This window comes from Dromiciops gliroides, chromosome 4, assembly GCF_019393635.1.
Source record: "Dromiciops gliroides isolate mDroGli1 chromosome 4, mDroGli1.pri, whole genome shotgun sequence".
In the NCBI taxonomy this organism is placed as follows: domain Eukaryota; kingdom Metazoa; phylum Chordata; class Mammalia; order Microbiotheria; family Microbiotheriidae; genus Dromiciops; species Dromiciops gliroides.
Window position 1 is genome coordinate 185,985,276 of NC_057864.1, and position 142,044 is coordinate 186,127,319.

Here is a 142,044-nt window from a genome sequence, read left to right on the forward strand (position 1 = left end):
CTTTAACAGCCTTTAGTCTATTAAGGGAAACGTGATGCCCTCTTCAGGGAGCTCCCAGTCTGGTAGGGAAGCCTCAGGTCCTACCCCTGAGGAGCTCCCAGTCTAATGGGAAAGGTATAACATATGTCTAGGAGAAAAGCAGATACAAACATAAAAAGTAGTCTCTCTAAAACGGAGCTATAGACATTAGTCTAGGAAAGGAAAGGGAAGGGAAGGGAAGGGAAGGGAAGGGAAGGGAAGGGAAGGGAAGGGAAGGGAGGAGGGTGCATACCCTCAGACCCAGCAATAGTCCTAGGCCTTTACCTCATAAAGATCAAAGAAAGAAGAGGAGGATCTATATGTACAGAAATATTTATGGCAGCTTGTGTGTGTGTCTACATGTGTACATGTGTATATTAGCAAATAACTGGAAGCTAAGTGAAAGCCCATCAGTTGAGGACTGACTGAGCAAATAATGGTATATGAATGTAATAGAATATTATGATATCTTAATCTTGTACCTCAAGTTGGAGGACAGGGGAATGCCTGAGACCATCTAGTCCACTGCTCCTCCTTTTTTTAATTTTCAAGCTCTTGGGATCTTTCCCCTTATATTCTATAAAACTACAGATGAGGAAACTGAAGTGCAAAGAAAAGGGTTGGGATTGAAGTAAGAAAGGGCATGTGGTGAGGAAGGACAGACAAGAGCCTTAGAGAAACAGAAGAAGCAAAGTGGCAGGGGGTGGGGGGAGCACAAAGGATAGAGCATTAAAAGGTATCTCCAAGGGACAGATAGGTGGTACAGTGGATAAAGCACTGACCCTGGATTCAGGAGGACCTGAGTTCAAATCCAACCTCAGACACTTGACACTTACCAGCTGTGTGATCCTGGGCAAGTCACTTAACCCTCATTGCCCTGCCCCCCCAAATGTATCTTCATTGCTTAGCACAGTGCCAGATATGGTAAATATTAATATATTTTTATTGACTGACTGGAGTGAGAAATTTAAGAGTGGAGGTATCCAAAACAAGGGCACTGGCTTTTGCAAGAGCAAAGATGATACTCTGCCAGAGTCCTGAGAAACCAGGCTTGAGCAATGGGAGTGATTACATGGCAGAGGCCTTGAAGGCCAAGTTGAGAAGATGATTGATGGATTCCTGAACAGAAGTAAAAAAGTGAGACTGGGAGACCCAGGCCTATAAGCCCTTAAGGGAGGGTGAGGAAAAAGGGGAAGGAAAGGGAGAGGGGCAGAAAAAGAGGAAGAAGGGGAGGGAGAAGGGAAGGGGGAGAGGGAGCCCAGGATAGCTGGGCTGAATCCAATTCCTAGCTAGAAGTGAGACAGAAGGCATGGGAGGGGAAAATACAAATTGCTATCCCCAATTATGTGGAAACAAGTCATTTCAGTCTAGGCTAAAAGGGAACATTTATTAGGGACTAGCCACTTGACTAGCACCATCAGCATGTAATAACAAGGGCTAGGAGTTCAACGTCAGAGAGAGGGATGACTCTCAGAGGTCTTGTCCATTCCTCTGCCTCTAGACACATCTGCTCCTCCCACTATGAGCCTACCTGCCATCTCCCTTTTCAACCTCAAACTTCCAAAGGAAGTCCCTACTTGTGTCCAACTTTAATTTCTCCTGCTTTTATTAGAGAAGGGAAGCAAGGAAGAGACCGAAAACAGCCCGTAGGAAGAGAGAAGGGGAGGAGATGTTGAAAAATTGTCTGGGTTCATGTCCAGGCAAAGCCTTTGGCTCATTGGACATGCCATGATGAAAATCCAGGTGATGGTCGAGGGAACAGGCCTGGCTTCTTGAAACAAAGGATGAAAGTAAGGGAGTGTAGCCAGGATATACACACCCCAATTCCGATGTCTGGAGGCCCAGTGACTTCAGCTAGCCTGTCTCAGACTCCCTCCTCAGCCTCCTTGTCTTGCTCCACAAACAGATCCAGAAGCCAGCTCACAAAAGGTGAAAAGCTAGACTCAGAATTAAAGGCCAAAGAGAGACAGGACCTTAGCAACTACATAATCTGGTCCTTCCTCCCTTCCCTTATTTAACAGATGAGAAAACACTGAAGTCAGGAGAAGGAAATGACTTACCCAAGGTCACACATCTAGTAAAAACTCCCAGAAGAACTTCCCTACCGTCAGAGTCCTGGTGATATATAATAAGAAGCCTTGGAAGTAATAAGAGAGGAGGAAGAGGAAAGAGTGGGGAGGAAGCCGGGGAGGCCCAAAAGAAGGAGGAAGAATAAGACATCCTCTGAAATCTTGGGCTCAGAGTTACTATGTGTCAATTATAATCAGTGACACTATCTAGGATCCTCAGGGGGGAGGGAGGAACCACAGTGTCGCAAAGAACTCAGCAAATTTTAGAAGGTCAGAGCTGGTAGGAATCCTAGAAATCCCTCATTTTACTAAAGAGGAACTGGGAGGAGCAGGCAAGGGTCAGAATTCTTGTGAATTTGAGATCGAATGCTTGTGTCTAGCCCGAAGTAAGGCAAGAAATCATGCAGGGCCCTGAAGGAGACTGGGAAGGGAAGGCAAGGGACCTGGCTAATGTGGGGATTTGTTTTGTTTCACCATGAGTATTTATGACAAGGGGTGTGAGGTGGGAAGGAGAGAAAATAAATGCTTATTCATTGAAAAATACATTTAAAAAAAAAAAGGAAAAATACATTCCTTAAATCATTGAATCTGAAGGGGAACAAACCAGAGCTGAGACATTAGAGGGCTTTCCCCCCCCTTTCCAACTGCTCCCTTCAACTCAGCTCAGCCCAGCTCCTCCTCTGAAACCTTCCAGGTGTCTAGATAGGGTGGGGCTGGTGGGGCCCAGTCAAGATTGTTTCCATTCTCCTCCTGGGAAGAGGTGGTCAAGGATTGTGACTGAGCAAAGTGGCCAGGCTGGAGAGCTGCTTGGGAGGGGGCCGAAGCAGGTTGGACAGGTTTCTCTGGAAGACTCTGGTACCCGGAAGGTCCAGAGTTCCTTGAGATGGGGGGGAAGGGGGAGGGTCGGGGCCCACAAAACCAGCTTTGAAGTGTTCAGTGGGGAGAGGTTAGGGGATGGGAAGCAGGCTGACTACCTTCACCTTAGGATATCATAGAATTTCAAGCTAGAAAAGGACCTTAGTCACCTGTTTTCTCATTCATTCTTTTGTGTTTTGTTTTGTTTTGTTTTGGTTTTTTGTTGTTGTTGTTGTTGTTTTTCAGTAAGGCAATTGGGGTTAAGTGACTTGCCCAGGGTCACACAGCTAGTAAGTGTTAAGTGTCTGAGGCCGGATTTGAACTCAGGTACTCCTGAATCCAGGGCCAGTGCTTTATCCACTCCGCCACCTAGCTGCCCCTCATTCATTCTTTCATTCAATGAGCATTTACTTATTAAATGCCCACTATGTACCAAAAAACATACCACATTAAATGATAAATCCCACCATATCACATATTGGTTTGTAAATCTGTTGTAATTTTCTATGTGTAAACTTCCACCACGTTACCCCTCCAACTCCCGGCCCTGCCAAAAAACAAAAAAAAAAACCAAAACAAAACCAGAATTGTGAAAGGATGTAAAATATTGTAATAAAATGAAAATTCCTTGTGGGACAACAAAAAAAGACAAAAACAAACAGCCCCTGACCACAAAGAGCATATGTTCTACTTAATGGAAACAAAATACAGATACAAGGTATGGACAAAGTAACAAGAGGAGCCACACAAATGAACCTTAAAGAAAGCTAGGGATTCCTAGCCTGGGAGCTAAAAGGGACTTTGGCGGCCAGAGAGGACAACCCCTTCATTTTGCAGGTAAGGAAATGGAGGCTTAGCAAGATTAAGTGACTTACCTAAGGTCACACACCAAATTCAAAACCAGGTTCTTCAACTTCAAATCAGCACCCTTTCTAGAGTGTCCCACATTGTCTCCAGGCTTGGAGGCACAGTTGGATCATGGGAATTGCAATGTCACTGAGGAAACAGAGGACCCCAAAAATGAAATGATTTCCCCAAACTCCCAACATAGCCTGGACTAGAGCCTAGTTGCCTGGTTCCAAGTCCTCTTCTTTTCTCACTATGCCTTGTGGCCTCTCATTTTTAGCAACGGCACCTGAGTGAGAGTCAGGTGCCTTGACTTCCATAGGTCAGTGCTTCCACAATCTGGAAGGACTCATAACTCACCTCATTGATTCCCCATAAACTAATCAACTTGGTCACAAGTTTGGACATGCTACAATCTGTACAGTCAAGTTCTTCTTGGTGTCTAACATAAATCCTTCTTTCTAAAGTTTCCACTAAAGACCCTCATCTTGTAGCATGATGTAATAAAAAGAACACTGGAGGGGCAGCTAGTGGCACAGTGGATAAAGTATTGGCCCTGGATTCAGGAGGATCTGAGTTCAAATCCAGCCTCAGACACTTGACACTTAGCTGTGTGACCCTGGGCAAGTCACTTAACTCTCATTGCCCCGAAAAAATACAAAACAACAAAAAGAAAAGAACACTGGAATGGGGGGGGGGGAGGGCCGGGGCCAGAATCAGGAGACCTGGGGCTGTGACTAGCTCTGTGACTAATTCACTGTGAAATTCCAGAGTTACACAGCTTTAGATACTCACACAGTCCCAGACCCACAGACTCTCATACATAAACTCACTCATCCTTTCCTTTTGTTTTTATTTTTTTTAAGTCTGAAATTAACAAACACCAAATAAAATTGGAATTTCCACATACATCGTAGAATGGGAAAAAGAAGATGGATGCTACATGAGACTCTATCATGTGAAAGTTGCTTTTTAAAAAAGTTATAATACATAATTTATTTATATATATATATATATATATACTGTTCCAAAAGTCTTAGTACACTTTTTTTTTTTGCAGGGCAATGAGGGTTAAGTGACTTGCCCAAGGTCACACAGCTAGTAAGTGTCAAATGTCTGAGGCCGGATTTGAACTCAGGTACTCCTGAATCCAGGGCCAGTGCTTTATCCACTGTGCCACCTAGCTGCCCCTCTTAGTACACCTTAAAGTTTTAATAGCTAAAAATATTTTATGTTCAATATACCAAATAGTCATATTATAAATCTCATATGCATACACATATATCATACATTCAGCATGGAGCTTTCAGAGCTGTTCTGCTTGGCCAGTGTCTTTTCTGAACTTCCTTCTGTCTTTTCTGTGCATTCTTTTAAAAAATGCTTCAATAGATCTCTTTCCCTTTTTTGGGGAGAGGCAGCTACCCTATCCCTAGCCCCTCCTCTCTCTCCCATTGTCAGGCCAAGTTGAAAGAAAAACTGAGCCCTGTGCCTTACATTCACTAGACTTTCTCTCTCTCTCTCTCTCTCTCTCTCTCTCTCTCTCTCTCCATGTGTGTCTCTCTCTGTGTCTGTCTCTCTGTCTCTCTCTGTGTCTCTATTTCTCTGTGTCTCTCTGTCTTTTTCTGTCTCTCTCTGTCTCTGTCTCTCCATCTCTCTCTCTCTCTCTCTCTCTCTCTCTCACACACACACACACACACACACACACACACACACTCATCTCAGCATATAAAGAAGCATCATCAAAACCCTAAGGAACACATGATAAGCTTCCTTCCTGCTCTAAGATGCCGTGACTCCATTCTCTCACAAACATTTCTTCTAGGAGGGCTCAATTGTGTGCTAACTACTGTGATTCTCATCCAATGATCTGAGCAAACTCATAGTCTCTTTTTTGTTTTTTGTTTTTTGGTGAGGCAATTGGGGTTAAGTGACTTGCCCAGGGTCACACAGCCAGTAAGTATCAAATGTCTGAGGCCAGATTTGAACTCAGTTCCTCCTGAATCCAGGGCCAGTGCTCTATCCACTGCTACACCTAGCTGCCCCCATAGAGTCTCCCTCAAATGCTCACACTCTTTTGCTCACTCTCAAGCCTTGAACAAAGAGCCTTGCACAAGGTCTTCTGCATTCACACGCTCACCTGGACCCTCCCTCTGGACTCACACAGTTGTGAGGATCAAATGAGATAATACAGGTAAAGTGTTATGAAAAATGGGAAGCACCACAGTAGCACCAGTTATTATTAGCACAGATACAGGCTTTCCAATATTCACCTCTTCCCAGAGACACTCTCCTATTTGCCCTATGCTCAACCTTACACAGGGTTGCTAGGTGTCACCGTGGATAGAGCGCTGGGCCTGGAGTCAGGAAGACCCCTCTTCCTGAGTTCAAATCTGGCCTCAGACACTTACTAGCTATGTGACCCTGGGCAAGTGACTTCACTCTGTTTTCCTCAGTTTCCTCATCTGTCAAATGAGAAGGAAATGGGTTTCTTTGCCAGTAAAACCCCAAACTGGGTCATGAAGAGTCAGAAACAACTGAAAATCAACAACAGCCTTACACAGAACTCTACACAGGTTTCCAGATAATAGTAATAACTACCCCAAAAAGGGAAAAAACTTTAAAGAGAAAGGAAAAATAGTAATAACTACCATTCATAGAGCACTTTATTTAAGGTCTGCAATCACTTTGAATATATTATCTCATTTGAGTTTCATGATAAGCCCATCTTACCGAGGGGACAGGAGGACCATAGAGCATGTGACTTGCCTACGGTCAATACAAAATGTCAGAGGCAGAATTCTGTTATGGGCCTGGGGCACCTCAGAAGTTTTCTAAGGGAAATGAAGGAACCTTCTCCTTGAGAAGCTAAACCAAAGGACAGACACACCTAAAGAGATAGGCCCAGTGGGTGTGGCTGCTGCCTTTGTGGTGTGAGGGGGGATGGAGATGGTTTGAGAGATCAGAGCCACCCCTCACCCAACTTCCTCCAGCCACCACCAGTGGGGGATGGTTATCCCCCAATGAGGGAACTTTCCACAGTCAGACGATCACCCCATCTGACCACCATCGGTCCTCTATAAAAGTATCTGCCTGTCTCCTGCTCGAGGAGATTGGTATCTCAGACCCACTCCTCTGTGCTATGCCTTCTCCCCATGAGAAGTCCTAGGATTTCTCTCTTGGTTTCCTTTCCCTAGCACCTAAATAAAATATTATTTTATTTTAATTAGATTTGTGTCCAAGAGGGTGTGAGAAATTCCTAAGAAGCCCTACCCCAAACCCCCACCTATTTCCCCCATAACAATTCGAATGCACATCTACTTGACTACTGGTCCACAGTGCTTCCCACTACATCATGCTTCCTCTCAGAGTCACTATTTTCAGTCTCTGTACACTTCCCCACCTATTCTAGTACTCTATTACTCACCTAGCCACTGAAGTGCAATTCTTAACGTACAGGTGCAACCACATCAGTCACACCCCTTCTCAAGAAGCTCCAGTGGCTCCCTCTTGCCTTTAGGATAAACCACAAGATCCTCTGTTTGGCATTCAAAGTCCTTCAAGATCTGATTCCAACCTATCTTTCAAGACTGTTTTCATAATACTCCACTTCACAAGCTCCATTTTCCAGGCAAACTGCTCCATGCTTGTGACTGCTTATCTCCTGCCTCCATGCCTTTGGCCATCCCCTAGTAGCCCCTCCTTACCTCTAGAATGTCCCCCTCCTCATATGTAGCTCTTGGAATTCCCTTGCCCCTTTCAAGACTCAGTAGAAAATCTGCCTCCTACATTAGGCTTTTCCTCAACCCCCAAGTTGGTAATGTCTTCCTCATCGGCCGGACATGATTTTGTATTTACATGTATTTTATATTTATTCCTATGTGTACATGGTGTGCCCCTCACCATTTTTGTATTTGTCTTCCACAATTAGCATAGGACAAGGCAAATTGTTGTTGTTGAATACTTTTCAGTAGTGTCTGACTGACTCTTTGTGACCCCTTTTGGAATTTTTCTTGGTGAAAATAATGGAGTGGTTTGCCCTTTCCTTCTCCAGCTCATATTACAGATGAGGAAACTGAGGCAAACGGGGTTAACTGACTTGCTCTGGGTCATACAACTAGTAGGCATCTGAGGCTGGATTTGAATTCAGGTTGGCCTGACACCAAGCCTGGCACTCTATCCACTTCGCCACCTAACTGCACACATGGAAAACAGTAGACATTTCATGAAATTGTATTGAGTAGAATCATATCCACTTCCACTCCTGCAGACCCTAGCACTCATACAGGTTTGTGTGCTCACACACACACTCACAGAAGCCTCTCACATTCAGCAGGATGCTGGTGCCCTCACACACTTTTCTATACATCTGGGCCCCAAGTTCTGCTCACACAGACCCTTTCACACTCCCAGCCCGCTAGATCCTCAGAGCCACAGCTGTTCTTCCCATCTTGCCTTTCCCCACGCCCCACCCCCAACAAGTCACATCTCACTCCTGCCTCTGGGAGCTGGCAGGAGAAATCATAGTTGGCCGCAGTAAGGCTGGTCTCTGGGGCTCCAGGACTGGGCTTGGGGTAAGGGTGGGGCGGATTCTGGGGCTGGGGGCTTGGGAGCAAGGACTAAAGGAGGCAGGGAGGGGGCTGGCTCCAGTGCCCTCTCCTGCTATCCACAGGTGTAATTAGCCCTGGCAGATGAAAGGGCGTCTTTGAAAGCGGGTGAGATCCTTGTCTGTCAGCAGGTCTCTCTGGGTGGCATCGGAGCTTATCCTGAAACCACACACGGCTTCCAGAGACGGGCTGTCTGGGTGCTGCCCAGGCAGAGGGAGGGGCAGACCCCAGGGGGCATCAGGCCTTGGTGCCCCCCCCAGCCCCAGGCTCCACACCTCCCTGGGGTAGCAGGATCTCCAAGTCAGGGAAAACATTATGAGACTGTCATTGCCCACCCTGGCACTGCCAACCCCAGCATGTTGGTGCCTGTCCCCCAGGGGACTAAGGTGACAGGACAACTCCCTCCTTTTCCTCCCTCCTCCCCCTTCACCGGAGGCCAAGGACAATGGCCCTAGGCTGTCCTTTCATCCGGTGATCTCAAAGCTCTATCTAATTAACCCCACCCTGGCCAAGACTTCCTCAAGAGGCCACTGGAGGGGTGTGGCCTGGGATCCAGGAGTTCCCAGATCCCAATTTGGATTGCGAGCTGCAGGAAGTTAGGATGTCCTCTCCCCTCCCCACAGCTCTTATGAGGGGACACCATGCTGATTAGAGTTGAATGTATGGGGAATGGATTCACATAAGGGATGGGAAAGAGGGAGGGAGGATGAAGGATTAAGCCAGAGAAAAGGGGATAATCAATTGTTTAAACATTTATTAAGCATCTACTCTGTGCCAGAAATTATACCAGTCACTGGGGATAAAAATATCAAATTGAGAGAGCCCCTGTCTTCAAGTACCTAATATTCTGGTCAGTGGAACATTTGTTGTTGTTCAGTCACGTCTGACCTTGTGACCCCTTTGGCGGTTTTGTTGGCAAAGATACTGGAGTGGTTTGTCATTTCCTTCTCTAGCTCATTTGACAGATGAGGAAACTGAGGCAGACTGTTAAGTGATTTACCCAGGATCACACAGCTAGAAAGTGTTTGAGGCTGGATTTGAATTCAGGGAGAATTCAGTCTTCAGACTTCAGTCTTCCTGACCCCACGCCCGACACTCTACTGTGTCACCTAGGTTTCCCCAGTGGAATATAGCATCGTAGATGTAGGGCTGCAAGGGACCTCATCTTACAGAGGAGTTCAGGAGTTCAGGTGACTTACCCACATATACAGAGAGTATCCCAGAAGTTTTAGTGCAGTTTAACCATTTAAAGCTTTAAAATACACACATACATAAATACATGTATACACACATACACATGATATTCCAAAAGTCTTGGTGCAGTTTAAAATTCTCATTAAAACTTATACATATAAATATGTTTCACACACATACACTATGCAGTCTTAAAGTCTAAATAGACACACACATATATGTATGTATGTATATATGTATGTATGTATGGTATCCTAAACAGCTTAGTGCAATTTTAATTATCTGGTTATATGTATATGTATGTACACACACAGAGTATCCCAAAAGTCTTAGTGTGGTTTTAGCTTTGAAACCCTGTATGCTTAACAAGGTAGTAACACATTGACCTATTTGTGTCTCCTTCTGCACCCTTCTCTTGATGTACTTTTTAACATGCTTTCTTGGTATCCTCTTGCTCATGTTCACTACAACCTACCAAATCACCTCCCCCTTCTGCCCCAAAGGAGAAAACCTCCTTTCTATAGGATACATATTGTCAATCAATCAGCAAACCAATGAATAAGCAATTATTAAGCACCCACTATGTTCCAGGCACTGTGCTAAATGCTGAAGATACAAAAAGAGGCAAAATATAGTCCCTACTCTCAAGGATCTTAAATTTAGCAATTAAATTTCTACAATTTAGCAAAACAAATGGTCATATTAGCCACCTCTGAGAATGTGCTTTGGGTTCTGTAATCTCTAATCCATTATTTGTCTGCCAAGTAGTGGAAGGCACATTCCATCATCAATTTTTTTTTTTTGGTGAGGCAATTGGGGTTAAGTGACTTGCCCAGGGTCACGCAGCTAGTAAGTGTTAAGTGTCTGAGGTCAGATTTGAACTCGGGTCCTCCTGACTCCAGGGCCAGTGCTCTATCCACTGTGCCACCTAGCTGCCCCCATCATCAAATTTTTGAAGTCATGTGTGTTGTGAGATCTTTCAGAGTTTGCTTCCTAGAACATCATTTATATGGTCCTCAAATAAATTGTTCTGGTTCTGCTCAATTCACTAGCAAGTCTCTTTATTTCTCTGAATCTGTCATATTCCTCCTCATTTCTTATAAATAAAATTCCATTATACTCCTATATCACAATTTTCTCAGACATTCTCCAGTAGATGGACACCTAATTTGTTTCTAGTTCTTTGCCACAAGTAAAAGTACTGCTATAAAGATTCTTGTATGGATGAATCCTTTTCCTCTGTCTTTAACCTCCTTGGGGTACATGCTTGATAGTATCAGAGTATGTATAGTTTAGTGACTTTTTATGTATATTTCCAAATTGTTTTCCAGAATAGTTGAACCAATGTGCAACTCCACCAACAGTGTACTAACGTACCTGACCTCCCACAACCCCTTCAGCAATTGCTATTTTCCTCTTATAATCTTTGCTAATTTAATGGGAGTGAGATGGAACCTCAGAGCTGTTTTAATTTACATTTCTTTTCTTATTAGAGAATGGAAGCATTTTTCTTATAGTTGTTGAAAGCATATATTTGTTCATTTGAGTTTTTTCCCTTTGTTTTATTTTTATTATAGCATGTTTGCTTAATTTACAGCAAGCAGAACATGAGCTGGGTCTTTTTGCTTTGATCCAAACATTGATGTTTTTAAAGGTATATGATATTTATTAAAAATAACACATATTGGGGGCAGCTAGGTGGCACAGTGGATGAAACACCAGCCCTAGATTCAAGAGTACCTGAGTTCAAATCCGGCCTCAGATGCTTGACACTTACTAGCTGTGTGACCCTGGGCAAGTCACGTAACCTTCATTGCCCCACAAGAAAGAAAGAAAGAAAAATAACATATAGACTAATGTGGAAATGTGTTTAACATGATTATACAGTATAATCTATATCAGATTGCTTACTGTCTTGGGGAGGGGGGAGGAAAGGGAGGGAGGGAGAAAAGTTTGGAACTCCAAATCTTTTTTTTTTTTTTGCAGGGCAATGGGGATTAAGTGACTTGTCCAGGGTCACACAGCTAATAAGTGTCAAGTGTCTGAGGCTGAATTTGAACTCAGGTACTCCTGAATCCAGGGCCAGTGCTTTATCCACTGTGCCATCTAGCCACCCTGGAACTCCAAATCTTATAAAAATGAATGTTGAAAACTATCTTCACATGTAACTGGGGAAAAATAAAATACTACTAAATGAAAATAAATACATAAATCAAAAGAACATATAAAAACACCTTTTAGGGGGCAGCTAGGTGGCACAGTGGATAAAGCACCGGCCCTGGATTCAGGAGGACCTGAGTTCAAATCCGGCCTCAGACACTTGACACTTACTGGCTGTGTGACCTTGGGCAAGTCACTTAACCCCCATTTGCCCCGAAAAAAAAGAAAAGAAAAGAAAAAAAGAAAAAGAAGGATGAACAAAAACACCTTTTAGAAGCTTCCATAAGAAAGAAAATAAGTTTAACTCCACAATTTTCCTTTTTGTGAGAACCACCAGCTACTGATACAATTTTGAATAGACTTTTTATTGTTTTGAAACTATCCATCCAGGAAAGTCTAAAAAAATTAAAGAAACTAGCATATAAAGATTGTATAGCAGAACTGCAAACAGTAAAGAAATAAAAATTAGAAAGAATATACAAAAGTTCTAGAACCAATCCCTTAATTATGTTCCACAAACAATATTTTTAAACCATATTTTGTATTTTTGGGATTTTTTTACAGGCCTGGCCTAGATAACAAAAACCAAGATAGAATAAAGCTGGTCTCTAAAAAGAAACTTCCCCACCAACATTTCTATGCTTACGTTTAACCATTTGAGAATCTTTAGACCACTTAAGCTCTTAGGGCATGAGTCTCATCCTTATAATCCATAACTTGGATATTAGACTTTTATCAGAGAAATTTGTTATAAAGATTTTTTTTTCAGAATTCATTGCTTTCTAATTCTCCCTGCGTTTATTTAGCTTCTGCAGAAGCTTTTTGATTTCATGTAATTGCTTATTTTGTCTTTTATGATCATCTCTTATCCTTTGCTTAGGTAAGAATTCTCCCCGTGACTGTAACAGTGAAAGGTATTTCCTTTCTATGTCCTCTCATTTTTTATATGCCCTTTTATATTTAGGTCATGTAACCATTTGGAATTTATTGTGGTGTAAGCATGACCCAGTTTTTCTATGGCAGCCTCACTCATTCTCACTACCCCTTCAGCAGGGTCACCAGAGCATTTAACTTCAGTTTGAGGGCTTAAAGATCCTAGATAAAGTGCTTGAAAATCTTTCTGATAAGTACCTGAACAGATCAGGGGATTTAGAACTGGAAGGGTCCTTAGAAATCATATAGTCCAACTTCCTTGTTTTACAGATGAGGAAACTGAGAATGTCTGCGGTATGGATTGAGAGAGTGGGGAATAGGTAGGGGCCTATAGTTCAAGACAGAACCCTCTTCCAATCATGGTCCCACTTGCTTCTCACCCTCCCCTCCACCCCTCCCCTCCTCCCCAGTCTCCCAGATTTGCCAAGTAGAGTGATTCTCCACTTAGGAGTTTCAAAGCAAACTATAGAGCCAATAAGCCCTTTGATGCCAAGACATCCAATGGGATTGCCAGGAGCCTGTTCTGTCCCTGCCCCGCCCCCACCCCGCCCACCCTATCTGCTAAAGTGATCCTTTCCCACTCAGGCCTCCCTCCCTCTTCTTTCCCTACGGTCAGCTCTCTTTCATCTCTCTTCTTTCTGCTTTGGGGCATAAAAGGGATGGTGTTGATGAAGGAGCAGTCTGACCCCGCCCTACCAAATGATACCCCAGTCTTCTCCACCTGTCTATCCTTCTTCCCAATGATGACTTCCTTTGGATGGGGGGGGGGGGCAGGATGATGGTTCTTGAATTAAAGAGAAGAGATTACAGCTAGAACCCAGGCAGAACTTCCTGAAAGCCGAATCCCAGGGATCCCTACCAAACTGTGAGAAGGCTTAGTCCTTGAAGGAGATTGAGAAAAAGGGAGCTTGATCTCTGGGGTCATTTAGATGCTTACTTACATCATAGTTATCTCTTGAAATCACAGAATCTGAGTTGGAAGCTTTAGGAGCAATCCTGCCTGGAGACAGGAATAAATGGAATGACATTGAAGGATCTCACCAATTCCAGTGTTCTGGATGGAAAGAAACTCTCACCCACCTCCCTCCCTCTCTAGGAAAAGCAGAGTATGTATGGGGTATAGAACTATTCCTTCCTTTATGCTACCTTCCCAGCTGGGAAGAGGGCTGGGACTTCATGCTTTCCAGTTCCTATCTCTGTATTCAGAGCCCCACCAGAAACTAAAGTTTCCCACCAGGCTGTGAGAAACCATATTCTCTTCATTGCATTCATTTTGTGCAATGGTTCTCAAATTTTTCCCCAGTGGTAGAAAACTTCAGTTTAAGCAAAATTGTGTCAGATCTCTTGTAGTTATGGCCTCTAAAGTTATTAATCTTAATGTGTAAACAAAACATAAAGTTCATTTAAAAACAACAACAACAACATTGGAGTGTTTCAGGCTTCCTTGAAGGCCAGATTGAGAAATACTTATGTAGTAATTTCTCCCACTTGGAACCTGGAGACTCTCAGTCTCTCCTGGTCAATTCTCGATTTGGAGTTCATCTTTTCTTCACATCCCTCCCTCTCCCTGCCTTGGATCTTAGGATCACAGAGTTAGAAGGGACTTGGAAGGCCATGGAGACTAACCTCTTCATTTTCCAGATGAAGGAACTGAAAATCAGAGAAGTTAGATGACTTTCCCAAGGTCATACAGGTAGCAAGTGACAAAAAGTACCAACACCTCCAGAAAACAAATATACTTACTTTTCTGAGCCACCCCTCCATCAGGGGAAGTCTAAAACCCACCCTAATACCTAAAAGACCTTCTTCATAGTTAGCAAGTCCTTCCAGTTGGCTAATCCAAATTCCCCCTTCCCCTCCCTACTTTTGTGTCAATCTCCTTCTGTTCTGGGATCAGAATAGATGACCAGCTCTTCATTACCAGCATTCACAAATCAATCTATCAATTAGCAACTATTCGAAGAGCACTTTTTCCAGAGATAGGCACCATTGTCTCATGCTTTCAGAGTTCAGACATTTTCTTTCATCCCAATCTCCCTCCTAATCCCCAACATTCAGTTCTTTCCCCCTCCCTTCTCATGTCACTGCCTCAGTTTCTTCCAAAAAATGAGGTCTTAGTGACTTCCCTCTGTAAACTATCTCCAGTTGATGCAATCCATAGCTTGTTTGTACATAGTTTGCATATTGTTTCCCCTATTAGAATGGGAGCTCTTTGAGAGCAGGTATTGTCTCTGTCTTCCTTTGTGTGCCCATTGGCTCATATCAATGGATGCTTTGACTTGACTTTGGTCAAAACCTAGCAAGGGATGAGTAGTTTGCTGATTTATATTATGGTTCTATTTCTTGTTCTGTCCATTTCCATCTCTGTCTTGAGCTCTATGACTTAGCTTGTTTCCATGTGTGCCTCTCTTGGTCTTTCTGTGTCCCTTCTACATGCTTCTCTTTGTGGCACACTGAAAAGAACTCGAGACAAATTGTGAACCCCACCTCTGGCCCTTACTAGTTATATGACCTTGGACAAGTTACTTAATTGAACTGGAGTTTTTTCCCAGGTTCTAGTGAGGATAGACCCTATAAGTGTGGACCATTGTTCTTTTTCTTCTCCCCCTTCTTCTCTTTCTTCTCATTCTCTTTTTCCTTCTCCTTTTTCTTCTTTTCCTCCTCTTCTTTTCCCTTGACTACCCCTTATTTTATACAGAATATATTTTATACCCTGAGAGGAAGGGGGAAATGAGGAGAAAGAAGAAGAGAAATAAGGACTAGAAGCAAGAGGAAATCCTCCATTCCCTAACCCCTCCCTTCTTGCCCAGACATCAGAGACACAGATGATTCAATAGCTAAATATGGAATGGAGAGGATGGACAGGTGCATTCAGCTCTCCTTAGTGAAGATGTCCAGAGTAAATGTGAGCTTGCTTGGCCCAGGTATGGCCCCTCAACCCAAGAAAGGGATATGGGTGAATGTATGCACCAAATGGAAGTCCATTTTGTCTATTTCCGGGGCTCTTAACCTTTTGGGTGTCTCAGTCTCTTTTGGCAATCTGATGAAGCCTATGGATCCCTTCTTAATGTGTTGGGTTTGTTGCTTTGTTTTAAAATTCGCAAGTGAAAAAAAATGCTAAATTTCAGTTAACATTAGTGAAAATAAAGATTTAATATTTTTCCCATACAAGTTTACAGACCCCAAGTTAAGAATCCCTGGTTAAGGGGGAGCCAGACGTCCATCTCCGCCCTATCTATTCCTGGGGTCCGGGGATGGAATGTGTATTTTAGAGGGAAGGGCAGTTGGGAGAGCAGGAGTGGGGAGTTCCCTATGTCTGGGGCCACGGGGCGGGGGGGTGGTGGTGTGGAGCTGGGGGAGAGATGGGAGCCGCAGCCAGGGGGGTGAGTAAGCGCCTGAGCGGACGCGGGAGGCTCAGCGGCGGCGGCGGAGGAGATGGGGAGGAGGGTAATTACTCAGGGAGGCTCTCGCCACAGCACGTCCCCACAAATGAGAGGCCCGGGGCCCCAGACACCACACAACAAAGGAGTAGGCAATTATTTGGCTCCAGTGGGAGGGGACAGCCCCTCACCAGCCCACTGCAGCTGAACACTGTGGGCTCCTTGGAAGATGGGGGTGGTGGCTGGGGACCACTCTCCCCACCCACCCGGGTAGCCTCGGGGTTCTGTGCCCACTCAGCCCGGGGCATACCCTCTGGCTTTCCTTTTAAGACAGCTGAGGGGAGGGGCAGAGTTCTCTTCGGGCTGCAGACTTTAGAGGCAGCGGGGAGGTAAAATGGCGGGAGACAGTTTGGGGACTCAAGTGATCCTTCTGCTCATCCCCCCTCCACTGACTATTGACTCCCAACGCCCATCTGAGGGTTGCCATATGACGCCCCCAATCAGTGAGGATAAAGTTACTTTATTAGCCTTAGAGGAACCAGTGGCCATCATCTGGGCTGCTTCTCTCCAGCTGTGGCCACACAGCTGGCAACTAGGCTACTCTCAAGCAGGTGGGGAAACCGCAGAAGAAGGGGCCAGGGAGATTCCAGGGCACTTAGCCGCGACAGGGAATTCATTCAAGTGATATGCAAATGATTTGGAAATATGTGTCCTTTTTTCCTCCTTTTTTTGAGTCAACAACTCAGGCTCTTTTAGGGAAAACTGTGGTTCTTCTAGCTGGTTATCACCTGGGCACTTCTTTTTTTTTTTTTTTTTTTAGTGAGGCAATTGGGGTTAAGTGACTTGCCCAGGGTCACAAAGCTAGTAAGTGTTAAATGTCTGAGGCCGGATTTGAACTCAGGTACACCTGACTCCAGGGCAGGTGCTCTATCCACTTTGCCATCTAGCTGCCCATCACCTGGGTACTTCTGTCCCATCATGAAACAACAGACACCTTGGTCCAAAACCTGCCTCTGGGGGGCAGCTAGGTGGCAGTGGATAAAGTATCGGCCCTGGATTCAGGAGGACCTGAGTTCAAATCCAGCCTCAAACACTTGACAATTACTAGCTGTGTGACCCTGGGCAAGTCACTTAACCCTCATTGCCCAGCAAAACAAACAAACAAAACCTGCCTCTGACACTAATAGAGCAATCATGGGCAAGTCACTGAACATCTGTGAGACTCCGTTTTCTCATCTGTAAAATGATAATTATTCTTATATTAATTCATAAGGTCCTTGTGAGTCTCCAGTATGCAAGGCCATTTCCAAACCTTAAATCAAATGTGTGGTTACTAACTAATAATTACTACTATCAACGGAGGGGTCCTGCATATATACACCTCCATCCCTGAGGGAAAGGGAAAAGGAGCCACTTCAACCAAGTGATTATTGATCCACCAATCCCACCAAGGTCCTCATTTAATTTGCAAAACTCTCCTTTCCTTTCACATTAACCATATCTTTCTCTGTCTCCGTGGTCTATCTGTCTGTCTGTCTATCTCTCCCCTCTTCCCCACTTCTCTCCTTGAAGATATCAAGACATGGCTTCAAATTCTACCTCTATAAGACTTAGCCTGCTTTGCGACCCTGTACAAAAACATTAATTTTCTCAGAACATTCGGCAGTTCCCCAAAGGCTCAGTTATAGAGATGTTGCAATCTGTCTCAGTGGAGGAGCTCCCACACAGAGGATTTATTGATACCTCACAGGGGACTTTCTGCTGAAGTGTGGTTAATCAGTGTTCATTCATTCATTCAAAGCAATACTTATTAAGTCCATATTTTGTACTTAGAATAAAATCTTTTTTGGATGTCTAATCATGGCACGAAAGGGGACAACTCAGTTCATGAAGATTATTCCAGCAGAAAACAACCTCTGGTCTACAAAGTTCAAAGGGTTCAACTAGGAACTCTATTGTCAAGGGTATTGTCAAAGCTAGCTTCTGAAGGTTGTCCAGCTGATGGAATATTTTGACCATAGTAGCTCATGAAGTTTGACCACTGAAGCATAGAGGGGTTGCAATCTTCACTGGTGGATGGAATGCCCACTCTAATGAAATCTGTGTTGCTGTCTGAAGTATTGAAGCTTCCTAGAAGTAAGATCCTGGTCTGGGCTACTACTCTCAGGGCTCCCCTCTCCCTCCTTCAATCCATCTCATACAATCACTGAGTGTTAAAGCTAGAGAAAACCTTAGAGATAATTTTTTTTTTTTTTTAGTGAGGCAATTGGGGTTAAGTGACTTGCCCAGGGTCACACAGCTAGTAAGTGTTAAGTGTCTGAGGCTGGATTTGAACTCAGGTACTCCTGACTCCAGGACCGGTGCTCTATCCACTGCGCCATCTAGCTGCCCCAACCTTAGAGATAATTTAATTCTAATGCCTTTATTTTTATATTTTACAGAAAAAAAGAAATTGACATTCCAATAGATTGTAAGCTCCTTGAGAGGAAGGACTGTTCTATTTTTTGTTTTGTTTTTGTTCTGCGGGACAATGAGCGTTAAGTGACTTGCTCAGGGTCACACATCTAGTAAGTATGAAGGGTCTGAGGTCAAATTTGAACTCAGGTCCTCCTGAATCCAGGGCCAGTTCTTTATCCACTGCGCCACCTAGCTGCCCCTGGACTCTTCTATGTTTGTTCTGATAGCCCCAGTGCCCAGCACTGTCCCTAAATAGTAGCTGACTTTATACAGCTATTTAAAGTTTGTAATTCACTTTAAATACATTATCTCCTCTGATACTCACACAACTGTGTGTGTGCTATTATTATTCCTGTTTTTACTGATGAAGAAACTGAGGCCCAGAGAGGTAAAGTGACTTTCCCAAGGTAACACACAATGAGGAAAAATGTCTGAAGCAAGATTCAATCCCAAATCCTGACTCCAAATCTCTCTACTATACTATCGTGATTAATAAATGTTAATTGAATTAAGTCAAAATGGAGGTCTGTAGCCAGGAGGTGATGAGCCAAGAATCACCCAGTGAGTTATTAGCTGATCCTCGTTGTTTGGCAAATTTGGACATCAACCTACCCTTGAAACCTCTCCACTTTGTTATCCTCCCTCTGGAACCCCCAAAAGGCCATTCCATGGCCTTTCTCATTTATCTTGTGTAGTTGATATTTCTTAAAACTCATGCCAAAAATATCTCAAGAGGCCTTTTCTGCTTAATCCAACCCATCTCTCATTGCTCCTTTATTTTGGGTCCCTCTGAGCATTTCATGTAATTATAATAATAACAATAACTGGCATTTATATAGCACTTTCAAGGCTGCAAAAAATGTTCTACATGTTTATTCCCCAGGTAAGCACCTGGGTATTATTTCCCCCTTTTACAAACAGGAAAACTTAGGCTCAGAAAGGTTAAGTAAATTGCCTGTAGTCACACAACTGATAAGTATTCAGTGTAGTATATGAACCCAGGTTTTACTGAACTAACTAAAAGTCCAGGATGTGCTATTGCCCCATTCTGCCTCTGAGCTGCATTTATTTACCCTTGTTTACTTATTCATGTTGATTCTGTGTGATCCACATTCTCCCATAGGAGAATCTTTCCCCAACCATCATCCAGCACTTAGAGAAGTGCCTGATACACAGTAGGTGCTTCCTAAATGTTTATCAACTAATCAACTAGAGAATGTTAAAATGTCCGAAGTGAGAGAGACCCTATAAATCAACAAACCCAACCTGCCCATTTTGCAGAGGAGAAAACTGAGGTCCAAAGAGACTGAGTGACTTGCCCAAACACACAGCAACTTGGGGGTGGGTCAGAATTAGAATCCTGGTCTTCTGGCTCTAGATCAATTTATTTTGTTCCCTCTCCAGTCTCCAACCTGCCTCTTGTGACACTAAGGTTTCCAGGGATATCTCTTTTTCCTTTTTAAAATTTAGACTTTTCGGGGCAGCTAGGTGGCACAGTGGATAGAGCACTTACTAGCTGTGTGACCCTGGGCAAGTCACTTAACCCCAATTGCCTCACTAAAAATTTTAAAAAAATTTAGACTTTTCTTATTTTAAAAGTGAACTTAATTTCAATACACAAAGAAGAGGGAGGAAAAAAGAAATTAGCTATGAAACTATTTCTGTGGCCACTCAAAAAATGGCAGTAACAAAACTGCTCGTCCTTGTCACCTTCTGAACAGTTTGTTTCTGTTTTGGTTTTGAAGGTTTCATTGACTCTTTTTCTTGCTTCTTTTTTCCCCCATGACTATCACACTCCCCTGGTCCCCAGTAATGCCCCTCAGGCTGTAATTGTTTCTCCATATCTCACCTGGACCCAGCACTGTGCCCATACTCAGTATCCTGGGTGCCTAAAGAGCCTTCTTTCCCTATCCTCACTTAACCCTCCCTCCCCCACTCCCCCAACTGCTTTGGTCCCCTGCTGGGCCCCAGCCCAAACCTGGGTGGCAGGCTTTGCCATCTATCTCGTGCCTAGGCATGACTTCTCTTCTTCCTTCCTCAGGAAATGTTGGCCTGGCACCTGCTTCCTTCTCCTCCTCCTTCCCCTCCCCCAAGTCTCCTTCCTCACTGATCCCTCCCCACAGGGCCCCAGGACAAGTATTTGCCATCTGCCTAGTCAGTGCATTCCCCTTGCCCCGCTCCCAGGCTCCCTGTGCTGCCCCACGGGGCCTGGGAACCTAGTGTCTCTGTGCCTTACAACATCTCCATCACTCTCCACCCCACCCCTGGGTGCCTGGGTCCCCTGATTCTCTCCTGGGCCCCAGGGGCAAGAGGGCCTGCCTACTCTTAAGGTCCCTGTTTGGGTGGAGTTAGAGAGACCCAACCCTAGTGCTGGCAACTCCCCACACCATCCCACCTTGATATCTTAACCATCTTCTCCTTGAAAGGCACTCTCTTTTTCACCCTCTGCTCCTTTCTCTTCATTTGCATAAGTTATTTGCATGGCCAACCCAAGCAAATTAAATGTAAATAACATGCAAATCATGAGTGAATTCCAGCCCTGGGAGGCGGCCCTTGGGAAAATCCCAGGGGCCACTGGACTAAATTGTATAACACTCAGTACATTTTGTTGTTGTTGTTGTTTTTATGTTTGTTTGTTTGTTTTTGGTGAGGCAATTGGGGTTAAGTAACTTGCCCAGGGTCACACAGCTAGTAAGTGTCAAGTGTCTGAGGCAGGATTTGAACTCAGGTCCTCCTGAATCCAGGGCCACTGCTTTATCTACTGCACCACCTAGCTGCCCGACTCAGTACATTTTTGTCTGCACTTCCATTTACCTGAATTTGGGACTCCTTAAACCAATGTAAGGATTTCTTATTCTGTATCATGGCATAGTGGAAAGAGCACTGATCTTAGAGCCAAGAAAGTTCTGGGTTTGACTCTCAATCCCAACTATGAATGCCTCTGAAATCAGGGATGTCACCTCTACTTCTCCAAACCTCAGTTTCCCCATCCATAAAATGAGGATCACAATATTTGCTATACCTACCTCCCATGTCATGAAGAGAATACTTTGTAAACTCTAAAACACTATATAAATAAACTGTTATTAATCCCTTCTCAAAGACAATACAAGCTGGCATATTCCTCTTCCACCATTTGTCCTTAATTCTTGAGGTTCTGGCCAGGGCAGCTCTATTTCAAATAGTGTCAATCAATAACCCTCTTTAAGGTTGTCAATCAATAACCCTCTTTAAGGTTAAGATTTCTTTAATCATAAAAGTATTTTATTATTTTCCAGTTACATGTAAAGATAGTTTTCAACATTTGTTTTTCTCCCCCCTGCCTGCCCCCCTCCCCAAGACAGAAAGCAATCTGATATAGGTTATATATGTACAATCACATTAAACATATTTCTGCATTAGTCATATTGTGAAAGAAGAATCAGAATCAAAGGAAAAACCTCAAAAAAAGGAAAAAAAAAACAGCCAAAAGGTAGAAACAGTATGGTTCAATCTGCATTCAGAATCCACAGTTCTTTTTTCTGGATGTGGAGAACATTTTCTATCATGAGTTCTTTGAAATTGTCTTGGATCATTGCACTGCTGAGAAGAGCCAAGTCTATCACAGTTGATCAGCACACAATATTGCTGCTACTGTGTACAACCATCCTTCCACAATATCATGAATTCCCACCATGAAAGTTATTCTTTTGGGTAAGAGCATCTTTAGAAGGCATGTTTACCTAGGTGCACTTGTCACTTGGGATTAGCATTGCAATATTAGTCCATTAGCACTTTAAGATCTGAGTGGATAAAGCACCCATCTTGGATTCAGGACCTGAGTTCAAATGTGGCCTCAGACACTAGACATTTACTAGCTGTGTGATCCTGGGCAAGTCACTTAGCCCTCCTTGCCCCACCACCACCCCCCAAATTTGGAGACCTGAAGGAATGTCACCCAATATTGACTTTTTGGGAGGAGAAGAACCGGTAGGGGGAATAGAGAGAAGGCCTAGGGCAAGGGGGATACTCTAGGGATAGCACATCTGAGATCCACTATGGGAATATAGGGAAGCAAGAAGGCACGTGGAAGGGTCAAAAGAAGTTGGGGGTAAGCCAGGCAAAGACTCCACCTGCTTTCCAGTTTTGTTGAGAACCAGTCTGCTCTTTGTCCCCTGGGGGGGACCTCCTTCCATCCCCTACCAATGAACATACAATCACCTGGATTTCTCTACTCCCCAGTTTCAGCTGCCCTCTGGTCCCTGGAGCACCTCCTTCTGCTACCTTAGTTGGGCATCCAGATTGGCAGAACTGTTTAGAAAAGGTCCCGAACCACTGCCTCTGTACCCACAGATTAAGAAGAGCTTCCTAGAGGCAGGTTCTCGATAGGGTGGTGCTAGATATTGAACAAACCTGGGACAGAGGGAGGAAGCTATAGCAGAGTGCCACGGTGGGCTCCCCACTTCTCTTTCCTAGCTCCCCTGTTTCTCCCTCCTCCCTTTCTCCTCCTCCACTCCCCTCCGCCCTCCCCTGCTTCAGTGTTTGATGCTGGGGGTTGGGGAGACAGGCTCCACTCCCGGAAGCTCCAGACCAGACAGATAAACACAGATGGAGGGAGGTAGTCAGCTGCTTTATTTATGGTCCCAGCGACAGGCCCTCTCCTGTCCTACAGTCACTAATCTACTCAGACAGAAGAGGCAGCTCAGCCTCTCCCTCCCTACCGCCACCCCACTCCACCCCCAAACCTTAACTGCCTCAGGGGCCATACTCTGAATACAGATTAGATACCCTCCCCCCAAATTGGTCAGGTACATGCCCATGATTCCAGAGTACTCAGGGGCTCAGGTCACTGCTACTTCATCCTCCACCAGGAAAAATGGGATGACTCCCTACCCTCCAGTGTACTTGTCACATTCACTTTACTGGGGAGGAAGTGGAGATCATTGCCTCAGTTTCCACTTAGTCAGCTTAAGGCTTGGGTCTGCAAAGAGTTGCCATCCCTATCCCGACCTCTTAGCCTAGTGGTCTGGGCCTGGGGAAGTGATATTCTGTCCAGAGCCAAGAAAATGGTTGGGATGACATCTCAGGAAGTTCCTTTCAAGCTCAAGAAGCTGGACCACCATTTGGTAGCTTCAGGAGGTCATCTAGGTCAACCCTCTGCCTCTGGGCTGACCCACATCACCGGTTGAAGGAGACTCCTCCATAACCCTGGACTTGAATCATCCTGAATGCCCTGAAGTTCTTCCTTACATCTAATGAAACTCTCCCTTGTTGTAATTAGTGTTTCTAATAAAGAGGGACCAGACAGCCTAGGTCCATTCCTCCTCCTCATTCTTCCCCGAATCTTTCCCACCCCACCCTCCCAGACACACACACTCTACACACATCCCCTTCCATGAGCTTCATTTAAGCACGAAGCTCTAAAGGGTTAATTTTCCCCTTCCTCCTGTTGATGGCTATTCCCAACAATGAGTAGGTGAAAAGAGGAAAACTCCCTCCTCCCGGCCTCCTCTTCACTGTCCTTCCCTCCTGCTTGGCCACCCCTCTTACTGTGACTTTGGGGCAACCTCTTAGGTGTCCTGAAAAGAGCTGGGGGTTGGAGGAGGGCAAGACCTTGCCTAGTGAGAGGGGCTCCCTTAAGCCCCAGGGTCAGAGATCAGAAGGCTTCAGTAGGGCAGGGTAGGGCAAGAAGTCCGGAGAGCAGGAGGCAGATCCATACTTGTCAGTGGCTTTGAGGCTGGACATTTCGAGCTTTTAAAGCCTTAAAAGATTCTGGGATTTGGCTGCCCGGATCAGACAGTTCTGACTCCCTGACTCATAGCCAGCCAGACACGGACCAGCTCAACTTGCCCTTTTTTTTTTCCCCTTCCTTAATCTAAGTAACTCTGGGTCAGCAAAGGGCCACAGAGGGGTCATCCCTTGCACAGATTGTGTGGAGGGTCTAGGAGCTGGGGATGCAGAAGCTCAGCCTCTATCCCCGAAGGGCTCTACAGGAACTCTCGGGGTGGGGGTGAGGGTGGAGATTGCATTTTCCCTTTCAGAGGACATTTGAGAAGAGAAGCAAAGCTCCTTCTATGCTCCAACAGGAGCCCTGCCTCTCCCCCCACCCCATCCCCAGCAGACTGAGGATCCAACTTCATTGGATAAGAATTCCCTGAGGACCTTCCTTCTTCAGACTAGGAGCTGTCTGAGAACAATCCCTCCATAAGGCTGGGTGCTTCACCAGGGCAGGGAGCCTACCTCTTCCTCCCCACCCCCCATCATATTCTAAGTGAAATTGGGGGACAGAGACTAGGTCCCTTCCCTCCAACCCCACGAGTCTGGAGCTCCCCTGAGTGTCTCCATCAATCTAGGGACTCTCAACAGGACTCATTAGGCTTGGATTCCAATCCCATCTCTGGTCATTACTATTCGTGTGACCTTGGGCCAGTCACTTATCTTCCCCTGGGCCTCAGTTTCCTTATCTATAAAGCAATGGATCTTGGACTTTCCTCCTAGCTCCAGGTTCTATGTTCTCCTCTTGGTTTCTAGTGAAGGGCCCTATTCACAGAGGGTGTTCAGTCAGAGTGGAGTGGTTGGGGGGATGGGATGAAGACACTGACTTCTCCCTTGGATAGAATTTGCCCTAATGACTCCATTTTACCTCCTTCTTTAGTATCTCAAACACTCCCCCCAACAACTACCATCACCCTTGGCCACCTCCTGCTTGTCTATCCCCTGGAAGCTATGGAGTAAGGGGAGGACAGGACCCCTTCCTATACTTTGGGATAAATACACATTTTTTAAATCATGGAAAAATGTCTTCTCCTCCCCCTCTGTGCCCTGCCCCACCCCTAGGCCTAGGTACATCGCCAGAGGTGCCTGCAGATCACCCACACTGCCTCAATCAAGAGAGAAATGGGATTTGGGGATGAAAGAAAACACTGGTTAGGGAAGTAGACAATCCCCTCCCTGCCTTACCTACCCTTCCCAGGTCCCCCAAATCCAGTCTTGAAGGAGGCAACTGGTTGTGCTGATATGTTTATGTGTTTTGAGCACCCCTCTGGTCATGTACGTGCCTGTGGGCACACAGACACCACATCTATGTTCCACTTCCATCTGTGTTCATCAGGCTGGGATCTTCCCTCCTTGAGGTGTTCAAAGAATCCAGGGGTGAGAGGGAAAAGGGGTCAAGGTGGGGAAATAATTTCATCTACCTCCCTGACTCTTGATTTTTGAGAATCCTGGGAAAAAAGGGACAGGTAGGTGACAAAGTATATAGAGCACCAGCACTCGAGTTAGGAGGAACTGAGTTCAAATCTGGTCTCAAACGCTTACTAGCTGTATGATCCTGGGCAAGTCACATAACCCTGGCTGCCTCCTAAAAGGGAGAGAGAAAAAATTTCCTTTTTTCTTTTCTCCCCACCCCCTTAAAAAAAAACAAACAAACAACTAGACCCGTGATTTCATGAGGATAGGAAACTCCTTGTTGTGGGGCAACAAGGGTTAAGTAACTTGTCCACGGTCACACAGCTAGTAAGTGTCAAGTGTCTGAGGCCAGATTTGAACTCAGGTCCTCCTGATTCCAGGACCAGGACTTTATCCACTGTGCCACCTAACTGCCCCAGGGACCTTTTTAGAGAAAATTTCCTATATCCTTTCAAATCATCACCTGGTCTTCAATTTAGTCTTAGAGAATAGCCTGGGGCCACGAGAGGTCACGTGACTTTCTCAGAGTCACACAGTCCGCTTGTATAGATAGGAGGACTTAAACCCAAGTCTTTCAGTCTTCAAAGCCAGCTCTGTCACTGTCACCAGTGTCACTATCACTGTCCTTTTTGGCATTTTGCATTCCTCTTTGAAGCACAAGGCCTTTGCTTTAAGGGAGACTGCCTTAGCCTTTCTTTAATATAGCACATCAAATTCCCAGACTCTTCTCCCAGTTTCTTGGTCACCATGTCTGATCACAGCTCTGCCCTCCACCTACTTGAAAGAATGGCCTGGTGCTTTATCCAGGACCCCACTCCAAGGAGGGAAGCTGGTTGCTTTCTCTCTTTGCCATTTTGAAGGATGTTAGTTGTTGACACCTGGACATTTTCCCACCCCTTTTTGGTTGCTGGCTCTCAGAACAGGATGCCTCAAGCTGATTACTCTGTCTACATTTCTTTTCTCCACCCAGAATGCAGCCCTTTCTGGGCTGGGACTTCTGCCACCATTCGGTAAACAACAGTGACTGAGTCGTTATGATGACCTAAGCTCTGATCATAGATTTAGAGTGTCTGGAGCCAGTTGGTACTGGCTAGTGAGAGAGAGCTGATAGTAAAATTTTCAGGGTGAGCATTTACTCCTTGGAAATCTGTAAATTCTACAAATCAGGGCTTGTATAGACATAAGAAAGTGATGAAAAAAATAATAATGTAGATGTAGAATAAATAAAAGTTATGTATAGATATATATTCTTCAGAGAATCCATTATTAAGCATTTACCTGCACATATTTGGTTGGAGGAGACTTCAGATACCATTGAGTTCACCCTCATACGAGGAAATAGAAATTAAATGACTTTCCCAGGGACACACATCTAGTGTTATGAGAAGATTGGAGCCCAGTATTTCCTGATCCCAATTCTACTCAATTCTTTGCACTATGCTAAGCTATTAACAAGTCCTGAGGGAAACATGAGGACCAGGGGACATCCAGAAGTCCCAGTTCCCACCCACAGGGACCTCTCTATCTCAAATCAACAAAAGCATTTATTAAGCATTCTCTCCATGCCAGGCACTGTGCTAAGAGCTAGGAATACAAATGCAAGTAGAAAGACATCCCTTGACTTCAAGGAGCTTACATTCTTTTTTTTTTTTTTTTGTGAGGCAATTGGGGTTAAGTGACTTGCCCAGGGTCACACAGCTAGTAAGTGTTAAGTGTCTGAGGCCGGATTTGAACTCAGGTACTCCTGACTCCAGGGCCGGTGCTCTATCCACTGTGCCACCTAGCTGCCCCTAGGAGTTTACATTCTAATGGGTAAATACAGCGCATAAATGGAAACTGGAAAGGGGGGAAAGGAAAAAATGGGAGAGAAAAGTGCATAGTCAGAGATATAGCCTAAGGAGTGAAGACATGGATGGCCTGAGTGTCCTTAAAATGGGAAGTTCTGGGAGGAAGAAGTCAGTCAGAGGGAGAGGCAGCAGGGCAGTATTTTGAGAAGTCCAAAAGTTGCGTGCACTTCCAAGGTGAGGAATTTTTTTTATCACAAAAGTATTTTATTATTTTCTAGTTACATGTAGAGATAGCTTTCAACATTTGGGGGTGGGGCAGGGCAATGAGGGTTAATTAACTTGCCTAGGGTCACACAGCTAGTAAGTATCAAGTATCTGAGGTCAGATTTGAACTCAGGTCCTCATGATTCCAGGGCTGGTGTTTTGTCCACTGTACCACCTAGCTGCCCCCTCAATATTTGTTTTTTTCTTTCTTTCTTTTTTTTTTTTTTAGTGAGGCAATTGGGGCTAAGTGACTTGCCCAGGGTCACACAGCTAGTAAGTGTTAAGTGTCTGAGGCCGAATTTGAACTCAGGTCCTCCTGAATCCAGGGCCGGTGCTCTATCCACTGTACCATCTAGCTGCCCCCTCAATATTTGTTTTTATAAGATTTCTAGTTCCAAATTATTCTCCCTCCCCCTTCCCCAAGACAGCAAGCAATCAGAACACAAGGGAAAAACCTCAAAAACAAAACAAAACAAAAAAAGTAGAAACAGTATGGTTCAATCTGCATCTAGATTCCACAGTTCTTTTTTTCTGGATTTGGAAAGCATTTTCCATCATGAGTCCTGTGGAATTATCTTGCACCATTGCATTGCTAAGAAGAGCCAAGTCTATCACAGTGGATCATCACACAATGTTGCTGTTACTGTGTACAATGTTCTCCTGGTTCTGCGCATCTCACTCAGCATCAGTTCATGTAAGTCCTTCCAGGTTTCTCTGAACTCCTCCAGCTCATTGTTTCTTAGTTTGATTTTTTTTTTTTGGTGGGGCAATGCGGGTTAAGTGAGTTGCCCAGGGTCACACAGCTAGTAAGTGTCAAGTGTCTGAGGCTGGATTTGAACTCAGGTCCTCCTGAATCCAGGGCTGGTGCTTTATCCACTGTGCCACCTAGCTGCCCCAGCTCATTGTTTCTTACAGCACAATAGTATTCCATTACATCCATATGCCACAACTTGTTCAGCCATTCCCCAATTGATGGGCATCCCCTCAGTTTCCAGTTCCTTGCCACCACAAAAAGAGTAGCTATAAATATTTTTGTACATGTGAGTCCTTTTCCCTTTTTTATGATTGGTGATGAATTTTCTATGACATGGTAGAACTAGTGTGGAAGGCAGATTGGAGAGTAATATGAAGTCTGATGGGAGAGACAGGGATTAAATATAGAAAAATTTCCAATCATCTACTAACCTACCAGTCCTAGTGTTCATAGCTCCAGGAAGGAAAAAGATTTTCCATCCAATGAAAAAGAACCTATACCCACCTTGGTGTCTGTGTCACTACATGGACTGTGTATACATCTATAGGGAACTGTGTCTGTTGATCTTGATATCATGTGCCTTAATATATGGGGCCCCTTCTTCCCAAATGCCTAGAATGTCATCCCTCCCCATCTCTGCCTTTCAGAATCCTGCTCAGCATGTAGATTATAAGATCTGGAGTCAGGAAGATGCGGGTTCAAATCTAATATCTGATGTTCACTAATTGTGCGACCATGGGAAATAACAGCCTCTATAACCTCAATTTACCAATATACAAGGGCCAGTACAGGTTGTTCCCCTTCAATTGAAAGTGTTCTCTCCTCTCTTACATTTTTTGGGGGGATGCAGCTAGGTGGCGCAGTGGATAGAGCACTGGCCATGGAGTCAGGAGGACCTGAGTTCAAATCCGACCTCAGACACTTAACACTTACTAGCTGTGTGACCCTGGGCAAGTCACTTAACCCCAATTGCCTCACCAAAAAAAAGAAATGTGGATCAAGTGAAAGGTTTTTTTGTTTTTGTTTTTGGTGAGGCAATTGGGGTTAAGTGACTTGCCCAGGGTCACACAGCTAATAAGTGTCACATGTCTGAGGTCGGATTTGAACTCAGGTCCTCCTGACTCCAGGGCTGGTGCTCTATCCACTGCGCCACCTAGCTGCCCCGATGCCCTATTTTTTTTTAAAGCAGACCAATATGCTAAAGCCAAAATTATCTGAAGCTAGGGAGAATCAATCCACCTTGAAGGGTGATGGGAAAAGAAATGAGGTGATGGTGGGTGGGAGATGACCAAGCCAAAGGAATGTTGCTTTGTGGCTCTGATTAGAAGATGGTGGCTATATGGGAAAGGGGTCTGACCTGGATCTACTCAGGCTTCTGGGAGCTGGATAGTTTGGATTGAGACAATTTTAGTAAGATGGTGAGCCTCTTGGTTATTGCACAAGGTCCCAATTATTTTCATTAGCATTCCAAGTATGCTGTCCCCTGTCACTTCTTCCATGAATCTAAATCTCTTCCATGTGGGTGTTTCCTCCCATGATAGGAGTCACAAACCACCCAAGTCTGCCTATCCTGTATGATTGTAAGTGACCTCCTCATGAGTCTCATGCAGGAGGCTTAGCCAATGTGTTGAGGGCCTTCTTCTAGACTTCCTGACCATGCATGGAACAGCCAAGAGTACTCGAGCTGCCCATTAATTACAGAAATAAATTGCAATCATATTCTTCCCTTGTGAATAAACGGTAGCAAATCCCACTTGAGCTAAAGCATATGTAGAAGGGGGAGAAGGAAGGAGAGATAAATGCTAGATGAGAAGTGGTTTGGTGGTGCAGACTAGAGTGTAGTAGAACATTGAGTTTCAGATGGTTATGGATTCCAGGTTAGCAAAAGCATTAATCTCCACAGCTTCTTGTCAGACTTCCCTACTGGGCTAAGATAACATATATAGGTATGCATTGTCTCCTTTTCTTCTGTCTATCTTTTTTGGTTTTGTTTCTTTGCGGGGCAATGGGGGTTAAGTGACTTGCCCAAAGTCACACAGCTAGCGTCAAGTGTCTGAGGCTGGATTTGAACTCAGGTCCTCCTGAATCCAGGACCAGTGCTTTATCCACTGCACCACCTAGCTGCCCCCTCTCTTCTATCATTCACCTCCACTCCTCTGTCCCCCCGCCCCCAGCTATTGCTAGATTGTAAACTCCTTAGGGTCAGGGACTATTATTTCACTTTTGCTTCTGGGTTCCCATCATCTAGCACCATGCATGGCACCTGTTAGTGTTTTGATTGAAGAGCTAATTGCTTTCTTGATTGATTGATAGGTGCTATCTGAGCTGAGCTTTGAAGGAAAGGAGGCATTCAAAGAGGTAAAAGAGAGAAGGAAGTGGGGGCAGCTAGGTGGCACAGTGGGTAGAGCACCAGCCCTGGATTCAGGAGGACCTCAAATCTGGCCTCAGACACTTAACACTAGCTGTGTGACTCTGGGCAAGTCACTTAACCCCAATTGCCTCACAAAAAAAAAAAATTTAAAAAGAGAGAAAGAAGTGCATTGGAAACAGAGGCAGAGTTAGAACGTTGAATGCCATGTGTAAGGAACAGTAAGGCCATTATCATCTCTATTTGTCGGGTGAAGAAACTGAGGCTCAGACAGGTGAACCACACCCAGTCTGGACAAGTGAATGCATGAAGAGGAGTAACATATATAACAAGACTGGAAACAGATTGGAGCCAGATTGTGAAGGGTCTTAAATTTCTAAATGAGGAGTCTATATTTGATCCTAGAAGGAATGGGGTGCCACTGGGGAGGGAGCTGGAGGTAATAGGGAGCCAGTCTGAGGGTATCCATCTCTTTTCAAAGCCTATGTCCCACTTCTCACTCCTTATCCCCTCACATGCCAACATAATCATAATAATATTAATTGGCATAGAGTACTTTAAAGGCTGGAAAGTACCTTACAGACACTAACTTATTGGAGTTTCACAAAGGCCCTATGCCCCAATGTTTCATTGGTATGCTCTTGATGTCAAGAGAACTCCAGGAAGACGCCCAGCATATTGGGAGCCTCCCATCATTCCTGCGATCCCATGTGATAAATTTAGGGGAGGACATGGGCAAGAATCTCACAGGATAGGTTATTATCTGTATCATTGAAGGAATACCTACATCGATGAGTTCACAGATTGAGTGGGGTGTGGGACTTGAGAGGGAGGAATTGAAGAAATTATGCTCATTTTATAGATGAGGAAACTGAGTCTCAGCAAGGTTCAGGGTCTTGCCTATGGTCCCACAGGTAGTATCAGGGATGGAATTTGAAATCGAGATTTTCCCAACTCAGGCCCAACATGCTTTCCAATACACCACACTGCCTCTGTGGCTATTTACTATGTCCTTGGAGAAATGGGCACATACCTGGCATGTATGTGCCTTAATAAATGCTTGCTGACTATGGTAACCTAAGGACTCAATGGTCATTGGGGTAGGCTAGTTTTTTTTTTTTCTAGAAGCTGGTGGGGATGTGAGGGTTAGACTGTCCTTCCCAGAGGCAAGAGAATGGTTGAGCCATCTCCTACAGGTTCTTCTCAGCCCAACAAGGCTGGCATCCTATCCCATTTCCTCTTCCTTGTCCCAGCCGAGCTCTGCAAATTATGATAGCGTGGGCAATAAAAAGTGCCTAATTGGTTGTTGTCCAGCTGTTGCTTCTCCCTGTTTCCCTCCTGCAGGGGCTGGTGAAACCGGCCAAGTCAGTTTCACTTTTGCTATTACTCAGTTTCCCGGGCTGGTTGCTGGGGCTTAGCAGAAGCTTGGTGCCCAATGGAGGAATGGAGCCCATCAAAGCATCTAAACCCTGCCACCTAATGAGCATATGGTGGGAGCACCTGGGCAGGCCACCCTCCACCAAAGCCAGATCACTGACAGGAGTTCAACCTTGGCTGGAATAAATGCCCAAGGATAGCTTCTCCTCCCTGCTTTCCACCCAGATAAATCCTTAGATTTGGGGAGAACCTTAAATAGAATCCCTACTGTCCACAGATACATATGGTGACTTGAGCTTAATCTGAAGAGGAGAGGAGAGAAGGAGGAAGGGAAGGGAAGGGAAGGGAAGGGAAGGAAGGAAGGAAGGAAGGAAGGAAGGAAGGAAGAAAAAGAAAGAAGGAAGGAAGGAAGAAAGAAAGAAAGAAAGAAAGAAAGAAAGAATGAAAGAAAGAAAGAAAGAAAGAAAGAAAGAAAGAAAGAAAGAAAGAAAGAAAGAAAGCTTGTGTTGCCTGAAGGGATGGATAAGAGGAGCTTCAGCTCAAAGGATCTGGAATCTGTCTTGTTTCCTTTTCCTTGGGAGAGGGGATCCCCAAGGGCTCAGTGAGATCCGGTAAGATCACAGAATGGAGAGCCAGAAGACCCATGGCATGCTCCCAACCTCCTGATCCCTGCCTGACAGGCTGTCAAACATGAAAACCAGCAACCTTTGCCAACTTCATCCCAGTGCCAAGGTGGCAAAATTGGGGCATGTTTCCAAGCCCTCCTCCCTAGCACATTGTCTCTTCTGATCTCTCCAATCACTGACAACCTACTAAAACTCAACCTCTCTGCATCCCCCTCCCAGTCATGAGAGGGTCCTCCAGAGGTCAGTGGGCCATGTGCACAGTGGAAAGAGAAATTGGCTTGATATCCAAAAACCTGGGTATGAGCCCTACATCTGCTCTGGGCCCTCTCCTTCTTCAGTGGTACAATGGAAAGAGCCTTGGCCTGGGAGATGAGTCTTGAGTTTCACTCCCAGTTTCTCTACTCATTACCTCTGGTATTATGGGCTCCTTCCTTCATCTGTCTCAGCCTCAGTCTCTTTATCTGAAAAAAGGAGACCCTGGGGTGATGGCATGACTTGCACTGAAGTGGATTTAAGTGAGGGAGGGCTGTGCAAGGTCACCAACCTCACTCTCTCCTACAGAGTCATCTGGGTCCAGTGGCAAGAGATATATATCAGGACAACTGGAGATGGCCCTGAATGTTTTATTGATATCTTTTTTTTTTGTTTTGGGGGCAATTGGGGTTAAGTGACTTGCCCAGGGTCACACAGCTAGTAAGTGTCAAGTATCTGAGGCTGGATTTGAACTCAGGTCCTCCTGAATTCAGGGCCAGTGCTTTATCCACTGTACCACCTAGCTGCCCCCCTGCCCTGAATGTTTTAAGGCAATTGGGGTTAAGTGACTTGCCCAGGGTCACATAGCTAGTAAGTGTGTGAGGTGAGATTTGAACTAGGGTTGTCTTGACTCCGGGGCCAGCGCTCCATCCACTGTACCACCTAGCTACTCCATCTACCTTTTACTGCTATTGTGAAGAAAATGCTTTGGAAACTGTAATTCAATTTATAGATATGAGCTGCCTTCACTCTAGTAGTCTTTTTGCTTGAAGGGGAAGGTGGACAGATTGGTACCAATGGCCTGTGGTTCTGGACTCTCTATCCTTGCTTGGCATCAGGGTGGGGATGGGGGTGACATGCCCAACTGGCTCAGAGGGTGGCATCCTTGTTTCTCGGGCCCTTTCCTCCCTGACCCCATTTCCTTCAGGCATCCACACTGAAGCCCTGAGCCCCAGAAAGAGAGTGCAGGGCTCTGTGCTGCTTAGTGCTTGTGGTGTGCTGCATCCAGCAGAGGGTAGGGCCAGAACTCTGGCTTTTTGCTACAACTCAGTAACCCCGTCCTCATGTCTAAGCCATACTTTATCCCCTCCCACTTTGTACAAACTGTTCCCTTCCCCCAAACACTCTCCCCTCTCCTCTTCCCTCAGCCCAGTGCCTCTTGCCCCACTCCCTCCCTATCACAACCTCCTAGGCCCAAGCAAGGTACATAAAACTGGGAGGGATCTCAGTGCCCCCATATCTCCCTTTGTTTTTTTTTAAAGAGAGTGGGGGGGGCAGCTAGGTGATGCAGTGGATAGAGCACTGGCCCTGGATTCAGGAGGACCTGAGTTTAAATCCATCCTCAGACACTTAACAATTACTAGCTGTGTGACCCTGGGCAAGTCACTTAACCCCAATTGCCTCACCAAACAAAAAAAGAGAGAGAGAGGTGGGGGGAGGGGGCTTTGGGTCCAGAATGCACCATACTGTGTCAATTGGTTCTATTTCTTTTCTATATTCCTAATGCTAGAAGTAATAGCTTGCAATATGTTTATCCCCTACCCACCCATTCAGTCTCTCGGTATCTTGACTATGTGTCCTGTCTTTGCCCAACATAATGGGAGTTCCCTAAAAGGGAGGACTGTATCTCTCCCGTCCTCCATGTCAGACTGAGAACTCTTCATGGTCAGAGACTTGATGTATCCCATTAGAACGTCCAGGTTTTCCCTATTCAAAACCCAGCACTCTATCCACAACACTGTTGCTTCTATCTCCCTTCTTCCTTAGCCCTTCCTGGGTCTGTTGGGATTTCCCATTTGAATGTCTGGCCTTTCCCCGCAATCACCTGCTTGGGGCCTCAGTTTTCCTTTCTGGAAAGTGAAAGGAGATGGGCTTCATGGTCTCCTATCTAAATCTTAGAGACCTTTGCCACCTCAGATAAAGATGGCACAGTTTGGTCCAGACCAGCCAAGGAGGGGATGTATATGACTGACACAGAATTCCCACAAGTCAAGAGAACACCCTTGTGATGTCATTGGTCCTCTTCAAGAGCAAAGGACAAACTGCAATTTGCCACAATGACCAGTAAAGAACAGCAAGGATGCCTTCCATGTCTATAGCACATATTTACAAAACACTCTTCTCCCTGCAACTCGCTAGAGTCAGATACCTAACATTTCTAAAGCAACTTAAAGTTGACAAAGGGATTTTACCTCCATTATCTCATTAGAGTCTCATAGTAACCCTCTGAAATAGGGAATATCATCACCCCAGTTTTTTTCTTTTTTTCGGGGCAATGAAGGTTAAGTGACTTGCCTAGGGTCACACAGCTAGTAAGTGTCAAGTGTCTGAGGCTGGATTTGAACTCAGGTCCTCCTGAATCCAATGGGGGCCATCACCCCCATTTTACAGGTGAAGAAACAGTAACTGAGGAAAGTGACATGACTTGTCCATTGTCACACAACCTATAAATATCAAAGGCTAGATCTGAACTAAGCTTTCCCCTCTGCCATCTTACCTCTTCAGTAATAAATGTTTGTTAAATGAATGAAAATATGAGGCAGTGGATGCATTATTCCCACATTACAGATAAGGGATCAGAGGCTCAGAGGATTGGTTTCCTTCTTTGGACTTGCATCCTCAGTGCCTAGATCAGTGCCAGTGCCAGGCATTTGATCAATACTTGTTGATCGACTGATTAAACAACTTACACAAAGCTGCACAGCTAATAAGCAGACAAGAGCCCCCACTTGGATCTGTAAAATAAGGAAGTTGACACACACAAAATTATTCACACAAAAAAACAATAAAATAAAATAAAATGAGGAAGTCGGACAAGGTGACTTCCAAGGTTCTTAAACCCATGATTGTATGAACCTATGACTTCAAATCCTGTGTCTCCTTCATGAGAATGAGAATCTCCCCAAAGGCAGGGATCACGTGGCCAATCTCTGGACCTCACTCCGGTGTCTATGTACCCCAGCAAGGTTCAAGCCAGGGAAGGCTGGGGTAACTTGAAGGTGGTTCTGCCCAACCTCCCAAGCCCTTTTCCCATCCCTGCGGTTCCTCATTTTAATTGAGGAGACCGGCATATATATTAGATAGACTGCCTCCTCCCTCCCAACTCCACCCTAGGGGCTTGGCAGAGAAACAAGCAGTTATCTCAGATGATTCAGGTGCATCCTGCCATAAAAGCAGGAGACTGGACTAGATGACATTAGGAAGACCCTTTCAGCTTTGGGGTCATCCTTTAAGTAGAGAGACCAGATTAGTTCCAGGGCCCAAATCCAGCTTGGGCTGGTGGTGAGAGTATCTGCTGGTGGTGGGGGATGGGGTGGGGTGGGGAACGGGGCAGAGCGCCAATTCTCTCATCCCTAGAGGATTTTCCCCCTATATCCGCCTCAGTCCCCTACTCTGCTCTCTCTAGGCGTCAGGGAATAGTGTATATCGCTGTTTATGGTAGCCTAAGCTCAATGCTGGCTCCTGGGGCAAGGGGGAAGGGCAGATTTATAGGGCTGTGTTTTCACAGGCAGGGGAGAAGGCCCAGGTGGGCTTGAGCTCTGAGCCCGACAGTGCAAACATATTAAACTACCTGACATGAAAGTCACGGCAGCATCACCCTCACCCCCCTTCCCCACCTCCCCAGGCCTGTGGTTGGTGAGAGATTTATAGTTCTTACACAAGGCATGTTGGGGGATTGTGGGGAGAGGCTAGGGAGCTGGGACACTAGTGCTGGACTAACTTCCTACCAAGGCCTTTACCTTTCTCCTCCAGGAAAAAAAAATTACTCACCAATAGAACAGGTTGAAGCTGCCAAGAAGATGGTTATCAAAGCAGGGACCCCACCCCACTGGGGATCTGTAGACTAGGCGGCTCCTAATTTCCTCCCCCTCCCTGAACTCACCTTTTTGCCCCAGGACGGGGAGCTGAGCCCGAGTGACAAGTGCCAGCAGGGGGACTCCTTTTTGAAGATAGGGGGAAGGGGACCATCCTCAGTCTGAGACCTTGGACACTTTGCATCAGAAAATAGGGGTGCTCTGCCGCATCCAAGGAGGGTGAACTATCCTGGAACTTGGGTCAGAGAATGCCTTCAGAGTATGTGTGGGAGATGGAGTGGTAGAAGGGTCTTGGGGCCCGCCTGAAGTGAGAAGACTGGAGGAAGATGGGAAGACTGAGATGTGGAAAGTTCTTCCCTCCTTCCATCACATCCCCAACAAATGAGCCAAAAGGTTGAAATCCTTTTAAATTCTCCCCCCTTCCCCTGCCAGCAGCATGATGGTGGCACCTTAAAGGGAAACTAAGAATCCCTTAAGGGTTGGGTGGTCCTGGGGTTCTTACACTGTACAAAATTGCTGCCAATTTTTCTTTGGACGGTCTCCTTGTTCCCAACCCCCTCACCTCAAGCCACAGTGATTCTCCAGGTACATTGGGAACCTAATTTATTTGGGTTTTTTTGTTATTGTTGGTTTTTGCTGGGCAATGAGGGTTAAGTGACTTGCCCAAGGTCACACAGCTAGTAAGTGTCAAGTGTCTGAGACAAGATTTGAACTCAGGTCCTCCTGAATCCAGGGCTGGTGCTTTATCCACTGTGCCACCTAGCTGCCCCAGGAACCTGATTTATTGGCCCTTTTTTTTGGTGGGGCAATGAGGGTTAAGTGACTTGCCCAGGGTCACACAGCTAGTAAGTGTTAAGTGTCTGAGGCTGGATTTGAACTCAGGTCCTCCTGACTCCAGGGCCGGTGCTTTATCTACTGCACCACCTAGCTGCCCCCAGCCTTTTTCTTTATAGATGCCTTTTTGTTTTTACATTACAGTGGTTTCTGGGGGACAGCTAGGTGGTGCAGTAGATAAAGCACCGGCCCTGGAGTCAGGAGGACCTGAGTTCAAATCCGGCCTCAGACACTTAACATTTACTAGCTGTGTGACCCTGGGCAAGTCACTTAACCCCAATTGCCTCACCAAAAAACAAAAAACATTACAGTGGTTTCTGGATAAACTTCACCCTCACCCCCCTCCACAACTCACTTGCCCAGTGAGCCTGCCATCCCTTCTAGTAAAGAAAAAAAGTCAAGAAAACCATTGTCTAAATGACATTGTCTCACAGAGTCTGTATGCAACACTCCATAGCTATGGTTCCCCATCATTCTATTAAAAGTAGGGAGGTACATTTCCTCATCTTTTCCCAGGGCCAAGATTGGTCATTACAATTACTCAATTCAACTTCATTTTCCGGTTCTTTTCACTTCCATTACTGTAGTCATGGTGTCTGTTGTGCTCCTGGTTTGCCAGCTGTCCTTGCAAATATTTTGTTTGTTTTTTGTTTTTGTTTTGCAGGGCAATGAGGGTTAAGTGACTTGCCCAGGGTCACACAGCTATTCAGTGTCAAGGCTCCGAGGCTAGATTTGAACTCAGGTCCTCCTGAGTCCAGGGCCAGTGCTTTATCCATTGTACCACTGAGCTGCCCCACAAATATTTTTTTCTGAATTCCTCATATTTGTCATGCCTTTTGGACCAATTCCCATCATATTCATTCATTCATTCATTCATTCATTTAGTTATTTGTTTGGTATTTATTTATTGTAGGGCAATGGGGGTTAAGTGACTTGCTCAGGGTCACACAGCCCCATCATATTCATATACCACAATTTGGGTAGCACCCACTTTATTTTTATTTTAGTATTTATTTTTATTTATTTATTGGGTTTTATTTGGGGGATTTGTTTATGTTGGGGTTTTGTGTATGTGTGTGTATGTGTGTGGCATCAATACCACAGAAAATGCTAACAGCCCTTTCTATGGGAAGAAAGAACAGCAGAAACCTGATTTCTTAGACACATGGTTTGGCATCACTGGGGGTTTCCCAGCCTTGCCTCCTAGTCCTCATCCTGAGAAGGGCCCTTCTCTTCCCTGCACCAGAGTGACCTCTGTCTCAGTCTCCCCTGCACCTGCATGGAGAAGCCCCAGTCCCAACAAGAAGGGGTGGGGATGTTCAGGGGTTCCATTCTAACCACTTTAAAGGCTCTGGAAAGCATCCCCAAAACAGGTGAGGAGCTCAGAGTCTTTGAACTGGGAAGGAGGTGGGGGTGGTGCCGGAAGATGGAAATCCTGAGGTTGGGCTTTCAGCCTTGGGAGAGAGAAGGATAAGGCAAGGGGACATTGAAGAGTGATTCCCTCTGCCCCTGTTTTCTATTCTATCCTCAACTCTCACTCCTGTTACTGAGCAAAGTGATGTATCTCTGTGACCAGCAAGGTGGGCACAAGTCTCCCAGCCTCAAGGTCCTACCTTGGCTGCTCAGGATTTCCCGGAGCCAGAGTCTGGCTAGTTAGGGTAAAGGTAGGGTTCTTGGTAAGTGGTCCAGCTCTGCCACGACAAGCCACATTTCAACCCAATGGGGAAGAGGCCAGAATAGGGACAAAACCCTCTGGGGTTAAGAAGGGGATAGCTGGGGGCAGCTAGGTGGCACAGTGGATAAAGCACCAGCCCTGGATTCAGGAGGCCCTGAGTTCAAATCTGTCTCAAGTTCAAAAGTGTTTCAGACACTTGACACTTACTAGCTGTGTGACCCTAGGCAAGTAACTTAACCCCAATTGCCCGGCAAAAAAAAGAAGGGGATAGCTGGCATAGCTCTACCAATTCACTCTATCTCCAGTCCAGATGCCTGGAAGGTGAAGATAGGGCAGAGACCAGCACAGAATGGGCAGCCTGGGAAGAAAGGATGGCCACAGCCAATCTGGATATGTGGTTTTGCTCCCTCAGGTTTGCCTTCCCCTATCCCCACGTCCTCATGCCACCAGTCACCAGTCACCAGCCACCAACTCCTGACTGCAGGCCCAGGAAGAATAGGGCCAGGCCTGTCTGGACCTGCCTCAGACCCGCCCTCTTCCCCAGCAGGTTGGGGGAAAATTACTTGCCTGTTACTGCTTTTTATTTTTTGAAGCTAGATCAAAGGTGGGACCCAGCTGGGAGCCCTAGTAAAATCTCAGCAATGTAGAGACTTGGAGTTTCGGAGGCAAGACCTGGAGCTGGGGAGGGGCTATATCAGGTCTCGTCTGAGGAAGAGGGAGGGGAGCAAGAGTGGGAGTGGGGAATGTATGGGGAATCTGGGCCAGCTTGGGTGTCACCTTGGTTTCCCCCATGGCTCTCCTCTTTGTAGCAAGGCCTTTCCTTACCACCACCCCGCTCCCAGACACACACAACTCCCCAAACTCAGAGTCCTCAAGGTGGAAAAGAAATGGAGAAATCATTTCCCAGGAGGCTTGCCATCAAACCTACCAAGGAACCATCTTGCTTTTTCCTTAACATCTCTTGAAGAGGCTCCCCTCAGCTCCACTTGGTCACCTGTTGCAGTTTATATGGTGAATGAGTACCATCAGAGAGTTCTTAGGTTGTCTAATCTTATTTATTCTTCTTTGGTGAGGCCCATTCTCCTTTTGCCCTGGCCTCAGTGGAGACTTGGAAAAAGCTGTCTCCTGTGTGTTTCTTTTTTGAAATAGTTTTCCTGTCAAGATTTTTTTTTGGTGAGGCAACTGGGGTTAAGTGACTTGCCCAGGGTCACACAGCTAGTATGTGTCAAGTGTCCAACGCTGGATTTGAACTCAGGTCCTCTTGACTCCAGGGCTGGTGCCCTATCCACTGCACCACCTTGCTGCCCCAAACAGAGTGGGGATGATTTGTTGTTGTTGTTTTTTTGCAGGGCAATGACGGTTAAGTGACTTGCCCAGGGTCACACAGCTAGTAAGTGTCAAGTGTCTGAGGCCAGATTTGAACTCAGGTCCTCCTGACTCCAAGGCCAGTGCTTTATCCACTGTGCCACCTAGCTGCTCCCCCCCCCACATGTAGAGATTTAAAGACATAATCTAATCCTGTAATCCTGTCCCCCTGCCTAGCATGGACAATTGTGCCAGTTCTTCTACCTTTTTTCTTTCCCCACCCCACAACACCCCCTCCTCCAATGCCTGTCTTGTTCAAGCTAAATAATTACAGTTGCTTTCCTAGGAAAACATTTCCACTGGTCTTGGACATCTCACTGGAAGGGAATAGAATAGAGACAGATAAAAAGCCCACCTCTCTTCCTCTGCTCCTTTCTTTTCCAAGCCTGTCATCTCTCTTCCCTCTAGGGCAAAGCTTCTTAAACTGTGGATCTTGACCTTATATGGGGTCATGTAACTGAATGTGGGGGTCACAAAAAATTTGGCAACAGTAAAAGGCTATGTATACCTATTTTATATACCTATATACCTGGGGTCACATAAAAGATTTCTAGGGCAAAAAGGGTTCAAGAGTGGAAAAAGTTTAAGCAGCTCTTCTCTCTTTTTTTTTTTTTGGCGAGGGGCAATGGGCAATGGGGGTTAAGTGACTTGCCCAGGGTCACACAGCTAGTAAGTGTTAAGTGTCTAAGGCTGGATTTGAACTCAGGTACTCCTGAATCCAGGGCCAGCGCTTTAACCACTGCGCCATCTAGCTGCCCCTAAGCAGCCCTTCTCTAGAGCAAGAGTCCTTCAGTGGGTCCAGGAACTTGGAAAGGAAAGTTATTTCAATCGAACTGGTGATATGATGGAGGAAATTACACCTTTATTTCAATATATTGGGGACAGGTAGGGGGCCCTGGATTCAGGAAAACCTGAGTTCAAATCCAGCTTCAGACACTTGACACTTACTAGCTGTATGACCCTGGACAAGTCACTTAACCCTCATTGCTGCACCAAAATTAACAACAACAACAACAACAACAACAACAACAATAATAATTCAATATATTTTGTTTTCTTTGTAATTCTATGTGTTTTATTTCAGGCACTTAAAAACATTATTCTACCTCTTGGACATCTTGGACTGGATGCCCCATAGGCATCTCAACCTCAACATGCTCAAAACTAAATTCATTACCTTTCTCCCTTTCCACCCAGCTCCCTGTTTCTCTTCTTCTATGGAATTGTCAAAATAATCTCTTTTCAAATTCCACATTGTTGTTGAAGGCAACACTACTTTCTCAGTCACCTAGACTCACAACCTCACCATCCTCATCCTTAGCTTCTCTCTCACACTCATGCCACATATTAAATCTGTTGCCAAGTCTTATAGATTCTACCTTCAATACCACCTCTCATGTATGTTCCCTTCTCTCTAATCATCATCACCTCTCACTTGGATTTTTGCAATAGCCTTCTGACTGGTCTCACCTCAAATCTTTCTCCACTCCAGTCTCTCCTCCGCTTAATTGCCAAAGGGGTCTTAGAAAGTGCAGGTCTAATCACGTCATTCCCTTTACTCAATAAATTCCAGTGGTTCCTAATTACCTCCAGGATCAAATATAAGATCTTCTGTTAGTCCTTTAAAGCCCTTCACAACATGGTAGGAAGGGGATGTCCAACAACATGTCTGAAATTTTCTTCCTCTAAGTTTCTCAGGCTTCCTTCAGGACTGTATGAGGTTTCTCTTGGTATGTTTCCCCTCTCCCCACTAGTGTCTTCCCTTTAAGATTACCTGCCCTTTACACTGTATATTTCTTTTTTAAATTTAATATCATATTCCATCCCCAATTACATATAAAAACAATTTTAACATCCTTTTTTTCAAATATTGAGTTCCAAAATATTTCCCTCCATTCCTTCCCCTCCTTCCCCATTGAGAAGGCAAGCAATATACATTGTATATATCGTATATGTACAGATACAATGTACATGTCTTATATGTACATTGTATATGTCATATGTACAGATTCAATGTACATTGTATATATCTCATGTGTACAGAACAGTATATATTATATATATCCTATGTGTATGGATATACATTGTATATATCTATACAATATACACTGTATATATCCTATGTGTACAGGTATAATATACATTGTATATATCATGTGTGCAGATATACATTGTAGATATCTTATATGTACAAATACAATACACACTGTATATACCTTATGTATACAGATACAATATACATTGTATATCTTCTATATGCACAGATACAATATACATTGTATATATATTATATGTACAGATACAATATGCATTGTATATATCTTATATGTACAGATATAATATACATTGTATATATCTTATATGTACAGATACCATATGCATTGTATATCTTCTATATGTACAGATACAATATACACTGTATATATCTCATATGTACAGATACATATACATTGCATATATCTTATATGTACAGATACTATATACATTGTATATCTTCTATTTGTAAAGATACAATATACATTGTATATATCTTATATGTACAAAGTTGCTTATGTGTTGAGTCTTCCATTAGAATGCCAGCTAGTTAAAAGCAGAAACTGTTTTCTTTGTATTCTTTTTGTTTTGTTTTGTTTTGCAGGGCAATGGGGGTTAAGTGACTTGCCCAGGGTCACACAGCTAGTAAGTGTCAAGTGTCTGAGGCCGGATTTGAACTCAGGTACTCCTGAATCCAGGGCCGGTGCTCTATCCACTGCACCACCTAGCTGCCCCTTCTTTGTATTCTTAATGCTTAGCACAGTGTCTGGGACACAATAAATGCTGAACAAATGTATTTGTTGATTGATTTCCAGACTTCCAAAGGAGTCCATGACACAAAAAATAACCCCTTCTTTGGAGAGATCAGCTCCACGTTTCTCTTCTTCCACAGATTGTCAAAATAGTCTTCCTAAGGCATAGGTATGACAATGTCACTCCCCTGCTCCCAAATCTTTGATGGCTCCTAGTTGCCTCTATGACAAAATATAATCTACTGGCATTTAAAGCTCTCCACAATCTGGCCCCAACTTGACTTTCCAGACTTCTTTCTTTTTTCTTTCTTTTTTTTGGGGGGGTTTGTTTTTTTTTTTTAGTGAGGCAATTGGGGTTAAGTGACTTGCCCAGGGTCACACAGCTAGTAAGTGTCAAGTGTCTGAGGTTTGATTTGAACTCAGGTACTCCTGACTCCAGGGCTGATGCTCTATCCACTGTGCCACCTAGCTGCCCCCAGACTTATTTCACACAACTTCTCTTCACCATTCTATGTGAAGGCCAAATGGATGACTTGCAATTTCTTGACCTCAGTGTTCTTTCTCCTATATTGATACCTCCGTGCTTAAAACTCCCACCCCTTTAACCTTTAGAATCTTTAGCTTCTTTCAAGGCTCAGGTTAGGTATCATCTCCTCCTGGAAATTTTTCCTAACCCCACTTCTCTCCACCCTCTGCAGATGCCTCTCTCCTTCCTCAAGTGATTTTGTATTTATTTATATGTGCGCAGGTTATATCTCTCAGTAGACTGCAAGTTCCTTAAGGACAAGACCTGTTTTGTTTTTGTCTCTGTATTTCTAGTGCCTGGAACAGGATCTTACACATAGTAGGTGCTTTTAAAATGTTTCTTTAGTTAAGGGATTGACAGGGAGCTCTTCTTCCTTCTCCCTACTTCTAGCCATTATCAACTCTCCCTCTCGGTTTTATTAATGGGGGAAAAGATATGTGTCTGTCATTTTGAAGGGGTCCTTAGTTCCAAATAGGGAGGGCATGGTGATGAGATAGCAAAATCCCTTGTCTCTAAGATTTTTATCAGTCAACCAATCAGCACTTCTTATGTGTCAGAAATTGTGCTAGGTAATACAAAGGCAAAATTAAACAGACCTTCACAGTGTTCTCAAAGAAGTTATATTCTACTGGGGGAAAGAGTATGAACAAAGGGGATAGGGATTGGAATTATAATTTCAGGGAATGGAAAGCAATGGAATGTCTTGTAGAGTTTCAATGTAGAGACATCCTGGATGAAGAAACACCCTTTTCCAATGCAGATTGGTGCTTCTCTGTCTTTTTTAAAATTTAAAATAATAAACATTTTTATTTAAAGTTTTGAGTTCTAAATTTTATCCCTCCTTCCCTCCCTCCCCTCCCTCCTCCGTGAGGTAGTAACAATCAGATATATGCTATATATGTGTGATTATGTAAAACATTACCATATTAGTCATTTTGTATAAGAAAACTTGAATAAAAGAAAAAATGAAAGAAAGTGAAAAATAGCATGCTTTAGTCTGTGTTCAGACAATATTGGTTCTTTCTCTGGAGGTGGGTAGTATGCTTCATCATTAGTCCTTTGGGATTGTCTTGGATCATTGTATTGCTGAAAATAGTTAAGCGATTCACAGTTCTTCATAGAACAATATTGCTGTCACTGTGTATAACGTTCTCCTGGTTCTGCTCACTTCACTATACATACATTCATACAAATCTTTCCAGGCCTTTCTGAAATCATCCTGCTTGTCATTTCTTACAGTCATTTCTTACACAATCATATACCACAGCTTGTTTAGCCATTCCCCAACCGATGGGCTTACCTTTGATTTCCAATTCTTCTTTTTTTTTTTGTGAGGCAATTGGGGTTAAGTGACTTGCCTAGGGTCACACAGCTAGTAATTGTTATGTGTCTGAGGTCAGATTTGAACTCAGGTCCTCCTGAATCCAGGGCCAGTGCTCTATCCACTGTGCCACCTAACTGCCCCTTATTTCCAATTCTTATCCACCACAAAAAGAGCCGCTATAAATATTCTTGTACAAATAGATCTTTTTCTCTTTTTTGGGATGTCTTTGGAATATAAATATAGCAGTGATATTGCTGGACCAAAGGGTATGCACAGTTTTATAGATGCTTCTCTGTCTTTAGAGAGTTGCCCAGAGACCATTGAGAGGTTAAGCAACCTGTCCTGGGTTACACAGCTAATTTGAGTCAGAGACAGACCTTAAATCCAGGAGTTCCTGGATCTGAGGCATAGTCTCTACAAATGCCATACAAAATAAATCAAGGTCATTTGGAAGAGTGGCAGAGAAGGTACCAGCAATTGGGGAGGGGGGGTGGGTATGAGGAAAGGCTTCATTTGGAAGCTAATGATTGAGATGAACTTTGAAAGAAATTAAGGATTCTAAGTGAAAAGAGAACGAATTGCAGGTATGGGCACAGGGACAGAAAAGGTTATGTCCTACATGAGCAATGTCCCATAGGCCAGTCTGGCTGGACTGGAGAGTGCATGAAGGGAAATAATGTATAATACAATTGAGAACCCAGGTGAGGGATGACCTGTGAAGGGCTTTAAATGCCAAACAGAGAAGGTGGTATCTGATTCTAGAGGTAGTAGGGAACCACTTTTGGAACAGGGGAGTGACATGGTCAGAACCATACTTTGGCAAAGTCACTTTGGTAGATATGTGGAGGACCTGGATACAGGGAGACCAATTAGGAGTCTATGGCAATAATCCAGGTGAAAGAATGTCAGTCATTTGGGTAGAGAGAAAGGGATGGATTTGAGCAAAGTTGTGGGGATGGACTTGACCAGATCTCTCTGCTGAGTGAACATGTTGGGTGAGGAGGGAGAGTGAGAAACTGAGGATGAACCACACTTTCAAATCTGAGTGACTGAAAGGATGGTGGTAACTTTGATAGAAATGGAGATGACCAGAAGGGTAGGTTTAGGAGAAGGAAAGTGAATTCTACTTGAGATGTCATTTTGAGGTGTCCAATAGACAGTTGGTAATGGGGAGGGGGGAATGGAGTTCAGGAGAGAGACTATCAGAGACTCTGATGGGAGAGTGAGAGGGGGCAAAATTTCTCAGTCTCTAATATTATTTGACTGATTCAGGTCCACTACCGTCAACTGTCAATTCATTAGTCACTTCTACTATTCTTTCCAACTTGTAGCTACTGCTGAATACTTCTATTTAGGGTCTAGCATTTCCTTCCTGAACCCCAGATGAATTCTGAAGCCATAAAATGCTTCCCCTCTGAGGCCTGAGTGGCTGCCTGTCCACAGGGGACACTGGCCCTGGTGAATGCATGTGTGTCAGCATCACTGGATTTCAGGCAGTAATAAATTAAACAAAAAAGAAAAAAAATAAGATAGGAGACAAAACTCCCAGAATGTCTAAACACCTTCACAGTTGGTCCCATGCTAGACTCTAAAACATCCTCACTAGTAATCAGTATATCCCCTACCTGAGAGAAGGTGCTAGTAATAACCACTGAGAGAGGGCAGCTAGGTGGCACAGTGGATAAAGCACTGGCCTTGGAGTCAGGAGGACCTGAATTCAAATCCGGCCTCAGACATTTGACACTTACTAGCTGTGTGACCCTGGACAAGTCACTTAACCCCAATTGCCTCACCAAAAAAAATAATAAAAATAAAAATAACCACTGAGAGAATGGAAATTTCTCTTGGATATTCAAGTCCCTAAGCAGTCCAGGATTCAGGTATATGGATGTAGGTGACTGTCTGTATGTGTGTATTAGGGGAACGGGGGAAGAGAAAAAGTTCTCTAGGAGACATTAATTCAAATTCTGGTTCCAGCTTTCTCACCTTATCAGAGCCTCAGTTTCCCCATCTATAAAATGGGGTTAATTATTCCCTCTAAGGAGATTAGAAGGGTTAATTGGGTAATGTCTCTGAAGTGTCTAGGGAGAGAAGGGTATCTATAAAGGAAAGGGATCATTAGAATCTATCTCACGCCCTTTTGTTGGCCTCAATGTTGTCATTAATATTTATTGTTGTTACCAATACCATCTCCTATTTCCTAAGTACACACTATATCTGAGGTGTTGAATTGGTTGTCTTGGGTCATTTGGTTTACAGAGTGAAGGAGGTAACTAACATCTGTGACCTTGAAGGAAATGTGGAGGGCATCTAGTCTAATATACAAATTTTATAGATGAGTATATATAGGAAATATATATGGGAAACTGAGCCACAGTGAACTGCTGCAAGTAGTAAGGGGAAGGACCAGGAGCTGAATCATAGTCCTTTAATTTCAAAACCCAGCATTCATCACAACAGTAGGTTGACATGACGTTTCCACTGTTCTTGCCATTTCTTCTCTAGGTTATGGGGCTGGAGCCTCGGGTAAGCATGAGAGGCCCAGAAGGGCAAGAGTTTAGGCAACACCAATCAGAGAAAGACAGGGACTGAGGTAAGGTAATTCAATTCAACCAGCATTTATTAAATACTTACTACCTACGATGCACCATACGCTATACAAAAAGAAATAGCAGTGAAACGCAGCCCTCGACAAGCTCATATCATGTTGCACGGAAGTGAGATTTAGTACCAAAAGAACCATAACTCAAGGTGGAATATGCCAAGTACATAAGAGTGGTCTAAGCAGTTATCTGAGAGATTGGAGGAGGGAAAGATCCCCTACAATCCCTTGGTTAGGAGATCATACAACACTGGGGAGAAGGGATAAAAAGTACTAAGGATGGAGGCAGCTAGGGGGCACAGTGGATAAAGCACTGGCTCTGGATTCAGGAGGACCTGAGTTCAAATTCTGCCTCAGACACTTGACACTTACTAGCTGTGTGACCCTGGGCAAGTCGTTAAACCTCGTTACCCCACAAAAAATTCAAATAAATAAAATAAAAAGTACTAAGGAAACGGAGAGGGATCTGGAAAGAAGATGTAATCCCCTCCCCAGGGGAACTTTCTGTCTAATGGGGTTGAGGACAGAAAGGATACAACACCCGACCTGTCTAACTGTATGCAGCTTTAGACATGTGTATTGTGAAAGGCCAAAAAAGGGCAATGGTCTTGGGTATATACTGGGGGATTTGGGGTAGGAGACAGTCATGAAATCATAAAGAGGAACTGTTGGCCTTCTGAAGTCAAAAGAGCTGTTTTATTTCCTGCTGAGTCTCCTGATCATTCAGCACAATCCTTTGCAAGAGAAGGCTATTTAGAAATGTCTACCGAAAAAGCTGCTGGCTGGGTAACTGAAGAGAATAAGCAGAGGGGCAGGACTTTGCAGAGAAGCTTGTGAGTCCATCTCCTCTCCCTGGGATTTTTCTCTCATCAGCCCCAGAAACTCTCCAGCCCCTATCTCCTGAGCCTGGACACCTTGACCAGACTGCCATTTGTAAATAGCATGAGCTCCCCCTGGTGACAACAGATGGGAAGTGCTGTGATGTCACCGGCTCCCTTCATCCCACAGAAGAATCACAGAATCTTGGAACTCAAAGGATTTTCAGACATCATTTAATCCAATCCATACCTGCATGACAATCTCCTCTCTAACATGCCTGGCAAGTCTTCCTACAGCTTTTGTATGAAGGCCTCTAGTGAAAGGGAAGGAGGCCTTCCACTGGAGGAATTGTCAGGAGGCTAAAAGAAAATACCAACATTTGTTTTTTTAATTTTATTTTTTTTAAGTGAGGCAATTGGGGTTAAGTGACTTGCCCAGGGTCACACAGCTAGTAAGTGTTAAGTGTCTGAGGCCGGATTTGAACTCAGGTACTCCTGACTCCAGGACTGGTGCTCTATCCACTGCGCCACCTAGCTGCCCCCCAACATTTGTTTTAACAAAGCGGACTAGCATGAACAAACCCAGGAAAAAAACCTCACAAAATATATTTTCTGAAAATTATTAAGCAAAACAACACAAAAGAATTTGTGTAACTGACCATTTATGTAACTTTTTACTTTAAACCACAATTTATAGTGGGGGAGGGGAGTAATCCAAGTCAACATTTATTCAGCACTTACTATATACAAGGTGGGCAGCTAGGTAGTACAGTGGATAGAGCATTGGTCCTGGAGTCAGGAAGACTCGTCTTCCCGAGTTCAAATTTGGCCTCAAACACTTACTAGCTATGTGACCCTGGGCAAGTCACTTCACCTTGTTTGCCTCAGTTTCCTCATCTGTAAAATGAACTGGAAAAGGAAATGGCAGACCACTCCAGTATCTTTGCAAAATAAAAACAAAAAAAACAAAAAACAAATAAACAACCCCAAATGGAATCACAAAGAGTCAAACACAACAAAAAAACAACTCAACAACAATGTACGCAAAGCACTTTGACATGTGCTGGGAATCCAAAAACCAAAATGAAACAATCCCTGTCTTCAAGGAACTTACATTCTACTGAGGACAAGAAATGAAGGCTGTGTGTTGCAAATTGAATGGGGACATACCAATATATTCCATTGCATTTGATTACATCTTCTTGCCGTTTAATGTCTTTATGGAACTTTGGTCATGGTCACAGATTTAGAACTGAAAGAGCCCTTAGAGGGCCCAAAACCCTTGCACCCACCCCCTTTAAAAAAAAGAAGAAACTGAGGTCCAGAAACATTCAGAATTGGCCAGGGTCACACAACTAATAAGTGTCTGAGATGGGGTTCCAGCTCATGTCTTCCAAGTGCAGCACTCTAGTTACGGTATGTATTATTCTTTTTGTTTGTTTCTTTGTTTGTTTGTTTGTTTGTTTGTTTGTGGGGCAATAGGGGGTTAAGTGACTTGCCCAGGGTCAAGTGTCTGAGGGCGAATTTGAACTCAGGTCCTCCTGAATCCAGGGCCAGTGCTTTATCCACTGCGCTACCTAGCTGCCCCCAGGGTATGTATTATTCTTTTGGGTCTTCTTTCTTCCCTCTGATTAGGAACACATCTCTCACATTGAGCTGACATCTACTTCTCTATAACTTCCACCATTTGTCCCAGTTTTGCTTTCCAGGGTCAAACCAAATAGGGCTCATCCTGTTTCCGATGTCAGCCCCCTTCTAGTTACCTTCTTGTGTGTGTCAGTGTCCTTCCTACAGGATACAATACTTCCTCCAGATGTGGGTTGAGGAGGACCCAGTATAGAGGATTTCTCTTACTCAGTGTTTCTTTTTTCTTTTTCTTTCTTTCTTTCTTTCTTTCTTTCTTTCTTTCTTTCTTTCTTTCTTTCTTTCTTTCTTTCTTTCTTTCTTTCTTTCTTTCTTTCTTTCTTTCTTTCTTTCTTTCTTTCTTTCTTTCTTTCTTTCTTTCTTCCTTCCTTCCTTCCTTCCTTCCTTCCTTCCTTCCTTCCTTCCTTCCTTCCTTCCTTCCTTCCTTCCTTTTTCTTTTGGTGCAGGCAATGAGGGTTAAGTGACTTGCCCAGGGTCACACAGCTAGCAAGTGTCAAGTGTCTGAGGTGGGATTTGAACTCAGGTCCTCCTGAATCCAGGGCCGGTGCTTTAATCCACTGTGCCACCTAGCTGCCCCCTTACTCAGTGTTTCTTAACCTGACATTCATGGATTTCAGGGGGTCCAGGAGTTTGGATGGGGGAAAAAAGTACATATTTATTTTCTCAAACCTCTAACTAAAATTTAGTACTCCTTTCAGTATGACTATAGGCAACAAACGCTGAGAAGGGGTCTATAGGCTCTATCAGACTGCCAAAGGAGTCCATCATACAACAAAGGTTAAGAAGCCCTACACTAGGTGCCTTAGGTCTTTCCAGGCTAAGACGTCTCATAGTACCTAAAATGGCCTGGGAAGCTCACCTCCTACTGAGAGAGGCTATAGAGAGCTTGGAGGCCTTCCATGTTCCCAATATGATTCCCTCCAGGTCTATGTACACAGCTGGCACTGAAGCAAGAACCTGTGGCCTGGGGAGAGAATGACTAAAGTGGAATGACAGCCCCAGATACTCAGTGTTCCATAGCTAGAAATATTTGTCCTCACAGCATTCCTCAGGAGGAAAGCAAAAGAATTTAGGCTGGCTAAGAGGAAGAATGCTGAAGAATTTAGGCTGGATATGAGGAAGAATGCAGCTGCTAGATGGCGCCACAGTGTACAGAGTGCCAGGCCTGGAGTCAGGAAGACTCATCTTCTTGAGTTCAAATCTGACCTGGGACACTTACTAGCTATGTGACCCTGGCCAAGTCACCGTTTGCCTCAGTTTCCTCATCTGTAAAATAAGCTGGAGAAAGAAATGGCAAACCACTCCTGTATCTGTGCCAAGAAAACCCTAAATGGGGTCACAAAGAATCGGACACGACCAAAACAATCAAAGAACAACAAAAATCAGGAAGAATAGGAAGCATTGGGAAATAGCAGCTAGAGCTTTAGAGTCAGAAAGATTGGGGTTCAGGGCCGGCCTCTAACATATACTGACTGTGTTACCTTGGACAAGTACTTAACCTCTCAGTACTCCTGGCAGTTCTCCAAGAATATCAATTAGTTGCCCTAGAGTTTACATACCCCTAATTCCCTGTACTAAAGAAAAAGAAAATAAGGAAGAATGTTTAATCCTTTGGACTAGTTTAAAATTCAATAAAAGGGATTAAGCCTGAGACCTTAAGAAAGAATCCCTGATTGTGAGATTGGTGAGAGAAAGTGGAACAGATTCAGATCATTCAGTCCAACCCTTGCCAGAACCCTTCTACATGCTCCAGACAAGAAGGAAATAAGCATTTGTTAAGAACCTGTTAGGCACTAGGCACTTTACAAATATTATCTCATTTTTATTATTATTATTTTTAATTTTTTTGGTGGGGGCAATAAGGGTTAAGTGACTTGCCCAGGGTCAGACAGCTAGGAAATGTCAAGTGTTTGCAGCTGGATTTGAACTCAGGTCCTCCTGAATCCAGGGCCAGTGCTTTATCCACTGTGCTACCTGACTGCTTATTTACAAGTGCGGCCTCAAATACTCGACACTTACTAGCTGCGTGACCCTGGGCAAGTCACTTAACCCTCATTGCGCCTCCCCCCCCCAAAATTCTTGTGCGCAAATCTTTCAGACAACTAAAGAGAAACTGAGGCAAACAGATGTAAAGTGACTTACCCAGGGTCACACACAGAGTTAGTTTCGTGTCTGGGGCTGGATTTGAACCCAGGTCTTCTTGACTTCAGGCCCAGCATTCCACTGCACCCACCCAGTTGCCTAAAAGAAAGGAGTCATCCAACTTCCACTTGAAAACCTCCAGGAATTGGGGCTTTCTATCATTTCCCCAGGGAATCACCTTCACCTTTGGGCAACGATAATTGGGGGTTTTTTTGTTTGCTTTTGGGTTTTTTTTTTTTTGGCAGGGCAATGAGCGTCAAGTGACTCGCCCAGGGTCACACAGCTAGTGTCAAGTGTCTGAGGCTGGATTTGAACTCAGGTCCTTCTGAATCCAGGGCCGGTGCTTTATCCACTGCGCCACCTAGCTGCCCCAATGATAATTGTCAAATAAGTTTTTCCTCATATCCTACTGAAAGCTGCTCTCTGCATTTTCCACTGGATGGTCTTTAGTTGTGCCTTCTGGCTGAGCAGAGCAAGATTCCCATTCCATTAGAAAGTGTTGGGGCAGCCAGGTGGCACAGTGGATAAAGCACTGGCCCTGGATTCAGGAGGACCTGAGTTCAAATCCAGCCGCAAACACTAGCTGTGTGACCCTGGGCAAGTCATTTAACACTCATTGCCCCACCCCCCCAAAAAAGTGCTTTAAATAGTTAAACATGAGGCAAATATCCCCAGCTTCTCGAGGCAGTCTCCTCTGGGGGTGGGTTTCCAGTCCCCTCCATCCTGGTCACCCTCTTCCGTTCATACATTCCAGCAGCTGACACTGATAGATGTCATACGTTTGCCATTTAAATGATAGTTTTCTAGATGGAGGGCTGCCCTCTATCAATGCAATTGCAATCCCTCTGCTACTTAGTAAATTATGTTTGAGAGCTGCAGCAGGCAAAATTTTGTTTTAATTTCCCTGTGGTCAATATAGTAAAGAGTCCCCCTGGCCACGGCTAGGCTAGTCCTTGAACAACAGACATAACAGTTCATCTCTAGTCCCTTACTCAAAGCCTTTCTAGGGCCTACCAGAGCCTGTACTACCCTGTTGTTGTTGTTGTTGATCCTTTGTTCTTTTTTTTTTTTCATTTATTTATTTGGAATTTTTCCCCACCTTACTTGTAAGAACAAATTGTGACATTGATTTTTAAAACTTTATGTTCCAAATTCTCTTCCTCCCTCCCTACACCCCCTTAAGAACTCAAGCAATTCAATATAAATTATACATGTGCAGTCGTGCAAAACATATCAGACAAAAAAATCTTTAGAACATTCTTTGTTCTTGAAGGGGACCATGATATCAGGGTGATATCATGACTTGCATTGAATTGGATGCTTTTAGGTGAGGAAGGGCTGTGAAAGGTCATCAACTTCTCACTCTCTCCTCCAGAGCAATCTGGGTTCAGTGTCAAGATATAGATCAGGACAACTGGAGTTACCCCAGATATTTAAGGCAATTTGGGTTAAATGACTTGTCCAGGGTCCCATAGCTAGTAAGTGTCGAGGTCACATTTGAACTCAGGTCCTCCCAACTTCAGAGCCAGTGTTCTATCTACTTCACCACCTAGCTACCCCTTGTACTACTCTAACACAATCTTCAAGACCCCAGGATCATCTCCACATGAGGCATCAGGTTATTTAGTAGTAGTAGTAGAAGTAGTAGTAATAATAACTGACATTTAGTTTTGTGAAGAATTTTATATACATGATTTCATTTGAGCCTCACAACAACCCTGGAACATAAGTACTACAGGTACTTTTAATCCCTATAGAGTATCTAGGTGGTACAGTGAATAGAGTACCTTAGATACTTACTAACTGTGTAATCCTGGGCAAATCACTTCACCCTGTTTGCCTTGGTTTCCTCATTGGTAAAGTGGGCTGGAAAATGAAATGACAAACCATCTGAGCATCTCTAGCAAGAAAACCCCAAATAGTGTCACAGAGTCAGAAACAACTGAACAACAAATTTTATAGCTGAGAAAACTGAGGCTCAAGAAGTTGAGTGACTTGCCTATAGCCAAAGAGCTAGTAAGTATTGGAGGTAGGATTATGAACTCCGGCCTTCCTCATTCCACAAAGAGCGCCCTATCCACTATGCCATGACAATGGTTATTTACTACCCATTGACTTCATTGTATCTTCCACAGTGTTATGGATACAGTAAGTCGCAGGAAGACAAGATTTAGAGCATGGAGAGACCTATGAGACCACCTAGTGAGAACCTTTCTTCTTACAGATGAGGCAACTGAGATTAGACTCACCCCCAAGGTCACACAGCTAGTAAGAAGCTGTGAGAAGCAAACCCAGGGCTTCTGATTCCAAATGATGAAGCATCTGAGCTCAATCTCATTGGTGGGATGTATATAATGGCAACCAACTCATCTAGCACCTCCTGCTCCTGGGCAAATTGCTTCCCCTCTTTGAGCCTCAGCTTCCTAGTCTGTAAAATGATAAGATTGGGACTGTCCTCACAGCTCAACCAGCAATGTCTGTATGCCCCTCTTCCCACAATCCCACCAACAGGAACTTTTCTCATCTCTGCCAATTTGATGGGTGAGGTAAGACTTTGAAATTATTTTACTTTGCATTCTTCTGTTTATTAATGATTCCTGAAACCTTTATTCCCCAGATAATTGTTTCTAATTTGCCTTTTTTTCTTTTGAAAATGAAAGTGAAAAATCATTTTTTCCCCACCATTTGTCTATAGTGGAGTGGCTCTTAATTTTATAGATTTTTGTCAATTCTCTAGACATTGATTTCCCTCAAGGAGAATGGAAAAGAGGTAATCTGTCCCAGTGAATAAAGAAATGGCTTCTGAGACAGGAAGATCTAGATTCAAATCCTGCCTCTGACACAGTGGTTGTGTGACCCTGGGCAAGGAGTTTAGCCTCTCAGTACTATAAGTCATAGAGAAGTTATCGATCTACACTGGCAAGTGGAAGTTTCTACATAGGCATTCCCCACACAGAGGAACTTACAGATCCAGTGTTTTGTTGTTTTTTTAAAAAGGGGGAAAAAGGACTTTTATGCTTAATAAATGCCTGTGGAATTAAATTGAATCTCTGATACCAACAGGAAATGTATAATACCTTGGGATTGAGAGCCGGAAAAGACCTAGGACTTCATCAAATCTGACCTTCCCTTATTTTATAAATAAGAAAACTGAGGTCCATCCAGAAAGCTGAGAGTTGCTTTTGTAAATAAAGAAACTGAGGCTTGTCTACACAACTGAAGCCCCACAGGGAATACGTGGAAAAGTCAGAATTTGAACCCAGGCCTTCTGGTTCCAAATTCAACTCTCTTTCCACTACACTATGGGGCAGGAAGGGGGAGGGGTGGCTGGAATGTGCCTGTCTGAAGGTTCTGTGGCAGTTTGTAGGGGACCATTAGCCAGAGCTGGAGGAACAGGGTCGAGGGTCCCAGAAGCTGTAACTGGATGGGAGGAGGAGCATCAGTGGGCATCAGAGGAAAGGATGAGGGGAGGTCTCAGCAGAAAGTGGGAAGAAGGGCTGGATGTTTAGAGGGAGAGTGAGGAGCACTTCATTTCTCCATTTCCCATGCCGGTAGAAGACACGGATAAAATCCTGAATGATTGCTAGGGATGGAGTAAAAAATAATTCCCAAACCCACCAACCATTCATGAACTAGCCACAGGTCCGAATCCTTCTTAGCATTTGCTCCGGAGGAGCACCAGGGATGGTAGGAAATGTTAGTGCCTTTGATTTCCCATGGGGTGGAGCAGCTATTTAGCAGAGAAAATGCTCAAAGGTAAAGAGACAGTAGGAAAGAATGTCATATGAGGAGGGTTTATTGAAGGAACAGGGCATGTTTAACCTGGAAAATGGAAGATTCAGGGAAGATATTTTAGCTGTTTTCAATTATTGAAAGAGCTGCCATGTGGAAGAGAGATCACACTTGTTCTTTTTGTCCCCAGAGGACAGATGAATGTGCCAAGGGGTAAACTGAGATTCCATATCAGGAAAAACTTCCTAACAGAGCTGTGTAAAAGTAGAGTAAGTTACCTCAAGAGAAGGTGGGTCCTCCCTCCTTGGAGGTCTTCAAGCAGAAGCTAGACATGTTGGGTATGTTACAGTGGGGATTCCTTTCATGTATAGAGGACTCAAATTCTGTGAGTCCCTGAAAGGCAAGGGGGATTGGGTAAGAGCATAGAAATTTTCGGTCAGAGGGCATGGGTTTGAATCTTAGTTCTGCTATTTACCATTGGTGTGACTTTGGGCAAGTTATTTCCCCTCTGGGCCTCAGTTTCCTCCTTTATAAAATTAGGGGGTTGGCCTAATTTCTGTGCTAAATGGATCACTAGCTCCTCGGGAGCTGAGAATAGGCTATGATTCTAGGGAAACCAGCCTAGGTGTAGATAAGACAGACAGGTGAATGAATGCGAGGGACCCAAAGAGACTAAGATTCTTTTTGGGTTACACAGCATAGACAGGGCAAAAAACTTTTGGTTTATAACAGAAGACTCACCCTCTTTATCAAAAAAAGGCAGCTGAAGGATTGTAACCTTCTCTATGGTGGGCAATAGCGGATCTCCATCACTAGATAAGATTCTCCCCAGAAGGATTGTTTTTCCTCTGAATGTACTCCTCTCCCTCCCCCCAGCATTCTCAGAAATGGGGGCTCCCTACATACATGCCAAAGGCGCAGTCAGAGCAAAGAAGAGGCAGAAGAGGCAGTAGGGGAGACCCTCAAGAAGCAGGCAAAGAGAAGTGGATTGAGAGGCAGAGTAGCCCTAAAGGGAAAAGGGTGAGCATCAGAGAAAGAGAAATTGTAGAGGAGGGGAGACCCGGCCATGAAAGGGAACCCTCAAGAGAACTTAGGGAACAAGCGGAGAAGACAGTGGGGACTTAAAAGGATGAGATTGGGGAGAAAGAGAAAGCCCAGAGAACCAGAAGGAGGGGTAGAAATAAGAAGGGGCTGCCGTTTAGGAGCAAACACAAGACACACCAGAGTGGAAGAGTCGCCCCCTGACAGATGTTGAAAAGACAAGAGCATTGCCCCACCAGTCTCCCAGCCTTGGCTCAAGGAAGATGGCAGCAGGTAGGGGGAAGGACAAGTGAGAAAACAGAAGGGGGTTCTGAGGGGAGGGGGAATTCAGGTTTGCTCTTTTGGCAAAGCCTTGTCTTGGGTCTCTCCAGGGGGAGGGCAAGGCTGGAGAAAGTTGGGGAAGGGAAAAGGATCTTTTGAAAAGGTCGGTTCTTCCTCCTCCTTCCTTAAAAAGCAGAAGTTTCTTGGAAGAGAAATTATTAGATGAATTTTGGAAGAAAAATTGAGTGGGGGGGGAGAGAGAGAGAGAGAGAGAGAGAGAGAGAGAGAGAGAGAGAGAGAGAGAGAGAGAGAGAGAGAGAGAGAGAGAAATGATGGATGCAAGGTCTCTTTTATGCAAGGTCTCTTTTCTGTCCCGTTTCCCACATCTTCCCCATGTGTGTCCTTCAGATAGGGTACAAAAGAAGGAAGAAAGGATGGAAAAGAGGACAATTTTAAAACGTCAGCTTGTAATGGGGGATACCCACCAGTGGCGTAACCCAGGGTTGGGGGTGGTAAATAATAGCTAGGACTTAATATAGCACTTTAAGGATTGCATAGCACTTTACCCATATGATCTTATTTGGTTCTCACAAACAACCCTGGGAGGTAGATGCCATTATTATTATTATCATTATTTTATTTATTAATTTTTTTTGCGGGGCAATGAGGGTTAAGTGACTTGCCCAGGGTCACACAGCTAGTAAGTGTCAAGTGTCTGAGGTCAAATTTGAACTCAGATCCTCCTGAATCCAGGACCGGTGCTTTATCCACTGCGCCACCTAGCTGCCCCCGTAGTTGCTATTATTATTCCTATTTTACAGATGAGGAATCTGAGGAAGACAGGGGCTAAGTGACTTTCCCAGGGTAACTCAGCTAGGTGTCTGAGTCTGAATTTGAACTCATATCTTACTGACTCCAGACCCAGCGCTCTATCCAAGGCTCCTTTCAGCTGCCTTAGAGTCTACGCTGTAGCTCCCCTCTGTGCTGCCGCCCGGCAGACGTCGCCCCATTCTCGGGGAAGAGGGGATCAGCGCAGTGCATCAATTGGGCTCACATTTCTCCCCCAAGTAGAAGGCAGGAAGACAACGGGGCATAGCAGGCCTAAGGGTGTGCGGTCAGGCTTTGGCAGCACACGGAGCGACCGCATCCTGCCAACTAAAGACCTCAGCACACATCGGTGTTGCATATACCGTGTGTGCCCAGACTCTTTGGCTTATTTGTGTGGTTTACCCTTAGGGCTTCTGATTGGCTTTAGGACCAGTCAATCCTCTTAACTCCGGGGTTAGGAGTGGGGGAGAAAGGTCAAATAAAACCAATAGAAAAGCACGTCGATTATAAGCTCCGCCCCCTCAGGCTTCCTGTCGCCGTCCGTCAACCTCATTAGGGGTGGGACTTTGCCTCATGGATCATTGGTTAGCTTCTCTGTCACTCATTCACGACCTGACTTCGGGTAGGTAGGCAAGTATGTCTATCATTGAAATTTCATGCGTCAATTGGTAAATTTCAGCGTCGCTCTCGTAGACTTTCGGCAACTGGCTGTGAGGGCTGTCGGTCCCCTGTGGGTCGGGTTCTCATTGGTAGGAACCGCCGTCGCTCGGGCGGTGGCGGGCACTGGGATTGGCGGGCCCGGGGCGGGCGGTGTCAGGCTCTCGGCGGCGGCGGAGGCGGCGGAGGCCAGGGAGGAAGATGTCGTAATGAGCGGTGGGTCTCGGCCCCTGCCGGAGGGGTCTTCCTGGCCGCCTTGGCCTAAGGAAGCGGCCGAGGGCCTTGTGGAGGGCGGGTCGGGACTGGGGACTCGCCCCAGGGGCTGGGCCCGACGCCGGGGCCCGGCCGCAGGGGGGGGGAACGGGGGAGGGAGGATTCCCGCCCGGAGGAGGAGCGGGGCTGGCCGGCCGGGCGGAGGCACCCGGAAGGGGGCGTTCGACTCCCCGCCCCCTCGGAGCCCGCTGGGCGGGAGGGCGGCGCTTCCGGAGCGGGCACCCCCGGGTCCCCGGGGCGGGGCCGGAGCCTCCCCTTGGGGCGTTGAGGGGAGGCAGACCCCTATCCGAGCCCACCCGCGGAGGCTGCGGGCACCGACGGGTGCATCTCCTCTGGAGAGGCGGGGCCGGGCACCCGAGCCGCCCCCGGGCTCCGAGGCTCCCGGAAGGTCCCCCCAGTCACCGAGCGCGACTGTGGGAGCGTTGGGGCTCAGGGGCGGCCTAGCGCCCCGGGTGTTAGCTGGGAGGGGGAGGGGAGGGGAGGAGTCTGGAAGGAAGCTCCCTCCCGAGGGGGGCCCCGAAGAAATAAAGATAAAGCGGATGATGCCTTCTGTTCCCCGTCCACGGCTTCCCTTCCCGCCTCCCTTCTCATTTTAGTTTACAAAACAAACCACCCCCAAACCTGTGTCTGCTCCGGGCCATTGAGAACCTGCCCTTCTTGCATTCCTTGGATTCGATTTCAGTGTGCTGTCATGTTGAATCGTTTCTTAATTAACTTTGCGGGGGGAAGGGGGGAGCACAGTCGGGCTTTACTTAGTATGTGTTTCCTGAAACTCATCTTTTCTTCTGAGGTCACTTCTTGCTCCAGCAGGGTTGTTTCCCGGTGAAATAGACAGGTAGATCTGTTATAAACAATACCCCCCGCCTCTTCCTCTTGATGGCCTTCATTGCAGGACGAAGGGAAGCGATTGATTGTCTCAGGGAGTTGCTAGCAGACTCTGTTTAAGACGGCAACCGCCTTGTTCCCCATAAGGGGCTGCATGTCCGTGGAGGGCCAAGCGTTGAGTTGGTATTTTGGCTGATTGCAAGGCTTCCAAGGCCAGAAAGTTTAGGTTGTCAAAGAAAGGCTGTGTAGGAAATGGTGGTAGAGCCCAGACCAAGGGAACAATTGTGCTTAGAAAAAGCAAAGAAAGAAACGGTCTTTTTCTGGAATAATGAAGATAACTGCAGTATCTTGTTTTGTTTTTAAATTCTTGTGCGCAATGAAGGGGGCGAATCTGTCAGACAACCTACCAATTGGGCTGATGTGAATGTTCCAGTCGCTTCTAACAGGCGTTAATACCTGTTGGAAATGGATTCTCATTGGCTGGGGCGATTGGTAAGTTTTCTAATTCTTGTTTTTCCTCTTGGTTGTGCAGATGCTTATCCTCTTTGGGTTTTTGTTTTTGTCTTTTTTTTGTTTTTGTTTTTCCACTGGGTTAGTCTGACCCAACTATGGATTCCAAGAGCAGGCCATTTGACTGTTTAAAGGCATATTTCTTGCCAAGGAGACACAGTTTGGCTAGTTCATCAGTTACCTCATCTGACTATTTGCCCACTGGGGAGAAGCCAAATCATTTAAAAGAGAAAAAAAATTGACTCCAAGAGGGAAAATTTGGCATCTCTCCTAGCAGCCCATAGACTGGCTCTTTACTGTTTTATGGAAGTTTTGGTCCTATGGAGGCCTGTCAGTAGAGACTGAAGGAATGGAAGTGAAGCAACCATGTAGAGATACAAGGATGGGGAGCCTAATAAAAGCAAGAATAACTATGCATGTTTATCATTTGGCCCTTGTGAAGTGTTCAGTTCCATTCTTGCTTGCCTGTAGCCTTCCTGACAACCAGCTTGCCTCCTTGCCCATCCTTACAGGGTCAATGGTAGTTGAATACCTTTTTTTTCCTATCTGCGTGTCCTAAATGGTTCCTCTCCATGGACAAATTACTGTTAGCAAACTTGCTTTTAAAGCAGTGTTTCCCAACCAGCATGTCACAACACTTTAGAGTATACTAATAAATTGCAGCAAACCTGTGAACTCGAACATCCTTAGTTTGGGCAGGGCTGTGGTTCTTTTTGTTTTTTTTCCTTCCTTTCTCTTTGGTTCTGCCACAATCACCCAAATCAAGCATATGCTTTTCAAAGGCCTACAGTCCTCCCTGCTTATTCTAGGAATGCACACACCCATACCAGATTTCCATGATTGGGATTTCTTCCAACCACAAGAAGTCATGGAAAGTTAAAATTAATACCTTTTTCTCTCTCCCCACTCCCCTTTTTATTGATGGGTGGAGAAGACCAAAATTGAAAAGGTTGGGAAGCATTGCTTTAAAGTCTCTAGAGTATGGTTAATAGTTTGGGGCTATAGTGCTAGAGTAGTCAGCAATCTGTGTTTGGATGAGTAGGTGCTGGGCAGGACAAACTGCACTCGGAAGCCCTCTGGGCTGCAGGCTTCAAGTTAAATATGTGCACAATAACTCCAATTATTGTTTCTGAGTTTGTAAGGAGACATAATCTGGGGCCTCTCTTTTGTCTTGTTAATGGACTTGTTCCAGCCAACCTATGAATTAGAAAATCCCAGCCTCTAGACACTAGCAGTCCTGGGAAACAAAAAAGATTATGGTATATCCTAAAAGACGTGGATCTTCCCATAATGCTTCTACATCTGATGTGGGTAAATAGCCGCTCTCTTTCCCTTTATTTCTTCTTCCATAGTGTCTATACCTTTTTTTTCCCCCATGAAGCCTCAGTTTTCCTTCTCAAACAAGAGCTCTTTTTGACTTGCTGTATTCCCTTAGCACACTTATGGAATCCAGCCATTGCCTGTGAGCAAAGTTTACAAACACTAAGGCAAAGAGAAAGGGTCTTTTGCCACAGGCTAGTGAGTGAATCTAGTTTCTGGCCAGCACCAGTGTAAATAGGGAGGAGAATGAGAAATAGTGTGAAAATCCGACTCAAGGATGGGCATTATTGTAGTTCTATTCCATTGGACAGAGTCCTGGGGCAGAAGGTAGACTTTCCTTCCCTTGCCCAGGAGACTGCAAAAGAACCCACCCTCCAGCTTTATGGTGCCTGTGAGATTGTCCTCTTCATTTCAGGCAAAGCCAAGCTCCTGCTGCCTTTTATCTAAAATGGCCTGATAAAGAATTCTTTCCCGGAGACCTTCAGATACTTCATCACCATAGACCCCTGGGCAGGCTTGCTATTGGATGATGGGCTGTGCTTAGGGTAAGGGGTTTTGAGGTTGATGAGGGTCCACTTTATTTGCCTCTCAAATTCACTCCCAAAGAGTAGCTGGAAGCAGTGTTGAGGTGCCAGAATTGTTTGAGTCATGAGAAGACAGACAGAGCTATTAAAATTCTCTTTTCAGTTGATCTCATATCCTGTTCTTACTCTGTTTAGTTCCTTAGAATCATCTGTGTTATCTAAGCAGAAGCTTCACTGCTGTAATTCACACACTGCACCACAGAGACTTAACCCCTGGTGACTTGTCTTTTTTATGACAGTGAACAGGAGCCACTGGGCTCCGAGATTCTAATTTTCCACTATGCATCAGCTTCAGCTACTAGAGCTGTTGTTCATTGCATCCCAGCCACAAAGTTATTTATGCGGCCGCATGTACCTTTCCAGATGTCCCCTTTCTTCCTTCTCAGCTGGTTTCTCTAGGTGTCATCCTTTCTATAGGTTTCTGTGTGAGTTGGAGAAGAGTATAGTGGATACCTGATCTTGTCCTAGTTCATCAAAATGTAAATGGTGAACCAGCACTGTGTTCTGAGGAGTAGGTGGAATCACCCCACTGATTCTTGTCATAAATGAATGGCTGAGTGATGATCACAAATAAGGGCACTGTGGTAGAGGGACTGGGAAAGTCCCAGCATAATCCTAGTCCTTAGGAAAGAGGTCTTTCCTTCCTCACTCCTGCCCCTCAAGACAAACCCAGTAGAGGCTCACCGTTTGTTGAAAACAGCTCTCAGTTTCCCAACCCCTGTTGGGGGATATGTTTTTGTCAGATCTAAAGACAGACTCCTCCAGTATGAACAAAACCCAGACATTGTTTAAACCCACAAATGAAAGACTTAATGGATGGGGGTGGGAAGAGACAAGTGAGTTATTTGTATTGTGTAGACCACCTGTCAGGACTCTTTGCTCTTAATTTACCTGGAAAACAGCTTTCCTAAAATATATGTTAAATGGGGGAGCCCCAGGACAGGTTAGAATGAAATAGATTTTCTGCTGTATGAAAATGAGGCTTGTGTTTTCTCTAGCTGTGGGGTTGGGTTGCATTGAATCATTCAGTTGAGTTTGCAAACAATGTCATTTATAAAATGGACTGGTTGGGATAAGGGGGTTATTCATTCTGGGACAGGGATAGAGCACAGTTTAACTGGACTGTGTGGGGAGACAAGCTCAGATTAACACCAGGTACTCCAGCCAGCTGAGCCAACCACTGTAATTAACAGGAACAGGACTAGATAAATTGATTTCAGTATGGTTTTTTCTTTCTTTTCGGAAAGGAAACCTCTCTCTCTCTCCAGAAGTAGGGTCTCACTCCACACGGGGAAAGTTTGATGTGGGGGTGAAATGTGTTTCATTTACAGATGGTCATGTGGAGGGTGGTGTTCTGTTCCTTATCTTTGCAAAGACAAGATCTTTATGTATTTACATTTATGTATTTACATCTCCTGACCTGCTACACTGAAGGATCACTGCCTCTGCATTCTTATGTCACTCCCATTTTAGCATTTGTTTGTTGACGAGCTTCTCAGCTGATTATTAGATTGACTATAAAGTTGCCTCTGAGAGATATGTAAGCTTGGTTTGGAATCTAACTACTGACTGTCCTTTCCACCTAAACCAGCCCTATTGTTCCATTCCTCAACTGCCTTTGGTAGTCCAACTTTATTCTAAAGAACCAGTCAGAGCATGGTTCTCCCCCTGTCAGCTCTGAATCCCTTCAGCAGGACTCACAAAGAAAGCCCGCACTGAGAAGCTGCTTTGTTGGCAGCAGGCCTGGCCAAGCTGACCAAAATATCCTGCAGAATGAATGTTGCAAGCAGTTGAAATTCCTTCAGAGGAAATGTCATACATAGGCCTTTTCCACTGGCTCACAAATCATCACCAGGATGATCAGAATCCACTTAGGGGTCTGTACATGCATTTGACTCTTAAAAGCAAAGCTGAGATTCACAACTTGAATTTTTAAAAAAATTTTCTTTTTTATTATGAACTTTACAAACATGTAAAGTAAAATACAAATATTCATAAACAGAAAAAGGACTGTATATGAAACTGAACTTGTTACATACATTTTTAAATATATATTAAATTTAACGTTAGTAACAAAACTGCCCTGTTTGTCTGTGTCTCCTTCTGAACTTCCCTCTTCTCTTTCCTGTGTACTTTTAATACTTCCTTATTGCTCGTTTCTTCTTTTTTTATATATCACCATCCCTGTCCCTCAGCTCCTTCTGCCTAAATCCCCTCCAACAAAAGCCCCCCCCCATTTAACAAATAATTGTAGTCAAGTATAACAAATAAAAACATCAGCTATGTTTGAAAATGTCTCTCTCCCAAGAGATGGAAAGCATGTGTTTTGAGGCCATGACTGAGCGACCATTGTATTGATTAAAGTTCTGAAGTTATTCAGAATTGCTTTCCTTTACATCTCTGTGGTCACATCTTCTGCTCACTTGACTCTACACTGGTTTCCACAAACCTTCCCAGATTTCTCTGAATTTGTAATACTATGAATACAATGACTACATTCACTGGTGGTCACCCACTTTGCTTCCTGTTCTTTGCTCGGCTCTCTCTCTCTCTCTCTCTCTCTCTCTCTCTCTCTCTCTCTCTCTCTCTCTCTCTCTCTCACACACACACACACACACACACACACACTGCTTCTGTTAATAATATTCTTGTATTTAGGGGACCTCACCTGATTTGACCTTTTGAGGGTATATTTTTAGTATTGATATATCCCTGGGCACCACAGTTTAGTAAATTTGGGAATATAGTTCCAAATTGCTTTCTGGAATAGTTGGACCCTTTTACAGTCCCTCCAGCAATGGCCATTTTCCTTTCTTTTGTCATCTTTGCTGTGTTGATGGGTATGAAATAGAATTTGAGTTATTTTAATTAGCATTTCTCTTAGTAATGATTTGGATAATTTTTTTCATATAGTTGTTGATAGATTAAATTTCTTCTTTTGAAAAATGTTCATATCCTTTGGCCCTTTACTGAGGGATTACTCTTGTTTTCATATTAGTTGTATCAATTTTTTGTCTGTCTTGGAGAGTAGACCATTATCAGAGAAATTTGCTGCAAAGATTTTTTCCTCCAGTTAACCCAAAGGGTAAATTTTCTTGCCCTTCTAAGCAGGAAAATTCCCTTTCTCACACAATGTTGTTTGTTTCTCAGTGTTTCCCTCATGTCTTCTTCTTAAACACTTAGATTTGGTGCCAGAGAGGGTCTCGAGAGTGGTTTGTTGAAAATGAAGCCAAGAGAGAAGACCCTAAGTGCTAAATCTCAGAATATAGGGCCCCTCTCTTAGACTCTTCTCTTTTCCCTTTACCTGTGGCCTAAATCATGCTAGACTGATCATGGGGTTAAACATTAGGACCTTCAGGAATCATAAAGAGAGAAGGAGCTTTTGATGGATTGAAAATTAAATTACTGCCTCATATAGAGACTCCAAGGGAAGTTCCAGGAGGTATCCATAGCCACTCATTTAGTTGCTGCCATATTTGGAGTTTGACAAGGTCCCTGATACATATTAACAAGTGCTTAATAAATGCTTGTTAATTGATCCTTTGCCCTATCAGTTCAGTTCAACAAACCACTATTGAGTGGCTACCGTGTGTGAAATACTGTACTCAAGGATTCCATCTTTAAACCATGGAAGAAAGATAGGATACATAGCACAGTTATACATATAATAATGGAGAAAAGGCAAAAGTGAATCAGTGAACAGTCTCAGCTGCAGAATTCTACAAGAAAGTCACTAGTATCATTTCAGGATACAAGGATTAGCACCACTAACCAGTGTTGCTAAATACACTGCCTGCTGGACCTGTTTTAGTAACTAGATAAGACATTGGTAATAGCATATTAATTATTTGTCTGAAAATAGGAAAACCTGGGTCCAGATACTGACTTGGGGTTCACATACTGGCCTGGGTGACCCTGGGGAAGTCACTTAACCTCTCAATGTCCCCATGCAACTCTGTAAGACTCTTAAATTGCAGGTTATTGGTAGGAGGAATTTCCTTATCCCTAGTTCCTCCTGATGATGAAATCACAAATATATGACCCCTCCCCCTGTCCATGGAGTGGGGGGGGGGCAGGGAATGGATAAATAAAAATGTACTAAAATGTCTGCTATTGCAAAAGTGTTTAAAAGCCAAAGATTGTTTCGGTTATCACGAACACTTCTTGAAAAAAAACAAAGCTTGCTTAAAGATAAATCCAAGTGGCCTTCTAAGTTCCAATTTGAGATTTTGTTACCTATTCAAATGCTTTGGGTCATAGCATTGCAATTTTAACTTCTTGTGTCTCTCCTAGACCTTTGTTCCTTTTCACATACCTATCTGCTGGGAATGCCTCATTTTCTCCCTGTGGAACTTCAAAGAAGAGCTGGGAGAGTTGGGTTTGCCTGGACCCAGCTTGTAGCCTTAGGGGCCCAAAACCCTAGGTGACCCAGGGAAAACTATTCACAAACATTTGTGGGGTTATTTCAACTCACCTACATCAACTCTTTCAAGAACAAATTGGGGGGGCAGCTAGGTGGCGCAGTGGATGGAGCACCAGCCCTGGAATCAGGAGTACCTGAGTTCAAATCCGGCCTCAGACACTTAACACTTACTAGCTGTGTGACCCTGGGCAAGTCACTTAACCCCAATTGCCTCACTTAAAAAAAAAAAATTTAAGAAAAAAAAAAAAGAACAAATTGGGGAGGAAATGAAACCACAGTGAAACAGTGAAGCCTCAGGAGCGAGCAACCCTTGGCGACCAGAGGACATTCTGATTTCAACCCAGTTTCCAAACATTTTTGAGCACTAACTGATAATCATAGCTAAGCAAGAGCAAAATAAGAAAAGTATAACCAGGGTGGGTCAGGTCACTTCTCACTGTCTTTTGTGTTCACAGATAGCATAGATGAAGGAATAGAAGGGACCCAAAAGGTCATCTAGTCCAACAGATAGGAAAACTGAGACCCAAGGAGGTTAATAATAAATGCTTGTTAATGCCAGAGAGAGGATTTGAATCCAGCACTGGTGCTCATTCCATAATACTACCCTGCTTCCCAGGACTCCTCTTCCAAGTATTTTTGCTGAATAGGAAAACCCTAGGTGGAATCATTCCCCAATATTAACAAAGCAAACTTGAGCCAAGGACTTTTTTTAGAAAAACAACCACCACCTCCTCATTACTCCACTGAAGGCCAATACTGTTGTTCTTGTTGTTTGTGTGTATTAATGACATGGAAGTTTTGAGCTGAAGGGGTCCTTTGAGGGCTCATCTAATTCAGCTTCCCTCCCGTTTTTATAGCATCATCTAGCTTCTGCTTGAAGTCATGGGGCGCTCACTACCTTGGAAGGTTGCTCATTCCATTTTTGAATAGCTCTTAATGTTGACAAGTTTCCCCATCTACTATGTTCAGATCTGTCTCCCTGTAAATTCCACCCACAAGTCCTAGTTCTGTCCTGTGGAGCTACACAGAATAAGTTGAATCCTTTTACGTAGTGATCTGTTATATATTTGAAGATATATATATCCTTCCTAAGTCTATTCTTCTCTTTGCTTAAGCATCCTTAAGTTTTTGAACTGTTCCCTCTGTGACATTGTTTTAGGACCCCTTCACAATCCTAGGCACAAGCCCCAGAATGTGCCCTAGTTTGTCAGTTTCTTTAAAAATGTGCCTGGGGGCAGCTAGGTGGCGCAATGGATAAAGCACCGGCCCTGGATTCAGGAGTACCTGAGTTCAAATCTGGCCTCAGACACTTACTAGCTGTGTGACCCTGGGCAAGTCACTTAACCCCCATTGCCCTGCTAAAATTAAAAAAAAAAAATGTGTCTGCACAGAATCTCTGAGGTGTGGTCTTGTCAGGATGTGGAGCATGATTGCTAGATCCTCTTTGTTATGGCATTACACTCGTGTTAATGTAGACTAAGATTGCATTCACTGTTTTAGAGGTCATGTTGCACTGTTGGCTCATATACCTACCTCTCAGCACAGGACTTTTTGTAGATCCCTGTTGAGGATCCTTTTTGCCTTGGCCCGTCATTCCAGACTGTTGAGATGTATTTGAGCTTTGATTATGTCCTCCCATGTGCCAGCTATTCCTTCCCACTTTGTGTCACCTGTAAAGTTTATAATCATGTTGTCGATACAGATTTTGAACAGGATAAGACTACATCCTGAACCTTGGGGTATCATAATTACTCACATCTATATAGTACTTTAATACAACTGTATTCAAGTGAATCCACCCACTGGACTCTTCCTTTTCAACTTCTATCTTGTCCATAAGAAGATCATGAGAAACTTTGATCAAATCTCTTTCAAGGATTAAGATATACTACATCTGTAGTATTCTCCTGATCTAGTAGCCTTGAGAGGAAAAAAGACCAATTTGGAATGATTCATTTTTAGTTAAACCATGTTTCAAAGGGCTTACAAGCCATCTCTTAGAGAATTCATTCTAACATTTTCTTGGGAATTGACAAAAAGGACACCAGTCTGCACTCTGGAGAAATCTACCTTTATTTCCTTTTTGAAAACATCTGCTTATCTGCAGCTTTCTGGGACCTCTCCTTTTCACCATAATTCCTTAAAGATTACTGACAGTGTTTCCATGGTCGCATCCAAAAATTTTTTCAGTCCCCTGGGATGTGATTCACTTGGGTTTGGAATCTTAAAACCTACTTAAAGTTGCCTGATCCTCTTTTACCATCTACTTTCCCACCTTGGGCTTTAATTCCCTCATAATTATATTTGTTTTACCCTTTTTTGATCATTCTCCTTGGTAGAAAAGACGAAAGCAAAACAGGAGTGGAGCAATTATTTTCTTTCTCATTGTTAACATACTTTCTTCCCCCAAAACAGTGTAATCCTTGTTTGTTCTTCATGTTTCTTCAACAATCCATTTTTATTATATGAAACACTTTTCATAAGCCTGACACCTCTCATCAGTTTGTGCAGCTCTCTTGGATTTGACTTTTGGCTGGTGCCCATCTTGTTTTTTTTTCCATACATGCCATATAAACATCTCAGCTTGTTAGCTCTCTGGGAAGCACTTTAGTTGCCACCCCTTTCTTCCTTATCAGGATAATTTGTACTGTCAGAATTTTTTTTAAAGAACCTATTCTCTCCTAAACTTTTTCCTTTCAGGGTCTTTGGCTGTGGGATATAGCTTTCTGCCCTTTTCTCTCCAACTCTTTGAAATACTTCTGACTCTCCCCAGCATTCTTAGCTCTGACACTTATACAGTGATATGGTCAGTTTCTTTGAAAGTATCTTACACATCAGTTTCACCAAATCAGTTCTTGTTTGTAACAATTAAATTAAATGTAGTAACTTGCTCAGAGAGAAATTCTTGACTTTCTCTGTTCACCATTTTAAGAGATACTCTACCCTTTTTTGGGGGGAGGGGATACTCTACTTTTATAGGGAGTAACACCCCCAGCAAATGCTGTTGCCTGCTGTAGTCTTAATCATCTAGGGGCAACTTGTTTGGCCACGGCAAAGGCTGCCTGGGAAACAAGTACCTTTTCCTCATCATCTTGTTAGGAGCAGTCAGTGGGACAGCAGTGTTCTCAATGAAGATCAACGGGGAAGGAAAGGGGTCACATCATCATTATTGGCCAGGTTGGTTTGGGTTTATTTTTGGTTTTGTCTAGATATTTTGTTTGCTTCCATTGGAGGAAGAGGAGGTTTGTTTTTTGGGGGGTTTTTTTGGTGGGTGAGGCAGTTGGGGTTAAGTGATTTGCCCAGGGCCACACAACTAGTAAGTGTCAAGTGTCTAAGACCAGATTTGAACTCACACCCTCCTGGCTCCCAGGGGCAGTGCCCTATCCACTGCGCCACCTAGCTGCCCCCAGGAGAACCTTCTAGTGTCCTCATCCCTGACCTGCTAGAAAAGAAACTGTAAAATATACCAGCTGTCCCTCTCCACTCATATCAATGCTTGCTGTCCCCAAGGCATCACCATCCCCTTTTTATCCCTTCATTTTCTTCTAGCAACTCCGTGCCATTTTTCCTCTGACTGCCCAGCCCAGCCCAGCTTGGCCCCAAGAGTTGCCTGTCCTATGTCTTCTACATAGCCCAACCCTCTCACCCTCCCCAGGGAAGAGCATTAAGGGGAGCACTGACAGCTGTGGGAATCTGGAGAGGGCCTTAGAGAAGGTAGCACCTGGGCTGAGATGGGGATTCCAAGAGCTGGGAGTAAGCAGAGGCATGGCAGGCCCTAAAAGCGGGCTATGGACTGGCATGTATGGGAGACAGGTGGGCGAATTTGGCTGGAACATGGACTGTGTGAGGAAGAGCAATGGCAAATAAGTCTGAACTAGGAAGGGTGTAAAGTGCCTGACACAGGAGTTTGTATTTTATCCTAGAGGCAATAGGGAGCCACTGAGGCTTCTTGAGCAGGGAAGTAACATGATGAGGAGCATGCTTCAGGAATACCAACTTGTCAGCTGTGTGGAGGATGGATTGGAGAGGGGCATAGGCTAGCTGCAGCAATAGTCCAGGTGAGAGGTGATATGAGCCAGAAATAATGTTGTGTGAGCTGAGAAAAGGTAGATTGTAGCGGTAGAATCAGCCAGATCTGGCTGTTGATTGCTGATGAAGGTTAAGTGAAAGCAAAGGGTTGGGAATAACTCTTTGAGTCTGAACCAGGAAGCAAGAAAAATGGAGGCATCCTCAACAGAAATCAGGTAGTCAGCAAGAGTGGGGTTTAGGGGCAGACAATCAGGACTGGATGTGAAACTGTGGAAGCTGGCGTCCACGTAGAGCTGTCCCTCGAGCGGTTGATGATCCCAGAATGGAGTTCAGGAAAGGAATGAGGGCTGCCCCCTTTAAGAGGTCAAGGAGTGAGTGCCATCTTAGGCACGGTGACTTGGTGACAAGGCCTTCAGGCTTGGGGATTAGTGTGTGTGTTTTCTGCCCCCTTCATCACCCAGCACAGTGCCATGGAACATGGCAGATAATTAATGAGTGTTGGTTGTGCAATGTCTGTGCAGCTGCAATCCCCCATCACTTCTCAGTCTGGTTTTCGGTGCCAGAGGAGGCCTTTTGGCACAGTGGAAAGAGCTGACTTTAAAGCAAAGGACCAAAGTTTGGAACCCAGTTCTGCCAGTTACTGTCTGTGGGACCCAAGGAGATGACCCCTGATGCCTAGAGCTCCTTCTGATGTAGACATAGGATCCTAGGATCCAGCTTTGCCATCTTGTTTGAGCAAAGTATCGTCCACACCTGCCCTTAGTGTATTCCTGTGGCAACAGCATGGATGTTTTTCTGCTTTTGTTCTATACCTCCCTCTGCAAAATGTGTGATCTTAGGTTCTTCTCTCACCCCTACTCTTAGATCTGTTTCTTTTCGAACAAGTTATGCTCTTCCTCCATTGCCACAGTCCAGACTCAAGACTCTGGTTGATACTTAAGAAACTTGGTGTCAGAATGTCAAATTCACTTTTTTGTTCACTTGTTTGTCAGCTATATTGTGTGCCTCGTGCCGTAGACCTTCATGGTGCCGTACGCCAAAGACAGCTGAAGGCCCATGGTACATTCTGCCCAGCTAGAATCTTGGCAGCGGGATCCTTTGGCACTTGGCCTCTCCCAGCTTGAGCTGAAGTCAGGTTGATCCGAGAAGCTGAGTTGCCTCAGAATTATTGTCTCCACCCCAGATAGGAGCTGTACTTCTGCCATTGTCCAGCAGAGGGAGGTGATGTCTCTGGGTAGCAGAGCTGATCCTACAGAGAGAACACTTGGGTGTCTTTACATTGTCCTGGAAATCTTGTGAATCTCCCAGAGCTGCAGCTGTCCATTGACACAGGGGGATAGACAGCAGGTTTTGATTAGAGGAGCGTGGAGATGGCCAGGAGAGTGTTTGGCCCTCTTAGGACTTGAGAGTGGGGTGTCATGTGAAAGGGTAAAGACTCATGATTTTGGTTGGTCAATATGGACGATGAGGTAGGCCCTCTTTCACTCTTCTTTCTGTTTCTTGTAGAAGATCAACAGACCAGTATGGCTGCCACTGCTGCTGTCAGTCCCAGTGAATACCTGCAGCCCGCTGCCTCCACTGCCCAGGTGAGGGGCACCTGCATGGGCCCAGGCATTTTTATTACAACTAAACTGAAATCCTGCCTCCAAGGGCCCCTCCTGTCCAGGATGTCCAAGCAGCACCCTGTCGAATAGGGTCCATTTTCATCATATTTATAGATAAAAACAGGAGCAGGAACAGTCACCTCCATTTATTAGATAAAGCAGTTGAGGCCCAATAGGATTAAGTGACTCCCCTAAGGGTGTAGCCCATATGGCTAGTGAGGAGTGGATCCTGCATGAAAACTCCAGTATCCACTCCAGATCCTGGAAGAGTCAGGCCCACCAGACAACTGACAGTTCACTGTCTCATGGGAGAATGAGTTCTCCTCACTGGTCCTTGGGAACAGGATCCCTCTCAAGTAGTATCTGTAATATCGTGTGCACTGAGCATTATGGGACATCAGGAAGGAAAGTGTGGAAGTCTCCCTCCACCCTTACCTATTCCCTCCTGTGCTGAGCTGGCTAAAACTTTGGATGTCACTCTCCCCCCCAGCAGAGACAAAGGCAGGAAGGAGCAAGACACAGAGGAACCTGGGGTTAAAGGCAAAGTTAGCTTGTTCTGAAAAGTCACACTCCTGTGGTGCTTCCAGGGGATTCTTTTAGAAGGATCCCTTGGATCTCAGAAGGTATTCTCTCTTAAAAAATCTAGAACAATCGTTTTGAGCTTTCCATTCCAATTCCTTCCTAATGGACATCCCTTCACTGTTCTGATTGGGGAGAAGCCAGCAGAAAAGAGGGAGGAAGGGGCCCTCATAGATTGCCTACCCATACCAGAGAGGGCTCTGGCCAGGGACCTAACAAAGAAAGAGCAGCCAAAAAGAAATAACAGGCAAGTAATGGCACCTCCCTAGGTCCAGGTGTCCTCATGAAAGGATTTGACTAGGTCCCTTAAAGCTCTGGACTTCTGATCCCATGAGCCTAGGGAAGAGAGAGGCAAAGATCAAGGAACAAAAATGGGTAGAGGGAAGAAGGGGGCAACCGTAAGCTCTTTATTCTCACTCCTTTTCTCCTCTCGGGTCTTTTCAGGACTCCCAGCCATCACCCTTAGCCCTGCTTGCTGCAACATGTAGCAAAATTGGTCCCCCTGCTGTAGAAGCTGCTGTAACACCTCCTGCTCCTCCGCAACCCACACCACGGAAACTCGTTCCCATTAAACCTGCCCCACTTCCCCTCAGCCCCGGCAAGAACAGTTTCGGGATCTTATCCTCAAAAGGGAACATACTCCAAGTCCAAGGTTCACAACTGGGCACATCCTATTCAGGCGGTCAACTGGTGTTTGCTATCCAGAACCCTACGATGATCAACAAAGGGGCCCGGTCCAATACCCACATTCAGTACCAAACCGTTCCTCAGATTCAAGCAGGCAGTGGGCAGACCATCCAAGTGCAGCCTAACCTCACCAACCAGATCCAGATCATCCCTGGCACCAACCAAGCTATTCTGACTCCCTCCCCATCCAGCCACAAGCCTGTCCCAATCAAGCCCGCCCCCATCCAGAAGGCCGGCTCTACAACACCTCTGCAGAGCCCAGGCAGCATGGTGAAGCTGACGGGCGGTGGCGGCAATGTGACCCTCACTCTGCCTGTCAACAACCTTGTGAGTGCCCCGGACTCGGGTACCCCGACTCAGCTGCTCGCTGAGAGCACCACTGCCCCACTGGTCAAGCCAAACAAAAAGATGAGGAAAAAGGGCCTCCCTGCCTGCTCACAGCCGACCATGGCAGTAGCTGAACAAGTGGAGACCGTGCTGATTGAAACAACGGCAGACAACATCATCCAGGCAGGAAACAACCTCCTCATTGTGCAGAGTCCTGGAGGGGGCCAGCCTGCTGTGGTCCAGCAGGTGCAGGTGGTGCCCCCTAAGGCAGAACAGCAGCAGGTGGTGCAGATCCCCCAACAGGCCCTTCGAGTGGTGCAGGCAGCCTCAGCTACACTCCCCACTGTCCCTCAGAAGCCCTCCCAGGACTTGCAGATCCAAACGCCTGAGCCAATACCAACTCAGGTACCTTGCTGATGTTAAGCTGTCTCTCTGCCCCCTTCCTGTCCTCGACCCCTTTGCACTTCCCCATAGTCGAGGATTGAAAATGTGGGGCACTTCCCTTTCCAAGTGGGTTTTTTATAAGCACAGGGCATCAGCTTGACTTTGGGACAGTGAAGCAATGGGTAGATGTATTTTGGAATAGTCAGAGCTTGGGGTTTTGGTGTAATGGCAGAAAAGTTTAGAGGAAGTTTCCCAGTCTTTGGACGGTGAAGAGAACTAGTAAGGAAGAAGGGGGGTGTGACCTTACAGTGGGAGTACTTGAAGTGAAATTGGGTTCAGTTGAGCAAGTATTGAATAACTGCACTGTCCAACACATTCCTGGGCACTGTGTTTGTATTGGCAGGGTTAGTTAAGTTAAAGTCTACATAGTTCTTGCCTTCAAGGAATTTACAATCTAGTTGGATCACAGGGTTGGGCATTGAAACAAGTGAGCAAAAACTGTTGTTGCTGCTGCACATCAGCTGGGTCTTTGTCTCTGCCTTTATCAGGAAGCAACAGAGCAGGGTCTTTGTTTTACTTATTAATAGAGGAGAGGAGTTGTACAGAGAATCCAATCCCAGAGCTCATCTTTATTACACTTTAAACTACATTCTGTAATATTTTTATAGCAGAATTGGCAGCCAGCATTAAAGTGCATCTACTTGGGGAATTTTATTCCAGTGAATAAATGAATGAATGAATGAATGGGAGGCAAGGGGGGAACAGCCCTGAAACATGCTAGAGATTTGAAAATTGATACAAATAATCACAAAGTGGAAAATCTCTAAGATAATCATTAGAGCTAACCATGCATATCAAGACTAAAGGTTGGCTTAATGTCTGGGAACAAGAAACAATTATAGTAAATAGTCAGCGAGCTCATTTACCATGTGCTAGACGTGCAAAATACTAGGAAAACCAAGAAAGGCAAAACCAGTCCCTGTTCTTGAGAAGCTTACATTCTAACAAGGGAGGGACAGCATGTAAATAAATAGGTCCATAGAAGATATATGCAGGGTAACTGAAAGGAGGGCCGAGAGGGAAAAGGTTCATCATGAAGGAAGGCAGGGAAATTGTAGACTGAGCTTTTGTAGTATAAGTAAGATCCTAGATCTTGGTGAGAATTCTCATTCTGTAAAGTTAACCGCCGAGAGATGGGATCCTGGGGATTTAAGAAGGTACTTAACACACACACTCTTGGAAAACTAACAGACAGCTCTTATTGATAGTAGGAAAGAAACTCTAGTCTCCTGTTTGACCTTGACAACAGAAGTGTAAATGTGACTCTTAGATTCCAAGATAGCAAGTCCAACAACTAATAAATGAACTTGCTAATAATAGTGGTTCCCTGGTTACTCAGGTTGGGTCCTGAGTGTAACCAACAGTTCCAGGGCATTCCACCAATAGAACCTTGACCTCACATAAGTCAACATTTACCCTGACTCCATTTATACCTGTGGCTGTAGAAATGCAACATGGTGAGCAGATCTCATTCCTAAAAACCCAAAGAATGACGATGTTTTCTTATACAATTAGACCTGTACTTCAGAACAAAGGCTTTAAATACCCCCTTCCTTTTTCAGAATAGAAAATTAGTTTTATTTCTCGGTTGAAAATGAATATCTGTGCTTACAAATTTCATCTGCGACTTTTAATTCTTTTGTAAAAATATTTTATTATCAAGAGGGTTTTTATTTTGAATTCTTCAACATCAGGAGTAGTGATCATAACAGCTGGTATTTTACACTAAATAGCATTTAATTCAAACACCCTATTCCCTGACCATCTGTGAGAGTGAAGCAGCTATAGGGTAGAGCAGGTGGTAGCTTTGGAATAAGGAAGACCCGGTTTAGATCCCACCTCTGAGCGGTCCTAGCTGTATGACTATGGAAGAGTCACTTCCCCTCCAGGAGCCTCAGTTTCCTCTTCTGCAGTAACTCTCTCACACCAGATTAGGGGAGGCTCAAATAAACTCTCCCCTGGAAGGTGTTGTATGTGTATTTGTTGCCCCGCACTATGTAGTTTGAGTGTTTGACAGTGAGACATCAGCCTCTTCCCAAAAAAACCCACCCAGTTGAGGTGTGAACAGGGCTCTCATACAGTCTTGAATAAGCCTGACTTTTCTTGTTTTGAACATGAATAAGTTAGACTAAAGGACCTATAAAGCCCCTTCTAACTGACAAAATCCTCCTCTGCTTCTTTGATCTTTTAATATTGATTAAGAATATTAAAGTGTTCAAATCAAGAGATCGGTTGTTCACCTAAAACATGTAAAGCAATGTGCCAGGCACTGTTCACAGCCAAGAAGGGAGATTTTGGTTTCCATTGAATATTCACCATTAGCCAGCACAACAGCATTGGGCATCAGCTCACTGAGGAACTTTAAAGGTGTATGTCCTTCTGTGAGATAGTTCAAGAAAGAGACTTAGACTAGCCCCGTCTGTCCATGCCGATGATTGTGAGTAGGTTCTGTGCTGAGGTCCCTGACCCTCTTTCCTCTCACCCCCACTCAGATCTATATCAGAATGCCTTCAGGGGAGCTTCAGACAGTCCTCCTCCAAGAACCCCCTTCGATGACAGTGCCTGCTGCCTCCACCACCTCTTGTAGTAGCCCTGTAACCCGGGGCCCCAACTTGGGAGGCACCAGTAAAAAACAGTCAACTGCTGCCTCTCGGAAAGAACGGCCCCTGCCAAAGATTGCTCCTGCTGGAGGCATCATCAGTCTGAATGCAGCCCAACTGGCGGCCGCTGCCCAAGCTATGCAGACCATTAATATCAATGGGGTCCAGGTCCAAGGTGTGCCTGTCACTATCACCAACACTGGAGGTAAGAGGACTTCAATCTGTCAGTCTGGCAGCAACACTGCAAAGTCCTGTCCTTGGTGCTACAAGGAGTTCCTCTTTTGATGGAAAGAGGAATGAATGAAAGAAAGATAATTTATTAAGCAGAGTACCGTGCTAAGCACTGGAGATGGGGAGAGAAAAGGGGAGACAGCCCCTGCTCCCCAGCACAACTCACATCCTAATGGGGGAGACAACACAGAAAGTTTCTTCTGTAAGGTAGGGGCCATGGCAAACATCAAGATTAAGAAGGTAGGATACCTGAAATCTTTAGAAATACTTCTGCAGGAACATCCAGGCCCAGGCAAATGAATGAGGATATATCTGAGTGCTGGGGAGAAATGGGATAAAGGAGTATTGAGAGTCTGACAGGGTTAATTAGTTGAATAAGACCTTGGGGATGAAAGGGGCCCTTCCTCAGCAGACCTGGCTTGGGCTCATCAGCCTTGCAAGTAAAGAACTGCCACTTGGTGACCCACTGACCAGCACATTTGGGACTGCATTCAGTAACCCAGCAAAGGCCTATTTTCAGGCTAATGAAAGCTTTTTCAGTCTCCCGAATTCTTTTTAAGAAGTTTAATTCATGTGTTTTGGTCTTCCCACCAGCTGGTAGAAAGGTGGAGAAGGGGCTATTCTTCCTTTTGTTCCTGACCAGCCTTGGACTTGTCAGTTAGAATCTCTGTCCCCCCCAGAACTAGGTGTGGTTTCCCCAAGGTCAATCAGCTCGGGCTTTACCATCTTAGAACCATGGTGTCAAACTGAAATAGAAAGGGGATGGGGAGCATTCATCTCTGTAAGCATCTCTGCAGGCTACATGTCAATTAAAATGTAGTATGGCTGTTTGAGTATATTTTTATTTCTTTTGTTAAATATTTCCTCCTGACATTTTAATCTGGTTCAGCTACACTCAGGAGTATTGTGACACCTCTGCCTTAGAAGTCTTCCAGGGGCAGCCAGGTGGCACAGTGGATAGAGCACCGGCCATGGAGTTAGGAGGATCTGAGTTCAAATCCGACCTCAGACACTTAACACTTACTAGCTGTGTGACCCTGGGCAAGTCACTTAACCCCAGTTGCCTCACCCCTCCCCAAAAAAGAAGTCTTCCAGAGTGCTCTGATTGACTATAGCTTATTTCTTACATCCAGGGATTTACATCCTCAGGGGACTTTCTTGCAACTTGCTGTGGGGGGTGGGGGGTGGGAGGCCCACACTGTGCAGAGGGAGGTGGAGGTGTCCGGGCCACACTGTGTGCTAGAAGGAGGCTCCTGGGAAACTATACATTGAATGCCTTTACAAGTCCAGACAGAGGGGAGTAGAATGAAGCCGTTCCCTGTGTGAGAGGGAACCATACCATTCTCTGAGCCAGGCCTCCCTAACCAACTCCCCTTTCCTTCCCCTCACTTAGGGCAGCAGCAGCTCACTGTACAAAATGTTTCTGGGAACAACCTGACTATCAGTGGCCTGAGCCCTACACAGATCCAGCTGCAGATGGAGCAGGCACTTGCGGGAGAGGTCCAGCCAGGGGAGAAGAGGCGGCGGATGGCTTGTACTTGCCCCAACTGCAAGGACGGGGAGAAAAGGTAATTCTAGGATGAGCCAGACCCTCGTACCCCGTGCCCAGAAATGCTATGGTTCCTTTGGCCTTCTCCATTCTGCCCTGAGCAGGCCCTCTGAGGATAGCATTACTCCTCTTCCTGCCATTTTCCTCTCCTCTTCTTCCACCCATTCCATGTGTCTCCTAACCCATCCCATCATTCTTTTACTTTCCCTTCATTTCTCCTCCAAATTCATCATTAGGTCTGGAGAACAGGGTAAAAAGAAGCACGTGTGCCACATCCCTGACTGTGGAAAGACCTTCCGGAAGACATCACTTCTGCGTGCCCACGTGCGCCTGCATACTGGAGAGCGGCCCTTCGTCTGTAATTGGGTCTACTGTGGAAAGAGGTTTACACGTAGTGATGAACTCCAGAGGCACGCCCGGACCCATACAGGTCAGCCCCCTGCCTCGCCCACCATTTCCATGCCACTCCAGTCGTAGTATGCAAGGATGGCATCAGGTGACGGCCAAAGTCTTGGCAGGAAGGATAGGACAGTGGAAGATAGGACAGAAACCAGGCTCTAGTCTCACCCTGACCTTTGCCTTTGTGACCTTGGACAAGTCACTTACCTTCCCTGTGCCTCAGTTTCTTCATCTGTATAATGAAGGGGTTGGACTTGATGACCTCTAAGGTCCCTTCCAACTCTAATCTATGATCCTATGATTTACTCCCTTAGTGAGGCTGGAATTTGCAGCAGAAACTCTAATTCATCCCTCTATGCAGAGCACTATATTAACTACTACAAAAAAATGCAAGATATGGTTCTTCTGCTCAGTCCCTAAGGAGTAATCTTTTGGGTAAAAAGAGTCCAGGCTACTGAGGGGTTGTCACCATAATTGTTGGAGAGACAAAATGCACATTCACAAACCCAGCTTTCAAGAGCCACTTGCTCAACATGGCTAGAATGAGAGTACTAAGTGGCCATTGAAGTGTTGAAGAAATTAGAAAGGGGTGGTTTCAAATTGGAAACATTTTCCTCCTGTTTGTAAGGAAAGGGTGTTGACTGGTAGGAAGCAGTTAGTAGGGCATCATCCATGTGTAGAAAATGATAGAAAAACCTGGAGACAGAAATGGACAAATCTCATACATGAGGGATTGGGGAGGAAGCAGATTAATCTGGTGACACAAAAAAACTTTGTTGTGTTGGGGAGTAATAAGAAAGGGGGTGAATGGAAGTGGTCTCAGTGGCTGGATTTGCTGATAGGGCAGAAGCCACATCTTCATTTGGGTGTTTGTACCCTCTTCTGTTGTCTTATTTCCTGTCTTTGGGGGTGAGCCCTGTTGAGTGGCAGAATGACTTCCACCTGAGCCTCTGGGTCCAGGGATGACAGGCCTCTCCTCTTCCCAGGTGACAAGCGTTTTGAGTGTGCCCAGTGTCAGAAGCGCTTCATGAGGAGCGACCATCTAACCAAGCATTACAAGACCCATCTGGTCACAAAGAATTTGTAAAGCCAACGGCATTGGAGGCCCTGCAGATTCAACTCCAATTCAGCCTGGGGCCCCCAGAGTCAAAGAGGCACCACGGCTGACTCCTTGCCCCCTAGTCCCTGACTGTGGCCCTGCAGAGAGGGGCTCCAATTACCATGTTTCTTCCTTCCTAAGCCATTTGGCTGCCACAAGAGCCCCTCTTCCCTCCACCATAAGCTCCTGGCCCAGATCCCGGACATTGGCCATGTACAATGAGACGTTCTCAACCAGGACGAGTGGGAACCTTTATTTCCAAAGGAAAAACATGAATTTCACTCCGTCGAGGAGCCAAGTGAGTCCCCTTCCTTTCTCCTCCCCCATCCCATAGTACTGACATGGCCCAGGGCAGGGGAGCCAGAAAGGAGATGCATACCCCTGTGCCATCCCCTCTCCTGTGGGTCTGTCATGCCCTCTTCCCACCTGAGGGCAGCATGGCAGCAACATACTGAACACCTGGGACATGGTTCCAGAGCCCCCATCCAAGGGCCACCCACAAAGAAAGTGGGAAGGACACCTGCCTCCCCTGCCCCCCCCAAAACAAAACACTTTCTTCCAGCACATTCCAACTTTATATTTTAAAAGTATATATAACCACAGACTCCTTCTGATCTTCCCTGTTTTTCTATGAAGAACGTTGCCTTATACTCTACTTCAGATAATGAACACTGTGTATTGTGTGCGCTTTTGAATAATTTTATTTAATTGCTTCCTTTCCTTATCTCTCCCCTTCCCCCATTCCTTTTTCAGTTTGGGGTTGGGGTTTTGTTTTTTGGACAATGATGAACAGAAAAACATTTTTTTTCCCCTTTTCATAGACTTTTCACTTCTAAATAACGTAAAATTTCAATTTGAATCCGGAGCCTGATTCCTTTTTTTTAAAAACCCTCACACACACACAAACATACTGTCCTCTCCCCTTTCCACTTTTTTCTCATCCCACACCCCACTCAGATCCCATTTGTGTATAGTGTATATTGTATAATAGACAATATTGTGTCTACTACATGTTTAAAAACATATTGCTTGTTATTTTTGAGGCTTTTAAATTAAAACAAAAATCCACTTTATTTTTAGTTGTAACTGCTTGAGGTATGTTTTTTGAATTAAGTGACAGATTTGTTATCCTTTATTAACAATGTACTTTGTTGGTCAGCACAGAGCTGACAAAGAATTTTTTTCTTGCTAATAAATTTAGTTGCCTGAGGCAAAGTCAGCAGCTTGGCAATGAGGCTTCCTTTGTCTTTTACCCTGGAGAATTTTTACTGGGGAAGGAAGCAAGGTGGGGCTGTAGCCATGAGCATCAGGAGCTTGGAGAAGGCCACTAGGGGAAAGTAGGGCCCAGCTTCCTTACCCTTCTTACCCTGAGCGGGGATTCCCATCTGAATTTGTAGAAAGTTGGGTATTCCCATTCATGCATGTCCAATGATGGCATAATCCCCTAGGGGGTGACCCATTTGGGTAGATGCCCCAGTTTTCCTGGAGGAGAAACTGATGCCAGAGAACCAGACTCTACAAGCACTCCCATCAACCGCAGTGCTGGCTGACATGCTCCTGAGGAGTGCAAGTCTCCTCTTGGGTGGTTGAGTTCTAAGAGGTGCTTGTGGATAGTGTGGTTATGAAAATAGGGTACAACATTTCTGCATTTCCTTCCCTAGGTACAGAGAGCAAAGGGAGGGACACTGGGCAGAGGCCAGAGAAGGCTCCTGTCAGTGATTTCAGTTCCACGATGGAGCAGGGTGGTGCTTAAGGAGCTAGATTAAGGGCCAAGATACAAGATGTTTCCCTTGTTAAGGAATTCTGATTTGCTTGAAGAAGGACATGGACCCTGAAGATGTGCCATGGAGGAGGACACCCATACTCTTGCTCCATTCCCTTTGTCACAAGTATTCACTAGCCAGCACTCCACCTAACATCGTGGAGGGCAAATGGTAGATAACTGCTGACCTTGGAGTCCACAGACTTGGGTTCAAACCCGCTGTGTGACCAGAGACAAGTCACTTAACTCTTGGAGTCTGTTTCTTTATCTGTCAAGTGACTGACAGGTGGGATCTGTTGTAAGAAAAGTGCTTTCTAAACATTAGGACACTAAATTACAGAACCATTCTCTCTGATTGGCCCCCAATACCTGTCCTGAAAGCACATGCTCACAAGCTAGAGGCTGCGAGTGCACTGGTGCTGAGGCCTAGGACCCCAGCTAAGGCAGGTTCCATGTTCTTCATCTCAACGCTTCCTTTAGAATTGGCAGTGAAATCCCCACTTACAGCCACCTGGAGCTCAGGTGTTAAGAACAGGAGCTTGTCCAAACACAGACAAAAGGGTCCTCCTATTTGGGGACTCAAACATGGGCACTCAGGATCATAAGTTGTGTCTACCATATTTTTCCACTAGCACTTCAAGATGATGAGTTCTAGAACAGCAGTCCATCTGTATTACAAAAGGGTTGCCTCACTGGGAACTCTCTACATGGATGAAATCACAGGTGTGAACACCATTTCCCCAACCCAAATATGCGGTACTGGCAAACAACACTTTGTTTTTAAACACTGCCAAACTCTGGCATTAAGTAACAAATTTGTCCCTTTCCTGCCTCAGCAGAAGGTTTTTGCTCCATCCCCCCACCCCCCAGCAAGGGTTTTTCCCTTTCCTGGCAAACTATTTCTAGGGAATGTTTTGTAACGATTGGAATGACGCCACCTGCTGGAGACTTACTGTAGAAGAGTTCTGCCCATGAAGTGAAGGTCTTTGAGGGCAAGACCAGGAGTCTTTTCTTTGGCATCAGGAAGTGACGTTGGGTAGTGGGAGGAAGAAGGAAGAGAGTAGCGCTCGGTCTGACGCTCTTTCCTTTGGACTCTGGTGGAGAGTGGAGCTAGAAATGTGCTCTCCCTTTAATAGATAGGAATCTAGGCCTTTCTCTCTCTCTTTGCCAAATTCTTATTCTCCTTAATAAATGCTTAAAAGCCTAACTCTTGCTGAAGCTTATAATTTATTGGCGACCACTCATTAGATATTTTAGACAGTTTAGCTAGAATTTTAACCCTTAACAGTTTCAAAGCTCTAAATGTAGGCACTGACCAAGTATCTTCCTCTTCATTCCCCTAAGACAGGTACGTTTATTGGGAGAAAGAGGTTAGCAGTAGACCTGAATGCCCTCCACCTGAATTCTCAGGGAGACAGACCTTGAGCTCCACAGAACCAGGTTGCAAGTTAACTATTATATTTAGCATGTGGGTGGCCTTGAGCAAGGCACTCGCCCCTCTCAAGCTCTCAGTTTCCCAATCTGCAAAATAAGGGGCTTGGACTAGATTTCTACAATCCTTTCTCATTCTAAAGTTTCACAATCTAAAAAGAATGGAAGGATGTGGTGGCAATTAGCAGCAATGAGCTTGGTATAATCCAGCCTTTATTTTAAATGTTCTGACTTATGTACAAGAAAGTCTATGAAGTCTTTTGGTCATAAATTTTGATCTCCAAGATGACCGCAGAAGTTCCCGCCTGCTCTGCAGACAGAGCCTTCCTCTGGCAGGAGAGACCAACATAACACCCGGATGGAGCCGATCCTTCAGGACTCCTACTCACTACCCCAAATCAACACTGCCTGCTACCTGGCTCCCAGAGTGCACATGGCTAGGAGGGCATGTGTTGGCAAACAGGCAGAGCATTGTCCTGAAGGAGGGACAGGACAGTCTTGTGGCCTGGCATCCCTCAGCTCTGGTTCCCTTCCCCAAAGCCAACAAAAGGGAACGGACCAAGGAAATCATTCCCTTGCTTCTTTCCATTCCTCTGCCCAGCTGACCCTGGACTCCACAGCTCACAGGAGATCCTAGATACTAGGATTTCAATCCTGCAGCCCTCAGCAGAACAGAAATATGCCCAGAAAAACCACATGGGTTAGGGGAAGGATTACCCATTCCCACCACTCTCCTGAAGACAGATCCTGATGGTGCAGTGTTTGCTTGGAGGGTGCTTTTTAAAAAATATAGATATATCTGTATGTATCTGCCAGCAGATTGCAGGACCTGGCCCACCCACCCCATCTTCACCCCACTCACTCCATCTTTACAATCATCTTCTTGACTGCCCTCCTTGAGGTCCCACACTTGCTGTTGATGACGGCATTAAAGTTACAGCCACGACCACACACCTTGGTGACATATTCTGGGGAAGACAGAAAGGGGACTGCTCAGATCTAGCTACAAGCTGGGAGCAGGGGGTGAGCATTCCCAAGCAGCGCTGTTCTGATCTGAGTCGGCAAGGAAAAGACTTGTCAATGCCCATATCCAACCAAAACGCTTTGAGCCTGGGCCATGCCAAAAGCTGGAACTATAAGGAGGCCTCAGATCAGGGAGAGCCGGCAGAGAAATGGAGACTTTCTCCTCCTTGCTCCCTCAGACCTGGCCCTGTTCTCTCCATCACTCCTAGAACCACAGATTGGGGCAGGGGGAGGGAGGGGGAGACACCGGACAGACTCAACCCTACAGGGGCCCATTCCCTTTCTCATAATCCTGTATGGACCATCAGGTTCCTATCCTGATAAGAATGACATCTTCTTTCAGTTGTCATTCTAGATATTCCCATCAGTTATTTCTTCCTCAACTCTTGCTTCAACCCTTCCTGCTTCATGCCTCACTGTGGCTGATGCATCCCTCAGTGTAGTGAATGCTAGACTTTTTTTTTTTTTTTTGGTGAGGCAATTGGGGTTAAGTGACTTGCCCAGGGTCACACAGCTAGTGTTAAGTGTCTGAGGTCAAGTTTGAACTCAGGTCCTCCTGAATCCAAGACCAGTGCTCTTTCCACTGCTCCACCTAGCTGCCCCGAATGCTAGACTTTTAACAATTCATCATTGAGCCAGAACTCTCCCCACAATGTCCCTCAGCTTTCTCTTCTCCACTTTTTTTTTTCCGGTGAGGCAACTGGGGTTAAGTGACTTGCCCAAGGTCACACAGCTAGTAAGTGTTGAATGTCTGAGGTCAGATTTGAACTCAGGTCCTCCTGAATCCAGGGCCAGTGCTCTATCCACTATGCCATGTAGATGCCCCTCTTCTCCACTTTTAATGATCACAATTCCAAAAGCAGAATTGCATCTGTCGCCAAAGGACAGACATTAAAAGAGTTACCATTTCAAAAACAACAAAAGTTAGGGTTCAAGAAAATAACCTCCCCAAAGCAAATTGACTAAAAACCTAGGGCATCAGGCCAGCCTTCAGGCCACTCCTGTTTGGCCTCCTGCCAGAGAGAAGTCAACAGAGCACACTATTCCATCCCTCCTCCTCCTGCCCCACTCACAAAACCCTGCCCTTGGGGGAGTCTGCCCCTGGTACCTTTGATGGCATTGACCACAGCAACAGGCAGCCGGATGGGCTTCTCCATGGTGGTGTTATTATGGGCAATTCGTTGACCAGTGGCAGAGGAGCGGGCCAGCGTCTCCCGAGAGAAGAAATAATCCAGCATACGCCTGGTCATCAGCTTGGGTTTGTCTGTTGACACCTGAGACAGGTCATCTAGCTGGTGGTGAGTGATGTAGACCCCTGAGTTGGGGATCAGCTCCAGTTTGGGTCTCCCATTCTCCTGCAGAAGGGAAAAAGGCTCTATTAGCTAATTAATGAAAGGCTATTATTAGCCCGCCCCTCATCAGCCAGCCCCTCCTGCTTGATACTCCAACTGGCATCTTTTTTTTTCTTTTTTTTTTTAGTGAGGCAATTGGGGTTAAGTGACTTGCCCAGAGTCATATAGCTAGTGTGACTGGCCCTGACTCCAGGGCCGGTGCTCTATCCACTGCGCCACCTAGCTGCTCCTATTAGACTTTTTTTCCCATTTTTGTTTTTGTTTTTTATTTTGGTGAGGCAATTGGGGTTAAGTGACTTGCCCAGGGTTACACAGCTAGTAAATGTTAAGTGTCTGAGGCCGGATTTGAACTCAGGTACTCCTGACTCCAGGGCCGGTGCTCTATCCACTGCGCCACCTAGCTGCCCCCTTCCAACTGGCATCTCTTCAGGGCCAGCACCCCAAAGGTGTCTGGTCTTAGATGTTGAATGATGAACTTCTTTAAGGGCTCAGGGTTCATTTCTCAGTCCCTGGGTAGCCTAGAGCAGCAGGTGTAACTTCTTTAATTTAACATTTCACTTCAGATTCCCTCCTCCTTAGCCTTTCAGATGCCTGGGAGGCAGGTTTGGAAGGAGCCTCAAAATCCAGAACCTTCTGATTCATGGGCATTAGTTGACTTGACTGTCACTCTCAAGTCATTCATAAAGGCTGAAGGATTATTAGTGAGAAAATAGAGAATTAGAGAATAGAGAAAATAGAAAATTAGAGAAAATAATTATTAATAATGGATTTCAGGACAGCTAGGTAGAGCAGTGGAAAAAGCACCAGCCCTGGATTCAGGAGGAACTGAGTTCAAATTCGGCCTCAGACACTTGATACTTACTAGCTGTGTGACCCTGGGCAAGTCACTTAACCCTCATTGCCCACCAAAAAAAAAAAAAAGATTTCTTGGGGGGACCCAGAAATCAGTTTCTCAGTCCAAGGGAACAAAAGAAATGGAGATAGATTCTTCAGTCTAGTTCAGGGAAGGACTGATCCCATAAATAATGGACTTTGCCTAGAGCAACCTGAGTGAGGGTCTTTTGCATTCTTTTCCCTGATGTCATCTGTAAAGTTCATTTAGTTCATTTTAATGTAGAACATCTTCAAATCCTGTCAACCATTGGAATTCAATGATGCTAACCAATTAGCCCTGATCAATGTAGAATGACCAGTCTTTATCAAAAGAGGACAAAAGCCCTGGAAGACACCAGTAGAGCCCCTCTGGGGTTTTAGAGACCCTCCCTCTTTTAGGACAGCATGGGTCTTGGGGCTTTTCTCCTACTGGTGGTAGATGTCATGCTGAAGCTCGCTCCCTGCTTTCTCTACCATGCAGCCTGAGACCATGAGAGGTTAGGGAGACTTGTGGTCAATCCTTTACTGGTATTCTGTTCATCAGTTGATAAATGCTTACCCCAAACTGACAGCTACAGCAATAAGAATTATTTTTAAAAAACATTAGGGAACCTCCACTTCTCCCTGGCCACCAAGTTCTATGCAGTACTCACCTCCACAGGTGATGCCCATACAGGGGTTCCATCAGGTAGTGTATCCTGAACATTCTCCTCCCATAGACAGGTGGCCTCACTCAGTGTGGCAGGACTGCCCACCCCATCTTCAGAGTTCAGCCAAGCTGGAAAGCCACTGGGGAGTCCTGCTCGAAGCCTACGGACTGGCGGGGACCGAGGGGCCTCAGCAGGAGGTCCCTTGGGTTCCACAGGTGGTGATGTGGGAAGCGGTGCAGGAAGGCCATTCACCTGGAGAAGGGGGAGCAACTCTAAGCAAAGGAAGTGGGCAGCATCTCAGCTTCCTGTGGTATCCTTTACAATGAAGGTTGGCAACCTACCCCAAACATGCTGGAAACCTACCTACCAGTGCCAGGCCACTGGTGACCCTCTCCTCTGTTAAAGGAGAAACAAGGCATATTACCCTCCTGGGAACATGCCCCTGACATCCCTGAGGATATCCCACCCAAGGATTTGTGGGGAAGATGTGAAGTATAGCCTCCTAAAGAGTAAGACTGGGGGGCAGCTAGGTGGCTCAGTGGATAAAGCACCGGTCCTGGATTCAGGAGGACCTGAGTTCAAATCTGGCCTGAGACACTTGACACTAGCTGTGTGACCCTGGGCAAGTCACTTAACCCTCATTGCCCACCAAAAAAAAAAAAAAAAAAAGAGTAAGACCAGCCCATCAACTCGAAAACCAGAATGGACAGCACAATCTACATTCAATGAACATACAGAAATAAAATACATATTAATTTAATATTTAGCTCTATGATGTTTTATATTTGGGTGTGGGCTTTGGGAATTCCAGCATCTGGATGACTGGTTTTTTTTTTGTCAGAAGCCTATCTTAGCATCCACCCACTGCCCAGTCTCCATCCATGTCCCTCTTCCTTGGGTGCCAGAAGCCTACTAGCTTATCAGGGACCCACCTGTAGTGCCATGTTGCTCTCCAGTAGCCCCACCAGGCCCTTGAGGAAGTGGATGTTCCCTTCGTTGACATCTGAGGAGAGAGAGGCCACACCCATGGGGATGGCTAAAGGCAGACAGCCTTGTTTCCAGGAGAAGGCTACAAGTGGATCTTGATGGGGCTTTGAGGACCTATTAGACTTTGGACGCAACCTCCCCCCTCCCTAGCATGAGTCCCCATAAAACCCCTCCCCCTTTTCCAATTCCCTGTTGCTGATGTTCCTTTTGTTAGAGGTCCTGGACCCACTGGAAGAGATCCCCCGTTTCTGGGAGCCCCCTGCTGAGAGATGCTAAGTAGCAGGTTCTAGGGAAGAGGAGGGATGACTTTATCAGGACAGAACCACTTTGAGGCCAGGGTGACAAAGGGATCATATAGGATGGAGCAGGGAGGGAGAGTAGGAAAAGATGGTGACTCTTAAGTGAAGGGATCCTTGGGAAGGGTGGACAGAGACTGAATCTGGGGAAGTGGAGTCACGAACAAAGGCCTGAGCAAAAGGAAAACAAACCCTGGAGTGAGAGGAAAATGCGGAACTAGTAGGAGAAAAATGGGTCTACAGAGAAGTCTGCTGCCCTAAGAGCTCTCAAAGAGGACAGGGGAAATGACTGAAACAGAATCAAAGGCAAAGCTGGCTGGAGATCCTAAGTCATCTCCAAAGACAACTGAGGAAGGGCCAGAACATGCCCCTGGGGCCCCTGGGGGAAGCAGCCAGCCCAGCCTGAGGGATCCCCATCCAGCCACCTCCTGTTCATATCCCAGAGAGGAGGACGGCTCCCGTTACCAAGGCTACCGGTCCCAGAGCTGAGGCTGGTGTTGGGAGAGGAGGCTTTAAGCCCTGCAACTGCACCACCTCGGGTGCTAGACAGCAGATCATTCTGCTCCTCTAGGCTTCGAAGTTGACCCTTGAGCTGCTGATTCTCCAGTTCCAACTCCCGGATCCTTCTCTCTTGCCGCCGGGCTGCTTCTTCCCTAGAGACCAGCAGCCTTCGAAGCTCTGCCATCTGTAACTCCAACTCTTTCACTAGTTCGGCATACAGGCCTGTTACTTTGCCTCCTCCTGCGGCAGCCCAAGGGCAGGTTCCTTCCGAGGCATGGGGAGCCAGGGATTCTAGAGGCTCTGTGCTCAACCGGCTCAGTACAGGTGTGGGATGGCACAATCGGGCAGGAGTGGGGCGGGCAGCCCGAAGAGGTTCCTGTGTCCTTGGAAATCGGGGAGCATCCTGAAGGCCCCCGGCTCGAACGTCCAGGCTGCTGGTGCCACCACTTGGGAAGAAGGGAGCAACCGGCAGATCTGGGACACTTAGGCCCCGTGGGAAGGGAGGCCCAAGGTTTGGCCCGTTGGTGGGCCATGGTCGCTTCCGGTTCTTGGCTTCTTCTTCTGGTGCTAGCAGTGGTGGAGCAGGCCGCCCCAGACTCAGTATCCCCCGTGCCTGCACACTAGAAGCAAAACACAAACTTGAGCCACTGGTAGCAGTTTCCAAAGCCCCAGCCCAGGAAGAGAAGCATGGGAGGAAGTAGGGTGTGGTAGGAAACACTTCCACTGGCCACCTGCTGATTTCACCCAAGCTAAAATGAGGTACTGTGAGAAAATAATAATCAATAATGGATTTCTTGGGTGGGGGGAGGGGGGCCCAGAGATCAGTCTCTCAGTCCTTTCTCTCTCCCCCTCCCCCCCCCTTCAGAAAGTCCAGTTCTCCAGGATCTGGGACAAACCCAAGAGAACAAAAGAAATGTAGATTGTTTTGTCCAGCTTGAGAAGGACTGATTAAATCACACCTAGATAATGGATTTAGCCTTGAGTAACTTGAGTAAGGGTCTTTTTTTTTTTTTAAGCGAGGCAATTGGGGTTAAGTGACTTGCCCAGGGTCACACAGCTAGTAAGTGTTAAGTGTCTGGGGCTGGATTTGAACTCAGGTACTCCTGACTCCAGAGCCGGTGCTCTATCCACTGTGCCACCTAGCTGCCCCTTGAGTAAGGGTCTTTTTGCATTCTTTTCCCAGTTGTCATTAGTAGAGCTCTTTTTATTTTATTTTATAATTTTTTTTTTTTGGTGAGGCAATTGGGGTTAAGTGACTTGCCCAGGGTCACACAGCTAGCAAGTGTCAAGGGGCTGGATTTGAACCCAGGTCCTCCTGAATCCAGGGCCAGTGTTCTATCCACTGTGCCACCTAGCTGCCCCTAGTAGAGCTCATTTTAATATAGACCACCTTCAAGTCATGTCAATCAATGGAACTGAATGATGCTAACCAATTAGCTTTGATCAACGTATCTCAAAAGAGGATAAAACCCTTGGAAGACACCATTAGACTCTTTCAAGGGTTTAGAGGTCTTCTAGGGCTTCTGAGCTCTCAAGTCTCCTCGAGACAGCGTCTTTTGGGGCTTTTTTCCTGCTCACACTGTCATGCTGAAGCTCTCTCCCTGCTTTCTCTACCATGCAGCCTGAGACCAAGAGAAGTTAGGAAGACACATGGCCAATCCTTTTCTGGTATAATATTAATAAAGTAACAAATACTTACCCCAAACTTGTGCATATAGCAATAGCAATAGTAATTAATTTCAAAAAACACAGTTTCAAAGGCCAGTTCTAGTTCCTGCAGCAATTCCCCCAGAATCTCAAGGACCCAGGTAGCTGGAAACAGGTAGGATGCCTATATCCCTGACTCAACCCCTCAGGACACATATCTAAACCTAAACTCTTAACCCCAGTACAAGAGAAATAAAACCTGGAAGCCCCAGAAGACAAGAATTCTTCCCCTACTCACCAGCCCAGTGCCCAACACAAAGGAACACTTAACAAAAGCTGCATATAGATACTGCCTCTTTCAAAGTCAATTTTTTGAATAACCCTCATGGGTAAAGCCTAGTGTTGGCATCAAAGAAAGAAGGAGGTGTAGTCCCTGCCCTCAGGGTCCCCTCCATCGGAAGGGGAGACAGCAGTACATATAACAGCTAGACAGATCTACAAAGCAATCAACAAAGATGGACATTTTGGTATGGTGGCACCAGTGTAGAAGTGGATGAAACTAAGAGGAGGAATAAGAGATCCCAACACCAAGGACAGGGCTCTCATATGAGGGTTGGCCTTCACAGGGTGCCACCTAGAGTCATATTCCTGGGTCTTCTGGCTCTTAAAAACTTCTATCACCAGCACCCAGGCATCTCTGTTGACACACCAAATAAGAGTCTGCCCTGCCACTATACTGATGTCATTGACCTTGGAATAGAAGGAAATGGTTTGCTCGGGATTTAGACTCCATTCCACCTCCCCACATCCCTCAGACTTTCTCAGTACTCAGGGCTGCAACCTATTTCTCTTCCCATTCTCTGATAACCATCTTCTATGTATTTTATTTTACCACTGTCCTTATCCTTCAACTCTCTTCACCAACCTTCCCACTGGGTTCTTGGCCTCTAAGCAAACGATTAACATCTTTCTCTCCTAGACAGTCCCCAATCCTCATGATCCTCTCACCCCAGAATGTGGCCATAAGAAAGTAAAGTGTGTCACCTTGAGGTGTGCCATCGACATATGGCTTCTATCAGTGCCGGTGGCTTTTACAGGTGGGGAAATATATACAGTAAGAAAGTTGGTATAGTAAACTCTCACCTTACCACATTGACAGAGAGCTGTTTCACAGAGAATCTCAAATAGCATAGAATCCATTCATTATTTCCAATGGAATGAGAACTGACTCTGAAGTCAGAGAACCCAGGTTTCTATCCCAGTGCTGACATTGCCTATGTGACCTTGGACAGCTCCCTGGGCCTCAGTTTCCTCATCTGCAAAATGAAGGGATAAGACTCTGGTTTCTAAGGTCCCTTCCAGCTCGGTGACCCTTTGAGACTTCGATGTGAATATGTACATACACGTATGTTATTTGCAGAGCTTTATCTCCCAGATTGTGTTGGTTCTGAAAACCTACATACCCCTGAGCACATAATGATGACCGGGAAGAATCTGCATAAGATGGATGCTGGAAATTTGACCATTCATTCACTGCCTCAAAGAAGCAGCAAGAGGTTCCTTACCTAGCACACTCCAGGGGCACCACCTGTCTTGCCGGTTCTTGCAGCTCCAGTTCCTGATGTTGCTGAAAACTGGGACTACACAGAGGGCCCCCACCCAGGGCTGCTTCAGCCAGGTCAAAGGTGGGATGGGCATCAGCTGGCTCTCCATCACCCAGTCCTGGGTCCACAGCCTGGAAGTGGCCTTGCAGAGCCACCCTCTCCCCGGCCCCCTCAGCCATCTGCCGGCACTGACCAGGGGACCAGCCCCCGAGGCACCTGGGAAGGAGAGAAGTAGGAGACTCAGGCCAGGTGGGGAGGTCAAGGCAGGAGAGTCTGCTGCACCACGGAACAGAACCCATTCCGAGGAACGTGATCTCAGAGTCAGCGAGGGGCAAGCACAAGCACCTACCTGGCTTACGGATGCCCCCGTCCCCGGAGTCTCCCCGCAGCCCGCACCGCCTCCTCCTCGAATCCCCGGCTCAGTCCGCGGTCCCACAACTAACTTCATCCCCGGAGCCAGCCCTCCCTTCCCCCAGCCCGGCTTACCCCATTACCCTGCCCCTGTCCCAGTTCTGCCCTTCCCAGACCCCTGAGTCGCGCTCTGCGGCTCCCTCTCCTCCTCCCCTTCCATGGGACGCCTAATCATCCCAGCTGTTCTGAAGACTGCCGCCCCCCACCACCACCAGGTCGTGTCCCCCCCAAGCCTTAGGTCCGTTCCCCCCTCCCTTCCCCAGCCCAGACTCAGGCAGTCCCTGTACCTTTAACAACACCTCCATGTGCGTATTGACGGCAGTGACTACATTTCCTGGTCTCTTTGTTCCCGCCCCTGTCGACGCTCTCCATTGGTGCCGAAGCTCTGTTGTTCCCGTTCCGATTGGCTCTATTCCCGGAAGACTCAAGCCAATGACCTTTCCGTGTTATCCCCCTCTCCCCCGACCCTGGGCTCCCATTGGATTTCAGGGTAGAGGGGGCGGGCCTGGCGGGAGGTTAGACTGAGTGGCAGGGTCTTCCAGTTTGGGAGGGAGGAAGCGAAGATTCGGAAGCTCAATCAGAGTGGGGTGCTGAGATGGGAAAAAGGGGGGAGGGGGGAAGGGAAAGAGGGGAAGTAAATAGCGGGAACATGCGATGGGCCACTCTTCGCTAGCGTGCGAAGAGGAAAATCACGTGGCCTCGCGGTCGTCCGGACGACCCGACAGGGGGGCGGGAAGCGTGCTGCTGGGCGTAGTGACGTGGTGAAGCCGGCAGCTGGCTGTGAAGTCGGATTCCCTGTGCTGCCTGCGAATGATCTGAGCCGTCATGGACCTGGGACACATGAGGAAGAGTTACCTGAAGGACCAAGAGGTGCCGGCTCAGAGGAGTCGTGGGGGAAGGGATGTCTGGGATTCCTGCGCGGGTAGAGGGGGAACCGGAGGGAAGGAGAGAAGGGGCGGCCGGGGTGACCGGGCGCGCGGAGATAGACCCCGACTCTGCCCTTCACCTTCGCCCAGGCCTTTGAGGAGGCGCACTTGACGTCGCTGGACCCCATCCAGCAGTTCTCTAGCTGGTTCGAAGAAGCTGCCCGGTGCCCGGAGGTGTACGAAGCCAATGCCATGTGCCTGGCCACCTGCACCAGGTTAGCATTGCCCCTTACCCCTGCTTTTTACACTTGGGGAAACTGAGGGCCTGGCTACCGGCACCAGGTTGGCACTGCCCCTTCACCCTTACACTCACTTCTTTAATGTTGTATTTTTTAGTATAATTTTTAAAACTATGATTGCACATGAAACTGCGAATCCATTATGTACAACATGGTATGCCTTTTAAAAATATAATAAAGTGGGGCAGCTAGGTGGCGAAGTGGATAAGGCACCGACCCTGGATTCAGGAGTACCTGAGTTCAGATCTGGCCTCAAGTCACTTAACCCCCATTGCCCTGCAAAAAATATATATATAATAAAGTTGTTGTGTGAATTTCTTTTTTTTCCCTTCTTCCCTCCACTAGAGATGGCTATACAAATATGTATGTATGTATGTGTGTGTGTGTGTGTGTGTGTATATATATATATACACACACATACACACACATAAATATATGTGTGTATGTATATATATGTGTAAAATAATTCTATACATATACTTATCAGTCCTTTCTCAGGATGCAGATAGCACCTTCCTATGTCCTTTGTAGTTAATTGGGTATTTATACTAGTCAAAATGACTTAGTTGCTCAAAATTGTTTTAAAAACACTATTGTTGTGGGGGCAGCTAGGTGGCACAGTGGATAAAGCACTGGCCCTGGATTCAGGAGGACCTGAGTTCAAATTCAGCCTCAGACACTTGACAGTTACTAGCTGTGTGATCCTGGGCAAGTCACTTAACCCTCATTGCCCCTTGGGGAAAAAAAAAAGACAAAACACTATTGTTGTTACTGTAGACAACGTTCTCTTGACTCTGCTCATTTCACTCTTCACTATTTCAGGCAAGTATGTTTTTTCTAAGATCATCAAGTTCATCATTTATAGCACAATCATAGTATTCCATCACAATCATACCATGACTTGTTCAGCCATTCCCCAATTGATTGGCATCCTCACAATTTCTAGTTCTTTGTCACCACAATAAGAGTTGCTACTTATATTCACTCTCGAACCCACTTTTTATGGATGGGGAAACCAAGACCTGAGTACATGGCTTCCTGCCTTTGGTCTATTCCCCCTACAGTGAGTGTATTGTTCTATTTGGCTTATTTACTTGACATAGTGATTAGATCACTGAAGTTGGAGTAAGGAAGACTTGAATTAATGTTGCCCCAAACAGATACTTAGCTTTGTAAGCCTGGGCAAGTCACTTAAGCCTCTCAGCCTTATGTTTCTCTTCGATAAAATGGTGATAAAAACACCTCCTTCACTGGGCTGTTGTGGGGATTAAAGGAGATAATGTACCTTAAGCATTTTACAAACCTTAAGACCGTCAGTTGCTATTATTACCTCTTGTTATTTTTACTCTTTTCATTGGTCACATTTGTTGCTTAACTTTTCATATTTTTATATGTCCCCCTAATAGATTATATAAACTCCTTGAGGGCACATACTTTCCTATCACAGCACCTTGCAAACAGTATGGTGCTCAGTAAATAATTAACAGATTTTGGTCCCTGGTCTTTGCCCTTGGAGAGTTTGTAGTTTGATTCGACAGTCAGGACACACAAGAGCAGAATTAGCCAATGATTAGATTGTATTTCAGGCCACATATCTAAGGGTTACAGTACACTCAGTGCCCCCTAAAGTTAATCAAGCCCGTTTTCTTCTTTGATTTCCTTTACAGGAGGGAATTAAGGGCATAGGGATTGGGTACTGATCACTGTTCCTGTTCCTGTGTCCCCCAGGGATGGAAAGCCTTCTGCTCGAATTTTGCTGCTAAAGGGCTTTGGCCAGGATGGCTTCCGTTTCTTCACTAACTTTGAAAGCCGAAAAGGAAAAGAGCTGGTGAGGGTCTCTTATAAAGAAAAAAAAACAAAAGATCTTCTCTCCGTGACAACATGACAGGCATTTCACATATCCCTTCTTGTGCCCTTCCATAAAAATAAGAAAAGGAGACCCAATTTGAAACTCTGGTGCTTTCTTCCTCCCCATTTACCCCCTTACAGTCCCTCAATTAGCTTCTCCATACATCAGACACAGAAGTCTGAATTCCCAGACCAAAACAAACAGAGGCTACTCTGCTGAGCCTTTGTGGTCAGCAAATGATAAATGTGAGAGAAATCCTGGCTAGCTGCTCTTCCCAGAAAGTGTCATTCTCATCTCTCTTCTCCCTACCTGCCCCATGAAGCTATCTTGGATTCCCTCCCATTGGGAGGAGACTATTTTCCACCTTGTCCTGATACCTTTTTCTGTTTTCTTATCCCCAGGATTCTAATCCTTTTGCTTCTCTTGTCTTCTACTGGGCGCCCCTCAATAGACAGGTGAGCAGTGTCTGGGACAGGATCGGAGGTGGACTTGGGGAGTTAGTGAGCAAAGATGGTAAAAAATGTGGGCATATTGGATAGTTTCCCAAGAAACCTCCTCTTGTCTTTAGTGTTTGTCCTCCAGTATAGAAAGACAGAGGAGCCCAGCTCCTGGGTCAGACTAGATTGTCTTTCGGAGATGGATGGGGAAAATGAAGACGACTGAAAGGCTCTATCCCCTTCCACCTGTGGCTGTTTGAGCAGGTGCGTGTGGAAGGGCAGGTACGGAGACTGCCAGAGGAGGAGGCTGAGGTATATTTCCACTCCCGCCCTAAAAGCAGCCAAATCGGTGCGGTCGTCAGTCGCCAGAGCTCTGTTATCCCAGACCGAGAGGTGAGTGATGTGGGAAAAGAAGAGGTAGAGAGATGGGGGGCCCCTGTTCTCTGTGATTGTTCTCCTTCCTGAGTTACTCTTAGCTACCTGGGCTGGGATTTTCCCCAGGGGTCCTGGTGGTCAATACATTTCCCCTCCTCTTGAGCAGTACCTGAGGAAGAAGAATGAGGAGTTACAAGGGCTGTACCAGGAGCAGGAAGTGCCCAAGCCTAAATATTGGTGAGTGACACAACTTTCATTGGGTCCTAGATGGAAAGGACCTCAGAGACCTTCTAGTTTAAACCCCAGAGAGATGAGGGGATTTGCCCAAAGCCACACAGTTAAGTTGCAAAGCTAGCATATAAACCTGGCCTTCTGACAACAAATCTGGCCTGCTGTGTATCATGTTGCTATGAAAATGGCAAGTTATCGACCCTTTGATTCTGGCCTGCAAGATGGCAGTACCCATCCCTCTTTCAGTGCCTCAGGAACCAGCAGCAGCCATTGTCTTGGCCTCAGATGAAGCCCACCTCGACCCTACCGCTTCTCACAGTGGCTTTGAAACAAGTCTGTAGAAATAAGCCCCACAACTATGACACCTCCCCCTCTCCTTTTAGGGGTGGCTATGTCCTGTACCCAGAAGTGATAGAGTTCTGGCAGGGTCAAACCAACCGTCTGCATGACCGGATTGTCTTCCGGAGGCTGCAGCCTGGAGAGCCGGCCGCAGGACCCATGACCCACCCAGGGGCAAATGACTGGCTATATGAGAGACTCTCACCATGACTGACTGACCCTGGGGTTGGACCCTCTCAGCTGGATCCTGGAACAGAGTGGTGAGAAATGCATGCAAGTTCCCATCAGGCTCTAAGTCTAGGCCCCTTAACCCTCCATCCAGGGCCTTGTCAACTCTGTCACGTAAGCACTTTGTACTAAGTCAACCCTCTTTTATCCCTGGTTTTTGTGAATAGGTAATGAAGAGCATCCCAAAATGCAAAATTGGATAACCCAAAAAATCATTTTCTATTTGGGTTTGAGTCTTTTCAGAACTACAAAATGAAGACACAGGCATATTTTTTTGGCAACAAAGTTGCCTTCCCAAAAACTGACTTTAAATATGTGAATGATTGTCATTCACACTAAAGAGAAGTTCTATTTACTTGATGTATCCCTAAAAGACACCTAGAGCCTGTGGATAGAGGTCACAGGGAAGATAGTGATCTTCTATAAGAATCTTCTAGTGTGAATTCCAAAATGAGGCAAACAGGCAGACTGGATGAGCTCTATAGAGACCTGTTTTTTCCCATTAAGATTGACTTGAACCAATCGTGATTACAGAGTTGCACAAGGATGAAATCAGTTTGTGTTCTCCAGCCAGATCCTGGTGGGAGTGGGTCTAATGGGCTGGGAGGAATCCAGTTTGGGGTTAAACATTCACTGTGACTCAGCCATGTGTGAGAGAAAGTTGATTGCTACTTGAACTGTTGTTGTTGTTGCCCTGTCTGCTTTAAGAACGTGTATTTGGGGTCCTGGAGAGCTGAGCCTGCCTTGGGTCTGTCTCCCCACCTTGATTATAAGGTCTAGACCTAGGGTCAGCAAACTTCAGCCCACACTCCCTTCAGCCTGTTTTGATAAGAGCCCCAGGAGCTAAGAATAAAGTTTGATTGTATTTTTAAATGTCAAAAACATCCTTAGCTCCTGGGACCTTGGGGTCAGATTGCATCTTCAGGCCCTAGTTTGCCCCTCCCCTGCTCAAGAGCCCTTAGTTTCCATCTTCCTATCCGGCTTTGCACAGCTTAGGGGCAGGGGCTCTGAGTTCATGGGTGTGGCTGACTGCAGAACCTAATCTCCCTGTCACCTTGCTCTTCCTTTTGGTGCCCTTGCTGTGCCATGTTGATTAGATTGTAGGCAGAGCTATGGGTGTGGGTGGGTGTGTTTGTGGGGAGGGGGGGTATCCAGATGTGCAATATGGTCTGGTTTTCAGGACCTGTTTGATCCCTTCTCCCCCCCAAGCCTAGTCCCTGGGTGCCACTTTGTACTCTACTTACATCCTCTTGTACCAGTTCTGTAATAAAATCTGCTATGTTGTGTGGTGTTCACTTTGTTCTGGCTGGCCTGCTCTCTGCCCCTGTGGTACTGGGTGGGGAGACAGTGAGTCATTGTCCTCCCATCTTTTTTCTCCTTCCTGGTGAAGTTGAGGAGAGTCGAGGCTAAGGGAATCTCCCTCCCTGTCCAGCAGGGGGAGCCAACTGCCCAGGATTGGTCTATATCAGGTGGATTCCAGTTCTTGCTGGTCCCCCTCCAGTAGTGTTGGGTCCTGTCCCAGTGAAACTGCTGGCCAGATAACCCCTGGCCTCTCCCAGCTCCAGCACATATTTGCACTCTCAGTTCCTCCTCCTTCCCAACCTTGTGCCTCTGATTGGCCCTGCAGACGGTCACCTTGTCCCCAACAGCAACAGGATCTGTTACCTGCCTTCAGAGATGGGGCCTTTCCTTCTGGGGACCCAGGACTCTAGAGGAAAAGGAAGGACAGGACTGGTAAAGTGATGTCAGTAGGGTCTCAGGCTCGTGGTGGGGCTGGGATAACCGCAGGATCCCTACCTTGCCTGGCACCCTCAGTGAAATGGGCCCCAGGTTGGGGGCTAGTAAAGGGTAGGTCTGGTTTCTCTTCTCTGGAGTCATCTCTGCTTTCTAACCTGGCTTTTCCCCAACACCCGGGGAAACAAAGCTTCTGTCACCTGTTCCCATACAGGACCCATTCAGTCAGGAGAAGATGACTCAAGGCAAGAATTCCACTTTTCTCTGGGCCCCCCCTTCCAAAAAAAGCCACAAACACTGACCCCTTATTGTAATTATGTAAATGTGTGGGGGTTTTCTCTCTTAAATTTACCCCCTGGAAAAATGGGGGGGGGTTCCCCTCTTAGAGTAAAGGGAATGGGATGAATGGTTTCAGGTCTGAAGTCATCAGGGGAGAAAGTGGATGTTAAAGCCCTTTCCCCTACCTCCATCACCCCCAAGTTCCCCACCGGCCAGGGTGAGGCACCATGACAAAGGTCTCCTTGTACCAAAGGTCCCAGTTTATTTTGATAAGAAATTCCCTGGGAAACAGCTTCTGAGCAGCTATTCCCCAGGGTAGAGTGGCCTTGTGGGCAGTGAGGTTTGAGTGTGGGAGCTGAAGAGTAGCATCCTCCCTGCTGTTCCCTCTCTCCAACCCCCAGGGATATGGCTTGCTCTTTCTTTCTTTCTTTCTCTCTTACTTTCTTTTTTTGCAGGGTACCCAGGGTCACACAGCTAGTAAGTGTCAAGTGTCTGAGGCTGGATTTGAACTCAGGTCCTCCTGACTCCAGGGCTAGTGCTCTATCCACTACACCACCAAACTGCCCTAGCCTTCCTTTTCTAGACCAAGTATACCTCCAGATTTGTGGTGGGGATGATCTTAGTCACTTTAGCCTCCATTACAGTAGCTCATCTCCTGTGCCCCCATGAGATGTGGATGGGGGACTTGGTTGCCAAACTGGAAGATTCTAGAACTAGGCCCCTGGCAGCCCAATGCTATATAGCTAGGAGGCAGCTTTAGAGCAAAGAAGAGGAGCTACCGCTTTACGAAGCACAGAGAAAACCAACAACCCTATACACATAACACAAACACACAGCCAACCTAGGCCATGGTTCATGGGGCTTTAAAAAAAATGGGTGGGGGTAGCTAGATGTTGCAGTGGATAGAGTACCGACCCTGGAGTCAGGAGTACCTGAGTTCAAATCCAGCCTCAGACACTTAACGCTTACTAGCTGTGTGACCCTGGGCAAGTCATTTAACCCCCAATTGCCTCACTAAAAAAAAAAAAAAAAATGGGTTAGTGAAAGGCCCATAACCAACCACGAAGGGTAAGTGAGACATGCCAGACTAGCAGATAATCTACTTCTGAGGCCACTGCCACTCTCGAGATAAAGTGTGCCACAGATGGTGGCAGCTTTCTGTGTTCTTCCACACCAGCTTTCACCCTCCCTTTCATCCAAGGCTGATAATGCCCCAAATCCTAGGGCCAAGCACATGGAAGAGACCAGACCTCTGCCCAACCTTTGTCCTAGCTCCAGGGACACCAGTGATGGCCATCATGAGGAGCCTCTATTTTCAAGTCATGTTTATTACCAAAAAGAAATTTATGACCAAACTTTAAAAAAAAAAAATTCAAGGCCTAGGATGTCATCCGGGGCATTCGTCTTTTCTACATATTCTGGCAGGGAGAGTAGATTAGGTGGGCCATCTGGGTTCCCAAGCAGGAATCCTTAGAGCCACACATCTCCCCCATTGTCACTGTCTATCTTGACACACCTAGAAGGGCATGTCCCTAGCGGAAACTGATATTTACCAATCTACCCCTTTGGAGTCTTACATGAAGTCTGAGGGATCCTCCTCTGGCCATTTTTTTAGGCAAAGATCCAGGAATCTCCCTACTCCCCTGACTCTTGGAAAAGAGACTACACCATCCTCGGTCCATGTAGCTTCTAGAAAAAGTTCTCATAGGAAAAAGGCTATGGGTGAAAGTGGAGGAGAGAGCAGCAATTCAAACTTGACCCTGATCCTTGTTCCTAGGGAATAGGAGTGGCACTCCACCTTCACCCAACCCTCCCTCCCAGTAGGTGCTGCGTAGAACTGTAATGAGGATTGACCCTCCTTGAGTCGTTATTCTCCCTATTTCCAGAGATACAATCCTTGAACTGAGGAGGACCCTACAACATGGGGTTCAGGACAAGCCCAGACTTCCAGGGCCAGCCTTTGCCTGGTAGAAAGTGATGCATCTATAAATAATAGAGATACTTCCTCGGCCTCAGGTGTGGAGGCCAGCAGAGGACACTGCAAAGCTTGGGCTGTAGGCACAGAGGCTGGAGTGTCAGTTTTCCTTTTCAGAATCCAGCTGATGGTAGGAAAGAAGGAGGTCCTTAGCATCTCCCTTCTCACCCTTCACTGTCCTTTCCCATCTTCATTTTCACTGTCCTTTCCCATCTCCATCATTGAAGAGGTTGGGATTTTCTGCCAGACTAGCTCGGACCTTTTTCTTCTCCTTAAATCGACCAGAATTGGAGACCTTGACATGTTTGCCCTTGGTGTTCTTGTCCACAATTTTCTCTAGCCGAGCATTAAAGTTGCTGTTGGGACTCCCTCCTTCAGGCCTTGCAGGCTCAGTACCTCCATCTAGGTGGGCATAGGTGTCTGGGATCTCATACAGCACCTTGGGAGTTGACTTTTTTTTGCGCAAAAAGGTCAGCTTCCACCAGCCAACATCTGTCATGATTCCCTGCTGCAGAACGTTCAGAGGAGACCTCCTGGAGGCAGTGTAAGAGAAAGACGCGGACATCAGTCAAGAGACAAGATTGATCGGCAGAATCCAAGTTTCCTCCCTCTCCCCCCTTGCCTAACTCTCTGTTTGCAGAATCTCAGTCTTTTTTAGCACAGGCCTAAAAAATGTGCCAGCCTGAGTGTAGTGGGGATACAGAGAAATAAGCATTCGAGTGACAATGCTAAACATTTCCAGAATGTTTGACTGTCTTTCAAACTCTCACAATGCCATTGCCATGGTGATTTTGGAGAGGAGAATACTTTGACCCATGACATGTTGGCCAGCTGAAAGAACTAGCCTAAGCAAACAGGAAGATATAGACAGGGAAACAAGTAGAAAAGTAGTGGGAGGTAAGAAATACAAAGAGAATCAATTCATATCAATGTTGGAAAGGAAATCACAATCATCTAGGCTTGGGGCCTGCACCCCCTTTTTTTTTTTTGTGGGACAATGGAGGTTAAGTGACTTGCCCAGGGTCACACAGCTAGTAAGTGTCAAGTGTCTGAGGCCGGATTTAAACTCAGGTCCTCCTGAATCCAGGGCCGGTGCTTTATCCACTGTGCCACCTAGGTGCCCCATTGTACCCCTTTTTGTAACATTGATTCCTTGGACACAGTCTGGTGAAGCCTATGGACTCCTTTTCAGGATACTGTTTTTAAATGCACAAAACAAAATACATAGGATTACAAAGGAAACCAATAACATTGAAATACCAGTATTTTAAAAAACAAGTTCATGATCCCCAGGTTAAGAATCAGTTAAGGGGCGGGGGGGGGGGGGGGCGGCTAGGTGGCACAGTAGATAAAGCACTGACCCTGGATTCAGGAGCACCTGAGTTCAAATCTGGCCTCAGACACTTGACACTTACTAGCTGTGTGACCCTGGGCAAGTCACTTAACCCCAATTGCCCTGCAAAAACCCCCACAAAAAAAAACAAAAACAAAAAAGAATCAGTTAAGGGGGCAGCTAGGTGGCGCAGTGGATAGAGCACTGGCCCTGGATTCAGGAGGACCTGAGTTCAAATCCAGCCTCAGGCACTTGACACCAGCTGTGTGACCCTGGGCAAGTCACTTAACCCCAATTGCCTCACACACACACACACACACACACAAAAAGAGCTGATGGAGTCCAACTCTGAGCTAGTCTGACATCATGCAGGTAGTCAATGGCAGGGTTGGGTCTAGAGGGTGAGTCTCCAAGGCTCTTTCCAGCACATAATCTAATACCATGAACTGCTGGAGATAGTCACATGGTGGCTCGGACTCAGTACCGGCAGGGGTCAGAGAGTCTGACACCAGAGGGACAGATGCTACAGCTTGTTATCACAACTTGTTTTTTTATATAAATTTGTTTTACTTTTAAATCCTGGATAAGGGGCACAGCTCTTCTGCTGCTATGCAAGCCAGACACATGGACGAATAAAGAGGCAAGAAGGCTTCTGCACAAGTGTCTGTTAAGCGGCTTCCAAGAGGCTTGGAACTCCCTGCCCGCTACAGACACCTCTTTCTCTCGTCTCTCTCCCCTTTTTCCTTCCTCTTATAAGCTTTAGGTCTTTTGGCAATGACCACGGAGGCAGCATCTGGTCCCAATGATGGCTCCCATAGCCCGGATTTCTGACCCCTGACCCCTGGCTTTAGCCCCACTCTACAACTGACTGTGTGATCTTGGGCAAAGCATGTCCCATCATTGTGCCTCAGCTTCTTCCTCTGTCAAATAAGGACCTTGAACTGAATGAACCCTGTTGCCCAATCCAGCTAGGACTGAATCACTCTCTTAAGTCCTTCAGTAGACATTTCTTAAGTGCCTTCTCTCTCTTTCCTTGAAATGTGGCATGGCCCATACTGGGGAAAGATATAAAGACCTTTAACTCTCAAATCTCCCCCAGTACATTGCAGTGTCAGTGCTCAATGAAAGGCTGAATGAAGGAGAGTCATTTGAGGGTTTGAATTGACTACTATAATGCAATCAAATCCTATTGTAGAAATGTTCAGCGTTAAGAGCAGAGTTTTCAATTTAATTTTTTTAATATAAATTTAAAAAAATTTTTTTTTGCAGGGCAATGAGGGTTATGTGACTTGCCCAGGGTCACACAGCTAGTAAGTGTCAAGTGTCTGAGATTGGATTTGAACTCAGGTCCTCCTGAATCCAGGGCCAGTGCTTTATCCACTTGATCCACCTAGCTGCCCCTCAGTTTAATTTTTTTTTTTTTTTTAGTGAGGCAATTGGGGTTAAGTGACTTGCCCAGGGTCACACAGCTAGTAAGTGTCAAGTGTCTGAGGCTGGATTTGAACTCAAGTACTCCTGACTCCAGAGCCGGTGCTCTATCCACTGCGCCACCTAGCTGCCCCACCCTCAGTTTAATTTTAATAAAGCATTAGATATGTGGTTGTGGACAAGGGAGGAAGGGGAAGGTGTTAAACATAGTAAAAGAGGGTCTTGTTTGATTTTTTAAGTCTACCTAAGCAGTCTTTTTCACAAAATACAATTAAATAAAGCAAGGGAATATAATGGAGAGAGTGCTAGGCTTGTGGTCAGGAGAGACCTGGGTTCTATTTCTGTGACCTTGTGTTAACCTCTCTGAGCCAAAGTACCCTAGAAATGGGTTATATTTGAAAGTGCTGGGGCAGCTATGTGACACAGTTGATAAAGCACTGTCCCTGGATTCAAGAGGACCTGAGTTCAAATGTGACCTCAGACACTTGACACTTAGTAGCTGTGTGACCCTGGGCAAGTCACTTAACCCTCATTGCCCCACCAAAAAAAAAAAAAGTTCTATGAAAATTAAATATGGTTAATGATGACTATTAGGTTTTCCAAAAGGGCTTTGAAGAGGATTAGAAAATTTGTGGTTTTAAAGGATAGATTGGCTGGGATAAGGTTATCCTGGACAGAGAAGATGAGGAGGAGGCAGGGTAAGGAGCAGAGAAAGGTGAGATGGGAAAAGGAAAAAGGAGCCAAAATAAATTGAGAAACAACCAAGCTGGGAACAGGTAAAGAGGCAAGAGATACAGCACAGCATGAAACCCAAAGATCCAAAGGGAAAAATTGGGAGTCTGATATAGAAAACACCAAGGAAAAGCCCAGGAAGGAAGAAAGCCGTATGATTAGACCAGAAAGGCTTACGCCAGACTGAAGAAAGCTAATGGGTCTTCTCTCCTTAAGCCCAGGAGACCCAAGTGTGGGCTAGGGAATCAGCTGACCCCCGTCTGCCTGCCAATGCTGAAACTCTCCAGCCAGCCATGATGCCCACCCTCTTCCCCACACCACAGATCCTATAGGTTCCCTTCTGCCTGTTTGTCTAGGGTGGGTGTTATACATTCTGCCTCCTCTCTCCTGTTGACTGTAGCCAACCTCAGGTACCAGGGGGTAATTTGAGGAGGTCTCAAATGGCTTGGGAGAGGAAGGGGAAGAGAAGGAAATAAAGGAGGCCTGTCCTCGGGAGTGGCCAAATGAATGCTTTCCGTGATAAGTGCCCACCTAGGAAGGACAGTCTGAGAGGTTTACTTTGGCAAACTACTCCCAAATCTGGGCATAGTACAGCCTTGTACAAGACTAGGTGTTACAAAACAAGTCCTAGAAGGAGCCTGAAAGGCAGGAAGGACAAAGCAACTGGGAGAGGTGGGCAATGTACTGTACACCTTTTCTTCCCCAGCCATTGTGGGCCCAGGGACAAATTCTAGTCTCCCAGTGTTGTCAAACAGAACCCACACTAGAGATGAAGGATCTATCTCACTGTGTTGACCTGTTCCACTAAACAACACCTCCCCCCACCCATTCCTCTCAGAGGGAGCAGCATTTTCCTGCTGCTGGGAAAACATAACCACTTGGTTGGTACTTTGTGATCAGTGCTTAGGTCATATTCATGTGGTCTTATCCCTGGCAAGAAAGGATTCAAGGAAGAGAACTATAGAAGTCCACAGGAAGGAAGCAGAATCATTTCAGATACTTCCCTGGGATTCACCAATATGCCACCTCAGTTTAAATGCCCATATCCTATGGTATCACTTGGCATGCCTCCTGGAGATGCCCCCTTATGCCCTGCCCCATCTGTCTTGGAAATGACATCTGAGTGCCACAATACAAGTGAATTTCGCTTTAACAAGGCTGAAGTGAGAAAATTTACATTTACAAAATGGATAAATTTAGGGGGTGACCCTGTGCAAGAGCTATTCACAAGATTCCTTTAAATAGTAGACTTTAGTGGGGTAAATGGGATTCCACCAATGTCTTCTGATGCCTCATTCTGCCTTGAAGGTCACCCCTGGGTTCTTGAAGGCTCTGCCAAATTCATAGGCTCTGGCAAACTGTATGGCTATCATCGAAGGCGCGGTCCAGCTAAGCCCATGTGAAGCCAAGACTAGGGTGATCAACTTTTTGACCACGGAAACTCAATAAAATCTTCTGTTAAAGCAGAAGGGGTTTGCCATCTGTTTTTCATGAAGGGAGTACTCAATGACAAAAGCATCTTTCCTTCCAGCGTTGTAATGAGCTGCATAAGGACAGTTCGATTGAGATTCTGTTTACAAAAATCTAATAAGTGTGATAGACTGCACCTTCGTTATGCTCATATCCAACACACCTGCACAACACAGGGAAGTGCCCCAAGTCTGTGGGTCTAAGATATTATGCAATATTAAGGGACCCTTCCTGAAATGTGCTTGAAAAGACTTAGCCCCTGCCCTAGGGCCCTGGAATCCACCTCAGAGATAAAAATTATCCCCACAAAAGCAACTGTTTGCAAAGCCCCAGGGACTCTGACAGCCTACTGGAGAATATAACCTACAAGGGAACCCACCCAGAAATAAAGAGCCAGGGGAAGCAGGACCCTCAGGGGTCCTCGACAACCTCTCCTGGTAGCACTTCCCACAGCATGCCAAGGACACCACACAAAACACATACCCAAATAGGCCTTCATGGAAGAAAGCACTTCAGGAAAGGCCAGCCCACCAAGATGCTCCAGCAGAATCAGCCCAGGCTCTGTCCTACCCAGTTGAGTTGCTCGATCTTTATACCATCCACCCACCCTTAAACCTAGACACTAGCTCTTCTTACATATTGCTGGCCATAAGCAATAAGTTAACCATTGACTAAAAATGGGCCCTCAGAGTTAGGGTGGGGGGTGGGGCTGGGGACAGGGTGTATAACTTTTCAGGGTTTGAAGGGCACCATGCATTCTTCTTCCACCACCAATCTGCAACAGCCCAACCGCATTTCCCTGCCATGGGCTATATGAACAGATATGTCCTACAGAGGAGAATGGTGATCTCATCCACTCATGTCTGAGATACCCAAGCACAGTAAGAGTTAAAAGAGAAACACTTCCTAGTGAAACTCCCGGGGGAAAAAAACAGTCCAGAGACCTGGAACCACTCCAAGAACCCAGTAGACTGAGCCCTGTGTCTGCTCACTGGCCCAAAGAGAACTGAGATGCCCGAGTCTCCTTTCTACCCATTGGAACTAAACTGGGCACTTTGGGGTGGAAGATGGTTCCGTCCCTGGTTTCCCCTGATCCGCCCACCAACCTGTCTTCTGCCTGTACCTGTTAATCCAGACTTTTCTGGTGGAGACCTTTCCCAGGGAGGGGATGAGGGCAGGAAAGTGAGAATGGGAGAAGCAGGAGTGGCTCTGAGGCTGTCAGGCAAGGCTTGGAGCCCAGAACGCAGGAGAGATGAATGAAGAGGTGGGCTGGAGCAGGAGCGACCACAGGGGCAGCAACTGCATGTCAGGTGTAGGAGAAACAGGTGCGAGAGCCAGGTACCTGCTCCGGCTGCTTCTTCCAAGCCAAGGGGAACTGAAACCCAGCTCCTCCCGGCTAAGTAAACAGGAGTCGAGGTTGGGTGCAAACCACTGAATATTCATCACACAGGAAATCCAATCCCGGTGCTACCTGCACCCACTGGAACCAGGGGCAAACGGGGATGAGGTGGTGATCCACAGTGGGGAGAAAGGGATCCCAAAGGGGGATCCTTGTAACAGGAGAAAGGTCCCAACCCCGCCCTCCACCCCACCCTTGGTGTGCCTGGCTTCACCATAGCCTAACTTCATTCCCCACAAGACCTACCATTACCTCTCTCCTATACCTCCCCCCTTACACCCCGACACACACAAAGAGGGCTGGACAAAGTTGGCTTAACCCAACTCTCCACCCACCCCAGCTCAGACCACCCAAGCCCTGGTCGGAGTAAGGCTGTGAAGGGGTTAAGTTTGTTGCTCCCTTTGCATGTGGTGTACTCCTGCTGCCTTTGAACTCACAAAGTCGAAACTAGTCCCTGGTTAAACTGGTTAGCGGACCGGTTCCCAGGCTGTCCCCAGCTCCCCTGTTCCCATTCTTGCAGGTGCCCTGATAGCCAGAGCCACCACTCCCTCCAGCAACTTTGCCTGACCACTCCCCCACTCCTCCATCTTGGTTTTCCCCTCCATATAATGGAAAGGGCGAGGGGCGCCTTTTCTTTATGCCAATCTTTTCTCCAGCCTCAAATTCCGATGTTTTACCTGACGCTTACCCAGATCGAATTCCACTTTGCACCTTTCATTCACTTACTGTGTATTATTTGGTGTGGTTATTAGTGCCTACAACTTATCCCCATGAAAATTGTAAGCTCCCAGAGAGCAGGAACATATCCAATAGTACGTCCCCCTAGCACCTATCCACCTAGCACACTGCATTGCACATAGTAGGCAATAAATTCTTCTTGGTTTGGATCTAACTTTTCTGATCCCCACCCTAATACTCACCCCCCACCTCCCACCGCTGACCTCTCCCAAATGAAACTGACTGACTCCCTCCCTCCCTCCCTCCCTCCCCCCCCTCTCCCCCCCTCTCTCTCTATTACTATGAATTGCTCCTCATCATAGTCTATCTTGGGTCCTGCTTATTTGTATAAAATTATCCTCTTAATCTCAACTTCCCACCCCCTTAAATTGTAACCTCCTTGTGGGCAGGGACTGTCTTATTTGTATCTTTGGCCTTTAGTACAGAACCTTGCACATAGCAGATGCTTAACCAATCTTGAATTAAACAGAATTAAATCAATACCAAGCCCTTTTGCCCTCTGTCTGACACCTGCTGTTAACCTACCCGCAGCATTTCTTCTGCATCCCTCTTTTTCTGCTCCCCCATCCCTATTCCTGTTTTATTAGCACAGACATTAAGGCCTGTGTGACCCTGTAAAGCCCTTGGGACATAACAATAATCCTTAACATCTGTAACTTCGGCTCATTCTGTGTTTCTCAAATTATCTGCCCTGAGGCGCATGCAGGTCTGCCTTGGTCCCTTTTATCTTGTTTTTTGCCTTTAAGACGGAGAGGTTGCCAGGCAGTGATCATAACAGTTTGAATTGGGATGAATGGAGGAAAAACTGACTCCAGACCAGGAATAGGAGCAGCCTGAATAAGGTTTCTGAGGAGAGGAGTGTAGTGCACTGGGCACCAGTTTCCCAAACTCTCTTCATATGATCAGGCTGGGAGCCCCATCCACCTCTTAGGACTTCCTTGGGTTTCTCCTGGGCTTCTAGTTAACTAGTCTGGGACTTGGAGCTAGACCCTTGACATGGGGCTTAGGATAAATCAGAAGTTGCCCCTGTGAGAAGCAAAACCAAAGATGACCAGATAACAGGACAGACATATTGAGGAATCAAGGGACTATTAAAGTTTACATTGACCAACTAGATATCAGGACAGACATACCTAAGAAGTAAGGGGATATAAAATCCTACAGCAGGAAAATCAATTAGGTATGACTACTACCTGACCAGAGCTAGGAGACAGAGGTAACCCCAAAGGTCAAGACCATCATTTCCAAAAAATCCTCTTCCACTCTCAGAAATATGACAAGCATTCAAGCTTTCCCCACCCTATCCCTAAAGGGTACTTTCCAGTTTTCAAGTGGACACCCCATCTGTTCTCTATAAAAGCTTTTTCCTTCCCTTTGTTCAAGAAGGAGAGTGTTTCAAAGCCCTCCTTCCCATGGGTAAAGTCTTTGACTTCCCACTCAGTCATTTTCCCTAGCACCAAATAAAAGACCACTTTAATTCTATTTGGATTGTGAGTGGGAATGTGAATTGAGGAGTACCTAAGGACCACCAGCTCTTTCACCAGTGACAACCCTGAACACCGATGATCTCCTTTCCATAACTTTCATGCTTGGAAGAAGGTTCTGGGATCCTCTGACCAATCCATAAACTCCAGTGACTCCCTTTCATCTTCAGGAGCAAATCCATAATCCTGGCCCCCTTCAGCCTTTCCAGTCTTCTTCTACCTTACTCCCCTCACCTACAGTGGGCCTGATGTCACTGGCCTCTTTATTGTTCCTCCCCCAAGACACTCCTCCCAGTTCCAGGGATTTCCATTTTCTGTCCCCCATTCCTGGAAGTCTTTCCCTCCTTATCTCCATCTCCTGGCTTCTTTCAAGTCTCAGCTAAAAATCTTGCCTTCAGGGGCAGCTAGGTGTCACAGTGGATAGAGCACTGGTCCTGGAGTCAGGAGTACCTGAGTTCAAATCCAGCCTCAGATACTTAACACTTACTATCTGTGTGACCCTGGGCAAGTCACTTAACCCCAATTGCCTCACCAAAAAAAAAAAAATCCTGCCTTCTACAAAAAGCCGTTCCCCTTTCCTTTAATGCCTTCCCTCTGAGATGATTTCCAATTTGTCCTCTATAGGTCTTGTTCGTACATAGCTGTTTGCCTGTTGTCTCTTCCATTAGACTGTGAACTCCTTGAGAACAGAAATTGTCTTTTGCCTTTCTTTGTATATCCAGAGTTTAGCAGGGTGCCTGGAACATAGTAGGTGCTTAATGGGGCCTCAGACACTTGGCACTTACTAGCTGTGTGACCCTGGACAAGTCACTTAACCCTCATTGCCCTGCAAAAAACCTCAAAAACCCAAACAACAAAAAACAAAACAAAACATAGTAGGTACTTAATAAATGCTTAGGGCAGCCAGGTGTCAAAGTAGATAGAGTGCTGGACCTGGAGTCAGGAAGACTCATCTTTCTGAGTTCAAATCCTGCCTCAGATACTTACTAGCTGTGTGAACTTGGGCAAGTCATATAACCCTGTTTGCCTTAGTTTCCTCATCTGTCAAATGAGCTGGAGAAGTAAATGACAAACCACTTCAGTATCTTCGCTTTTTTTTTTTTCAGTATCTTCACCAAGAAAACACTAAATGGGGGTCACAAAGAGTTGGCCATGACTGAAAACAACTGAACAACAATAAATGCTCGTTGATTTAACTGATTATAGGATCATTAAACTTTTTTCCTCTTGAATCTTCACTGTTAAATGAACTACATGGCTCCAGAAAATTGATTGGCTGTTTGATATAAATATGGTGCAGGTGGTCTGGACCTGGGGTTGTTTTGGTTTGTTTTTAACATTTTCATAACTATATTTCAATATAATTTGTTTCCTTGGTAATTCTATTCATTTCATTTTATACTTTTAAAAGCATGATTCTGAGAAGGGGTCCATAGGCTTCACCAGACTGCCAAAGGGGTCCACAATAGGAAAAAGATTGAGAACCTTTATATAAAGGGTTGCTGATTGAGAAGGGGAAATTCTATAAATGCAGCATGGGATGGGGCAGCTAGGTGGCACAGTGTAGAGCACCGGCCCTGGATTCAGGAGGACCTTAGTTCAAATCCGACCTTAGACACTTAACACTTACTAGCTGTGTGACCCTGGGCAAGTCACTTAACCCCAAGTGCCTCACCAAAACCAAAACAAAACAAAAATGCAGCATGGGAGCTGGAGCCATAAATTTTTCCTATTTGCAATTTGTAATTGCGAACAATATTTTATATCAACCCTTAGGCCAAAATCCAGAACCTGGCCAGCATGGATTTGTCACTGACCAAGCCATCTAAAACTGATAGTAGGAAGATTGTAAATGTGCCCTAGAATCTGAAACTATTTGAATGGTGGCTTGTGTGTAGCACCACCTATTGGACAAATCAAATATATTTCCTCCATGGTCAATCAACCTTCACACAACTCCTCTCCTATATGACCCCTGTCTCTTTTGACACTGCCTCCATCTTGGTGCAGGCCCTCCTCACCTCATGCCTGTTCTATTGCAATAGCCCTGCTGGTTGTTTGCCCTGCCACAAGTCTCTCCCCGCTCCAGTCAATCCTCCACTCAGCTATCAAATTGATCTTTATAAAGCTCAGATCTGACTCAGATTCCCCCCAGTTCAGTCAACTCCAGTGGCTCCCTATTGCCTCCAAGACCAAATATAAAATCCTTTTTGATGTTTGTTTTTTGTTTGTTTTTGGAGGCAATTGGGATTAAGTCACATGCCCAGGGTCACACTACTAGGAAATATCTGAGGCTGGATTTGAACTCGGGTCCTCCTGATTCCAGGGCTGGTGCTCTATCCACTTGGAACCTAGTTGCCCCTGTTTGGTATTTAAAGCGTTCTGTAAACTGTCCCCTTCCTGCCTTTCTAGTCTTCTTACTCCTTACACATGAGCTTCCCTACAAAATGATCCTCTATGACCCAGAGAGACCACTTTATTGCTCTTCTCACTAAACTTTTCATCCCCGACTCTGACTTACTGTCATTTTCACTTGCTATCTCACTACCTCCCTCCTCCCCTCCTGTGATTGGAACTCTCTTCTCCTCTCTGCCGCCTACCATGGTTTCCTTCAAGTCACAGCTAAAAAGGGACCACAAAAAATCATTCACAACTGAACAACATCCTGTATGGAGTTTGTTTGCATGTAGATGTTTGCATGTTGTCTCCCGTATTAGACTGTGAGCTCCTTGAGAACAGGGATGTCTTTTGCCTTTCTTTAGATCCTCAGCACTTAGCACAGTGCCTGGTAGATAGTAGGTGCCTAATCAATGCTTGTTGACTGTCTCATGTGGATAATTTGAGAAGCCCCTAGGTTTGAGGAAGGCAGTGAAAGAGCCTATGAGGGCTGCTGCTAACCAATGTCACTCCTCTATATAACACTTCCTCATTTTAAAAATGCTTTCATAATTTTTTTTAGTGTTTTCCTCTTCACAACAACCCTGTAAAGAGGGTTGGACCCATTTTTATTATGCTCGGGTTCAAATTCCAGCTGTGCTATTTGCTAACTTAAACAAGCCATGCTATCTATAAAATAAAGATCTTAATCCCTCCCTATCTTACCTATCTTACAAAGTGATAAGGACAAAATAGACAAGGTGTATAGATGCATAAGAGATTTGTAAGATATGATAAAGGAACAGTTAAGGTTTTGTGGGTCCTGTCACACCAGACTAGAAGAGCCTACTTCAAGATTTTCTTTTTCACTCCCATTCTGGTGTCCACAGTCAGCCCTGATAGAGATTCTGTAGTAGACCTGGGCCTAGTCTGCTATGTATCATGGGGAAACAGTTACCTCTCTGGGATGAGTATAATACAAACCAGCCTAACTGCCAGAGCTAGCTCTAGAGTTCTAAGGTGGTAGCTTGCAAATGAGCTCCTCAATTTTATCTTCCCAGAGAAATAAATCAACATCACCACCACCACCACTATTATTATCATACCATCATCACCACCACCAGCATCAGCAGCAATCTCCTACCATCATCATTAAGGGGCATCAAGGCATAGTGGAAAGAAAGCTGGCCTTAGAGACAAAAATGCCTGGGTTCAAGTCTGCCACCGACACCTATTGGCTGTGTGATCCTGGGCAAGTCACTTACCCTCTCAGTGCTCTAGGTAAGCAGTCAGTATGCCTTGGTAGATGGAAATTCCTTATTGGGATTTCCCTATGCCATCGAAACCATACCATAACAAAAAAGTACATTATTATGTTATCCTTGATTGTTTAATAAGGAATAGTAAATCTCTATAAAGTCATTTCCAAGCCTAAGATTCCATTTTTTTTTTATCCCCCTCCCCAAATTGATCAATTCCTATTCCTAAGTCCTTATAAATCTTGGTCAGCTTCCAGAAAATTCCAATTCTTCCTCAGAATTGGTATAGAGGACCTTTGCCCTCCTTTCAAAAAAAAAAAAAAGTCATTACCCAGCCCCAGAGAGAATAGTACCCAAGTTTTCTGAAATATTCTTTTCAGCCATTTCCTTAGGCCTGTTGGAGATGAACCCAGCTGGTTACTCTGGCCTGAGCTCATTTGTCCATCCTACAATCTCAGGCTCATTTAAGGCAATCAGAAACCTATACCCTTGTTACCACTATGATCCACTAAAGATCCATCTCTCCTCCTTGTGCCCAAATAGGAAGGGAGTAAAAACAACCATCCCATGCAATTAAAGCCTTTCTCACTGCCTCAAAAGTAGAATAAAATGCTGCTAGGTGGCACAGTAGATAAAGCACCAGCCCTGGATTCAGGAGGACCCGAGTTCAAATCCGGCCTCAGACACTTAACACTTACTAGCTGTGTGACCCTGAGCAAGTCACTTAACCCCAATTGCCTCACTTAAAAAAAAATGCTGCTCTGAAAATATACAAAGAAGACCCATCCCTTTCCCCATACCATTAGTGTCTTCTTGTTCAGTTATGTCTGACTCTTCATGACCCCATTTGGGGTTTTCTTGGCAAAGATACTGGAGTGGGTTGCCATTTTCTTCTCCAGCTCATTTTATAGATGAAGAAGCTGAGGCAAACAGGGTGAAGGGACTTGCCCAGAGTTACACAGGTAGTAGTAGGTGTCTGAAGCCAGATTTTAAATCAGGAAGATGAATCTTCCTGACTTCCAGGTGTGGAAATTTATTTTGATTTGGAGACCCTACCTTTAGGCTGAGATTAGAAAGCCTTAGGCCCTCAGGGTCTCTCCCCCTCCTCCTCAGCTTCAGCTGAGCGAAAAAGCCCTGTGGGCTATACAAGACTCCAGGTCAGACAGCTGGGGGAAAAAAAAGCCCCCAGCTCCCTCCCTGAGCGGAGCTATCTGAAGGATAGCCTGTGCTGAGGCATGAGGCTCGAGAGCACAACGCCCCCCACACCCCCCACCTGCAGCTGCAGCTCTGGCTGGCGGATTAGCTTGGTCTGTGGGGGTGAAGGAAGCCCCGAGATTTGAGTGGAGAGAAGAAAAGGTATATATAGACCTGGGAGTTAGACTAGAGGGGTGACTAAGGAAGGAGCGAGGACGGACTAGATAGAGGGGCTGACTAGAGGGGAGTGAAGACAAGGACGGAGGAGAGTTCGGTTAGGAAAAGGAGAGACGGGTCTGACAAGGTTACTGGCCTTAATACAAACCAGGGAAAGTGTAACGTGCCCTGAGGCCGGTGGCGGCTAAGGCCCTTATTGTATTCAAGAAGTTCCAATCGTGGCAGGTGGGAAAGAGACCGCAGGAAAGCAGTCAGGTTGTACTTTATTTCCCTGTATTCCTAATTTGAAATAGTATCTCATAAATAAACTCTGCTTGGATTATTTAGTTAAGAGGCTTCTTAATCCTGTGTGGAACTTTATAAACAGCCCACATTAAATTAATGAAGTCAGATAGCCAAATAGTCAACAGTCCCCAGATTAGTCCTCTAGTCAGATTAACCCCCCAAATTAGGCTAGTCACCAAAAATATTTTTACATTTGAATGTCGACCACGAAGGGACTTACTGCCCAATTATAATTTTTCTAAATTTATAATTTTTCATATAATCATAATTTTTCATAAATCCAATTATATACAATTTCCCCAGGTTAGTTATAGTTATGAATAATTAATTTTTTTACACAGGCCTGGTACTTTATCCACTGTACCGCCCAGCTGTCCTATTATAATAGTCTTCTCCTTTTCTCAAGTCTCTCTCCCTTCCTGTCATTTGTCCACTCTGCTACCAAAATGATTTTTTTTAACACAGATCTGACGATGTCATTTCCCTACTCAGTAAACCGCAGTGGCTCTCTATTACCTCCAGCTTCTCTGTTTGGCACTTTGTGACCCGGCCCTTTCCTATCTTTCCAGTTTTCTTATAGCTTCCTTTTCTCCAGATAGTCTACAATGTGGTGACACTGGCCTCCATGATGTTCGTGTTCTCTCTCTCCCTCTCCCTCTCCCTCTCTTAAAATTTTATTTTATTTAAAATTTTTTTCCAATTACATGTAAAGATATTATTTTGAGTTCCAAGTTTTTCTCCCTCCCTCCCTTCCTCCCGAGGCCAGTAAGCAATCTGATATGGGTCATACATTACAATCCATGATATTCTCTTGCTTCTAACACTCTATCTCCTGACTGTGCCTCTGCACCCATTGTCTCCCAATGCCTGGAATGTTCTCCCTCCTAACCAGTGCCTCAACTTTTCCTGGCTTCTTTCAAGACTCAGCTGGAACCCTACCTTCTACAAGAAGCCAATCTCAGTCCTGCTTGCTGCTAGTGCCTTCCTTCTGAGATTACTTCCAATTGACTCTGTATATATCTTGTATGTACGTAGTTGTACAGATACTCACTAGCTGTGTGACCCTGGGCAAGTCACTTAACCTCTGTTTGCCTAATCCATTGGAAAAGGAAATGACAAAACACTCCTGTATCTGTGCTAAGAAAACCCCATATGGGATCACAAAGAGTTGGACATGACTCAACAACAATAACAACAACAAATTGTTGTGTGCCGTTTCATATCAGAATGTAAGTCCTCTGAGGACAGGAACTGTTTTTGCTTTTCATTGTGGTTCCAGTCCCTGGAACACAGTAAGTGTTTAATAAATGCTTGTTGACCATACTTGACCATCATGAAATAGCATTCCCATTAGACTGGGAATTTCCAGAAGTTAGAGAATGTCTTCTATATCAGTTCAGGGTAATTAATTGACCTTGAGAGACCTATCTACTCTTGCCTATAGTATTACCTCTGATTGAGTTAGCCTACAACAGAAAGAGAAAATGCCCATTTCATTTATTTGATTCCTTGGGGTTCAGCCTCCAGCAATCTTTATTATTATTATTATTAGCTAATAATAATTATTATATTTTATTTCAATAGCATAAGGAACTCAAAATGAGGAAACACCTACCAATGAAGATTAGTAACTCAATTGCAATTTATAATCTTAAAGAATTGCCTCTCAGGCTTAAGTGATCTATCGAAGGCCACATATCCAGTAAGTACATTTTGGAGGCAAGATTTGAACCCAGGTCTTTTTTTTTTTGGTGAGGCAATTGGGGTTAAGTGATGTAATGATTGGAATAACGCCACCTGCTGGAGACTTACTGTAGAAGAGTTCCACCCATGAAGCGAAGGTCTTTGAGGGCAAGACCAGGAGTCTTTTCTTTGGTGTCAGGAAGTGACTCGGGCTAGTGGGAGGAAGAAGGAAGAGACTGGCGGCTCGGTCTCACGCTCTTTCCTCTGGACTCTGGTGGAGAGCGGAGCTAGAAATGTGCTCTCCCTTTAATAGATAGGAATCTAGCCCTTTCTCTCTTTACCAAATTCTTATTTTCCTTAATAAATGCTTAAAAGTCTAACTCTTGCTAAAGCTTATAATTTATTGGCGACCACTCATTAGATATTTTAGACAGACTAGCTAGAATTTTAGCCCTTAACAGTGACTTGCCCAGGGTCACACAGCTAGTAAGTGTCAAGTGTCTGAGGCTGGATTTGAACTCATGTCCTCCTGAATCCAGGGCCGGTGCTTTATCCACTGAGCCACCTAGATACTCCCCCCATCTTCTTTTTTAAAATAAATTTTTATTGATATTTTTTGTTTTTACATTGCTTAAATTTATTGCCCAGTCTAACTCCCAGAAGACTATCTATCTGTAAGAGAAAAATTCATCCTCTTCTCAATAATTCTCAGGAACTCAGCAGTGAGGTAACAAAGGCTTTATTTTCTTCTCATGAGGAGGCGGCACCCTAGTGTGCAGCTAGTGGGTGCCCAGAAAGGGGGCTCACAGGCCCTGTTTTATACCCTAGTCACTAACTCGAATGGACCTTCCCCTTTTTCATCACTGGTGGGATTACAATCTACTCGAAAAAAACTAGCTAATTGGAAAGCAGTATCCCCACCCCTCTTCCTTGTATGGGCATAACTCAGGAGTGGACCTTATACTTCCTTATATGGACACAACTCTGGAGCAGACCTTATTGAGACCAGGGCTCCTTGAACCACGTGACCTTGCTAACCTGAGGGGGAGGAGGGGATCTGAGACCTTTGGCCTACAAACAGGTCAGGGGGAGTATGACTGACTTATATCCACATTGAGAGGAGACAACTACCCATTTCTCACACTATCCCATATAACAAAGAATGTTATTTAAAGAAAAAGAAAGGGAAGAGAAAAAAATAATCAGCAAAAACAATCCATTAAAAAAGAAAAAAGACCCTTGAAAATAAATGTAATTCGGGCAGCTAGGTGGAGCAGTAGATAAAGCACCAGCCCTGGATTCAGGAGTTCATGAGTTCAAATCCAGCCTCAGACACTTGACACTTATTAGCTGTGTGACCCTGGGCAAGTCACTTAACCCTCGTTGCCCCCAAAAACAAACAAACAAAAATCTCTCTTCTCTGCCCCCTTCCCCCATCTCCAGCTCTCTAAAATTGATCCTATCTGTAATCATCATTAGCAATGAAAATAAAAGTAATGCATCATACCCATAGATTTCCCATCTCTTCAAGGAGGGGAGGTGTTCTTATATATCTCATATCTTATATGAATGCACACACATTTATGCAAAGCTATATTAAGTAAGGCCTTGTTTGGATCTTTGTCTATCTGAAGTCCCTTCCTCCTTCCCTAAAGGTTTTGCCTTTCACAGTCAGAATCATAAGAGGAAAAAACAATAATCAGCACCTCCCTGAAGCTTTTCTGATGCTTATCCCAACAGAATAACCCATGGCTATTTTCTTTCTTTCTTTCTTTCCTTTTGGTGAGGCAATTGGGGTTAAGTGACTTGCCCAGGGTCACACAGCTAGTAAGTGTTAAGTGACTGAGGCTGGATTTGAACTCAGGTCCTTCTGAATCCAAGGCCCATGCTCTATCTACTGCAACACCTAGCTGCCCCATCCATGGCTATTTTCCTGGCACTTATCCTATATTGCTGGGAGTTCCATCTATATCAGTTGGTTAATATTCATGTTAATTGTTTCTGCCTTTCACCCCTAAAGGAGGTCTCCCCCTCTTTTCCTAATAATGGCTCCATAGAAGTTTCCATCTGAGCTTTGACAGCCTCATAGTAGCTGGTATGATAGATAGGACCTTCCATGTCCACCTCATTACATAACCTGGGGTGAATCAGGGAACACTGTAATCCCATAGCAATCCTGAAGAGGAGTCTGCCTGTGGCTAGAATACATGTGACTGATGTCTCTGATTCACCAGTGGGGACCCCTACCCAAGGTCATCCTCATCAGAATCATTATCTGCTGTCCCAGTTTTGCCATTTGAATAAAAGCCTTTGTTATAGAACTAACTGACCAATCACTAACTGTGATTAAGGGAAAGCCCAGTGGTAGGGGAGTGTGAGCTACCTTTTCGGAGGAGACCCCCGGAAGAAGTAACAACCACTCCCCTGGGGATCCAGCCTTCCAGTAGCAGTGTGAGTTGAGTGAGTGAGCCCCCAGGAGAGGTGCTACATTTCTACCTTCACAATATCTCTGTCATAGGTCTTCTTACTTCTACTGACACAACCACCAGCCTAGTGAAGGCCATCATGACCTCTTTCCTAGACTAGGGCAATGGTCTTGCAATTGCTCTCTCTGCTTCAAGCATGTCCCTACTCCAATCCATCTTTTACTCATCTATCAATGAGATTTTTCTAAAGCACAGGCCTAAATATGGCACACCTGTTCTCCGCACCCACCACACACCCCTGCTCCCTCACTCTATAAACTCCAGGTGCTCCTTATTACCTCAAAGATCAAATAGTAGAAGGCCCTCTGTTTGGCATTTAAAGTCCTCTCTATTTATTTATTTTATTTTGGTGAGGCAATTGGGGATAAGTGACTTGCCAAGGGTCACACAACTAGTAAGTGTTAAGTGTCTGAGGCCATATTTGAACTCAGGTCCTCCTGACTCCAGGGTCAGTGCTTTATCCACTGTGCCACCTTGCTGCCCCTTAAAGTCCTCTCTAACCTCGTCCCCTCCTACCTTTCCAGTCTTCTTATGCTTCACTTCCTTCCTTACACTCTTTAGTCCAGCTACGATCCAGGTGACTCCAAGTCCATCGCTCTATCCACTAAGCTACCCAGCACATAGCAAGTACTTAATAAATGCTTGTTGATTGAGTTTAGATTATTATTTACATGGAATTTGTCATTTACATGTAATTGAGATGATTGATTTTATGTTCTATTGTTCTAATTTTAGTATATGTGCTGCTGAAGCAAGCACAGAGGATCGATCATATGTTCTAGAACTGAAAGAGAACTTAGAGATCATCCAATCTAGTTTCCTCCTCTTATAACTAAGGAAACAGTCCCAGAGAGAGAAAGGAACATCTCCAAAGACACCTAGCTCAGTAGCAGGGCCAGGGTTTCCCTCCTTTATCTGTACCCAGAAATCCCTATATATAGAAGGAGTAGAGAGGGCAGCCTCATAGAAGGGAATTACAAGGGGTAGAGACTCTCAGGGCCCTCCCTCCTGTTTAGAGGGTTGTCCTTGAAGGAGTGCCAGCCAGGGAGATGCCAGGCATCTTCCCAAGCCAAGGCCCAGCCCACTTTCCTGGACCTAAGCCAGTTTTCCCTTTCTGGCTATCCCCAAGGTAGCTCCCAGACTCTCAACTAAGGCCCTACCCATGGCCTGCAGGAGAATCATTCCTGGAAGGGCCAGCTAGGGAGGGAATGTGAGATAAGGCCTTTGGTGAGTGTGCCTGCTTAGTGCTGGCTGTTGGGTGGGTGCATTTGCCTGCACACGTGCCAGTGCCTGTGGGCGCCTGTATGTCTGTGACTGTTTATGTGTGTACCTGTATATGCCTGGGTGTGTGAGAGTATAGGTACAGGTGCACCCTGCTTTGAGAAAATTCATACAATGGAGTGGTTGGTTTGGTTTGGTTTTTTCAATTTTCTTTTTTAAAAAATTTAGCTTAATAATTAACAAACATTCAAATACACATCAAAAACTAACAATAATAATAGCACTTATATAGTGCTTTAGGATTTGCAAAGTGCTTTACAAAGATTTCATTTGATCCTCACAATAAGTACTATTATCCCCATTTTATAAATAAGGAAACTGATATAGAAAGAACTTTCTCAGGGTCATATAGTTCATAAGTGTGTGAGGCTAGATTCGAAGTCTTTGGAGTCTCCCTGATTCCAGATCCAGTGTTCTATTCACTGTGCCCCCATATAATAACACTGTGAATTTTTATTACATAAAATTGTTTTATATATACATATATGTATATATATTTAAAACAAGATTGTAACAAAATTGCTGTTTTTTTATTCCCTTCTGAATTATTTTTTGTTTTCTTCTCTGTATTTAAAAAAAAATTCTAGTGATATTCTGGGGGGTGGAGTATGTGTGTGTGTGGGGGGCGTTATCTATCATTTCCCATTAACTAACTCTCCCCAATAGAGTTCTTTGTTATTTTTTTTTAAAACATAATCGGGGCAGCTAGGTGGTACAGTGGATAAAGCACCGGCCCTGGAGTCAGGAGGACCTGAGTTTAAATCCAGCCTCAAACACTTGACACTTACTAGCTGCGTGACCCTGGGCAAGTCACTTAACCCCAATTGCCTCACCAAAAAACCAAACAAACAAACAAAAAACCGTAGTCAAGCAAAGCAAATGACCCATTTTGTGTGGTCGAAAATGTCCTATTCTGCTCCTCTAGCCCATTGTCTCCCTCCTGAGAGCTAGGAGACATGCTTCACAATCAGTGTTCAGAAGTCAGACGAGTCACTACATTGTTCAGAAGCCTCAAGTCTTTCAAAGCTGTTTTCCTTGATGCTATCGTGTTTATCATGTTAATTGTTCTCCTGGTTCTGCTTATTTTCGTCTGTACCACTTCATAATTCATCCCAAGTTTCTCTGGTACTTCAATTTCTTCATTTTTATGACATAATAATAGTCCACTATATTCATACGGCACAATTTGTTCAGCCATTCCGCAATTAAGGAGCACCCACTTAGTTTTACCCATTTTGCTATCACAGAAAAGTGATCCTATAAATATTTTTTGTACACATGGGACTTTTCCCTCTAGCTCACACCACCTTGGGCTATATGCCTAGCAATGATATTGCTGGGTCAAACAACATGTACAGTTTAATAACTTTTTGAGAATAATTCCAAATAGTTTTCCCAAACAGTTGGACCAATTTATAGTTCCACCAATAATACATTAGCACATTAGTCTATTCTGATGAAAAATGTTATCTACCTCCAGAGAAAAAACTGATAGAGTCTGAATGCAGATTGAAGCATACTATTTTTAATTTTATTATTCATGGGTTTTTTGATCTGCATTTCTTTTGCAATATGGCTAATATAAAAAGGTGTTGCATCAGTACACATGTATAATCTATATCAAAGTGCTTGCCTTCTAAAGGGAGAAGAGAGGGCTGGAGAGAATTTGGAACCCAAAATTCTAAAAAATGAATATTGAAATTTTTTGTTTATGTGTAATTAAAAAATAAATAAATAAAATAAGCAAAAGCTAAATTAAATTTAAAATGCAAAAAAAAAAAGGTCCAAAGGCCTGTCCAGCCAGTCTCTCCATCACTTGCCATTTTCATCTTTTAAATCTGATGGCTATGAGGTAAAATCTGAGTTATTTTAATTTGCCTTTCTTTTATTTTCAGTTTTTTGATCATTCTTTTTTTTGGGGGGGGGGTGAGGCAACTGGGGTTAAGTGACTTGCCTAGGGTCACACAGCTAGTACATGTCAAGTGTCTGAGGCAGGATTTGAACTCAAGTATTCCTGACTCCAGTGTTCTATCCACTATGCCACCTAGCTGCCCCTTGATCATTCTTTAATGTGATTGTTGATAATTAACAATTTTTCTTTTGACAACTCTCTGTTCATCCCCTGACTACTTATCTACTAGAGAGTGATTCATATATGCTTCTATATTTGTATCAATTTCCTATATATCTTGGACATCAGAAAGAGACTAGAACTAGGGCCAGTAATTTGGAAGTTATTACTATAGGCCAGGCAAGAGTTGGTGAGGGCCCGAACTAGGGTGCAGAGACAAGGAAGTATGTGAGAAAAATTGGGAAGGGTGGGAATGATAGGATTTGGCAACTGAGTGAATGACTATAGGGTGTGAGGGAGTGGGAAGAGCCAAAGATGACTCCAGGTTGTGAATCTGAGTGTCTAAGAAGAGGATAATGCCCTCACCAGATATAGGGAATTTAGGAAGAAGGTTGAATTTTGGGGAAGAGATAATGACTTCTTCCATTTTGGACACACTGAATTTGAATGGCTAAAGGAGACAGAGAGCTTTGGGTGTCACCTATATAGAGATAAACATTGAACCCATGAGAAATTAAATCATGAAGAGAATGCATAGCAAAGAAAGAGGAGAAGGCCCAGTGCAGAAACCTGGAGTCATGAGGAGTGACCAAGCAGGTAGAAGGAGATAGATCTAGGAGAAAGAAGGGAGGAGAAAACATCCAAGAGAGTTTCTAGAGGTATGGGGCTGAGGATTGCTCTGGGTTGGGGAAAGCCTCTTCCCCCTGTCCATCAAACTCCCTTTCCCCATCTGTAAACTACTGAGCCAAATCTTTTCTCTTTACTCTAATCAGGAACCAAGAATTGACTACCGTCTGCTTCCAGACATCCCATGGGCCCAAGTGTGTTTCACTTAGATCTGATTGATAAATTTGCAGTTTTGGCATTTACAGCTCAGAAATTGTAAACACAAGAAATCAGGGCTTGTTTTATCGTTTGCTTGATTTCTATACTTAGGAAAGTAATGGAGAAAATGTTAACAATGCTGTTAAAATGTTAAAAAATATATTGCATGTACTTTTGCCCCCTAGAGAAGTGGCTGTTAAATATTTACCAGCACACTGTTACTTGGAGCTTTTTTAAAGTCTATTTGACTATGTCTTAAAGTCTAATGGACCATGATCCTTAGGTAGCTGGGTGGCACAGAGTACCAAACCTTAAGTTAGGAAGACATTTTCCTGAGTTCAAATCTGACCTCAGACTAGCTGTGTGACCCTGGGCAAGTCACTTAACCCTGTTTGCCTCAGTTTCTTCATCTGTCAAATGAGCCAGAGAAGAAAATGGCAAACCACTCCAGTATCTTCGCCAAGAAAACACTAAATAGGGGCAGGAAGAGTTGAAAAGCGACTGAACAACAACAACCAGGATATCCTCAGTTGGGACAGTGAGCCATCCTAGAGAATGCCTCAATTTCTCCACCTTGAAGATCACTTAAGAAAGGGGAAGAAGCATTGAATAGTGGAAAGAGCACTGGATTTTGAGTCAAAAGCTCAGCTTCAAATCCTGATTCCCCTATTTATTTCCTGTGTGACCTGAGCTAAATTGGTTTTCCTCTGGAGACTCCTATTTCCTTTGTAAGATAAGGAGGTTGGACAAGATGACCTTTCACGTCTCTCCCCGCACTGAAACCTTTGAAACCATGTGGATAGATGGAGCCCTGTAGGAGTCAGTTACAGGCTAATACAGTGTAGTGGATTATGTCTCTGGGGATTATGCTTTAGTATCTATGTGACCTTAGACAAGTCACTTAACCTACCTCAGATTCAGTCTCCTCATGGGCATGATGATCTGATCTATAACGCTTGCCTCAGAAGTTAGAGACAAGGAAGGGATTAAGCCTGTGACTTCATCCATATAGGGAGTTCTCAGGTAAGAAAACTACTCAACCAGTGCAAGTCAACATCCTCTCTACAATTTATAGCATAGCTTAAGGCGCTGAGAGGTGAGGGCCACCCCTTAGATTTGTGTCAGAAGTGGATTTAAAGGCAAGTCTTCCTAGCTTCCAGTCTGGCTCTTTATCCATAACCCCCATGCTGTCACAGGGTTGTTATTTGGTTCAAATGAGACTATGCATTAATAAATGAAAAGGTAGTTCTTGAGTGCTTTTTATTATTTATTCCATTTTATAACTATTTTAATATTAAATATTATTATCAGGCACTGTACTATGCACTGAGGATACAAATACAAAAGTTAAACCATTCTTGTCCTCAGGGAGCATGCATTCTAATAGGGAGAGAGAACACATTTCAGGCAGAAGAGACAGGAATGGTGAGCAGGGGCCTAGAGAGGCCTATTGTCATACCCTTTCTATAGACCCTTAAGTGCTGTATGAATGTCAGTTGTAGGGAGGGAAGACACACCTCTGACCCCCCCTCCCCATCGGTAGAACACAATAAGTTGAGTTTGTCCAAATAAGGGAATAGTTGCACTGAACCACTGTTTCCTGCCACCATCCCTTCGGACTGGTGGCATCCATTGGGGAAACAACTGGCAATAGTGAGGGTGTAATTAGCAGCTTGTGTGTTCTACTGATAACCTTGAGCTGTCAGGAAAAAGAGAAGAAGACCACCCAGCATAAAAGGCAGATTTTCATTTGGTGTGACCCTGAACAAATCACTTAACCACAATTTGCCTCAGTTTCCAAAATGGTAAAATGTGGATAATAATAGCACCTACCTCCTTAGGTTGCTGTGAGGATCACAAGAGATATTTGCAAAGAACTTTGCACTGTATCTGGCATACTGTACATGCTTAATAAATGTTTATTTCCTTCCTTCTTCCTTCCCTTTTCCTCTTGCTATATAATAGCTAGCTTTTCTAGAGCACTTTTAGGTTAGCAAAGTGCTTTATAATATGTTATCTCATTTAATTCTCACAACAACCCTGGGAGGTAGGTGCTATTATTATTTCCATTTCACAGATGAGGAAATTGAGGCCAACAGATGTTAAGTGACTTGCCCAGGACCACACAGCTAGTCCAGGTCTGAAGCAGGATTCCAACCCAGGTCTTTCTGTTTTTTGTTTTGTTTTGTTTTTTTTGCAGGGCAATGAGGGTTAAGTGACTTGCCCAGGGTCACACAGCTACTAAGTGTCAAGTGTTTGAGGTCAGATTTGAACTTAGGTCCTCCTGAATCCAGGGCTGGTGTTTTATCCACTGTGCCACCTAGCTGCCCCTCAGCCCAGATCTTTCTGACTCCAAATCCAGCATTCCATGAACTATATTACCTACCTACACTACAAGAGAAGGAAAACTGTGGGAGTCCTTTTCCCAGGAGGCAAGAGGTTTCAGTAGAACTTTTCTCTCTCTTGATCTGGGGAGGCTTCCCAAAGGAGAGGGTAGTAGGGGTGGGGGGAGGGCTGGCAGGACAGGCTGCACAGAGGTGTCCTCCTAGGGGACTGTGGGAAGCAGTATAAGACTGAGAAGATGAGGGGTTTGGAGCAGGCGAGTCTAAGATGGACAAAGGTGTGTGAGATGGGGACACATGGGCCAGGCTGATTGGGGCAGGATCAGGGAGATGCTGGCCCCTAGCCAAAGCCACACAAACACCACAAACCACTTGGATTTTTCCAGAGTGAGGTCATAGCTGATCAACTTTCTTCAGAATCCTGACTTCCAGTAGTGAGCTAGTTATAGATAGTAAATGCCCAGTGCCTTAGACAAAAAGAAGAAATTGACCTCAGACTATAGTGATGGCAGCATACTGAGCACCGATGTTCCTGCCTGTTTACAAGGTACTGGCCCCAAGTTAACCCCCTCCTCTTCATGCCCTCTCCTCTCTTCTTTCTTCTTTTCCCTCAGAAAAAAACCTACAATTCCCCCAGGATATTTTCCTAGCCACTAAATTAGTGGTACAGTGATGGAAGAGTCCTCTTCCTGAGTTCAATCTAACCTTACACTTACTAGTTGTGTGACCCTGGACAAGTCACTTCACCCTGTTTGCCTCAGTTTCCTCATCTGTAAAATGAGCTGAAGAAAATGGTAAAACCACTCCAGGATCTCTGGCAAGAAAACCCCAGATGGGGTCATGAAGAGTAGGACCTGACTGAAAAATGACTGAACAAAAAAATCAACTGGAGGCTATTAGAAGTTTGGGTAGTGATCTAGGTCTGTAGTTAGACAACCTGGTTCCAAATTCCAATTCTGCTTACTATCTGTGTGACTAAACAAGTAATTTCCCTTGTCTAGGTCTCAGTTTTGAAACCCTTTTTCTTTTCTTTTTTTTTTTAAACGGGGCAATGAGGGTTAAGTGACTTGCCCAGGGTCATACAGCTAGTGTCAAGTGTCTGAGGTCAAATTTGAACTCAGATCCTTCTGAATCCAGGGCTGGTGCTTTATCCACTGCGCCACCTAGCTGCCCTTTGAGACCTTTTTTCTACAAAAGTAGCTGCTACATGTGCTGGCACTGAGCTAGGGAGAGCATTCTAGCCCCTGCTCTGTCATGGATATATTGCATGACCTTGAGCAAGTCATTTCCATTCATTCCACAAGTGCCCAAACTGGAGATCATAGCATCTTATAACTAGTTTGGGCCTCAGTTTCCTATCTGTAATATGAGGGAGTTGGACTAAATTCTAAAGTCAGGTGTTATCATTGTAAGAGAGTTGGAAGGGACCTCGAGATCAATGTATGCTTGAGGGGGACCTCCCCCTACAACTTCCAGGGCAGCATCCAGCAGAGTCTTGAATACCTACAGTAATAAGGAACTCATTACCAATAAACACAGATCAGTTCATTTTGGACAGCTCTGTTGCAGAGTTTTGCTCTTATCCATATGGAAACCTTATCCTCTGACACAGAAATCTGTCCCTGACCCCTGGAAAAAGATGAATAGTGAAGGTCACTTCCCTGCTAACGAGCCTCATTGCCCTCTATGACTCCTCCTGAATGAAGTAGCAGCCTTGAAGTTCCTAGAAGTATTTATTCGCTGTCATTAGACTACATGATAACTGGCATTGGTCCTGAAATATCGGTGGATTCTCACTTTTCCCGCACAAACTGACAGTGGCCAACCCAGACACCAGGTGGTGCTGAAGGGGAAGAGATACACTTTAAGGAGAGAGACTGTGTTATGTTTTGTATCCTCCACAAAGCTTACATAGGTGCTCAGTAAAAACAAGCAAAAGCCATGAATGAGGGAGTAGAGATTCCTATTGCCTTCACCTGGGCTCTGGTTATATAAGGAAGGACATTTATAAACTGCAGCATGCTCAGAAGGCCACCAGGCTGGAGAAGAGCTTCAAGGCCCTAATTGAATTCTAATAGGCCTTACAGTTTAATAGGGAGAGAGAACTCATAAGAGACAGGGGAATGGCACAGGGAAGTATTTTGCCACCCCCTTCCAGAAGTGATGATAGTATCAGTCGGCATGTGGTTAAATAAATTCCACTTCAGTTTTGAAGACCCTAAAGTGCTATATAAATTGCACCATCAGTTGTTATGTGGCAGACACATATCTGACTCTGCCATCAGTAAGACAGACACAATAATCACAGTTTGTCCAATAAGGGGATGGTTGCCCTGGGCCATTCCCTGCCTCCTCCCACCCTCCCTGTGCTATCCAGTGAGACAGGTGAGGATGTTCATTTCCAGAAGGATGAACTGAAGAAACTGGGATGTCCCACTTGGAGAAAGACACAGTGGGCACATATGCTCCCTGTCTTCAATTATTTAAGTTTTTCACTTGGAAGGGAGATCAAACTGGGTGTTGTTTTTTTCCACAACCCTGGTACTATCTATAACTTGCTTTTTTTTCTTCTATAACCCTGGTACTGTCTATAACTTGTTTTTCTATGTTTTTTTTCTAAAACCTTGGTACTAGTTATAACTTTAAAAAAATAATTTTGTTCTATAACCCTGGTACTAGCTATAATTTTTTTCTATAACCCTGGTACTATAACTTGCTTTTCTGTTCTTTTTCTAAAACCCTGGTACCAATTACAACTTTTTTTTTTGGTGAGGCAATTGGGGTTAAGTGACTTGCCCAGGGTCACACAGCTAGTAAGGGTCAATCGTCTGAGGCCGGATTTAAATTCAGGTCGTCTTGACTCCAGGGCCAAGTGCTCTATCCACTGCACCACCTAGCTGCCCCATAGTTACAACTTTTAAAAATAATTCTGTTCGGGGGCAGCTAGGTGGAACAGTGGATAGAGCACTGGCCCTGGATTCAGGAGTTCCTGAGTTCAAATACGGCCTCAGACACTTGACACTTACTAGCTGTGTGACCCTGGGCAAGTCACTTAACCCCCATTGCCCCACAAAAAAAAAAAATCTGTTCTATGACCCTAGTACTATCTATATTTTTTTTCTATAATCCTGGTATTGTCTATAACTTGTTTTTCTATGTTTTTTTTTTCTAGAACCCTTGTACTAGCTATAACTTTTAAAAATAATTTTGTTCTATAACCCTGGTACTATCTAGAATTTTTTTCCCCATAACCCTGGTAGTTTTTTCCCCCCCTATAACCCTGGTACTGTCTGTAAACTCTCTTTAACCCTCCAGCCCTAGGGCTCAGAGAGAGGCAAATTGTCTTGCTACAATGACAAATATAGAAATGTTTTACATAATCATACATGTACAACCCATATCTGTTTATTTGCTGACTCAGGGAGGAGCAGAGGAGGGCGGGAAAGAGGGATAAAAATTGGAACCCCAAACTATAAGTTAAAATGTTTATTACCCCCCAAAAAATGTCTTGATAGAAGAAAGAATTTCTGAACAACGGGAGTGGTTCAAGATATTAAGTTGGCTGCTGGATGACATCTTGTCGGAGGCGGCGGGGGAGATGAAGGGGGAGATTTGGGGATTCTAACCCAGGCATTCTGGCTTCCGGCCTTAGGCACTAGTTTAGGCATGGGGTCAGGGCTGGGGAGAACATTCGAGGTCAGTCACTAGGACTCAACACTTCCAGCTGAGATTTGTGGGAAGCCGGGGCCGGAAGATCCCGAGCCCGTGGCTCTCGGTCGCAGCCTGCTGGCGGCACTCTCCAACCACACCTTCATCCCGGACGGGGTCGGCCCGCCCTACGTCGGACAGAACCCTCCCCGCGCATTCCCATTGGCTCTCCCTCCTCTTCTCCCGCCCTCCTCCGTTTTAAGCCATTAGAGTCCGAGCGAGGGGAGGGACATGCGTCTAGGGAGCCCTGATTGGTCGTTAGGAGGAGACGACGCGTCGTCTTTTCGGGAGGGACACGTGGCTTAGCGACCCTAGTAAACAACCAACCCTGTGTTTGAACCGGGGTTGAGGGAGGCCCGGCTTTTCTAGAAGTACCGGAAGCGGAAGTGGAGAAACATGCAGGTCTGGGGGAAAAGGGTCTCATGAGGGTGGGAGGGCTAAGTTCCGAAAGGCTTAAATTACCCGCCCCCTCCCCCCATATACTCCACCGTGCTAACCCTTCCTTAACGCATCTCCACGGAGGTGGCCAATAGAACCATTACTGACCCTCTCGAGCGCGATCCCAGCCTCATCACCCCTTTCCCCCAGCCTTTCACCCGCGTGCCCCATCTTTGATGTGATGGTGGCCAGACCTAAGAAAGAGTCCAGAAAAGGGAAGGGGCGGGAGCTGACCCTTGTGAGTCCTGTCGCCTCCCTGGTTCGAGCCCCGCCCCTCCAGTCACGTGCTGCTTCTCCGTTGTTTCCCGCCAGGACCACCAGCATGTGCCCATTGACATCCAGACCAGCAAACTGCTTGGTATGAAGTAGTGGTGGGGCCGGGCTAGGCTGGGCTGGGGTTTTGGGATAAGGCTATCTGTGGGTAGAGCTGAGGCCTGTATTCTTTAAGACCATCTCTCGAAGCCTGGTGTCCAGTACCATTTGTGCTACTCACTGACCAAGTGCCTTTGGAGAGAGCAAGTCACTTTCATTCCACAGCATCCTCTGTCAATCAGGAAGATGCCCTGGGTAACCTCTAAGGTTACAGACAGCTTATGATTCTTGGTATCATCGAAAACACTTCATAGATCATTTAATCCTCATTTTACAGATGATTTAACCAAGAGGGGAAGAGTAACACGCCCAGAATGGCAGATTCAGGTCTTCTGATTCTGAATCCCAAGGAGGGGAGGGGGTTCTTTTCATTGTACCATGATGCCTCTTTTGCTTTGTGGTTTATTTTATCTGTAGACTGAACTAGCATTGTCTCTGGATTCAGAGGATCTGATTTCATATCTTGCCTCTGAAGCTTTCTACTTGTGTGGCCCTGGCCAAACCTGGGGTCTCAGTTTCTTCATCTGTAAAATGACAGGGCTAGACTACATGGCCTCTGAAGTCCCTTCTCTATGACTTTATCATAAATTGATGGTGGATGTTATTGAGTTTAGCTTGAAAAGGTAGAAGGTCGGGAGTCGGGAGTTCAGGCTCTTTGAGCCTGGTAGAATATTGCTCTAAGTTGGTTCTCGCTGAGTCTAGTAGAATATTATTCCAGGTTCTCCAGCTTTATAGCCAGTGTCAGAGACAGGTCTAGAACCCAGGTCTTTCTTACTTCAAGGCTGCTCTCTATCTACTAGGCCATATTGTCCAGGATCACACATAATAGGAATTTAGAGCTGGAAATGACCTTTAGAGATCTAGTCCACCCCTGTCATTTTATAGATGAAGAAACAGGCCCAAGGGATATGACATGCCTAAGGTAACATAAGTAGACTTTGAAGTTGAAAAGCTAGGTATCCTTCCTCTTCGAATTCAGTACTTGTTCTGCTATACAGCACTTCCTTCCCTGTCATTGCCAACTTGAGCTTTTCCTATATCTTTGTATTAATTCTCTTACCTTATATGGGTCATACTGAATAGGAAGGCAAATTCCCATGGCCCATTTTGCCACTAGCTTCTCTATTAAAACTACTTTGCCTATCCCTTCCTCTCCCTATCTTCTTCCTTCCTTAGACCAGTTATTGCTCACTAGAAAGTAAATATCAAGTTTCTGTATACTCTTAGGGATCTTTGCTTTTCTCATGTGGTTTGGGTAACTTCTGGGAGACTCTGTTACCTTTTTCTGGTGCAGACTGGCTGGTGGACAGGAGGCATTGCAACCTGAAATGGCAGAGCCTGGTGCTAACAATCCGAGAGAAGATAAATGCAGCCATCCAAGACATGCCAGAAAGTGATGAGATCGCACAGTTGCTACTCTGATCCTGTGAGTGAATCAGGCACTTGGGGGGGGTAGGAAGTTGTGTTGTTCTTAATCTTTTGCTGTGATATCAACCTTAATTTCCATATATATACATAACTATGAATGTATCACCTAATTTTCCATATATATATTTATCTGTGTATCTTCCTTACTCTCAGATAGCCATCCCTAATTTAAAAAAAATCACTTCTATTCTAACATATCATATCAACAAAAGTATCACACTCTAGTCTCCCACTTTTAAAAAGAGAGGATGGGGGGGGCAGCTAGGTGGGGCAGTGGATAAAGCACCAGCCCTGGATTCAGGAGGGCCGGAGTTCAAATGAGGCCTCAAATACTTAATACTTACTAGCTGTGTGACCTTGGGTAAGTCACTAAACCCTCACTGCCCTGCAGAAAAAAGGAAATAAAAAGGATAGAGATGCATTTCCATCTCTTCTTGGGCCCAAAACATTCAGTTTTAGTTTTGTTGTTGTTCTTTTCAGTTTACATTGTTTTTCTAGTTCTGCTATACATTTGTGTACCAAAAGGTCTTTTCCATTCTCTATTTGATGGACATCTTCTTCAATTCCTAGTTCTCTATTACCATACACAAAAAAGTGGCTGCTAGAAATATTTTGGTATCTATGGATTTTTTTTTTAATCATTGCTTTCCTTGGAATTTTGCCTAGGCAGTAGCACCTTTGGGTCAAGGACCAATTCACAGCTCCACCAACAGGTCTATTTGTGAGGCATTGAGTTTCTAGAGTCTCTTTTTGATTAAGGCAATAAGTTTGACACATTTCAGCCAAGCTATTTCCTGTGCTCTTAGCAATTCATCCTAATTCAGAAAACTTTTTGGGGGTGGTATTCTGGTTTTCCCAGACTGGCAAGGGAATGGAAGCATATGCTTTTCATTGTTATTAGTAAGGGATTGAGTAAACAAGAGTTACCCATCAGTCCTTGGCCCTAGGAGTAGGTGGGGAGTAGATTTTATAAGCACTGATCAGCTTTCTTTCTTCTATGGGTTTCAGACATTCACTACTTCCATTGCCTGAAAATTGTGGACCTCCTCAAAGGCACTGAGGCCTCCACGAAAAATATTTTTGGCCGATACTCTTCACAGAGAATGAAGGTGACTGTGGACCAAGAGAGTGGGGACATGCCAACCAATGAATTTGAACTTAAGGGAGACAGCATGATCTAGTGAAACATGTCCTAGGATTGGAGTTAGGAAAGAGCTAAGTTTGAATCCTGTCTCCCACACTGTGTGACCATGAGCAAGGCAGTAGACTTTGCTGAGCCACAATTTCCTCATCTTTGAAACACGGGTACATGTAGTACTTTCTTCAGGGGCCTCCTTTTTGAGGGTAAGATGAGGTAAAATATGCAAAGCACTTTGCAAACCTTCACATGCTGTATAAATGCTACTTATTAAGATACATTCTAGTGGTTTGTGGGCCTGAAGACCCTACCATCTCTAAGTCTAGCTTTAAATCCTATGATTCCTTGAAGATTAAAAAAAAATTATTGATATCTTTTTAAATATCATCAAAGTTTTCCCTAGTATTTCTCCATCCCCTCTCTCCCTCCTAGAGAGCTATCCCATATAATAAATAATATTTTAAAAAGAAAAAAAGTCAGCAAACCTGATCAGTCTATTTAAAATGTCTGAAAATATGTGCAGTGTACCACACCCCTGGACCTCCTGGCTTTTTGAATGAATGGGGTCAGGTAATATTCTCATATTTCTTCTCTGGAGCCATGCTTGCTCTTTGTAATTTTGCAAAATTCACTTCTGATTGTTTTGTGGTTTTTTCCATTCCATATTATTGTAGATGTTACGTATATCATTTTCTTTCCATCCTCTTCTGTATCATATCATATTTATCATTTCTTACAGCTCAGTAATTACCCATTACATTTATGTACTACAATTTATTTAGCTAGTCCCCACTCTTGAAGATAATATCCACTTCTCTTTTTCAGATTTACATAGAAACATTTTTGGATACTCCTCTGCATAGTAAATGCCAATGGGAGGTTTCCCTTTTTCACTTTGTTTGTTTTCGACGTTATGCTCTTTGGGGATTACTTTCTTGACACCACACTCTTAAAATAAAGGGGTCATTTAGCCATTGTTCTGAGTTAATGGAAATAGAGCAGGCCGTGATGTGTTTGAATGGGAGGTTGGGCTGTGACTGTGACATCGCTTGGCCTTGCTCACTTTTCATTTCCCCTCTTTTTCAGGGATTGGCAGGAGATCGTGTCCTTGTATGAGAAGGACAGCACTACCTTGGTAAGGTGACCCAAACCCAGGATACAAGCAGGAAAGGCAGGTTCCCAAATGTTCCCAAGAGCGTCCATGGGCTTCAAGTTGGGAGCCTGAGCTATGGGTATTTGGGAAGCAGAAGGCAGCTCATGAATTTTTGCTAGATTGGCTATATTGGTAGGGAAATGATATAGATATAGCCAAATTAGGTTTTAGTGATGAAAATACTGACCAGATGATAGTCGATTAGGTGGGTTTGGGTAAACAGTAAATATAATGGAATATTGCTGAGCTGTAAGAAATGATGAATACAGAGAAGCATGAAAAGAAAACAGTATGCACACCAGCTACAAGATGTCAATGGGAAGCAGCCACAAAACCAAAAATGAAGTTTGCAGAATTACAAAGAACAAATGGTTGCACCCAAAGAATTATTCCTTGTCGACCTGAAAAGAGGTTTCTAACGGTCTAATGCTGTTTAACATTTTTTAAAAATCGGTGCTTTGGATAAAGACAGATACCACATGTATCAGATTGACAAGCGATCCAAAACTGCAGACAGAAGCTAACACATAAATGGTAGTTAGGATCCAATAAGCTCTTGACAGTGTAGGATGTTGGATGGAAACCTAATCAGATAAACTTAATAAGAATGAATAGAAAGCCTTTATTTGGTTCCAAATCAACTTCCCAGATACAAGGTGGAATAAAACATGGCTAGGTGGCAGGCCATGTGAGAAAGCTCTGAGTGGTTATGGACTGAACCTAAGCTGGTGGTGTGGGCTCCCCTAAAGCTGAGTCAGCCTTAGGCGTCATTAAGAGAGGCAGTGCTGGGGGCATCTCTGTGGAACACAGTATGGGCAGTTCTCTCCCCATCCTATATCATCTAGAATGATGCCTAGAGGTTGTTTACTTCACGGTGACTCCTGGAGGAAATTTGCCATATAGTCTGAGTTCTTGAACTGGTTTTCTTGCCTCCTCCCCCCTTCCCCAGTGGAAATCTCCAGCCTCCTGGTACGGAATGTTAACTATGAGATACCCTCCCTGAAGAAGCAGATCGCCAAGTGCCAGCAATTGCAGCAGGAGTACAGCCGCAAGGAGGAAGAATGCCAGCTGGGAGCTGCAGAGATGAAGGAGCGTTTCTACAACTCCTGCAAGCAGTACGGCATCACTGTGAGTGAGCCCTCTGTGGCCACGGTGGTAGGAGACCATCACACATATGTTGTTCCAGCTCTGTTAGTCCCAGGCTCTGGTGGAGAAGATCTCTCGGGGCTTCCTGTTAAGCTATGGCTTCCCACCACTTCCATATTAGCTCACATCCCCTACTTTCTCTCTAGGGAGATGGGATCCGAAGGGAGTTGCTGGCACTGGTGAAGGATCTGCCGAGTCTCTTGACTGAGATTGGGGCCAGGGTTGAGTCACTGGGGGAAGTGATCGAGCTCTACCAGGCCTGTGTGGGATTTGTGTGTGAGAGGTAAATGAAGGGCCTTTGTTCCATTAGCCCATTTCAGCAAGCACTCATTAAGTGTTTACTGTTTACAGGGTACTGTGAATCCCTGGGAGAGAGATACAAAGTATAGATGGATGGATGGATAGAGACTATATTAGATACAGATCTATATCTACATATTAGATATATATATACGTGCAATCCATAGATGTAGCTCTATATAGATAAATGTATACATATCTAATATATAGATTTATATCGATAGATAAAAATATTAGATAAGGTATCTTGAATCAAATAGCTAGTAGAGGAATATGATAATATAGTAAGTGCCATATTCATGACTCTATGGTCAGATTAGAAAACTGGTACAGGTTAATATGTGGAAAATGTTATGGGTGGTTGAGTAATGAGGGGGAAAGTTTTGCCAACTTCGGAAGGTCAGGAATGGCTTCTTGATAAAGGTTGTATTTTTGCTGGATTTAGTATTATTGTTATTTATTTATTTGTTTGTTTGTTGGTGTAGGGCAGTGAGGGTTAAGTGACTTGCCCTGGCTCCACACAGCTAGTAAATGTCAAGTGTCTGAGCCAGATTTGAACTCAGGTCCTCCAGAATCCAGGGCTGGTGCTTTATCCACTGTGCCACCTAGGTGCCCCTGGATTTTAAAAGATTAATACAAATTCATCAAGGGGAAGAGAATGAGGGAAGGTTATTCCAGGCATATAAGATACAGTATGAGCAAAGGTACAGAGGTTGGAAAGCCCAGGGCATATGGGAGCTAGAGTACATAATCTGGTTTGGCTGAAATATGAAATATGTAAAGGAAAATGGTGTGAGAAACAGGAGGGAGGAGTTGTTCATTCATCAACTCTTCTTGTCAACTTACTTTTCATCCAATACTTGGGTTTTCTGTTTCTAATCACCCATGTTTACAAAGAAGACAACACCAGCCAACTATATAGCCTTTACCCCCAAGGAGAGGTGGTTCCATAGGGAGCATAGTTCAGGAATCCACAGTGATGCCATAACTGGACAGCGGGAAAGTAATGAATGACTTGTGCATTGAAGCCCCACTGAGCAGGTGGTGCCAATGCTGAGACATGTGCAGAAGCGGGGAAACACGACTGTGTATGAGTGGAGGACAGGGACGGAGCCCACAGTGGTTGAGCGGCCGTGTCTGGAGGAGCCCCCAGAGCAGGTGGCAGGATGATGTGGTAAGCCTTGGCTTTTGGTATGAGGCTCCCATCCCGGAAGTGATCCATTACTGCTTCTGCCCCTACCAGTGGGCCAACCCACACAGCCCATTTTCAGTTGCCTCAAAGGACCATAGGGGAGAATTATCCTTGGAGGGACAGACCAGAGAGGCCATGTTGGCCCTGTTGTTTTCTGGTCTGGCTCTGAGCAACTACCCTTGGAGGGTGCAGCCTAGTAAAGAACCTAATCTGGAGGACCATTTCTGGACACAGCTACCCTGCTTGTCCTGTGCTGTCTGGCCTTTCTGTTTGGAGGTCACGACATCACAGTTAGACACTGTGTTCAGTCTCAGCAGAAATCCAGTAAAAAGGAATGGGAAAACAGGCCCATCTCACTTGCTTCCTTTGTGTTTCCACTCTATTTTCCAGATTGACTGGGGCAACTTTGGGATAGAGTCGGCTTCAGAAGGGATTACCTATGGCATCTCTGCTGAGACAGATGAAATTGACTGGGGAATCTCACTGGAGCCTGATTCAAAGGTTAGATTTCTAAGCTTGAGAAATCATCTTCTCATGGTGATAGCTGTGATATCTACTTAAATCACCTGCATTTTAAAATGTTCAGGAAATAGTATAATCCAGGATGTGGAAACTTTTCACAAGTGACTCTTTCCATTCTAAACTCTTTTCTTCTGTTGTCTGGAACTCAGGACTTGTGGTGGTAGATTTGAATACACTGGCCTGGGAGGGGAAAGTAGTTGTAGTTATGGGTTGGGATTCTGGAATGGGGGAGAACAAGTGAGAAGAGTGTCTTCTTAATGCTATTGAGTCAATTTTTGTCACTAAGTTTCTCAGGACAAACAACTCCCTTCCCTTCTCCTATGCCTGGGAGATTTGAAGGAAAGGAGAGAGGATCAGTAGACAACTGAAAGCACTGGGGTGTGTGGTAGGGGATATCCAAAGGCATCACCAGTAGTGGCCTCAAGTGCCAACTTTGCCAACATGCCCTAGGTTGTCCAGTCCTGCTATTGTCTAAGTCTGTATTGTTGAACTTTTCAAGATAATTAAAGTCAGGTATTTGGGCTACCCTAGTTCTTTTTTTCTTTTTCTGGTATGTATAGCCTTTATTCTGTGGGAGAAATTTTCCTGACCCTGCATCTTACTGGGATTTTTTGGTCTCCTTCCAGGAAGCTGGTAATGAAGGAATAAATTGGGGAGATGGAGATGCTGATCCCTTGCAGATCACAGTACTAGAAGCAGGAACCCAGGGTAAATGATCCTCATTCCCTGCTGTCCAGTTTAAAAGCAATGAGCTTGCAGGTTTCTGTGAGGTCAGGATCCAAGGATACGAAGAAAAATACACTGCAGTTAATTAAGCTTTTTACTCATTTGGTTTTATTCTTACATTCTTCTTATGGGAAGAAGGGATGGTTGTGATAAAGGGCTTGAAATTATGCCTAGACACACTTGGCTTTCTCTTTCCCAAGGCTCCTTTGGGACCCAAGTGTCCACATGGCCTCATGAAAAACTGCTCTTGCCAAGTAGTTCCAGAAGTCACTGGGCTATGAAGTCAAGCCCTGGGAATTATCTGGTGTAGAAGGGGCAGAAGGGATGTAGTAACAAGGATCTACCACTAGAGGACACTGTGGTATGAAATTTGTTCTGTCTAGAAGGAGCTTGGACCCTTTGTTTCAAAGCCCCAAATTTATCTTCATTCTAGACCTGTTTCTGTGTCCTCCCATCAGTCAGCCAGGTGGTCACTGGTCTCAGGCCCACTGGGACTCAGACCATTCAAGAGAGCCTGTGCCTTCTCCTCTGGTGAAGAAAGGTTGTGTTCTTAGCAAGCCCGGGGTGCCCAGGGCTTCAGGCCTCTAAGGCTTTCTTTCCTGCCTCCTCACATCTCTCTCTCTCTCTCTCTCTCTCTTTTTTTTTTTTTTGGTAAGGAAATTGGGGTTAAGTGACTTGCCCAGGGTCACACAGCTAGTAAGTTGTCAAGTGTCTGAAGCTGGATTTGAATTCCGGTCCTCCTGACTCCAGAGCTGGTGCTCTATCCACTGGCACCACATAGCTGCCCCTCCTCACATCTCTTTTAGGTTCTTATTTCTTGTCTTATTTTTCTTCTGGCAGCTCCAGAAGGTGTCGCAAGGGGGCCAGATGCTCTGACTCTTCTTGAATACCCCGAAACCCGGAATCAGTTTGTTGATGAACTCATGGAGGTACTAGGGCTTCTGAGAATTAGGGGAAAGGAACATAACAGATTCTAAAGCAAGAGGATAATTGTAAAATATATGACCTTACTCTTACCTTTTTGGTGTATAAAGTACTTCCTGTGAGACTTGCCTGGCATCCCTGTCAGTGGTATAGTAAAGGTATTAGTGTTTTATGTTTGGGTCTTAAAAAGTCGGTGGGAAAAGTGTGAACAGTCAAGGAGTCTGAGCTCTGTGAGCCACATTTCTTAGCACAGAAGTTGATGGGGTAGCATTGTGGGTGCCGTTTTACCCCTACTTCTGCCAATCTCTGTTTTCATTGTGGTGAAACAAAGTATGGCCAATGATCTTCAGGTTTCCTTCTTTCTTTGGTTCAGGGGCTGTCAGAGTTTTTATTGCACAGCCTCCTCAGAGCATCTACTTCACATGTTCTCTTCTGTGTGACCCTTTGAGTCACTTCAGTGTCTGTGTCATCGCTTGACCTGTGTCATTTCTTACTCTCTAGGGAGGGAAGGGAGGGGAAAAGACTTAGGACTGGGAGAGGCAAATGGCTCTAGTGACAGGTTATGGGGAGAAGGAATGAGGCCAGAGTCTACTTCAAGCTGACATTTATAGTGGGTAAGTTTCCAAAGTCACATAGAACAGATAGTTCCTCCCCTTCACCCAGGCATCTAAGAAAGAGCATGTCCCAGTCTTGAATTTTGGATCAGCCCAAAGATCAACAGTAGTAAAAAGACTCAGTCAACCACCAAAAACTTAACCAAACTTTGTGAAAAACTGTTCTGACCCGTTTTGTTCTCTTTTCTCAGTTGGAAATCTTCTTGTCCCAGAGAGCATTGGAGATGAGTGAAGAGGCAGATGTCCTATCAGTGAGCCAGTTCCAACTGGCTCCACCCATCCTGCAGGGTCAGACCAAAGCAAAAGTGGTTGCCATGGTGTCAGTTTTACAGGATCTGATTGGCCAGCTCACCAATCTTCGAATGCAACACCTGTTTATGATCCTGGCCTCACCAAGGTCTGGCTTTCTCCTGTAGTATTTGGTGGTTCGGGTAAGAGTATAGTATAGGGCTTCCTCTTAACAGTCCTGCAGACATAGCAACAACTCTGAAACCTATATGGTTCTGTTCTCTTCTTGATTCCTTGATGCATCTCTCTGTTTCCTGATTTCCTCTATTATCTCCTCGTGCTTTCAGGGTTAAAATTGGCTCGGGGTGAGATACTAGTTGCCACTTGTATGTGTAGAATCTGTTTCCCCAGCACTCAGGGTGGGGTGGTTTGCTTCTTGGAGAGGAAGAGTTTCAGAGTCTAGGGTTGGGTGCCAAAACGCTGATCATACTTGGACATTGCCGTGGCCCCACAATTGGTAATTAGACCCCATGCTTTGACCTGGGTTTCCTATCCAGGTACGTGGATCGGGTGACTGATCTACTCCGGCAGAAACTGAAGCAGTCTGAACTGCTGGCCCTGAAGAAAGAGCTGATGGTCCAGAAGAGGCAGGAAGCTCTCCAGGATCAGGCATCTCTGGAGCCCAAACTGGACCTGCTGATAGAGAAGACGAAAGAGCTGCAGAAACTGGTAAGAGATGGGAAGCGAGGCTGTTGCCAGGCCAGGTGGGCCCCAAGTCAGGGACTAGCCTGCATTCCTCCTCATGAACCTCACTCACTGTCACTGTCTCACAGATCGAAGCAGAAATCTCCAAAAGATACAGCGGCCGCCCTGTGAACCTGATGGGAACCATGCTGTGACATCTTCTGCCTTCTGGATCGCCCGGCCTTTGGGATGGAGGTGTGCGGGCAGGGTGGTGATGTCCTAGGCCTCTCTAATTGGAAGAGCCAACAGATGGGAAGAAAGCCTCACAAAACTCTAGTCTGAAGGGGAGATTCAGAGAACTTGCTCTTAGGCACCTGACTCTCTGTGAGCAGTTGTGATTGGCTTTGTGGTCTGGCTAGCCAGTGGTTACTGCTTTCAGTTTAATGGGGCTTAATTAAAAAAAAAAAAGCTTTGCGTGTTGCTTGTGGTTTCTCACATACTGTTGCTTCTCTAGTCCTAGAGTTTGGGTTGTGTTCACCCATGTCTCTCCAGCCCTCTGGGCAGCTCTCTGCTTCTTTGGGAACAGAGGTCCCCAGGCACTCATCTGCACATAGCTCAGTGAGGGAAGGGAAGGGATCCCTGGTAGCAGGAGCAGCTGGGGCCCTCCCTCTCTCCACCAGCAGGCCCTCCCTGCCACACAGCAGACCAGTGGCCAGAGGGGAGCTGGGTGGGGACCGCAAAGCTGTATTTTCCTCTTACTCACAGCTCACCTTTAGGCAGAGAGAAGATGTGGCTCTGGAAGGGAGGGTCTGGCAAACAGGGTGGAGACACCCGTCACCTTAGCAGCTCATTCCCTACTTCCCACACAAGCGTGCTTCCTTCACCCCATTGGAGCACCCCTCTGCCAGGCCGCCCCCACCCCTACTCCCCAGGAAGGGGAGGGGGTGAGGGGTGGGGGGGTGGCCAGCAATTCGATTTTAATTTCATAGCAGAGCAGTTGATTCATGGCTCTTTGTCGCTGGCGTTGACTCCTGTAATGACTTTCCATCAAAATGAAAAGTGGAGTGACACCACTCATTATTCCTGCTGCTTGTTATCTCAGTTCTGGGGAGGGC

General features: G+C 45.2%; 5 protein-coding genes across 11 annotated transcripts; 3 read left to right on the forward strand and 2 right to left on the reverse strand.

The window, feature by feature from the left end:
* Window positions 1-59,307: 59,307 nt before the first annotated feature.
* Window positions 59,308-81,863, forward strand: SP2 (Sp2 transcription factor). Of its 5 annotated transcripts, none has more exons than XM_044000172.1 (9): window positions 59,311-59,377; window positions 60,642-60,751; window positions 70,196-70,273; window positions 72,632-72,711; window positions 73,753-74,727; window positions 77,259-77,571; window positions 78,991-79,165; window positions 79,383-79,576; window positions 80,532-81,863. In XM_044000172.1, exons 3-9 carry the CDS (start codon window positions 70,225-70,227, stop codon window positions 80,630-80,632), a joined length of 1,887 nt encoding a protein of 628 aa, XP_043856107.1. In that variant the 5' UTR covers window positions 59,311-59,377; window positions 60,642-60,751; window positions 70,196-70,224; the 3' UTR covers window positions 80,633-81,863. The 5 variants fall into 5 exon arrangements, with proteins under 5 accessions (XP_043856109.1, XP_043856107.1, XP_043856110.1 ...); XM_044000173.1 differs by lacking the exon at window positions 59,311-59,377 and adding an exon at window positions 59,662-60,269; XM_044000175.1 differs by lacking the exon at window positions 70,196-70,273.
* Window positions 77,519-93,578, reverse strand: LOC122753074. 2 transcript variants are annotated; one of them, XM_044000178.1, is made up of 9 exons: window positions 93,469-93,578; window positions 92,732-92,986; window positions 89,484-90,139; window positions 88,668-88,738; window positions 87,739-87,987; window positions 85,969-86,215; window positions 84,700-84,805; window positions 77,847-77,916; window positions 77,519-77,644 (listed from the first exon to the last, which is right to left on the reverse strand). In XM_044000178.1, the coding sequence occupies exons 2-8, from the start codon at window positions 92,947-92,949 to the stop codon at window positions 77,856-77,858; spliced, it is 1,608 nt and encodes a 535-aa protein (XP_043856113.1). In that variant the 5' UTR covers window positions 92,950-92,986; window positions 93,469-93,578; the 3' UTR covers window positions 77,519-77,644; window positions 77,847-77,855. The 2 variants fall into 2 exon arrangements, with proteins under 2 accessions (XP_043856113.1, XP_043856112.1); XM_044000177.1 differs by lacking the exon at window positions 93,469-93,578 and adding an exon at window positions 93,120-93,410.
* Window positions 93,579-93,835: 257 nt separating this feature from the next.
* Window positions 93,836-99,100, forward strand: PNPO (pyridoxamine 5'-phosphate oxidase). The gene is made up of 7 exons (XM_044000179.1): window positions 93,836-94,051; window positions 94,198-94,322; window positions 96,075-96,174; window positions 96,597-96,650; window positions 96,897-97,025; window positions 97,174-97,244; window positions 97,622-99,100. The coding sequence occupies exons 1-7, from the start codon at window positions 94,007-94,009 to the stop codon at window positions 97,785-97,787; spliced, it is 690 nt and encodes a 229-aa protein (XP_043856114.1). The 5' UTR covers window positions 93,836-94,006; the 3' UTR covers window positions 97,788-99,100.
* A 384-nt stretch (window positions 99,101-99,484) lies between these two features.
* On the reverse strand, window positions 99,485-108,106 carry PRR15L (proline rich 15 like). Of its 2 annotated transcripts, XR_006352735.1 has the most exons (3): window positions 107,880-108,106; window positions 101,396-102,326; window positions 99,485-99,513 (listed from the first exon to the last, which is right to left on the reverse strand). XR_006352735.1 is itself a non-coding variant. In XM_043962552.1 (2 exons), exon 2 carries the CDS (start codon window positions 102,290-102,292, stop codon window positions 101,990-101,992), a length of 303 nt encoding a protein of 100 aa, XP_043818487.1. In that variant the 5' UTR covers window positions 102,293-102,326; window positions 107,240-107,352; the 3' UTR covers window positions 100,113-101,989. The 2 variants fall into 2 exon arrangements, 1 of the variants encoding a protein (XP_043818487.1); XM_043962552.1 differs by lacking the exons at window positions 99,485-99,513; window positions 107,880-108,106 and adding an exon at window positions 107,240-107,352 and having other exon boundaries at window positions 100,113-102,326.
* Window positions 108,107-130,354: 22,248 nt separating this feature from the next.
* On the forward strand, window positions 130,355-141,403 carry CDK5RAP3 (CDK5 regulatory subunit associated protein 3). The gene is given in 14 exon segments (XM_044003271.1): window positions 130,355-130,466; window positions 130,815-130,860; window positions 132,169-132,300; window positions 133,311-133,411; window positions 134,528-134,575; window positions 135,497-135,721; window positions 135,886-136,022; window positions 137,068-137,230; window positions 137,622-137,732; window positions 138,380-138,461; window positions 139,320-139,408; window positions 140,209-140,414; window positions 140,803-140,974; window positions 141,079-141,403. Coding segments are annotated over 14 exon segments (1,584 nt in total). The 5' UTR covers window positions 130,355-130,460; the 3' UTR covers window positions 141,145-141,403.
* The last annotated feature ends 641 nt before the right edge of the window (window positions 141,404-142,044 follow it).

Bases quoted from the DNA above. Each gene is read 5' to 3' on its own strand.
- SP2 (XM_044000172.1), top strand. From the start codon at position 70,225: ATGAAGATCAACGGGGAAGGAAAGGGGTCACATCATCATTATTGGCCA. The intron at 70,274-72,631 runs GTTGGTTTGGGT...TGTTTCTTGTAG, and splicing joins ACATCATCATTATTGGCCAG to AAGATCAACAGACCAGTATG. The intron at 74,728-77,258 runs GTACCTTGCTGA...ACCCCCACTCAG, and splicing joins CTGAGCCAATACCAACTCAG to ATCTATATCAGAATGCCTTC.
- PNPO (XM_044000179.1), top strand. From the start codon at position 94,007: ATGGACCTGGGACACATGAGGAAGAGTTACCTGAAGGACCAAGAG. The intron at 94,323-96,074 runs GTTAGCATTGCC...TGTGTCCCCCAG, and splicing joins TGCCTGGCCACCTGCACCAG to GGATGGAAAGCCTTCTGCTC. The intron at 96,651-96,896 runs GTGAGCAGTGTC...CTGTTTGAGCAG, and splicing joins GGGCGCCCCTCAATAGACAG to GTGCGTGTGGAAGGGCAGGT.
- PRR15L (XM_043962552.1), bottom strand. From the start codon at position 102,292: ATGACAGATGTTGGCTGGTGGAAGCTGACCTTTTTGCGCAAAAAAAAG.
- LOC122753074 (XM_044000178.1), bottom strand. From the start codon at position 92,949: ATGGCTGAGGGGGCCGGGGAGAGGGTGGCTCTGCAAGGCCACTTCCAG. The intron at 87,988-88,667 runs GTGGGTCCCTGA...CCCCTTCTCCAG, and splicing joins AGAGCAACATGGCACTACAG to GTGAATGGCCTTCCTGCACC. The intron at 77,917-84,699 runs GTGAGTGGGGTG...ATTTCTCCCCAG, and splicing joins AAGATGATTGTAAAGATGGA to CACTCAGATATATCCTCATT.